This window comes from Bos mutus, chromosome 15 (assembly GCF_027580195.1).
Source record: "Bos mutus isolate GX-2022 chromosome 15, NWIPB_WYAK_1.1, whole genome shotgun sequence".
Lineage (NCBI taxonomy): Eukaryota > Metazoa > Chordata > Mammalia > Artiodactyla > Bovidae > Bos > Bos mutus.
The window spans coordinates 40,732,691-40,876,869 of record NC_091631.1 but is presented as its reverse complement, the minus strand read 5'-3'; the positions used below and the strand labels follow the sequence as shown (position 1 = coordinate 40,876,869).

The following is a 144,179-nucleotide window of genomic DNA, read 5'->3' as shown; positions in this document are numbered from 1 at the left end:
TCTAGAAAATTCCCCCAAATATTTTGAAATTAAATATCATACTTCTAAATAATCCATTGGTCACCGAAGAAACCACAAGAGAAACTAGGTAATGTTTTAAATGAAAGGTGATGAAAACACAACATATTAAAATATGTTGTGTCCAACATTGCTCAGTCATGTCCAACTCTTTGCAACCCCATAGACTGCAGCACACCAGGCCTCCTTGTCCATCACCAACTCCCAGAGTTTACTCAAACTCCTGTCCATTGAGTCAGTGATGCCGTCCAATTATCTCTTCCTCTGTTGTCCCCTTCTCCTCCCACCTTCAATCTTTCCTAGCATCAGGGTCTTTTCCAAAGAGTCAGTTCTTTGCATTAAGTAACCAAAGTATTAGAGTTGTGGAATGCTACAAAAACAGTGCTTAGTGTGAAATTATAAATTTAAAAATTAAAGTAGAAAAGGAAAAGAGGCTTAAAGTAAAAAAATCAGAATTTTCACCTAAGAAGTTAAAGTAAAACCAAAGGAAGAGGAGGGAAATAAAAATAAAGATAGAAGTAGAAATAAATGAAATAGAAAACAGACAAACATTAGGAAAAATTAAAAAGTCAAAGTTGATTCTTTGAAATATTATTAAAATTGATAAATCTCTGGTAGGAAAGAATGGAAAGAGAAAGAAAATTCAAATTACCAATATTAAAAAAATGAAAGTCAGGAGATATTCTATAGACACTCAAAATTTAATAAGGAAATATGAACACATTTACAGCAATAAACTTGACAGCTTAGATGAAATGGACAAATTATTTGCAAACAACATGCTAAAACTGACTCAAGAAGAGATAAAAAATTTGAATAGCCATGTATCTATTAAGGAAATAGATTTTCCTAAAAAATCTTTTAACATAGATGATCCCAAGCCCAACATCTTAACTGGTGAAGCTTGCCAAACGTTTAAGGAAGATATGATAATCAATCTAACAAAAATTCTTCCAGAAAATAGAAGAGAACACTCCTCAACTCACTTTATGAGGATAGCATTGCTCTCCTAACACAATCAACAAAGATATCATAAGAAAATAAAAGAACAATATAATTCATAAATATAGAAACAAAGTCCTCAACTAAATTTTAGCAAACTACACTGAGGAATACATAAGAAGGATAAAACATTATGACTAAGTGAAGTTTATCCCAAGAATTCAAGGTTGAGTCAATATTTGAAAATATGCAGTACCGTGGGTAAAATAGATAGCTAGTGGGAAGCTGCTATATAACACAGGGAGCCCAGCCTGGTGGCGACCTAGAAGGGTGGGATGGGGGTGGGAAGGCTCAAAAGGGAAGCTGATTCATGCTGTCCTATGGCAGAACCCAACACAACATTGTAAAGCAATTATCCTCCAACTAAAAATAAATTAAAAAAAAAGAAAATCAATTAATATTACCCACAACAGTAATAGAATGTATGGGAGAAATTTCAAAAGATGCAGAAAAAATATTGAAAAAAATCCAACATATGTTGGCAGTATGTACATTTGATATGATGTGATGAGAGTAGCATTTACCTCTGTTATTCCTCTCCAAAACCCATAACCCTAGCCTAATCATTAGAGAAACATCAAACACATTCCAACTGAGGTATTGGGTTGGGCAAAAGTTTTGTTCCCATTTTTCCATTAGATGCTATGAAAAAACTCAAATGAATTTTTTACCCAACCCAGTACATTCCACAAAATATCCAACCAGCAACTCCTCAAAACTGTCCAACTCATAAAAAACAGGGCAACTCCAAGAAACTGTCACAGAGTATGGTATTCTGCTGGGATGCTGGCACAGTATAAGGACACTGGGCAAAAATGAAGGGAATCTGAATACAGAGTGGGTTTTAGGTGACAGTGTGTCAATCGGTTCATTAACTGTGACTAATGCATGACCCTAATATGAGAAACTGTTTGTGTGATATTTTAAAACTCTCTGTATTACCTGTGCAGTTTTTCTATATATCTGAAACTATTCTAAAATTTAAAAGTTTATTTAAAATAGAGAAATACATGAACATTGACATAGGCTTTATTCATAATAGTGTAAACTGGAAACAGCCCAAAGGTCCATCAACAAGTGAATGGATAAACAAATTATGACATATTCATTTGAGAGCATGTTATATAAAATGGGGCTTCCCAGGTGGCGCGAGTGGTAAAGAACCCTCCTGCCAGTGTAGGAGACGTGGGTTCGATCCCTCGGTCAGGAAGATCCCCTGGAGGAGGAAATGACAAAGCACACCAGAATTCTTGCCTGGGAGATCCCATGGACAGAGGAGCCTGGTGGGCTATGGTCCACAGGGTCACAAAGAGTCGGACATATTTGAGCGACTTAGCATACACTATACAACAACAAAAATGACCAAACTACTCACACACAAAACACGGTTAGTAGAAAGTGATATCTGAAAAAACATATAAAGGAAGGAAGACACTAAATGGCTTCTCATAGGAGGGAAGATACTGAATGCCAAGCAGGACCATTATCTCAGTTTCTGTCATTTCCTCTCCAGTCCTAGGGAGTCAATCCATGGATTAGGGTGCAAAACAAGGGCCTTCTCTGACACCCCCACCAGCAATGAACTTTGTCTCCTTCCTGAATTGCTTCTGCAGTGCTCCAGCCTAGACACTCTTAGTTCCCCTGTGTGAAGGGGAAGCAAGCTTACTCTAATAAGCATTTCCCCCCAAACTTATTGTTGAAGTCCAAACACAGCTCTAAAGCTCCTAAGCAAAAAAAAAAGAAAGAAGTTTTATTTTGATTCTCTTTGCATTTCTGCTACAACAGTCAGATCTGGGACTGTAAGGTTTAGCTTGAGATAAGTTTGGAAATAAAAGAAGGTGGGACTGCAGCGGAAAAGACATGTCGGTTATTGTTTTAAAATATTAACCCACGCTATACACTTCTTGAAATAGAATGTTTCTTTTAACCAGAGTTTACAAAATAAATGTTCTATGTTAGAGAGGGAAAATTAATCTTCCTTAAGGCTTTCCATTCTATGGGCAGACAATATGAGTGGGAGATCCCTAGTTAGCACCCCCTGAGTCCCTTTATGAAGTTGTCAGCACTTTTCATAAGCTACATTTGCTTCTCTTTCTCCCAAGGAGGACTATGGCTCTGGAAACATTCTCAATGGGCAGCTTTGTGTTAATAGAAGAGACAATAAGGCTGTTGTTAATTGCTTCCTGTAAACATCCCACTGACCCCCAATATGTCAGACTTCTTCAGCATCCTGAGCTGTAAGCCTCTGATGGGGAATAAGGGTGATAATATTTCAAATATTCCTCATTAAAAAGATAGGAATGAATCTGAAACCAAAACAACCCAACACCTGAAACTAATTTTCTTGAAATCATCATGAGCTTTAATGACAGCTTCATTAATTGAATGAAGTCACATGGGGGCAAAATCATGTTTTCCTTAATGACCTGTCAGGTGATGGATTTCTTTGGTTACTTTATTATGAACATTTTCAAAGGAAGGAAAGAGAAAAAAGGATGAGCTCTGAGTGTCGTATCACAACACAGCTTGACCAAGAGTCCTTCTGGGGTCTCAGTGGTAAGCCAACTTAGAGATGGTAAGGTGGGCTTGGCAGGATAAGGATATCATCACAGGAGCCTTGCTACTCAAAGTGAGATTCAGGAGCCAGCATCACTGGGAAGCTTGCTAGAAATGCAGCATGTCAAGCCTCACCCCAGATCCACTGAATAGAAATCTGCTTTTAACAGATCGCCAGGATCCCCAGGCGATTCTGAGGCACATTAGAGTTTATGAAGGACTGATTGGAAACACAAGATTTGGGAGTTCAATGAACTTAGGTAGGAATTCTAGTTCAACTTAACAGCTGGCTGTAAGTAGTGCATATTAATTACACTGTATTAGCCTCAGTTTTTCATCTGCAAAATAGGCACACTAGTATCTACCTCATGAAATTATGAAGCTTAGACTAAGGAAGCAGTTAGCATTTTTCCAGGCATGCAATCTGCGATGAATAAATGGTAGGTAATAGTACTATTGTGGCTTCTCCTGTGCATTCCAGTTTGGAGAGGAAGTATATTTAACTGAATTGAAATACAAGTTTTACAACTTAATAACCATGTGATCTTGGTTATGTTACCTAACCCCTTTCTGAGCCTCAAATTTTTCACCTGTAAAATGCATATAATTTAAATATCATCTATAGCCACCCAAGTCAAGATAGAGACCAATTACACAGCGTAGACAGGTCATAAAACTTCCCAAGATTTCTGCCACCAAACAGTTGACCCTCTCTGACTCTTGGGCTACATTTCCAGATGCTGTTCTTATTCCTCTCCAAGTCTTTTCTGGTGTGAAGTTCAGACATTTTAACAATTTCCACAATAAATCTGTTTATTCCAGGTGTTTCCTGAGTTGGATGTGTGAGTTCAGTTGCTCAGTTGTGTCCATCTCTTTGCAACCCCATGGGCTATAGCCCGCCAGACTCCTCTGTCCCTGGGATTCTTCAGGCAAGAATACTGGAGTGGGTTGCCATTCCCTACTCCAGGTTATCTTCCTGGCCCAGGGATCGAATCCATGTCTCCTGCATCTCCTGCATTTGCAGGTAGATTCTTTACCACTGAGCCACCTGGGAAGCCTTCATGAGTTGGGTAGAATTTTCTGAAGATTTGGAGAGCAGGTCACAAGGAAGAATCATTATTACATATGGCAGAAACTTATGTCAACTCCCTCGCTCTTTCTTTTTCTTACCTTCTCTCATGACAACGCCCCTCAGAAATAAGAAAATTCCTTCCCTTGTCATCCAGAAGGAAGCTTCATTTCACCAGATGCAGTGGAACATGAAGTGAGATGTGTGTTCTGATTCCAGTGCCACTAACATCATTTACGCTCTCTGGGTCTCCATTTCTCATCCATGAAACAGTGCAAAAATTTCTCAATCACAGGGGTGCACAAGAACTAAAGATCTCATATTTCAAGGTACTTATCGAGTATATGGTAGGTTGCTGGTTATTAAGCCATGGTTTCTTGGGTCCAGTTCCCCCTTCTCCTCACTCTACTTTCTGATACTGGGGCTGAACCTCTGCAAATGACATTTCTCTTTTGTCAGCTGGCTCCTGGTTAGGCTCTGCCTATCAGGGATGTCACAAGGAACTTGAGGGTGGGAAGACAGAATGGAGACTTTCTCTTTTGTTTGCTTTCTGTTTGTACAGTGTTGTCCCAGCAACACTCTTCCCTTCCCAGCAGCCACTGGTCTCAGCAGCGCAGGTTGTTCTAGTTTGCTGCCCTTCTTCATTTGTTAGAACCAACCTCATTGCATCTGCTCGGAAAGACAGCACCAGCCACCAGTGCTCCTGCTCCGGAGTCAGAGTCCCAGCTCTGAGGAGCCTCTTCTCTGGGCTCTAAGTTCAGAGGCCCAGTTCCACTGGAGCATAACCATTCCCTGAAGACCTGAGTCCCAGATCTGCATGCCCCTTCTGCAAACTTCTAAGATTTAGTAATCCCCAACACCTTCCCTTTCTTCCCCCATCCTTAGGGGTGGCAGCTGCCTCCTGTGGCTGTGACCTTTATGATACCTCAGTTTCCCTTCTTGCCTGCTTAGTTGTCTTGCATCTGGGAAGCAGTTCTCTTCATATTAAATCCTCCCCTCTGAAATGATGGCATGGTTTCTGGCTTCTGACAGGGTCCTATCCAATATGAGAAATATGTAAATGATATTAGCTTCCTTCCAAAAAAACTAAAATGAAATCTATCATCTAAATACCAGGTTTTACCACCAATAAAAAGACACAAAAGGATATGCCTATGGCTTTTGAAAATATTTCCAAAGAAATTTTTCCAAGCTATTTTAGGCTCTGACAGCCCTCTTGGAATAATCCAGAGCATTTGGAACAAAGAGTCAAAACATGTCTCTAGGGAAAGAAATGTAGAGTTAGACATAGCTCCCATGGCAGAGCCGATGCACAATCTAGAGAGATGCCACCTGTGTAGACACCAGTGTAGACAAGGACAGGGAGGAGGTGGTGGAGACAGGGAAGAGTCCCATGAACCAGGTGCAGGCTGTCACATGTCTAGTAGTGAAACGTCATGAACCAAAGTTGAGATGAAAGGGATTCAAAACAACTTGGAAACGGCAGTTTAGATAATGGTACTTGAAAAAAGTCTGAGTTAAGTTAGAAATGCTGAAAAAGTCCGAGTTGACCATGCCTTAATAAGAAGTACTTTGAAGGTGCTGGCCATGACATACAAAACTTGGACTGAAACTTAAAATAGTATTTTGTGTCTACTTAATTAGTAAAGATAAATGGGAAGTCATAGCCCTCGGTGTGAGTGATCTTGTTGGTGCCACGCATGTAAGACCAGATAATAATAGCTAGAAAGAGTCATAGTGATATTCAACTCCTGTGACCCAGTCATCCATCACCAAAAATTAATCCTAAGGAGGCTAGTCAAGAGAATTTTTTAAAATCTGTTTTTGTGAAGATATTCATTTAAGTGTTATGTATGAATAAAATTTAATATCATGTAATTAATAAATTAAAAAGGAATAATTTTAAATGTATTTATATTCACTTGAGGAAGTATTAAGTTTTAAAAATTGTGAAGATACTGTTAAAAAGGGGGATTTTCATGGTGTGACAGCAATTGAAATAAAATCAGGATATAAAACATAGAGGTGATTATAGAAAAGAGTCCCAGAAAGAAGGTTCAGTTATGTTACTCTTTGTTACCACAGGAATGAGCATATGGAGCACTCTGGGAGTCTTGTACTCAGGCATAAGGATTATTTTGAGCTGAAGGCCATTGAAAATAAGCAGATACAAGAAAAGATCTGGAGCTTCCCTGATGGCTCAGTGGTAAAGAATCTGCCTGCCAATGCAGGAGACATGGGTTCAATCCCTGGTCCAGGAAGACCCCACATGCCTCGGAGCAACTAAGCAGGAGCACTACCACTAGTGAGCTTGTGCCCAGAGAGCCTGGGAACCACCACTACCAAAGTACCCGCACCCTAGAGCTTGTGCTCCACAGTGGAAGAAGTCACCACAACAAGAGGCTGGTGCACTGCAGCGAGAGAGTAGCCCCACTCACTGCAACTAGAGAAAGCCCTCATGCAGCAGTGACACCCAGCACAGTCAAAAATAAATAAATAAATAAAATTCATTTTTAAAGGAATGAAAAGATCTATTTGTGTAAAATGCAGGTCAGGAAGCAACAGTTAGAACTGGACATGGAACAACAGACTGCTTCCAAATAGGAAAAGGAGTACGTCAAGGTTGTATATTGTCACCCTGCTTATTTAACTTCTATGCAGAGTACATCATGAGAAACGCTGGACTGGAAGAAGCACAAGCTGGAATCAAGATTGCCGGGAGGAATATCAATAACCTCAGGTATGCAGATGACACCACCTTTATGGCAGAAAGTGAAGAGGAACTAAAAAGCCTCTTGATGAAAGTGAAAGAGGAGAGTGAAAAAGTTGGCTTAAAGCTCAACATTCAGAAAACTAAGATCATGGCATCTGGCCCCATCACTTCATGGGAAAACAGTGGAAACAGTGTCAGACTTTATTTTTGGGGGCTCCAAAATCACTGCAGATGGCAATTGCAGCTATGAAATTAAAAGATGCTTACTCCTTGGAAGGAAAGTTATGACCAACCTAGATAGCATATTCAAAAGCAGAGACATTACTTTGCCAACAAAGGTCCGTCTAGTCAAGGCTATTGTTTTTCCAGTGGTCACGTATGGATGTGAGAGTTGGACTGTGAAGAAAGCTGAGCGCCGAAGAATTGATGCTTTTGAACTGTGGTGTTGGAGAAGACTCTTGAGAGTCCCTTGGACTGCAAGGAGACCCAACCAGTCCATCCTAAAAGAGATCAGTCCTGGGTGTTCATTGGAAGGACTGATGCTTAAGCTGAAACTCCAGTACTTTGGCCACCTCATGCGAAGAGTTGACTCATTGGAAAAGACCCTGATGCTGGGAGGGATTGGAGGCAGGAGGAGAAGGGGACGATGGAGGATGAGATGGCTGGATGGCATCACCGTCAGCACTCGATGGACATGAGTTTGGGTAAACTCCGGGAGTTGGTGATGGACAGGGAGGCTTGGTGTGCTGCGATTCATGGGGTCGCAAAGAGTCGGACATGACTGAGTGACTGAACTGAACTGAGGATATAAAATTTCTCCATATTCTACCAGGAAGGACAAAGGTAATCACCAGAGACAATTTTAACCCTTTATCAACCTGGAGACAACTTTAACCCCTTAAATAGAGGAATCTACAAACTTCACTAACTAGCCTTTATCTACAATTGTGTGCATGCCAAGTTGCTTCAGTCATGTCTGAGTCTTTGCAATGCTATGGACTGTAGCCTGCCAGGCTCCTCTGATGGGATTCTCCAGGCAAGAATACTGGAGTGGGTTGCCATTATCTCCTCTAGGGGATCTTCCCTACCCAGGATCAAACCCATGTCTCCTATGGCTCCTGAATTGCAGGCAGATTCTTGACCGCTGAGCCACCTGGGAAGCCATGTTTTCCTATATATTTGCCTTCCCACAGTTTGTTGCTCCTAAAGACTCAAGGTTATTTTCCTTTGTCTTGTGATAGCTCTAAAAATGTATTGTTCCTTTGCTAAAATGCTGTTTAAGCCTAAATTCTAACCAATCCTTTGAGTTACTGATCTCTGAGTTCTCCCATATGTAAATGTGACACTCTAGTGAATAAATTTCTGCTTTTCTCTTGTTAATCTGTCTTTTGCCAGCCCAAGTCAATCAGTCCTCAGGCACAGAAGTTAAGAGGGTTATTCGAAAGAGAATTATCCTTCCCCTTACCACCCAGTCTCTGATATGTTGTTATGGCAGCCTGAGGTGACTAATACACACTTTTTGCAGCTAGGTCTCTTGAACAAATTGTTTAAGCTGACTGAGTCTCAGCTCCCTTATCTCTAAAACGAAAATGGTAAACTAATGGTAATTCTTACTTTACAGGACTCATGAGGGTGGAATGAACTATACAATTAGCAAATGGAGTTTATTCAAAAGCTCTTTGTAACCTGTGAATTAAAGTAAAATAATAAATATTCCTTCCATGAATGCCCTGGATTAATAAAAGATCAAGATATTTTCAATCATTGCATCAATTTAATTATTGTACTAACCATAATATCTGTCTCTTGGATATATTTTAAATATGTATGTATAATTAACCAATAATCAAAAACTAATTGATCACAGATGTATAAAGGTTTGCCTTTCAAATTCAAGGATGGTAACCAATGCCAATAAAACCATTTGGGGAATTTCTATGTTTTCATTAAAAAAAAAAAAGCCCACAGAATTCCAAATATATGAAGTACTCCAAATACAGCCCATATAAGAGATTTCTTTGAAATGCTTAACATCTTTAGACATATGCTGAAACAGGAGTCTTCAACATTCATTTTGTTTTTACTAGTATTTCTGTTACATAGAAATCTTCTAATAATAAGCATGGACAAAGATATTCACATAGAAAATATATTTGTATTACAACTTATATAAATATTCCTTTTATCTTAGGATCTTAAGAGAGTTTCTCAACCATTTTTATCACTGCCCTTAAGGAGCCTGGTAGACATCTTTCTCCCTAATATCCCCAGTGAAATTTTAATGCCACCAATATACTGTGTGTATATATATGTACACACACATACATACATAGAGTATATATACTGCTTAGATATATGTCTGTGCTTTATACACAAAGAATATAAACAAGAACCAATTTCCCTTAGCGTGATAATTGCCCCTGTCAAGAATGAATGACCTTAAGAAGATTCATACATTGAAGCATCTAATTGGTCTTCACAATAAATCTGATAGAAAATGCATTCAATGTGAGACGTGAACCTATTTTGCAGAAGGCATACCTGGACATAAAAAAGGCAAACATAGCCGAAGGCCTGGTTTGAAGGCCAAGCTGTAGTTACCCCCAGGAACTACATATGACTAGCCTTGGAGGGAACTGTCTACTGAGAACTCATCTGCATGAGGAGGCCGAGAGTCTTCTGGGAAGGAACACAAGTTTGGTTTAGAGACAGCGAGCCAGTGGGGGAGGTGAGCAGAGGCCTGAGCCCAGTGTGGAGTCTGTCTATAGACTGCTCTTTAACCCAAGGACTTATGGGTTCCCTGGTGGCTCAGTCAGTAAAGAATCCGCCTGCAATGTGGGAGACCTGGGTTTGATCCCTGGGTTGGGAAGATCCCCTGGAGAAGGGAACGGCTAACTCCAGTATTCTTGCCTGGAGAATTCCATGGACAGAGGAGCTTGGCAGGCTACAATCCATAGGATCACAAAGAGGCAGACACGGCTGAGCAACTTTCACTACTACTACCAGACTCATGCTGAATCCTAAGGCAAAGGAGCTGTAATGTAAGAGAAATAAAAACTGCAATACCCTACATGCCCTCCCACGGCATACAGAGCAGCAAGGCACCTGCATCACCAGCACAGGGCCTGTGAGTGTACAAGTAGCGAGAGGGCTCTCGTGGCTAATGCAGGTGACTTGTGATATTGTCCTTGTGCCAGTTTCAGCTCCCCTCCGTAGTGGCCTGGGAGCCCTGGCTCACCCTCATATTGCAGTGGATGTTGATATGCCCACAAATAGCATCTAAACATCTTAGCACATCATCCAAGGTGCTTCATGAAAGAGGCTAAGCCTTTCTTTTGCGCTCTGGTGTTAAAGTCAGTGAGACCCAGGTTTAATTAAGCAACTTCCCAGAGATGAGTGGCAGAGCTAAATTCAAACCCACGACTTCTGACTCCTAGTTCTTGTTCTTCTATTACGGCATGTTTTCTGTCTCTGATACTGAAGCAGACTTGGGGGTTGAGGGATAGAACAGTCAACTTGTTTTAAGAAGACCTTTGAGGGGAGAATGGAGATGTTTTGTGCTCACAGAATTGGTATTGGGGAGTGAAGAGGTGGTGTCAGGGACTATCCTTCTACACACCAAGAGGGACACCATCCTTCCCATGGGTGAAGGGCCTGAAGCCTCCTCTAACCTCTACTCACCTGTATTCTCATCCTTCCCCATCCCAGTTCTACAAACACACACACACACAATTTAGGTAAAATCAAAGAAAGACTGAACAAATATCAGTCACCAACTATAATAAAGCTGAACGCATTTCCCAGCACAAGTCTGAAGGGACCTGCTTCAGTGAAAAGATCAGGCTTGTGATGAACCCAATAAGCTCAGTTCCAAACAATAAACAGCCATCCTATTTTCCTCATTATGGTAATGATGGATAATAACTTTTGAACTTCCCAAAGAATAAGAAAAACTGAATTTAAAGTAATCTATGAAATTCCCTACATGATCCAGTAATTAGGACTCCTCAGTCATACTGCTAAGGGCCCAGGTTTGATAACCTGGTCAGAGAACTAAGACCCCGCATGCTGCCTGCCATGGTCAAAGAAAAAATAATCTCAATCAACTTTTTGGGTAAAATAACTAAGTTCACTTATATTTGTACTTGTGGTGATCCTTTAACTCATCTTAGATTTTCAAATGGTTTACTCTTTCCCATGGGTAGCATCCCCACGACTGGAATTTGCCTCCACTCAGGAACAGCAATTAATTAAAAACTGACTTGAGCTCAGCAGCCAGTGAACTCAGCTTCAATCCCACCAAGACCAAAGAAACACTTAGGATAAGGCGCTTCTGACTGTGAAAAAGAAAGCACATTTCTTAACAAATGTCACAAAATAATGACCCAAGGGATAGAGCACTTGTGCAAAGCAAGTGCTTGGGGACGTCGTAAGAAATGCTGACATCCTGTAATGCCAGTTTAGGAGTCAAAGCCTAGCAGTATTTCCTCCTGGAACAATTATCTACTTTCTTTGTATGTTTAGGAGACAATTAAGCAAGAACAGAGGAAGATGCTTTCCCCAGGACCCTCAAAGGGTGAGCTGTGTAAAAACAGATTTTAAGGTGGGAAAAATGCCCAGGGAATTTATGCCAAATGGGCCCCCACTCCCAGTGGGTCTGGGCTGGTTTAGACATTTCTCTGCAAGAGAGTAGAAGTTCCTGTTTTTCCCCTCTGGGCACCAGGACTGTGATTCTATGTAGAGACTGGGTTGCTCTCCTAAACGACTTTTTATCAGTCATTGATTCAACAAGTACTTATTGGATGTCTACTCTCTGCCAAGTACTGAGACAAAACTGGCCTAGCTAACATGTTTATTAAGTGCAAGGCCCTGTAGCAACTGCCTTAAATGCGTTACCCAGTTAATCCTCAGGATAATGCTGATCAGTTGCCATTTTCCCCATTTTACAGTTGAAGTCCCTGAAGCCTGGTGAGTCTATGTCATTTGCTCAAGGTCATAGTAATAGTGGTAGAGAGAGGATTCGAATCCAGGCACCCAGCTGGAGAGTCCATGTCCTTAACCATTTTGCCAGAATGAGAACCACCACTTGGAACTATTAAGGATTCAAATATACTAAAACATGATTGTTCCCCATTCTCCCTGTGCCCTGTCAAGGAGCTCAAAGTCCCGAAGAGTGAAAGCAATAATATTTCAATATTCTCTGGTAAGAGCTATTGTCATATGCTGTTCAAGATACGCAGGTGACACCAAATACACAAGTAACAAAAGAAAAAAAGCAACCAACTGGACTTGATCAAAATTAAAACTTTTGTGCTAGAAAGTTAAAAAACAATCCACAGAATGAGAAAATATTTTTGCAAATTATATATCTGTAACATATCTAGAATATATAGATGATTTTATATAAAGAATTAAAGTAAGTTAATGTTAAAAGTGATATATCAAAGGATAAAAAGACAAATAACCCAATCAAAAAGTGAGCAAAGGAACTGAATAGACATCTCACTAAAGGGAATGGCTGAATAAGTACATGAAATGATGCTCAGCATCACTACCCATCAAGGAAGTGTAAGTCAAAACTGCAATGAAATACAACTTCATACCTACTAGGATGGCTACAATAACCTCACACTGGTCAGAAGGGCCATTATCAAAAAAATCTACAAACAATAAATGCTGGAGAGGCTGTGGAAAAAAGGGAACACTCTTATACATTGATGGAAATGTAAATTGATATAGCCACTATGGAGAAGACTATAGAAGTTCTTTAAAAAAAGCTAAAAATGGAATATCATATGACCCTGTGACCCCACTTCTGAGCATTTACACAGAGAAAATAATAATTTAAAAAGATACACGCACCCCAATGTTCACTGAATTATTTACAATAGCCAGGACATGGAAGCAACATAAATGTCCATCAACAGAGGAAAAGATGAAGTTGTGGTACATATATTCAATGGAATATTGCTCAGTTATAAAAAAGGAATGACACTGGGTCATTTGTAGAGAGGTAGATGGAGAAGGCAATGGCACCCCACTCCAGTACTCTTGCCTGGAGAATCCCATGGATGGAGGAGCCTGGAAGGCTGCAGTCCATGGGGTCTCGAAGAGTCGGACACGACTGAGCGACTTCACTTTCACTTTCATGCATTGGAGAAGGAAATGGCAACCCACTCCGGTATTCTTGCCTGGAGAATCCCAGGGATGGGGGAGCCTGGTGGGCTGCCATCTATGGGGTCGCACAGAGTCGGACACGACTGAAGCGACTTAGCAGCAGCAGATGGACCTAGGGATTGTCATATAGAATTAAGTAAGTCAGGAAGAGAAAAACAAATATCATATATTAACACAAATATGTGGAATCTAGAAAAATGATACAGATGAACCCATATGCAAAGAGAAATAGACACAGATATAAAGAACAAACATATGAACACCAAGGGGGGAAAAGGGAGTGGGATAAATTGGGAGATTGGGATTGGCATATATATGGTACCATGTATAAAATAAATAACTAATGAGAACCTAAAAAATGACATAATAAGTGATGGTGAGGATGTGGAAAAAACAGAGCCCTTATACACTATTAGGTGAAAAATGGTGCAGCTGCTTTAGAAAAACAGTTTGACAATTTCTCAAAAGGTTAAACAGAGTTACCACCTGATTCAGTTTTTGGATACACAAAAACTTGTACGTGAATATTCATAACATATAAACATTCCTATTCATATGCTAGTATTTATGTAGCCAAAAGGTGAAAACAGTGAAAATGTCCATCAAATATTGGATAAAATAGAATAGAATATTATTTGGCAATAAAAAGAAAGGAAGTACTGATATATGCTACAACAAGGATGAAATGTTATTATACGTATTGTATTATTCCATTACATCCATATCCATAAGAGGCAAATCCATAAAGACAGAAAGGAGAATAGTGATTGCTAAAGTTAGAGACAGTCGGAGGAAATGGAGAGTGACTGAGAATTGTACAGCGTTTCCTCTGGGGGAGATAAAAATGCTCTCAAATTAATTGTAGTGATGATTGCATAGCTCTGTGGATATACTAAAAAACCACTGAATTACATATCTTAAATGGGTGAATCATATGGTATGTGAATTATACTTCAATCAACATTAAAAAAAAAAGACACTCTGGTTAACAAACAGAAGGAAGCAATCAGCTGGGAATGACTGCACTGGGCAAGAAGTGCTAGGGTGCCAGTGCGGCGCTGGGTGAGTGGTAATGCAGAGTGAATCGGGTGCAGCTTCTGTTCTCAGCTTGGCCAGTCTTTCCAGATGCAAGGCGAGTTCAGACAGTCGTGAGAACATCAGCATTTGTGGGGCACAGGGTGCGTGAGGCCTACGAGCTCCTGGGAGGGGCATACCTCCCCCAGAAAATAAGGAGCAAGGGGTGTGAGGTCACCTTCAGGGAATGAAACTGAAATAGAGGGTACCCAGTATGAGAGCAAAGAGATGCAGTCTTGAGGAACAGGGTGAGTCCCTGACCTCAAGGCTCACCTGGAACTCATTGCAGGGTATCGCCATACCTACAGCTGCTGCTGCTGCTGCTAAGTCACTTCAGTCGTGTCCGACTCTGTGCAACCCCACAGATGGCAGCCCACCAGGCTCCCCCGTCCCTGGGATTCTCCAGGCAAGAACACGGCAGTGCTCTAAGGCAGCAGTCCCCAACCACCCAGTATGTGGACCAGTATAGTCTGCAGTCTGTTAGGAACCGGGCTGCACAAGAGGAAGTGAGTGGTGGGCAGCAAAACTTCACCTGCTGCTCCCCATCACTCCCCATAGCTGGCATTACCACTTGAGCCATTCCCTCCCATCCCCACCCCTACCCCTACCCCACTCCCTGTTTGTGGAAAAACTGTCTTTTAGGGAACTGGTCCCTGGTGCCAAAACAGTTGGGGACCACTGCTCCAAGGGAATGAATTTGTTCCCCAACATTTGGCAATTCCTGGAGGCATTTTTTATTGTCACAACTCAGGGTGGGTAGAGTGCTACTAGCATGTAGTGACAAGGCTCAGGACGGCCACCCAGCAACAAAGAGTTATCTGGTCCAAATGTCAATGGTGCCAATAACTTTGGAAATTCTGATCTAAAGCAAGTAAACATTGCTCATAGGGCAATGATCAGCTAGAGATAAGCTTAGAACAGGGAGACCCACAGAAGCCAACTACAGCAGAAACTATAGGTTGAATAATGTTCCCCAATTAACAAGAGTCCGACACGACTGAGTCCGACGCGACTGAGCGACTTCACTTTCACTTTTCACTTTCATGCATTGGAGAAGGAAATGGCAACCCACTCCAGTGTTCTTGCCTGGAGAATCCCAGGGATGGGGAGTCTGGTGGGCTGCCGTCTATGGGGTTGCACAGAGTCCGACAGGACTGAAGCGACTTAGCAGTAGCAGCAGCCAATTAACAAAAAGATACATTGAAATCCTATCCCCAAGACTTCAGAAAACAATCTTGGAAATAGAGTCATTGTAGATGGGAGAAGGCAATGGCACCCCACTCCAGTACTCTTGCCTGAAAAATCCCATGGACAGAGGAGCCTGGTAGGCTGCAGTCCATGGGGTCGCTAAGAGTAGGACACGACTGAGCGACTTCACTTTCACTTTTCACTTTCATGCATTGGAGGAGGAAATGGCAACCCACTCCAGTGTTCTTGCCTGGAGAATCCCAGGGACGGCGGGGCCTGGTGGGCTGCCATCTATGGGGTCGCACAGAGTCGGACACGACTGAAGCGACTTAGCAGCAGCAGCAGCAGATGTAATTAGTTAAGATGAAATCATACTCACAGGGAGCGCAAACCAGGGCTCTCTGACTACCTAGAGGAATAGGATGGGGTGGAAGGGAGGTTCAAAAGGGAGGGGACATATGTATACCTATGGCTGATTCATGTTGATGTATGGCAGAAACCAACACAATATTGTGAAGCAATTATTCTCCAGTTAAAAATAAATATTTTTTTTAAAAGATGAGATCATACTGGGGTAGAGCAGATCCCTTGACCCAGCATTAGTGGCATCCTCATGAAAAGAGCCGGAGAAAGCAATGGCACCCTACTCCAGTACTCTTGCCTGGAAAATCCCATGGATGGAGGAGCCTGGTTGGCTGCAGTCCATGGGGTCGTGAAGAGTCGGACATGACTGAGCGACTTCACTTTCACTTTTCACTTTCATGCATTGGAGGAGGAAATGGCAACCCACTCCAGTGTTCTTGCCTGGAGAATCCCAGGGACAGGGGAGCCTGGTGGGCTGCCGTCTATGGGGTCCCACAGAGTCGGACACGACTTAAGCGACTTAGCAGCAGCAGCATGAAAAGAGCACCATGTGAAAATGAAGACAGTTATTGGAGTGTTGCATCTACAAGCCAGGGAACATTGAAGAAGAGGTCTAAAATGGGATTCTTTCTCACACCCTCCGAAGGAATCAACCCTGTCAACACTGTGGTTTCAGACTTCTAGATTCCAGAACTGTGAAAGAATACATTTTTGTTGTCTAAGTCACCCAGGGTATGACACTTTGTTACGGCAGTTCCAGCAAACTGACACTTTATCCAGGCACAGTTTATGGGAGACAATGCCTTGGCCAGTAACATCCTGGACTGCCAGACACAAGCAGCATTAAGTCCCTATATGTCCCTTAGTTCTATTTCCAGGCTTACCAAGTTATAGATAATTATGATACTCACTGGCCTTCCCCGGTGGCACTAGTGGTAAAGAATCTGCCTGCCAATGCTGGAGACACAGTAGACACGGGTTTGACCCCTGGGTCAGGAAGATACCCTGGGGAAGGAAATGGTTACCCACTCTAGTATTCTTGCCTGGAGAATCCCATGGGCAGAGGAGCCTGCTGGACTATACAGTCCATGGTGTTGCCAAGAGTTGAACACGACTGAGTAACTAAGCACACACACAACCTTGGAAAATCCAAGTTATTTTCTCAGTTTAAGAAAGAGTATTTGCAGCTGCTGAATTTGTTCTTGGAGCTCCGAGTGGTCCTTTGACAAATTACATTCAAGAGCGCCATCGCCTGGCCAAAGTTTAAAATAAAAAGAAAGTGAAAGAATAAGCAGGTGCCTAGATGGTCTTGTGCCTTTAATCAGCAGCTTAACTACTTAACCATGAAAATGAGCTTCCCCAGGCTAATGAGAAGTGCCCAATTTGCAGAAACCGGGCGTTTATTTTTGTAGCACAATTTTCCAGCTGCCTGAATCCGGAGTCTTTTACCGGGTGTAGCATCTGCTTAAGCTGCGTCATTGGTGTATATAGTTTTGCTTAATGGCCCCTCCTGGATGCTGAGAGGCAGAGCATGAGCTAGGTTTCCTAAGTTTGAATATTAGATTCAGGAAATTTTCTGGGTTCAGCCTATAAGGACCCAGGAATAAGATTCAAGTCTATTTATATTTCAATACTAGACTCAAAAAAAAAATGATAAGGAGAGAGGTTGAAATTTGATGACATTGTGTAAAAGCAAGGAAAATCAATGAGAACAGAAGCAATGTGGTCCAGGGTCAGCACATCCACAGCTATCTATCATTTTGCTCTTTTAAAAAATACAAGTGTTTCTGCAATAATAAGATATATGTGTTCTTTGGAGAGAAGAGAAAAAAAAACAGTTTCTGCAAAATTGCAAACTAAAAATAATAAGACTTATGGGGAAAAGAGGATTGAGGCAGACAGTTTAAAACTTACACAATTTTGCAACTAGAGCACTAACAAAAGCAGTAACAATCATTATTTTACAATATCAGCAGTTTCAAAAGAATGCTCAGTGCCTAATAAATAAAATATTTTGCAGGAAACAAAAGACTTTGCCTTAAAAAGAAAAAAAGAGAGAGAGAAAGCAATTTGATAGCAGGCTTTGATAGCAGGCAGTATGAGAGAAGCTGTGGTCTTCTGAGTCTTGGAAGTAAGGAAATGCAGGATTGGGGGGTGGGATGGGTGTGGCACTGAGCGGGAAGTATTCCTAGATGACGATTTAGTGAAGGCGTCCAGGAGACAGGGAAAACCATGCACCACACCCACCTCCCTTCTCAGTTTACTGCCACCAGCCATGGTCCTAAACTTTGCTATCATCTTCTGACAGGCTGCAAATATCACCTATGAACCAACACAATTTCCACATTTCACTGCCATCATTCCATTTATCAACCATATTTGAACTAATTTCTGTTAAAATCACTCACAAACACACAAGTGTTACAACAAAACAGACTGAATGTGGGCTGCCTCCCTGGCACACATCTGACAATAACCCCTGCTGAAAGGATGGACCTGTCAGCCCCGCTTCCTCCTCTGGCTCTCTCCCTACAGACTCAGTGTTGGATTCGCAGGTGTCCTCACCTCCTGCTATGGGGGCGCCATCAAAGTTCTGGGCTCCGAGGCTTCAGTTATGTCTGAGGTGCTAACAGGTAGTTAGCAATACAGTATATAGTCGACAATTTTACTTTGGTTACTAGTGAAGGAATCTAGACTCAAACTATCTTAAGAAAAGGATAACGCTTTGCTAACCTAATCCAAAATCCAGGTGTAGATATGGCCTCAGGCTCAGCTGGAGTCAGGTGCTCAAATCTGGTCCCTGTCTCTCTCTCACCTTCACTCTACCCATCTTCTACTTCCCTTGGTGATAGTGTTGTTCTTTTCTAGGCCCTCTTCCACTGATGGCACCTGGATTTTTCAGATCCATAATCCTCCTAGCTAACACCACCAGAGGAAAGAGAAATATCTTTCCCGATAATTTTTGCAAAACAACAGCAGCAAGCAAACAGAAAGGGTCTCACAGACATGGCTTGACGCAGTGCTCCCCAGCCTTGCCCTAGTCCACCAGGGATGACCAGAGAATGAAGCCTCTGACTGGCCAGGTCAGATGAAGGGCTGACCCTTGGATGCAGGGGTTGAGTCAGCGCCAGCCAAACCACATGTACTTAGAGAGGGAGCAGTTCCCAAAGGAGGGACAAGTTCGGGGGCAGTTGGCAAGAGCTCTCTAGTCAGGAAGGCCTGGCTCAGGTGCTGTTTTTCTTGGCCGTCCTGTCCTCACAGTGTCCCAGACACACCTGGACCTGAGTCAGTGGTCAGGCGCTCCAGTGCTAGGACTGCTGTCTCAGCTGTGCCTACAAAGTGAACTAGCAGGCAATTGACTGAGATATTTATTCTAGTTTACGCCCCACCCCACCAAGCTGAAGGCAAATGAAAAGGTAAATTTCCCTCCTATCTCTGGAAACACAGACAAGCATTTGTGTCCTAAGTGATCTTCGCCTTGTGAGAGAATTAACAGGGTATTATTTTCTAGGACCTAGCCACCTAGAACCTAGAGCTGGATTGTTCCAGAGAGGAAGTATCCCAAGGACTGAAGAGAGGGAAAACCCCCAAACCAAAAGAGAATTACATTCTCTGAGGCTCAGCCTAGAAGGGAGAACCTGGGTTCATAAATGACCATGACCTTCACCTCACTTAATATCCCTAGGAGGAGATAGACTCAATAACTGTTAGGATTCTTTTTATTGCAAATGACAGAACACACAGCCAAACACACCTAAAGAGGAGAAAAATGATGAGGTTGGGTAACTTGTTTATTACTAAAAAGTGCATGGGTAACTAACTTCAGGTATGGGTTGATCCAGGGATCTAAAATATATCATGAGGACTGTTTCTGTTCATCTCTCAACATTGCATTTCCCTCTCTCCATTGACTTCATTGTCAGAATCCATGTAATGTTCCCCCAGCAGCTATCTCAAACAAACACAAACACTCACCCTGGCTTCTCAACATGTGTGTTTTGTATTAGTCGCCCAGTCGTGTCTGACTTTACGACCCTATGGACTAGAGTCCACCAGGCTCCTCTGTCCATGGAACTCTGCAGGCAAGAATACTGGAGTGGGTAACCATTTCCTTCCCCGGGTATCTTCCTGACCAGGGATCAAACCCAAGTCTCCTGCATTGCAGGCAGATTCTTTACCATCTGAACCACCAGGGAAGTCTAAATATATGTCAATTACTGAGCTAATCACTAAAACCATAGGACATAATACTCTAATTGGCCAGTCACATGCCTCTTCCCTGAAACTGTGAGAACTGGGTACTATAACTGGAAGAAGTCAGGTACGGATGCTGACCAACAAGAAACTACTAGAGGCTCTAAACACTGGGCAGAAGGAACCAAGGCTTAGGTAGGAATCTTGGCAAAGACCTCTGTGCCTGAGCTTGTTTTAATGTGCCCAGAATCTGCTGCTTCTGAATGGATTCAATAGAACATGAGCCAGGAGAACCAAGAGCTGTACCCACCTGCAAAGAGCCTTCTTTGAGGGATACTTATACATAAACCCTCAGGGGTCTTGCATAATCACTGGGCAGGAAACATGCGCACCTAGGCATGCACATGTGTGCACACACACAGGCAATGACAGACTTCACTTTTCTCATTCATTCTGGCAGATAAAGGACTAAGCCAAAAGCTATTTGTTCTGGGCTGTGATGTTTCTAACACTTAAATAACTCCAGTGGATTCATTTTCACCATATAAACTTTGTCTCCAATCTACGGTCTCTTTCCTGTGGTCTCTGAGCAATTACAACTGTATTCCACTCTACTCTCCTCTTACTTCTTTCATCATTTGTAAGTCAACTCTTTCCAGGACTCTTTCACCACCCGGTGCCATATTTCACTCTCACACTTGTCTTTGTTCTGTGTGCAGTCCTGGCTAATCTACAAACTAATCCTAAACTACACAGTCGAAGGAGACACTTATATCCCTTCAAAATGCTTCTTCATTTACATTAGAAAGACTTGGCCAGAGGAGACAGTTGACAGAACTATATATTAAATCATCAGCACCCCTAGCAGGGGCAGCACGGTTTGCAGGCATCAACCCACATCAAGGAGTAGAAAAACATGAATGGACTCAGCCCAAGCACAGGTATGCAGAAAAATGGAGGTTGCAGGGAGGGGTGGGTTGTAATTTGGGACCATGGGGAACTCCTGTGTGAGCAGATGGGACTCACAACAATCAAGATGTGAGATTCTACATTAATTCAGTGTATTTTACACTCTCAGGCAGGTAAGCCAGGGGGATTTAAGGTTACATGGGTAATGTTATCAGTGGCCAGTAAACACTAGGTATGGCCTCTGTGGTCCCCCATCCACCCCTTGACAATAAAAGCCCCTCTAGCCCAAATTCTGTTGTTTTTGTGTTTCGGTCAGAACTCTTAGCATTTTACCTTATTGTCATTGTAGTCCAGCTCTTCCATGTCATACTGTGTATAAAGTGAACATATGTTCTCCATTGCCTGGCAACATGAGAAAAGGCTGATATATGAGGCTAAGTGAATAAGCAAAGATGATGATACTCATTCACTCATTCAACAAATATTTAGTCTAATATGTGCCAGGCACTGTACTGGTTCCAAACCAAATTGTATGTGTTGTATATGTTAATCACTCAGTCATGTCCAACTCTTTGTGACCCCATGAACTATAGCCCACCAGTCTCCTCTGTCCATGGAATTCCAGGCAAGAATACTGGAGTAGGTAGCCATTCCTTTCCCCAGGGGATCTTCCCAGCCCAAGGATCAAAACCAGGTCTCCTGCATTGCAGGCAAATTTTTTACCATCTGAGCCAACAGGGAAAACCATTTATTTAAAAACAAACCTAATAGTAGACCTGATACATCCAGATGATGCATTTTTCCTTCTGTGATTTTACTACTGAGAGAACTAGTACTTGTTACTGACATTAATACATGCACACACACACACACACACACACAACACACACCAAAGCCTTAACAAGGTCTGGCTAAACATCATAACACCCAGCACAATCTCCTGTTTTCAAATGTCATTCACTCTTAAAATCATGGTTGGACAAGCTGTCCCTCCATACTGAGAATGACCTGGGTCCAGACATAAGCAGAAAAGAAGCACTGCAAAAATAATTCTGTCTCAAGAGAGCTTATACCCTAGTTGGAAAGATAAGAGATACACCTGAAGTAGCTGCTGCTGCTGCTGCTAACTCACTTCAGTCGTGTCCGACTCTGTGGGACCCGAGACGGCAGCCCACCAGGCTCCCCCATCCCTGGGATTCTCCATGCAAGAACACTGGAGTGGGTTGCCATTTCCTTCTCCAATGCATCAAAGTGAAAAGTGAAAGTGAACTTGCTCAGTCATGTCCGACCCTCAGCGACCCCATGGACTGCAGCCTTCCAGGCTCCTCCATCCATGGGATTTTCCAGGTAAGAGTACTGGAGTGGGGTGCCATTGCCTTCTCCACCTGAAGTAGCTACATGTCTTCAAAAGTGACAGACACTTTAGAGTTGGGACACTCAATAGGATTATTTTGTGCAGGGATGGGATCTTGTGACAAGTTTAGTGTCACTTTTGAGCCAAACACTTAATTGTCCTTGCAAGACTTTCAGAATTCTCTTTTCCTCTGGTACAATAACCAGCCACCATTTGTGTTACAGCAACTCCATTACTGTGGGTTCCTGTCTGTCATGAACAGAACCCCCTGCCCACCTGTGATGAACATGTTACAGGAACGAGAAATAAACCTGTTTTTGCTTGAAGACATCAAATGTTGGAGGCTGTTTGTTACCACAGCATAATTTTGGTTATTCTGACTGAAACAGCAAAGAGACAAAATGGTCTAACCTCTAGAGCAGGGGTCCCCATCCTCTGGGATCTAATGACTCATGATCTCAGGTGGAGCTGATATAATAATAATAGAAGTAAAGTGCAGAATAAGTGTAATGTGGTTGAATCACCTCCAAAAACATCCCTTTCACCTGCCCCAGTCCGTGGGAAAATTGCCTTCCAAGAAACCAGTCTCTGGTGCCAAAAAGTTTGGGGACCACTGCATTTTACAGCATAGAGAAGAATATTAAAGAACTGAGACTCTCAAATGCAGTGTTTTTTTTTTTTTTTAAGAGTTCCCTTCCCAGGTGGCGCTAGTGCTAAAGAACCTGACTGTCCATGCAGGTAGACTTAAGACTCAGGTTTGATCCCTGGGTTGGGAAAATCCCCTGGAGGAGGGCACGGCAACCCACTCCAGTGTTCTTGCCTGGAGAATCCCATGGACAGAGGAGCCTGGCAGGCTGCAGTCCATAGGGTCGCACAGAGTCAAACACTACTGAAGTGATTTAGCATGTATGCACGCCAAACTACAGGCTACAAAACTTGATGTTCACTCTCTACAAGTCTGGAAGGATTAAGTACTGTAAAGAGAAGGGTCTGTGGGGGGATTTCCCTGGTGGCCCAATGGCTAAGACTCCACACTCCCAAGACAGGGGCCTGGATTCAATCCCTGGTTAGAGAACTAGATCCCACATGTTGCAACTAAGACCCAGCACAGTCAAATAAATAAATAAATATTTAAAGAGAGACAGAATGATCTGTGAGCACTTAGAAAAAAAAGCAGAGACCATAAAGGGTCAATGTGGTTTAAAGACAATCACAACCAACTAATTTTAATTTCCTTTGAAGACAGATTTTATGTCAGTCCAGGTTTTGGCAGGTAATTGTGTCCTCATATTAGGATGGCTTTAAAGAGAGTCTTATAAAGAGACTATACACAAAGATGAGCAGATATAGGAAGACCACAAGGAATAGTATAGTACCCTGGGCTAGGACAGTGGGGATGTAACCACCCGAGCCTGAAGGAGTGAGGGTGAGAGGGTAAACCTGGAGCAGAGTGACTGTCTGCAAAGCCACATGACCTGGCCAGCTCAAGTAATCTTGAAATAAGGGACTTGAATACATAACCCAACTCGTCCTTCTCTTTTCCTTCACATTCTTGTCTCCACTGGCCAACCCCAACTGGAAATCCAACCAGAGGACAGGGGGACCATTGATGTAGTCCAGAGAAGTCAGCCTCCTGGGCACAGAGCAGACCAGAGAAGAGTGGAGAGCAGATCTGGAGGGGCAAATAGAAGAAATCCAGCTGAGGGTTACAGGGAAAATTAAATATACATGACGTGCCTAGTCTTGAGTGAGGTACACAGCACACAGTTTATATTCATTGAATAGTGCTATTTAAATGCATGGGGACTTCCCTGGCAGTCCAGTGATTAAGACTCCGCATTCCTAGTGTAGGGGGCATGGTTCAATCCCTGGTCAGGAACTAAGATCCCGCATGCCTCAGGGCACAGTCAATAATTTTTTATTTAAAAATAAACGAATAAAAATGAAATGCACTGGACATACGCCTTTAGGGCCTAGCCCAAACGCCAAGACAGGAAAAGTCCCACTTAAGAGGCTGTTACATGTTTGCAAATCTCTTAGACAGCTGCCTGGCACATACTCAGTATTCAGTTATTAGGGAAGGGAAGAGAATGGAGGTGGAAGAAATGTTATTTTAGTAGTGGTAGTTGATGTTCTTAATATTTATCACCCTTTACTCACCTGTAAAATAATAATAATTTAAGCTCTGCCTACTTCACACGGTTACAATATGGTTTGCGTGAAATAGCGTGTATGAAATAAAAGCTCTTCAGGCTGTAAATATTTGCATAAACAGTGGTTGCCACAGTGATAATAATCCTGATGGCTGCTGTAATATCCTGGCTTATGCCAGGAGCGCCTCCGTAACTAGGCCTCAGGAGCCCAGGCTGCTGCGGGCTGGCTGCGAGCCCAGCCGCTCTTTCCATTGCATCAAACCGACCTCTGGGTCGCCGCCAGGTGGCAGTGGAAGCCCCGCTGCTGTCCCGCGGGGACCCGGGAGCGGGCCCCGCCCTGCGGGGTAAGACGCTGCGCTTCTTCTCCGAGGCACCCAGCATCAAGCACCTTTTGCATCTAGGGCTTGATGCTAGGCACTTTGATTTACCCAAAAAAAGCTTCTAAGATGTGGTCCAGCTTTTAGGAGCTGCTAGTTAACAAAAGAAATAAATCGAGCCCTAAACGACCCGTCCAATAGTGGAGGTCCCAGCAGGGTCAGAGAGGGAGGGGCTGACTGCAGTTGTGGCTTGACCTGCGTGGGAGGGGGCGGGGGGAGGAGCTTCAAGAGGTGTGACTTTTGAGCTGGGTTCTCACGAAGGAGGGCTTCTTTCCGTGGAGAAGCGGAGGGTTGGGAGGGACGTTCTAGGCAAAGGACTAAGCAAGTGCAAGAGAATCTGGTGTATTTGGAAAAGGGGGAGGGCATTTGGAAATTATTGGTAAAGGGGTGGGTGCTATGGGCATTTCGGAGAAGGCAATGGCACCCCACTCCAGTACTCTTGCCTGGAAAATCCCATGGACCGAGGAGCCTGGAAGGCTGCAGTCCATGGGGTCGCTAGGAGTCGGACACGACTGAGCGACTTCACTTTCACTTTCATGCATTGGAGAAGGAAATGGCAACCCACTCCAGTGTTCTTGCCTGGAGAATCCCAGGGATGGGGGGGCCTGGTGGGCTGCGGTCTATGGGGTTGCACAGAGTCGGACACGACTGAAGCGACTTAGCAGCAGCGCAGCAGCAGCAGCTATGGGCATTTAGTGAGCGGTGGCCAGTGAGGTTGAATGTCTCCAAACGTGCAGGATAGTTCTGTATTATGAGGACACGTCCTGCCTGAAATGGCAGCAGCAGCCCCATTGAGAAACTGAGAGTCTGGGTGGGGAAGGAAAACTTCAATGTTAGATATAAGCATGCGGAGAGAGATTAGGGCCAAACAGTAAAGGCTAGGTGCTGGGCTTTGGCCTTCTTGCAGGTTACACAGAGCCATTGAATTCCTTCTCGGCTACAGGGAATGGTTCCCACCATTTCTAAAAGCCAGCAGGCATCCCCGCAGAGCTCTGTGGGGAGGTGATGTGGTAGATGTGCCCACATGGTGCTCAGGTGTGCTCCCCAGGCTCACCCTGTTCCCCATGGCTCTCGCTCATACTCCCAGTCATCCTGCCCCTGGCCCCAGAATGATGCCATTCTCCCTTTGAAACTCTGGACTAAGAGTGGATAGAAATAGGCAATTAAAAAACACCTGCCAAATTGAATTCACTTCCAGATGGGGTACACCAACTTAGTGAAACTAAACCCTCATTCCATGTTGCTCATGTATTTTTAGATTGGGTAAAAGAGGGCACAACTAGACTGTCAGAATATTTGCTCCGAGTCTGTGACAAGGGTTTTCATCCCAGGAGCAGGTCAAAGAACTTGTCTGCCAGCTTACCTATCAGCTTGCCTGTTAATCATGATAGGAGATAGTAATTATTAAGCAAGCTACTCTGAGCCAGGCATTGTCCCAATATATTACATACATGATCACATTTCATCGTCATGGTGTCTCAATTTGCAGGTAAGAAAACTTGAGGCTGCTGCTGCTGCATCGCTTCAGTCATGTCCAACTCTGTTCGACCCCATAGACGGCAGCCCACCAGGCTCCCCCATCCCTGGGATTCTCCAGGCAAGAACACTGGAGTGGGTTGCCATTTCCTTCTCCAATGCATGAAAGTGAAGTCGCTCAGTCGTGTCTGACTCTTATCGACCCCATGGACTGCAGCCCACCAGGCTCCTCCATCCATGGGATTTTCCAGGCAAGAGTACTGGAGTGGGGTGCCATTGCCTTCTCCAGAAAACTGAGGCTAGGAGGGGTAAATGAGTTTCCTAAAGTGCCCAAGTGGAGAACCAGGCCTTGAATCCAGATCTATCTGATTCTAAAGGCCTTTGCCCTTTCCCTTATACCAGCCTGTTTATCTCAGTCACAAAGAAATGGTGGTTTCTTGAAAGGGGGGAAAGGGACCCATGGCCAGATAAGTCCCAGGCAGTGAAGACAGGCATGCTCTCAGCTGCCTGATAGGACAGGTCTGAAGAGGACTGCAATGGGTTGTTCCCTGCACGATGGTGGGAGCGCTTCATGCCCATTACTCTCCAGACCCTCACTCAGTTCAGAACTGGGCCAGAAGAGCTGCAGTATGGAAACAGGAAGGAGAGCAGAGTTTGGGCAGGGTGTTACCCCTCAAAGTTGCCTTGGCCAATTCCTTGCTTTGGTCTGGGGCCTTGGCTGCACGGGAATGTGTTGATTTTGCAGCTGTTCCATAGGGAAAAGAGGAGTCAGAGCCTGTGGAGGCAGCACCTCACAGAAGCACCTCTCCCCCAGGGCACCATAAAGGCCCATAGCTCAGTCACCAGAGCCATTACACAAGCCAGAACCACCACTGGGTGTTTTTCTTTGCCTCCTCCTGGGTGAGGGCCAAGTCTGAGGGCTATTATTCTGCCTGAAGAAACAAAAGAAACTTATAGCTATTGAGATTGGCCTGTGAACAGCTGCTATGGCCTTAAATTCCTTGGATTTGGGGCAAGGAATCAACAGAATAGTCTTTTCATCCATCCATCCATTTATCATCTCCTATTTTCAAGCACTGTGCTTGGCCTCAGTAAATTAGAAAGGAATAGGAATAGTTCAATCCTTAGATTTGGGGGTTGCAATAGAGGGAGACTGAAAATATAAACTCAACGTCCCCAGTTCTTAGCAGCTTATGAATACAAATGGTGGCTCATTCATTCAAGTAACTCACTCAGAGACTTCAATTCCCTGCAGAGTGTCCCTCAAATAATTTCTTGAAGGTTCCAAAGAGTGTTTGACCTACAATCATGAACCACCAACACTCAACCCCAACCCTATAGCCTGCCCTGCTTCTCTCTAGTCCATGTCCTATGTTCTCACAGCTGCACAAGGGACCCTTTACACATCCAGAGATGACAGTGCCCTTTCTGGGGAAGTCATGGCTACTCCAACAAAGGTCTTCCTTACTTTGGGTGAACTTGAGCCCCTCTCCCAACCCTTTGTCCAGGTGTCCATGTGTGAGTCACAACCTGTGCAACCATTCAAGGTAGGGCTGGGTGCCAAGAATGCTCCCCAGACCTCAAGGTCTCAGGGTGACAAAATGATACAGGCCCAGGTCTATGCTGAGGAGAGAACAGCTTCTCCTTACAAATATTTGCACTTTGTTACCTGGGGGCCAGCTAGTGCTGCCAGAGCCTCACAAGGTCTGACTCACCAAGGACTCAAACATTTCAAGGGGCTTGGCAAAGAATAAACACCTCTTCTGTACAGCTCAAATGTCCTCCTGTCTCCCATCTTTCTCAGTTGTCCAATCTCACTCAGTGCTTCCCCCCAAACTACCCTCATGCACATCAGCTCTTGCCAATAGACTCCAAGGGCAGCCCAGTCCACCAATTCCGACTCCCATTCTAGGCTCAGTTAGAATGCTCTTTTGCATAAGTAATTACAATGCAGGGGTAACACAAGCTATCATAGGTGCAAGCACAGAGGAGGAGCATGTAAATCAGACCCGTGTCTTGGAGAAGGAACATCAGAATTGAGTATTAAATAAGGAGTAGGAAAAGTTAAAGGGGAAATAAAGGATAACAAAGGCTTCCCAAGTGGCACTAGTGTGAAGAACCTGCCTGCCAATGCAGGAAATGTGAGAGACACAGGTTCAATCCCTGGGTCAGGAAGATCCCCTGCAGGAGGGCACAACAACCCACTCCAGTATTCTTGCCTGGAGAATCCCATGGACAGAGGAGTCTGGCTGGCTACAGTGCATAGGGTCGCAAAGAGTTGGACACGACTGAAGCGATTTAGCATGCATGTAAAGGGTAACAAATTCCAGACAGAAATAACAGCGTGAACAAAGTTGCAAATGTCTTGGTGTTGCTGGAGTGTAAAATGCAAGGCAGGGAAGAAGAAAGGAAGCTGGAGGGATTAACAGGAGCCAGATCAAAGATGGCTTTATAGATTGTATTGAGGAGATTGTACTTTAAAGGAGCCATTGAAGGTGTCTAGCAGAGGAGTGCAATGGCACCCCACTCCAGTACTCTTGCCTGGAAAATCCCATGGATGGAGGAGCCTGGTGGGCTGCAGTCCATGGGGTCGCTAAGAGTCAGACACGACTGAGCGACTTCACTTTCACTTTTCACTTTGATGAATTGGAGAAGGAAATGGCAACCCACTCCAGTGTTCTTGCCTGGCGAATCCCAGGGACGGGGGAGCCTCATGGGCTGCCGTCTATGGGGTCGCACAGAGTCAGACACGACTGAAGCGACTTAGCAGCAGCAGCAGCAGAGGAGTGAGATGATCAGTTGTGTGCTTTGCAAAGATTGTTCTGGTTACATAGAATGAGTTTGAGGAGTGCCAGAGAGGAGTGACTCTACTAGGGGGCTGCTGGAGAGACTGAGATAAAAGATGATAAGGACCAGAGTAGAGCAGTAGTGAAGAGAGGGAAGAAGAGCTGGAGGAGGAGGAGAAAGGAGACGAGGGAGGGGATTGAAGCAACTTTATAAATAGTGAAGCAAGGCTGCTTCTCAGGTTTCTGGTTTGGGCAACCACAAGTACGGAGTGACTAGGATAGAATAACATAGGAACATGTCTTAAGATATACAGGAGAAGGGAGAATTGAAAGGTGGGAAGATGATCAGTTTCTTTTTGAAAATGTCTTATGTATACCTTTGCTTCCCTGGTGGCTCAGATGGTAAAGAATCCACCTGTAATGCAGGAGACCCAGGTTGGATGCTCCAGAATCACTGCAGATGTAACTGCAGCCACGAAATTAAGACACTTGCTCTATGGAAAAAAAGCTATGGCAAACCTAGACAGGGTATTAAAAAGCAGAGACATTAGTTTATGACACAGGTTCGTATAGTCAAAGCTATGGTTTTTCCAGTAGTTTGGATGTCAGAGTTGGACCATAAAGAAAGCTGAGCGCCAAAGAATTGGTGGTGTTGGAGACTTTTCAGAGTCCCTTGGACTGCAAAGAGATCAAACTAGTCAATCCTAAAGGAAATCAGTCTTGAATATTCATTGGAAGGACTGATGCTAAAACTGAAGCTCCAATAATTTTTGTCCACCTGATGCAAAGAACTGACTCATTGGAAAAGACCCTGATGCTGGGAAAGATTGAAGGCAGGTGGCAAAGGGGACAACAGAGGATGAGATGTTAGATGGCATCACCAACTCAATGGACATGAGTTTGAGCAAGCTCCAGGTGAAGGACAGGGAATCCTGGTTACTTCATGGGGTCACAAAGTCAGACACAACTGAGTGACTGAACAACAATGTACATCTTCAAGGGGTGACAGGTGGACTCTGGAAATGTGGATCTGAAGCTCAGGAGAGGTATCTGAGCTGAGGATACAGACTTGGAGTCACTAGAGGGGAACTCATGCTTGTGCATGGGTCCCTGCCAAGGAGCATCTGAAAGAGAGAAGAGTGCTGAGGAGAACGCTTGTGTGAAGAGAAGGTGGAAAAGGACAGTAGTGTCAACAGAGCAGATTGGGGACATCCAGGGTATCACTGTGTTAGGCAAAGCCCAGGGAGGGGACAGATCAAGGAGAATGGAGCAGTCAACTGTGCCAATTGGTGCAGCAAGATTGAAGGAGATAAGGACTTGCTGACAAGCACCCGTTGGATGTGACTAGCCAGAGTGCAATGTATTGAAGTGTGGGTGGCAGGGAGGGAGCTAAGATAGAAAAAAGCAAGAAAGAACTGCTCTTTGAAGACTGGAGATGACACGAGAGAAACAAGAAAGTATTCATGTGGAATGGAGCCAGTGGAGGGAGTTTCTGCCTCTCCATGGATATGCATGAGAAGGTGGCTGAAGAGGGAAGGAAGCAGGGGGAGTGACAGGTTAGAAGGAATCAGAGAGGTAAGTGTCCTGAAACAGTCAAGGCAGGTAGGGCACCTGAGGCCTGACGGATGGGCCTGGCCTTGACCAGGTGGAGGGATGCAGCTGCTGAGGCCCAGGGAAGTGGGCAGTGCTGAGGTGGGTCTGTAAGCAAAGAGGTTCATTGCCTCGGGGTCAGGAGTCGGGGATGCTGCAGGAACTTGTGGAGTGTGGAGAAGGGCACTAAGTGACAACAACAGGAAGTGGGCAAAGCAGCCCACCAAAGATGCTTAGAAGAATTGTGCTTTTTCTTTTCCCCTGTAGCCTAGGTGCAAGAGAATTTGCCCCAGCAGAAAATTACAGCTTGAGCATTCATGCTAATCCTTTCTTTCTCCTTTGGCTTTTCTCCAAAAGTCACGTTATCTTACAAAACCTTAACCTGCCTTTTTATTGCCACATATGCAGCATGTGCCAGGGCTTTGCGGGAAGGCCTACAATTGCCCAGAAATAATATTACTGCTGAAGTTTCTAAAAGGTCTCCCTTAGACAGGGTCTACTGGAATATTGGCTGCAGGGTGCCAGTCCTTCTGAAGGCCATTTTTCCTCACAACCTGACTCAATCTGCCTGGGTGGTGTAAGCAGGTTTGTTTTGGATATGGAAGCTGTCTCAACTTGGAAAACAGTTCCAGGTTAAAGACTACTGTAGAGGAGTTTTGGGCTTGTCCCAAGCTCCCCAAACAGCAGAGGCCTGAGAAACACTGGCTGCAGCCCCAGGTACACCAAGGGCATCTTCTTCCTTCAGCACAGGGTCACCACCAGTCAGGTGAGGCTGATCTTCCTCTTTCTCATTCGCTGTGACTTTCTCTCTTTGAAGATCCTGATGGGCGAGGCTCCAGTCAACCCCTTAAGCCAGGCTCCTCCTAAGTCAGCCCTGGGTCAGGGAGAAGGCAGCAGGAGCATAAAGGAGAGTAAGGAACTGACAAGTAAGCCCATGTGAGAAACAGGACCCTCAACTCCAGGAGGTATTTGACCTTCTGTCTCCACTGTCTGACTCTGTGGCCCTCCCACCTGTCACAGTCGCTGTTAGTGCCCTTCAGCTCACTCCAATCTGTTTCCTCATCTCTCATTTCTGGATCCACTATACTTTCTTCAGTCACTCAAAGGTCAGCTGTATTCTGTGCCCAGACACCTCAGGGCTCTGGCTCAAATGGACTCCTGCAGACTCTAGGACCTAGCTCTCTCATGCAACCCCAAGCACCACAGGCCCAGGCCTGACTTTTTTTGGCAGCTATTGCCAACCCAGCCTTGCCATGGCCTCATGGCTGGTACTTTCCCCCATGGGCTGACTTCTCAGTGCCTCCCACTTGCTTGACACTGGCTTCTGGGCTCAGAAGTAGGGGAAAGGCTGACTAGCTGAGGCCCTCCTGTTGTGGGTCCAGTCATCCACCCAGGGTCACACTGAGGCCTTCCATGCTCTGTGACATCACACTGACTCTAAGTTCCTTGAGGACAGACAAGGTGTCGTAGCCACAATTACCGTAACTTCATCCCAGTGGGGCTCCATGGCAGTTCTGCTTCCTGGTATTTCAAATGATGAGTCCAGTTGGTTCCAGAATTTTCTATTTAGAAGGAGCTAAGGAGTAGCAATCAGGTTGGGAAGATTGACAAGGGGACTGGTCCTACAGTTCCATTTTCTTAGCAGGCACTTTTCTTGTGTGGTAGACAAGTTTACTACCACATTCTCCTTAGAGGGCGGACTTACCACTCAGCTGCAGGGAGTGTGGTCAGCAGACAGCCTTTGGTGCTAGTTTCTACAGGGGCTGCCTCAGCTGAAGAGCTGCATGTCTGAAATCATGCCCTCACCAGGGTGGGCCCTACCTGGTGATTGAGGGAGGCAGGGTATTAGGCCCTGCCATTTTGGCTTGATAGGAGACATCTGACAGGCAATGCTGACTCCTGGGCTCCCTGCCCATGGGTTGAGGCTCTATGCCATGCTATACTATGCTAAGTCACTTCAGTCGTGTCCGACTCTGTGTGACCTCATAGCAGCCTCCAACACAGTTTGACTTCTACCCCTGCCAATCCTGCCTCCACTCCTTTTCACAGGTATTCAGAGTTCAGTTGCTCAGTCATGTCCGACTCTTTGCGACTCCATGGAATGCAGCATGCCAGGCTTCCCTGTCCATTACAAACTCGGGTTCATTGAGTCGGTGATGCCATCCAACCATCTCATCCTCTGTCATCCCCTTCTCCTTCTGCCTTCAATCTTTCCCAGCATCAGAGTCTTTTTTAATGAGTTAGTTCTTCGCATCAGGTAGCCAAAGTATTGTAGCTTGAGCTTCAGCATCAGTCCTTCCAATGAATGTTCAGGACCAATATCGTTTAGGATTGCCTGGTTTGATCTCCTTGCTGTCCAAAGGATTATTATGAGCCTTCTCCAACACCACAGTTCAAAAGCATCAATTCTTTGGCGCTCAACTTTCTTTGAGGTCCAACTCTCACATTCATACATGACTACTGGAAAAACCATAACTTTGACTATACGGACCTGTGTCATAAAGTAATGTCTCTGTTTTTTAATATCCTGTCTAGGTTTGTCATAGCTTTTCTTCCATGGAGCAAGCATCTTTTAATTTTGTAGCTGCAGTCACCATCTGCAGTTGATTTTGGAGCCCAAGAAAATAAAAGTCTGTCACTGTTTCCATTGTTTCCCCATCTATTTGCCATGAAGTGACAGGACCAGATGCCATGATCATTCATTTAATTTTAGGCCAGCTTTTTCACTCTCCTCTTTCACTTGCATCAAGAGGTTCTTTATTTCCTCTTCACTTTCTGGCATAAGGATGGTATCATCTACATATCTGAGGTTACTGATATTTCTCCCTGCAACCTTGATTCCAGGATGTGCTTCATCCAGCCTGGCATTTTGCATGATGTACTCTGCAAATAAGTTAAATAAGCACGGTCACAATTTACAGTCTTGACATATTCCTTTACCAATTTGGAGCCAGACCATTGTTCCATGTCCAGTTCTAATTGTTGCTTCTTGACCTGCATTAAGATTTTTCAGGAGGCAGGTAAGGTGGTCTGGTATCCCATCTCTTTAAGAGTTTTCCACAAATTGTTGTGATCCACACAAAAGGCTTTAGCATAGTCAATGAAGTGGAATACGATGTTTTTCTGTAACTCTCTTGCTTTTTCTATGATCCAACAGATGTTGGCAATTTTAACTCTGGTTCCTCTCTCTTTTCTAAATTCAGACTGAACATCTGCAAGTTCTCAGTTCATGTACTGTTGAAGCCTTGCTTGGAGAATTTTGTTTGCTAGTGTGTGAGATGAGTGCAATTGTGCAGTAGTTTGAACATTCTTTGGCATTGCCTTTCTTTGGAACTGGAATGAAAACTGAGTTTTTCCAGTTCTGTGGCCATTGCTGAGGCTTCCAAATTTCCTGGCATATTGAGTACAGCACTTTAAAAGCATCATCTTTTAGGATCTGAAAAAGCTCAGCTGGAATTCCATTCCATCACCTCAATTAGCTTTGTTCATAATGATACTTCCTAAGGCCCACTTGACTTCACACTCCAGGATGTCTGGCTCTAGGTGAGTGATCACATCATTGTGGTTATCTGGGTCATGAAGATATTTTTTGTACAGTTCTTCTGTGTATTCTTGCCACCTCTTTTTAATATCTTTTGCTTCTGTTAGGTCCATACCATTTCTTTCCTCTATTGTGCCCATCTTTGCATGTATGTTCCCTTGGTATCTCTGATTTTCTTAAAGAAATCTCTAGTCTTTCCCATTCTATTGTTTTCCTCTATTTCTTTGCATTGATCATGGAGGAAGGCTTTCTTATCTCTCCTTGCTATTCTTTGGAACTCTGCATTCAGACGGGTATATTTTTCCTTTTCTCCTTTGCCTTTTGCTTCTCTTCTTTTCTCAGCTATTTGTAAGGTCTCCTCAGACAACCATTTTGCCTGCTTGCATTTCTTCTTCTTGGGGATGATTTTGATCACTACCTCCTATATAATGTCACGAATCTCCATCCATAGTTCTTCAGGCACTCTATCAGATCTAATCCCTTGAATCTATTTGTCACTTCTACTGTATAATCGTAAGGGATTTGATTTAGGTCATACCTGAATGGTGTAGTGGTTTTCCCTACTTTCTTCAATTTACGTCTGAATTTGGCAATAAGGAGTTCATGATCTGAGCCACAGTCAGCTCCTGGTCTTGTTTTTGCTGACTGTATAGTGTTTCTCCATCTTTGGCTGCAAAGAACATCATCAGTCTGATTGATGATTTTGGTGATGTCCATGTGTAAAGTTGTCTTTTGTGTTGTTGAAAAAGGGTGTTTGCTATGACCAGTGTGTTCTCTTGACAAAACTTTGCCCTGCTTAATTATGTACTCCAAGGCCAAACTTGTCTGTTATGCCAGGTGTTTCTTGACTTCCTACTTTTGCAATCCAGTCCCCTATGATAAAAAGGACATCTTTTTTGGGTGTTAGTTCTAGAAGGTCTTGTAGGTCTTCATAGAACCGTTCATCTTCTTCGGCCTTAGTGGCTGGGGCATAGGCTTGGATTACTGAATGGTTTGCCTTGGAAACAAACAGGTATCATTTGTTGTTTTTGAGATTGCACCCAAGGACTGCATTTCAGACTTTCCCATTGACTATGAGAGCTACTCTATTTGTTCTAAGGAACTCTTGCCCACAGTAGTAGATATAATGATCATCTGAATTAAATTCACCCATTCCAGTCCATTTTAGTTCACTGATTCTTAAAGTGTGATGTTAATTCTTGCCAGCTCTTGTTTGACCACTTCCAATTTACCTTGATTCATGGATCTAACATTCCAGGTTCCAATGCAGTACTGTCCTCTACAGTTCTATTCAGACTTTACTTCCATCAATAGTCACATCCACTACCGGGCCTTGTTTTCACTTTGGCTCAGCCTCTTCATTATTTCTGGAGCTATTTCTCCGCTCTTCTCCAGTAACATATTAGGCACCCATCAACCTGAGGAGTTCATCTTTCAGTGTCATATCTTTTTGCCTTTTCATACTGTTCATAGGGTTCTCAAGGCAAGAATACTGAAGTGGCTTGCCATTCCCTTCTGTCTTCTCCAGTGGACCACATTTTGTTAGAGCTCTCCACCATGACCCATCTGTCTTGGGTGGTCCTACACGGTATGGCTCATAGTTTCATTGAGTAAGGCAAGACTATTAATATCACAGGTATTAATCCCCAACAAACAGCTTGATCCCAAAACCCCAACCCTCAGTCTGTTCTCCAAAACCCAAACTGCCACATTTAAAAAAAATTTAAAGATAGACACAAATATCAGTATTTTCTAAAATTCTTGTAATTCAAGCTTTTCATACATTTGAGAACAGTCATCCCTACTGAGGAATACCAATAGGTGACTTGGGGGAGTTAGATGATGGCTAAAGCCCCTCCAGCCCTCCGTTTCCACCCCACTAATACCTGGTAGAGTTCTTGGATTTGGAAGCCTTGCGGTTACAGAGAAATTTAGCAAGGGGTACATCAGAGAAAGGGAGCTGGGTGGCCCAAATGGATGAAGGGGGAGAAAGGGAGCTGCAGATTTCTCCCTGGATATCAGGCACCTCCCTAATCAGATGGCCAGAAACAGTGCCACCGTCACCTCCTTCTCTCTCAGGAGGGACTATCAGAGCCTTGAGGAGCTCAGGATTGAGGGTGATCTTGCTAGGTGGAGGAAACAGAAAGCACAGTCTGGAGCTGCTGAGGTGCCTGGAAATTTAAGATATCAGAGAGGAGGAAGTTGTGCAGAGAAGGAGCTCCTGAAACCTATATGAGAACCCCCTTGGCTCTTTGGCCATGTACTCGTCTGTAGATACACAGAGCAAGATACCATAGATCTGTCAAAAAAGAATTACCCATGGGGTTTTGTGTAAGCTAAGTGAAGATTCTGAAGGTTGAACAGTTCTGGTGTTCTGACTAGCCAGAATAAAGTGACACCTCAGGCATTCAGTGGAGAGTTCAGAAGGGCCATCTTAGAAGTATAAGTCTGCTCTAGCCTTAGAATAAGGGCTACTCTAGTCCCACCCTAATAAAGCCTAAAAGTGAGTCCCAGTTGGATCACACCAATGAGTCAATACATTAAACTGCCTAAAAGAAGAAAAACAACACTCTTTGAGGAAGAACACAAAATCCAGACTCTCCAATAATGTAATATTCACCCACATGTTCCACAAGCAATAACAATAACCAGACATGGAAAGGACCAGGGGAATATGACCCATAAGCAGGAGTAGCAACAACAAAAACAAAACAGTCCAAAGAAACAGATTTTGAGAGGACACAGACACTGGCATTAATAGCCAAGGACTTTAAAACAGATATTATAAACACATCCAAAAGGGAGTTCCCTGGCGGCCCAGTGGTTAAGACTGTGCCTTCCAGTGAAGGAGGTGTAGGTTTGGTCCCTGGTTGCAGAGATAAAATCCCACATGCTTCATACCCCCAAAATAAAAAAATATAAACCGGAGAAATACTGTGACAAATTCAATAACTGCTTTTAAAAATGGTCCACATTAAGAAAAAAAAATCTTTAAAAAAATATATGCAAGATTTAAAGAAAAAGACAGATATAAGGAATCTCATCAGAGAAATGGAAACTACAATGAAAGAAGAGAACACAATGAAAATTCTAGAACTAAAAACTATAATATTTAAAATAAAATTTTACTGGATGGGCTTAACAGCAAATTGGACAATACAAAAAAAAAAAAAAAAAAATTCAGTGTTTGAGAACAGGTCAATAGAAGCTATCCAAACTGAAAAACAGAAAGAAAAAGGACTGAAAATTTAAACATAGCCTTGGTGATTTATGAGATAATATTAAGCAGCCTAATATATTTATATTTGGGGTCTCAGAGGAAAAGAGAAAAACTGGCACAGAAATGATTCTGAATATGGCCAACATATTCTAAATTTGATAAAACCTATAAACCCACAGAACCCAGAAGTTCAGTAAAACACTAGCAGTATAAACATGGGAAAAAAACCCAACAATACCTAAACATCCATCATATCCAAACTGCTACAACAAAATAAGGCAGCCAGAGGAAAAAAGGCACATTATCTATAGGGACCAATGATAATAATCATTGACTTCTCATGAGAAGCTAGAGATCAAAAGACCATAGAATGACATATTTAAAATGTTAAAAAAAAAAAAAAAAAAGTCAACCTAGAATTTTTTCCAGAGAAAATATCCTATAAAATGAAGATAAAATATAGACTTTTCAGATAAACAAAGTCTAAAGAATTTATTACCAGCAGACCTACACTACAAGATAAGTTAATGCTTTCAATGCGTGTATTAATGTATGCTCGGTTGTGTCTGATTCTTTGCAACCCATGGACTGTAGCCCAGCAGGCTCCTCTGTCCATGGAATTCTCCAGGCAAGAATTCTGGAGTGAGTTGCCATTTCCTTCTCCAGGGGATCTTCCTGATCCAGGGATCAAACCTGAGTCTCCCACACTGCAGGCAGATTCTTTACTATCTGAGCTACTTCAAAGGGAAATGGCACCAGCTGGAAATACGAATCTACATGAAGAAATGAAGAACTCCAGAAATGTTAAATACTTATTCTTAAAAGTATTTTAAGACAATACAAAGTCTTGTTTTTATTAGAAGAAAAACAGTCGACTGTTCAAAGCAAAGACATTAACAATTTATTACAGCTTATAACATTTAGAAAAGCAAAACAAGAAAAAAGCTTAACAACTTTATCATGAAGAATGGGAAGGGGTAAATGGAAATATTCTGTTGTTAGGTTCTTATGTGTTAAGTGGTATAACATGAATTCCAAGTAAATAGTGTTAAGCAGAAATAAATATGAGCAAGCTGAATTCTGTAATGTATACAAAAGACACTATACCAGAACTACATTGGGTTTAATCCTAGAAAAGTGAGGTGGTTTTTTCATTTTAAGTGGAGTAATTCACTCTGTTTGCAAATTAAAGGAGAAAAAAAACAAATAATCTTATTGTTTTTCCTGTTCTAGAATTGTCCTTTTCTATCCTGACAAGCTAACTACGAAACTTCTGTGAAACTTTTAACCAGGCCACTTAGAGATGCTTATGGTTGACAAAAGATGGCAGGTATCACTAAATGATCATTCTTCACATTCTCTTCTGCTAAGCCTCTCTTGGGTCTCAAACTTTTTCTCAATACAGGTATCAGTTATCAAATGAATGGCAATAATACCTGGAGTCTGTTTATGATCCCTGGTTTGGATCAGAACGAGAATGTGGAATGGAATTTCATCAGAACTCTGAGACCACTTAGGAACAATAGGTTAGAAGACTAATACTATTATAGTAACAGTAATGATTATGATGACAAGTAATGAATCAATGCTATCAACTGCCTACCTCCAGATATTTTGTATGAGAAAAATTCCTTATTGCTTAGTAGCAATCTGTTTTTGGATATTTGCCATTGAAAGCACTCTTGATACAGACTTGAAGCCTAAACTTATATCTGAAAGATGGGTGAGAACAGACAAAATTTTGCAGAGAGGCACATCATGATCAAGACGAGACAGATGAGAACTTTGGTGACAAGCAAGTGGTTGGGGAAAGAGGAATAGGAAAAAATGTGATGAGAATGTCGAGAAAGGAGTTTTAGAAATTGTGTTATGTGAACTTGATCCTAGGGGCAGTGTATAAATGGGAAGTCACTTAGGGGTTTTAAGGGTCTGAAGTATGAAAACTAACATATCAGAATTGTGATTTAGAAAGATCATACACTAGCTGAAGAGAGCATGCTTTGGAGAGGAACCAGACCAGAGGCATGGAAATCAGTTTAAAAAATGTCATCATGATACAGGTAAGAAAAATGTGGTCTCTGGACCACACTGGTAGCAATGAAAATAGAAGGTAGTTAATATACCCCCAATGTTAAGGGAATAAAATGGCAAAGATCTGGTGATTGGTATAAAAATTAGTCTAAAGAAAGGGAAGAGCAAAGAATGATTCCCATTTCTAGTTTACCCAGGTAGCTGATGGGGTCCGTCAGATGGAACAGAGGAGGGAAATTTGGGGGACAGGGAGAAATTTCAAAGATCCTGAAATCTATTTTTGGACGGCCTTGAACAGTCTCTTCCAGAGCTGAATTCATCTTAAGGAATGGATGAAGGGCTCTGTATTGAAGTATTACAACTTTAACTCCATTGTCTGACATATAATAGAACAACATGTGTGTGTGTGTACACTTGTGTGTTGGAAATGGGATGTATATATAAGGGAAAACAAGACTAGGTTAAAAGGGTGAAACTATTTTTTTTCCCCCTCAGGCAAAGAATTTACCTTCTGTATGTTGGTGGGCTGACCAAATCTGTGAATAAGCAACTGGTTCCATAGTGATTTATATGGATGAGCAAGGATGAGTTCCATGTGATGATGGTGTGCCCGTATCAGGTACTGACAAAGTGGTAGCCAACTTGAAAAATTAAGAAAGGTTGTAAACATTTTTTTCAGGATCAATCAGTAGGCGTTATTCCACATTAGTGTTCTGAACTGTGTTAGCAGAAGGGATCAGCATTGCATAATGTAGATGACTGTGTTTCCAAGCCAGACAGGAGACGGCACGTTGAGACAAGTAACAGAGGTCAAGGAAGGGCCTCCAAAAGTATGAGCAAGGTTAAAGCAACAATGACAGTGAAATTGCAGGCAAGGGGAGGAGGTGGTAACTAGAATTCTGAGAAATGTGGAGCTGTAGGAGGGAGCAGCAGCATTTGGTAAAGCAGTTCAACAACTGCCAAACCACAGCCCAGAGGGAGTAGCTGAGGAACAAACTGCCCCATGCTTTCTCTCCTGTCATTTACTCTTGCTGGTGCCTCTCATGGGCTCAATCCAACTGGAAGCCAGAAGGCAAAGGAACCCAAATGTGTCATCCACAAAGGTCAGCTTGATGTGGCAAAGAACTGCATGGAGAAAAGTGTGTGTCTACAGGGGCAAAGAAGAACATTCCACATGAGAATTTTCTTTTCGGGGAAAAACATTTTCCCCTTGCATTTATTATTTTTAAATTTTTTCTGCATTAAGATTATGCTAATACATGTGCCCAGTAATAAGGAGGATCTCCGGATACACCAGGACCTTAGTTACTGACAATTCTTGAAGAATCTGTTCTTATGCTCTGTGATGACCTAGAATTTTATTGTCTGTTAAGCAGAGTATGGATATATACAATATGCTTGCAGGTAAGATGCATCTGACAATATGAGAGATAGGAGGGTGCTCCTAACATGGTATAAGTTACAACAACACTGAAATTATACAATGAGGAAACTGAGGGCTGAAGTGAATGTCACAGCAGGGCAGGCATTCCATATACTCTATTGAACGTTACCTCTTGTCAGAGGGGAAAAGTTCAAAAGTTGGCCTAGGCCTACAAGATCATTCTGGTATACTGGGAAAGAAGGCAGACAGATGATATAGCCAGGTCAAAATGTGCATTAGGCCATTCTGCTGTGCTGCCAGATGTTACACGCATAGTCCACCTTCCCAATGGTTTCAGCATCACTGAGCTGAGAAGATTCATAAAGCTTATCAGGAGTTTCTGTTATCTAAAGAACACACCGCTTGAACCAGCACACACCAGGAATCAAGTTGCCCTTCAATCTAGACAACTGTAATAGATTTCTTTGGATAACTGTCTTTATAAAGAAAAACTCTAGAAGTATTACAGGCATCAGAACTAGTACTTTAAGATCTACTAAGATTTCAGAAGATTGTGTTTAGCATGACTTTATATCAGTGGATAACAAGCAGCCAATCAATGTTTATTGGTTAAAAGTAATATTTGTCATTTGTGAAGCTTCTAACTTGGGGCATTTGTATCATCTTCTGTAAGCATCTCTAGGTGAGGGGAGAAAAAAGAGGTTACTGGTGTCAGCTTTCATATTCTTTTTGGCAAGTTCTTCTTGATTGCAAAATTTTGTATATTAAAAGGAAGCTTAACAATTCTGGGGCTGATAGAAGGAAGGACAAACTTCATGTTCTGAGTTAAGTTGAGACATTTATTGAGTAACTTCCATGTGCCAGGTTGCTTAAAAAAACGGGCCCTGCCCTACAGGAGAGCTCACAATAGTACGAAGGAAACACAGTAAATATATTTTCAATCTAATGGGGGTAGGTTCTGTTTTCATACAGCTTAAGGCAAACTCCCGAATCATTTCAGATTTTCTCCAGTAAAACATTCTAAAATTAGCAATACTTTCAACTACCTGCATGCTATGGTAATTATGAGAGGTTCCCATGGCACAGGCTCTAGAACTCACCTTTAACGACAGAAACACCTTCTCCATCTATCAAGAGTTGAGAATCCTCCGTGGGAGTTGCCTCTCCATAAACTCACACTTCACTGATGTGTAATGTGAGCATTATAATGGGAATTACAACAGGTAATTAAGTAGTTAGAGGACTGTGGTTACTTGGCTGCACAGAAAGGACATACACTCATGGTAGGTACCACATAAAGACCAAGTAAGAAACTAGTAAGCATAGAAATGAATATAATTACCAAGTTCATCAAAAACATAACAAAGACTTGGACAATTTCAAGGGTGATCACAACATAGTAAGTTGTTGCTCTCTAATCATGAGACAAAAACGCCGTCTCAAGATCTGGAGTTTCAAAACAGACCTTTTTTAGGTCCAGAATGAATGGACCTTTTTTTTTTTTTTTTTTAAGCTTTATTCCCCCTCAGCGTCCTTGCACCCCTATCTGTAAGATACTTTAAAATAAAACTTTTGCTTTTGTTTATAACAAACTCAGGCTCCTTGCAGAAAACGGGGGGAAAGTCAAAGAATAAGGGACAAAAAGCTAGATAACCCATAGTTATCACATAAAGCTAACTTCTTGAACATTGTGACTTTATTCCTAGGAGGTCACATCTTTTCCTATGTATCACTACATGTTTTGTATCATGTTTTATGTGTCGATCTTTAGCTTTAAGACGTTCTCCCAGGTCCTTAGGACCTTGCTGGTATCTCACGATGACTGACTATCCACACCAGCAGTTCTCCTTAGTGTGCTTCACAATCACTTAGAGGGTGTGTCAGAATAGGCTGCTGGCCCACCCCAGTTTCTGATTAAGTATGGGTGGGACCTGAAAGCCGCATTTCTATTGAGTTCTCAGGTAATGCCAGATGCTCACTCATGCTGCTGGTTTAGGGTCACACTTCGAGAATCACAGAAAACTGAAAAACACAGAGACAAGTTGTTTCACCACTGGCACCATTAACACTTAGTGACACTATTTGAGTAGAATTTTTTTTCTCTTAAATTGATTTCATTTAGAAAATGAGTGTAATAGGTCAGTTCATTGAAACTCCAAAATGTATTCATATTTAACAGTAACTGGGTGTGCTTTGACTAGGAGAACCTTCTAAGTGGTTTTGACCACAGCCACTCCACATTCCATAGTGAATTCTGAGCACACAGAGGCCCTACTGGCGCCCAAATGTCCCCCCAACCTCATCTTCCATTAGTCACCCTTGACTCTAGCACCAAAATACTTACTCATGGCTCCCCACACTTCCCTTTACAGATGCCCTTCTCTGTACCTGGAATGCTTCCCTTTCCCAGCATTCTTCCAATCAGACTTAAAACCACAATTTGTATGAGCTCTTCCCTTAAAATACTAAGCAGTATATCACTCCTTTGTGCTTTTAGTATTTTGTTCTTTATATGTTAATTAAAACTGTGTTTACCTACCTATGTTAATTAAGTCACATGATCCTACATGGTAGGTAGTGTGTCATATTCCAATTCAAACCACTGACAAGTTTACAGTGTGCTGAGTGATACAGATAAACAGATAATTGCAACAGATAAAACATAGTGCCTAACACATGTACACGTTTTCCTATAATAAAAGACAGTATAGCATACTGGACATGTGTAGCAGACTTTGACGCTAAACTACCTGAGTTCAAACCTTGGCTCTGCCACTAGCAGTGTAATGTGGATAAATTACTAACGTCACACACCTTAGTTATCACACCTATAAAACATGGGTAAACAGAGGTGCCCTCCTCAAAGGGCTGCTAGGCAAAAATGGGTTAATGCATGTAAAATGCTTAGGGTTGTGCCTCGCACACTTGCTCAACAAGTGTTCACTAGTGTTATTTCTACACTGCAAAAGGTTCAAGCTGGTTTTCTTCTCAAGAAAAACAACCTAGTTGGGGAAAATGACAGAAAATTGTGAAAGATGTAACATAAAACAGAAAAGTAGGTATTAGATGTCAAAAAATTAAGGACTAATGAAATAAAAACACATTCTCCTGGGATGACTATTTTAAATAAAATTGCATTCACCCATATGTTTACGTTCAGGTGTGTTTGTTAAAAAATAAAGAAAGCCACTCTAATACTAGGTTGAGTCATATGAGATTATCTTTGTAGTTCAAAGACCATCAAGTATTGGCATTAATAATTCGTGTTTCAGCCTCAACTTTCTAGTTATACTTTGCTCTCAAAAACTGAAGATAAGCTCTTCACAGATAAATGTGGAAAAAGTGAGAGAGAAAGAAAGAGAAGAAAGAGAATTAGATATTCTGTATAATATTCTGTATAACAGCAGAAAATAAAGGAATTCTGCTTCCAAAGCACCTCTGGAGGATCCCTAATTCAACCCCATAAAGCTGTAACATACAACTAAGTCAGATGTCTAGGAGAGAATCTTAAGGTAAATATTTTGAAGAGAATATTAGGAATGCTTATTATTTTTTAATGAATTCAGAAAAATCTCCACTGTCTCTTCATCTTGTATAAAAATACAGGTATTGTATGTGATCTGTGATGAAGGAAGAAAGGGAAGGAAGGAGAGAGGGAGTGGGGAGGGAAGAAGGAAAAGGAAGGGAGAAAGAAAGAAAAAGACAATTATAGGCTTATTAGCCAACCATAAAGATACTAAACTCATACTTATCACTTAACATTTATCTATATAAATATAGTTTATAGCCATCAACTTGTAAAAGAGCATGTCAAACTTAATGTTAATAAAATTTGTTTTAATCAAGAAAAATCAAAGGAATTAACAAATATGCTCAAATGACAAAGATGATTTGTTTAGGAATCTTAGTGATAAAGATGTATGCTAAGAGTATCACCATTAAAAAAAAAAAGACATTCATTCTATGAGTAGAAAATACCTCAAGATAAAAATATTAATTCAATAAGAAAATATTTCATATTTCTTTATCACAGAGACTGTAGATTTAATTAACTCATTTCTATATTGTTATGCAGTATACATTCCTTTCTCTAGTTGCTCATGCAAAAGAATAGAGTTTTTCTCAAATAGAACAAGTCAGTGCCAACAGTTTCAAGTCATGACTTAGAGTCAAGCCTAGAAGAGCTTGACCTGGAAGGCCATTTATATTCATCTGTACCCTGGCCTGATATCAGCTCTCTCCTTTTTTATGGTTACACTCTATTACTAATGAATGGTTCTTTATACTTACTCAACAGACAAGTTACAACAAATATATTTATAAATTAATATGATATCATTCAATGGGGAGGAGAGTACCTAGAACCTAAGTGACACCCTGGCACTGTTTTCAGAAAAACCACCTTATTCCAGCTAATAAATAAAAATAATATTTTAACAAAAAGTATTCATCCTGCCTATGTGCTTCCTCTAAAATGCTGTGTAAGAGACTTAGAATTCAATAAAATTAGGATACAAAAAAATAATGAATACACCTTAAGAAAGGTAAGAAGTGAGAACTGTTTCCTATAATTCTAACCACATTACCTCATGAGTAACTTTCAGGACAATTATTGTAAAAAACAATAAATACTATAATGGAAATATAGGGATTCATTTATTACTTTTTGGTTTACAAACAAAGGCACCCAATAATGCTTGTATTTCTTATAAAAGACTATCGATTTACATTTAAAACAAAAAAGCAAAAAACCCTGAACCAGTTCCTACAGACAAGCATAGAAAAGGAAGAGAAATAAGATTTTCCCTTCCTGCTTCCAAACTTTATTACACAGATTCAGAAAATGTTTATTTTATGCCATCCCCAAGTCAAAGAATGTATTGCCATGCTTCTCGGTGATGAGTTATTAAACATATTAATGTTGCCAAGTCAAGTTTACTTACAGTTACAATGACTTCACAAGTGACAAATGCATATGCCAGAATTATAAGAATCAAGAGTGAATAGGGGAAAAAAACAATGTTTAAAATATAGCTTTATCAAATGAGTTAAATGATTTATTAGATTTATTCAACAGGCTATCCTGTTAAAATTTGAGTCTGTGTGTAAAAATATAATCAGAAAGAACTAAAAAAACCAGGCCTAGCAAATGACATCAATACAAAGGATTTCTAAAATCTTTATGTTTGCGTTAAGCTCAAAGTCAAGTTGGCGAGGATTAACAACCTATGTATGTTTTATACTACTTTTAAAACTTTTAAGTTCCAGAATGACATATTAATTTATTCAATAGCTTTCTTTTGACAAAAGAATTCTAAACACACAAAATTAATGCAGTGGCCTTAGCACCCTGCCAATTATCATTTCCTCGAGTTAGACTACAATAATAATGACAGAGTTCAAAGATACACACCTCCCTGTACTTCACATGCCTGCTACAGTTGTGCCTGATTCTTTTGCAAGATACAAAGATAAGTCATCTAAGTATATTTGGCAGATGTATAAAAATCATACAAATGTTAGCTTATTTTCAACACATTATGGAAATGTATTGGAGAGATGGAGCATTCAAAGGATAGAGCATCTACAGTTAATTATGTGGGCCACTTTAAATCAAAGGCATCATCATTTATTCCATTCTTAGACACTGCCATGGTCTCTCACACCTTATAAAAGGTATGGTCCTAGACCAGAGACTTCAGTATCACTGCAAAGAATATATATATATTTATATTTATATACATATTTCTTTTAAAATAATGTTTTAAAAGTTTTACTACAGAAAATCTGGCTTCAACATGGAAGCATTTTCCTTTTCAAGATTATACACCTGCATGGAAGAAGGTGATTTCCTTTACATTTAATTTTTTCACAATAATAAAATAAACTTCTTATACATTGCATCTGAATTGATGAAGAAAATTAAGATTAAAGTTCTATGTAACTTTTTGTATTGTAAACTGACTTCATTAAACATATTCAAGATACACTGTTAATGATTTAAATATAGTACAACTTGATCAGCTAAATTAGAACATGTTATGCTGATCTGTTAAACCAAATGTGTGTTACAACAGTAAGGAGAATTAACTACTATTAAGATTTAAAGGGAATTATAATGTGTCATTAAAATATACATCAATGTTCTTGCTATTACTTGTTTCTATAACTCATTTCTTTCTAAAAGCTAAAACCACATGCACAAAAAATAAAAGTTATCTTAAAACTCATTCAACAGTTTGGTACTTTATGTGGTATGTAAATAAAGTTCTTTATTTAATCTTATACACATTATTTTATGCATTATTTTTCTTGAAGGAATTCAGCTCTCAAGGTCAAAAGTTAGTATGTGTTTACACACATATGAAAACATTTTCTTAATGTTATGACTACCTGCAAATACATTCTTCCATAGTAATGTACTTTTAGTTTTAATTGGACAGTATAAGCCTTTTAAAGTCCTATTAATAAAATTTATTAAGGGAGTAGAGCACAAGTATGATGAATTCCTCCCTGTACCCACACCTGCTTGTCAAAGTCTCAAGTAATCATCCAGCTTCAAAACATGAACAAAATGTCACAGAATTGGTTTTTATTTGGTCATAATGTGGTCAATAAAAATGTACTCCTATTCTTCTTAATACTAATAGGTTTAGTGAATTTTCATTTTCCTTCTAAAAACACATGGCATATGCTGATACGGATTCTCAAACTCATTTAGATCCAGTAGGGTCTCTATAACAATATATAGCCTTCTGATTATGAAAGTAACTGATTGCTTATAGAAAATGATATGTGTCAGACCTCAAATCAGAGAAGGAAGGAAACTGAAAATGTTTTTCACATTTGAGACCATTCAGTAACTTATAGGATGATGTGAAAATAGTTTGGCTGTAATTTTAACAAAACTAAAAATCACTTAAAACTGATGATAAAAATCAAACACTGTAGAATCAAATATCTACCAACTTAGCTAGTATTCCCATTCAAATAAATGCTTTCCACTGCACTAAATATTATAATTAGAAAATCACTCTATGTTAAGGCATATTTTAATTAGTATGTTCCAGAATTGCACAGTTATACTGGTCAGTGTTCCTATCTCCCCCTCCTACCCTTACCCAACCATTTTCCCCCAGGGATCAAAATGTTAAGTCATGGTTTTGGTGGCTATTACAGATTTGAATTGGCATACCACAGTGTATTCACTAGGCTTTTATGAGCATACATTAAAATGTTACATAAAATGTACCATAATTTACTCCACATTCTGAGCTAAGATGGTTTAATGTCTTGACAAAAGGTGAAATGACTTAAGTACATTTTACATTTTATGCATTTAGACCACCATATGCATAGATGTTCTAATGCTAAATTCTTGTCTTCAGTATCTCATAGTGCTGGATGCTCGGAAGTAAGACAGAAACTTGTAACACAGACTAACCACAAAGTACCAGATGTTTCTTGCCATTTGTGATCTTGCAATAAAAATGCGCCAAATCAGGATCACAAGGATAGTATTGAAACCGTAACGTATGTTTCTCAACCTGGAAAGCAGATCAAGAGATATATTGGATACTATCTTCTAAAAAGAATATTGTTGGATAGCAGATAATTCATATTCAAATCTTAATCTAATCAAAGTTCAAATCCATATTAATTTGAAACTTACTTAAAAATTAACTAGAAATTAGAAAGTTAGCAAACATCAAAAACACCTGACTGTGCACATTCTGGACAGCAGTCCATCAAACAATGTATTATTTCTATTAACAATAACACAAAGTTTTTTGTAACATTTGGGATGTAAATTTACTTCTTAACAAGTACAATTAAGCAGCCTTCTGTATGCCCTAAACTGTGCTAGGCAACAAGTATGTTAGGTAAAATAGAAATATCTCTTGTAATTCCAGAGTTATCTCATCTAAAAAGGGAGATTCATTACATACATCATCCTACAGACAAAATAAATATTTTTGGACATCTTTAGCTGCTTACAAGTTGTCAGACAAAAGAACTTACTCCTTCAGTTATAGCTGTCCGTCAAGATCAAAAATCAACTGGACAAGTCCTCATACCATGAATGAAACATGGTACTTGCTCTACCGAGGAAGACACTCCCATTCTCAAAGAGCAAAATGCATATTATCTTGCTTATGTTTCAAAACATTTTTGATGTTTTTTTAATGGTGTTAGAAAGGAATCTAAATTGTTTAGGTATGCCATAACATTACATAAATTCCACTAACTTAAACAGGCAGTGAAAGATATAGGACTACAGTTGATTCTTCAACAATGTGGGGGTTGGGGCATCAATCCCGCACACAATTGAAAATCTAAATATAACTTTAGAGTCAGCCCTTCTTACCTGTATTTCTGCACCAGTGAATTCAACCAACTTCACACTGTGTGGTACTATAGTATATATGTATTGAAAAAACACCACATATAAATGGACCCACACAGTTCAAATCCATGTTATTCAATGCTTAACTGTACAATATATAAACAATGGGTGTAGACAAAAGAACTTTGCTCTGCCACTCAATGTGACCTTTCAAATACAACTTCCCTAAGTCTCTATTTCTTCATCTACACAACTATCTGCCCTATAAAGTCTCAAAGAGTTGAAAGAGCAAGAATAATGTGAAAGTTTTGAAAACTGTTATAAAAATTGTATTAAAAATTACTATGAATAAAAGAGATTACTATTAAAACTAATTGCATCTCTGAATAATGGACTAATAGTAATTTTTTCTCTTGTTTTCTAAGTGTTTTTTAACAATTAGTACATATTAGTTTTATAAGAGACTAAGGGAAAAGGAATAACTATTTTATAAACAAAGAAAAAGCTCTATACTGAATAATGTATTATTAGATCTCTTTTCCTCTTCTAAAGATGTATTTCAATAAGGTAGAAGAAACTTTACATTATCTCCAGTTTAAAATACATTTTTATTATCTCCTGATATCTTCACTTCTTCAGTAGCAATAAGGGAAGATCAAAGTGATATTTAAAACTAAATTCCACTTGACTTTCTTACTAATGAATAGTATAAACTGATGAAAACAGTAAGCTTCAATAGTCATAGGTTAAATCAACACTACCAGAGTTACAGTCCAAAGGCAACCACTTTCCTAAATACAATATTATTAGCAATATCTCAAGTTAACAGCTTAGGAAAAAACTAGTATTTCATAAGGAAGACAAGATGAAATCAAACCCATATAAAACTTACTTGTTCAGATGTTTTCTAGCTGCAGGAAGACCAGACATTTCTTCATTCAGTACATATTTCTTAGTTCCCATACAGTAGTTCTCTATATATTCTGCCCAATGTAACTGCCGTACATCAATATTAAAAGTCTACATATACAAAAAAATTACTGGTTATTTTCTTGAATAATTTTCTCATAATTATTTCATATAAGTCAAAAATTCACTTTTTCCAAAGGCTAATTCCACAGGACATGCTTACAAAATGTTTACCATATTAATTTTAAAATCTTACTGCTACTCACAAAAAAAGTTCTTACTCCTATTTCATTATCTTCCATTAAACACAGAAACAATACACTTATTTCCAGTTTCCTTCTATCTACAGTATCTCTTCTTTTTGAACATCTTGCATACTATACAGATTAATTTTCCTAGAGAATAGTATTGACATTAAGAGAAAGAATGTGGCTTTCTTTTTTTAAGAAGAATGAAAGCCGGCTTAGGAGTTTACATAACAGTAAGTAGGCCATTTGATGAAAATAGTAGATAAATACAGAAAAGAAAGCCTTACAAAAATGCTACTTCATGACAAAATAAGAGGGATATAATCTGCTCAGAGCTCTTCCACACACAATCAGGTAATTTTTTTGGTGTGATAAACAGATTATTCATAATTTAATTTACCATCACACTTCTCTGAAAATAGCAAGCTCTAGACTAAAAATAAAAAAGCTACCATAAACAAATCATTAAAGTACCATAGCACTGAAATGGAGACTTAAGATATGAGATAATATGAGAAGGTCATACATTTGTATAATTGGATTCCCATAGGAAAAATGAAAAATAATAGAAAAAAAGCAGTATCTGAAAAGACAATGGCTGGAAATTTTCCCAAAATTGTGAGACATCAAGCCACAGATTTAAAACACACACATACTATATATACACACATGTATCTATACATATTAGAGTAAAACTGCTGAAAGTCAAAGAAAGAAAATTTTTTTAAACCAGAAAAGGCACTGTAGATTACCTCCAAAGAAACAACCATTAGTCTGACCACTGACATCTCAAAGGAAGCAATGGAAGCTGTAAGATTATGAGACAATGTCTTCCAAATGCTCAAAGAAAGCTTGCTAACAGAATTCTATAGCAGTATGAATATCATTGAAGAATAAAAATATTCCAAGAATAAAAACTGAGATAATCTAACATCAATAGAAGACAAACACTGGAGAAAGTACACTAATGGGTACTCTTTAGGCAGAATGAAAATGATTCCAGACTGAAGTCTGAAATCATTAGAGGAGGATGGAGGAAGAAGTCAGAGCAGTAAAAAGATAACTATACTGGTAAATCTATATGAATACTAATTGACTAGAGTACACGTTTTAGCCTTTGCATTATCCAAGAAAAGGTGGAAGTACCAATATTTTATTAGGCCTTGCTAAATTAAGAAATGATACTGTAAAGCAGGAGCAAATTAGCCCCCAGGCTTCCCTGATGGCTCAGTGGTAAAGAATCCACCTGCCAGTGCAGAAGATGCAGGTTCAGTCCCTGGGTCAGGAAGATCCCCTGGAGAAGGAAATGGCAACCACTCCAATATTTTGCCTGGGAAATCCCATGGACAGAGGAGCCTGGTGAGCTACAGTCCGTGCAGTAGAAAAGAGTTGGACACTACTTAGCAACAACAACAACAAAGCAGAACAAAATAATCATTTCTAATTATGAGATTTAAGTAGAACACTAAAGTAACATACAACCACATAAGTTAGTGGGGGTAGTAATCAGAGCTAAAACATTTTATGGTCCTAAGTATCATTAAGGAAGAGGCTATCTATACAAATCACTCAATTTTTTGTTAAGTATGCATGTTCAAATATCTAAGGTAACCTTAAAAAGAAAATTCATAAGAGTTTAAGTTTCAAACTAACAGAAAGCAAAATGTAGAATGGCAAAAAGTAGAAGAGACTATTTGAAAAACAATTTCTGAGACGTTTTCCTTAAAACTTAAAACAGTATTTGGGGGGGAAATGCATAAAAATTCTCTTTGAACCTGACATTAAAAGAGAAAAAGAGAATCAACATTTCAATCATGCTTTGAAAATATTTCTGCTACTCTCATACTTAATTAAAAAATTCTAAAATAAAGCAACTTTATTTTATTACCAATTATGATTGAAAATGGGACACTATAAATAGATCAACTTTCTTATTGCATAATGGTTGTAGAAAATATCCAACTATTTCTCAGGTTGCTAATTAGCATACTCTAATTAGTATGCTTCTTATTTTCTAATATAAAAAAATACTTGCCTTTTTATCTTCAGGGTTTAGTTGATTCATTAACATATTGACATTGTCAGTACTCCAAACCCAAGAATTACTTGTGAAATATTCAAGAAACACCATAGCTCTGTGAAGACGAGTTATTGTTTTCATCATCCTGTATTTTAAGAAAAATTGAGATTCATAATTTGCATAGATAAGGAAAAATCTCACCACCACCCAGGGAACCAGTTTCTATTTTGAGACACTGACAGTAAAATTTCAATAAGTGTACCAAATCACCAGGAAATAAGAATATTTCTGCATCTTGGAACATTATATAAATGCAAAACAAAGAAAAAAAATTAAGCAGCAGTAAATGAATTTAATATTGCCTAAGGAGAGTTCTGCTGATATATGAAACGGAATATTTCAAGGCCAAATTTTCTACATATAATACTAAGCAAACAAATGAATTCAATTAGCATTCTTTTCCTTTTTTGTTCCTTAAATCACATTTTAGTTCAGCTTCGTTTTAGTAAGATTTTCTGTGAATTCATAACATACTGTTACATTTTAATCTCAACTCTTCAGCATCATGGAAGCAAAGTATACAGAAATATTCATTTGCCATTTAGTTAACTCTCTCTATATATTTTAAACAACTTGCTCTTGAACACCAACAGGCGCCTGGATGTGCCATGAAATCAATGACTCATGGTGACAACTTTCTCAAATAGATATTCAATATATTCCCTAAACTTCCCAAATCCCCAATATCCATCTTTATAAAAATAAGAAAATTTGATACTTTGTTTCTTTTTAAAAGGGTGAGGGGCTTTAATCTTTAAATTTGGCATTTTATATATCATGGTTCACTGTAAGTCATTAATATCATAACACTAACCAGAACAGTAACATCTACACAATAATAATTATCAATGATAGGGAGAGAAATAGAAGGCAGAACTTTTTGAAACACACACACCAAAAATTCCTAATCTCTGATAAAAAGAAAAATTATATGTGAAGAAATACTTTAAAAGAATTCTATTTATAGTCCCACAATTAGGATTAGCATTATGCAGTTTAGAGATCTCCAAATCAGGGCTTAAGAAATGCGAGAAATAGAAGAAAATGAGAACATTAGAAATGAGGAGGAAACCAAAAGAGTAACATTAGCTAAGCAATTCTGACATTTTCAACACATTTAGAAAGAAATCCGGAATACAGAATACTGAAACACAATGAGACAACGTGGACAATGTATGTAAAGAGGAACTGTACTTCATTAAAGAAAGTAATTACAAAATAAAACCTCCATTAAACACAGAAAGAATTAGTGAGCATCAAAGGCTAAATCTAGACAGGAATAGTTCAAACAGAAAGAATTTGAAGGGAGGAGAAGATGTACAAGATTGGTAATTAATACTCACTATCACAGCCAGTATAGTATACATGAATCACACATATACACATATTTGGTTAATGTGGCTTTCTGACATACACCTTATTTAAAAAGTTTTTCTTCCTAACTCCATTTTCACTGACAATTCTCACTTAGTCTTATTTTCAGATTCATTCAAGAGACAGAATTACCCTAAGAGTCAATCAGTGATTCCACCATAATTACAATAAAAAACTGGAGAGGGAGAAGGAAATTGAAAGGTCATATATATATATATATATATATATATTAAGTTCACAGAACATTTATCAAGTAATAAAAGTCTGGACTGAATACTATGGGAAATATAAATAGAAACTTAAAACTCTGCCCCACTAGTCTTTGGTTAAACATGCTGTAAGAGCAGATGCCTGGGACCACATTGCCATGTATGTTCTGAATATTCATTCTTTATTACAGCAACCTGAAACAAATTCTTAAAAACTTTAGAGAAGGGCAAGAGCCTAACGATCATCTAGTCCAGGGTTTCTCAATCTCAGCATTATAGACATTTTAGGCCAGATAATTCTTTGTGGGAGGGGGCTGCCGTGTGCACTGTAAGACACTTGGCAGTATCTCTGGTCTCTACCCACTAGATGCCAGGAGCATCTACCCAGCTGCGATAACTAAAAACATCTCCGAAAACTGTCCAATGTCCCTTGAGGGAGGCAAAACTGCCCTCCACGGAGAATCACAAAAATAAAAAATTTAAGATTCAGAGAAGTTAAACTAGAGAAAGTGAAGCTAAATAATAAAACAATAACAAAAAAAAGGAGGCCACAGAACCATTTTTCTAAAATACCATTTTTAAGAGAAAATAACTACTACATTTCAGGAGCTAAAGCAGATAACTTATACTACTTCTATATGTGATAATATCATGCATTCTAGTCCCAAGAGACTAGTCACCAGAATCCATATGATGCATATCTGAGTTGTATTTTTTAAATTATACCCAGATATACAGTAAGTCATATTTTTATCAAGCCGAATGACACTCGGAACAATGCAAATGAGTAAAATGGACACCATGAATGACATGACTGACATTAGTTTAATGCAGAAGCAGGCATTATATTAAGGTCCTAATGTAAGGTGTCGGAGAAGGCAATGGCACCCCACTCCAGTACTCTTGCCTGGAAAATCTCATGGACGGAGGAGCCTGGAAGGCTGCAGTCCATGGGGTTGCTAAGAGTCGGGCATGACAGAGCGACTTCACTTTCACTTTTCACTTTCATGCATTGGAGAAAGAAATGGCAACCCACTCAGTGTTCTTGCCTGGAGAATCCCAGGGATGGGGGAGCCTGGTGGGCTGCCGTCTTTGGGGTCGCACAGAGTCGGACGCGACTGAAGCGACTTAGCAGCAGCAATGTAAGGTGTAGAGGCCACTACTTTGCTCAGCAAATAATCTGAACAAATTTAATAATATAAATTGTAAGACTTTATATTTAACACTTGAGGCTTCCCTGGTGGCTCAAATGGTAAAGAAGCTGCCCTCAATGCAAGACACCTGGGTGGGGAAGATCCCCTGGAAAAGGGAATAGAAACCCACTCCAGTTTTCTCTGCCTGGAAAATTCCATGGACAGAGAAGTCTGGGAGGCTACAGTCCATGGGGTCTCAAAGAGTCAGACATGACTGAGCAACTACCACCATGTATTTAACATTTATAAAATTGCCTAAATAAAAAACCATTATGTCTCTTGTTGCTTTTAGAGTGAAAGCTCCCAAAGCATTCCTGGTTTGATATTTAGAAAGCCTTGTACAGGACAAACCTCAGTTAAGAAGACTCTTTATTTGATGCTTCCTATTTGTAGCAAATTTTAATTCCCAAAGGTGGCTGCAAATATTATCTCCCATCTTATACGTTCACCTACAGTATCACCTTAACTATTAAGAGGTTCCATTAAGAGGTGAAGGTAACATACCAACAGAATGAGGTGGAAGTGATACTGTGACTTCTGTGGGGAGTTAAGAAAAAGTAAGGTAGCTTTCTGCCTTGCTCAGTGGAATACTCACCCTTGAAGCCTTCAGAGGTCATGTATGCTGTTCAACTCCCCCTGAGGCTGCCACACTGTGAGGAAGCCCAAATTAGTCCATGTGCAGAGACCACACTGAAAGGTTCTGAGACTATATGAACAGAGATAGATGTCTGGCCACCCAGCTGCTCGGCACCCTTCCTTTCCTTTACCATTCCCTACAGTGTACCTGGCTCTAGTCCCTATGACTGCAATCACTTCTAAGAGAGAACCATCCCATCAAAGCCTTCTAGAACTTCTGACCCACAGAATGAAATGATTACTGTTTTAAGATACTAAGTCTGATATCAATTTTATCTAAATTAAAAAAAAAAGATTCTAAAATTTGAAAGATTTGTCATGCAGCACAAATAATGGGAACAAATATATCAGTACTGGGAGTGAGGGACTGCTGTAATAAAAATCTAAAACATGCAGTACTGGCTTTAGGATTAGGTGGTAGACAGAAACTGTGAGGCCCTTGAGACCACTGATAAAACATGGAAGGACCAAGGATGTTAGTGGAAAAAATAAAAGGGCTATACGGAAGCTGTTGGTCAGAGTTTAAAGGTAAGTGAGGAAAATAATGTTGGAAGTTAGAAGAACAAAACTATTGCCTATGGTCACATGGAAAATAGAAAATGTATCAAATAAACTTGATGATCTAAGCCAAGATTTCCTCAAAGAGGACAAAGATGATCTTAAAAAATGAACTATCTGGTTTTAGTAGAATTTGGAAGGAATGTAAAATTCTAGCCAGGAATTCATTTAGAAACAACTTCTGATCAAAGATCAAATCGAGAATGCAGATGTAAGATTCTGTTAGGACCTCAAAAAGATTAAAGTAGTATACTTCATAGAAACTTTCAGACAAAAGTTTCATTCCAGATGTTAAAGATATGTCTTACAGAGGCTCTAAGAGGCAGGATTTAAGAGTCTAAGGATATAAGAGGCAAAGATTTAAGACTCAAGGGTGCTGTTCCACAGCAACTTCATAAGGAACCCAAGACAGAGAAAGGTATGTCTCAAAAAGATCTGTGGGTATGGCTTTGGTCTAATGGACTGGATTATTTTAAAACAAATACATGGGAAACACACAAAATTTTAAAGGAATTATGAGTTTATACTTAAAAGGACAGAGACAGTACTAAATGCAAAGAGGCCTCTGCATTAAGGTTCAGCAAACCAGAGCTTAGGGCCAAATACATCTATTTTTAAAATAAAGTCTGACTGGAACACAGTCATGCTTGTTCATTTACATATTGTCTGAGGCTGCAGAACTGAGTGGTTATAAGGTGGAAGCTACATTTAACAGCAGAGGTAAAAAGCTGCAACAGAATCCATACGGCTCACAAAGACTGAAATATTTACTATATGGTGCTTTACAGAAAGCTTTTGGATCTCTGCTCTAAAGACTCCCAACTTTTTGTGGGCAGGAAGTAGAATAAGAAGGCAAACACAGGCCTTTTTTTTTTTTTTTTTTTAACGGGAAAAGAAGGATGACTCAGGAGAGAACCAAAACCTCAAAGAACAACCAGAGAGGGGGAATGAAACCCTAACTAAGAAACCATCAAACATACCCTGCTGGAATGCAGAATTATTATGGACCAGTGATTGCTGTGTGCCTCTTACTTTTTCTCTTTTGAACTAGACTGTCTAAATTATTTCCTATGCTTGTCTCACTATTATACGTCGCACGGGCAGGAGGTAACCTGACACTTTAGTTCACAGGTTTTCAGATCAATATTTGAGGAACTGTATCTGAAAAAGCGTCATCCACAATTAAAACAGATTTCACTAACCACACTGGCTTCAAGCTTTTGTCAGAGAGGTTTTGTGGGGAAAAAGCAAGAGTGTTTTCCATGTAGGAGGAATATAAACTGTTGGGACTAGAAGACTGACTATAGCAAACTGCACTTTCCAAAAACAGTTGCAACAATACCTTTTAGATATCTCACCAGCTCATTTACAAGATGATCTTGACTATTCTCTATATCCCTGCTCCTGGAATCTTGGAGCAAAAAAAAAGATCTGTGACTCGCCTGGGACTAAATGAATAAGATGGAAGTAGTGCTGCATGATTTTCTAAGGTAGGTCAGAAAATGCACATTGCTTCCACCTTGCCTGCTGAAGCACTTTTCCTTGAAGCCTCCAGTTGTCATGTAAGCAGTCCAACTCCCCTAAGGCGACCACTGGTCCTTGCAAAGACACTCTATGAAAAGATCCGGATACCACATGAAGAGACAATGATACCAGCTGTTCCACTACACGTCCCCCTTTCAGTTCCATCTGACCTCAGTCACATGAAAGACCTCTAAGCCAAAGCTGCCCAGTGGATTCCTTCCTAAATTCCAGATGCTGAGAGAAGCAATAAACCAAAAGAAATAATAAAATGACCGCTGCTGTTTTAAGCCACTAAGTTTGAGATAATTTGTTATAATAGATATTGATATATCTATTATAAATTATTTAATCAACTCTGGTCTTCATTTAAGTTTACTAAGCCCCCTTTTCTGTGTAAAGCATTGTGATATATTTAACTTATTTTACTTTTTGAACCTAGTTTTGACTTTTCTGTCCTAATCTACATAAAATCTATTAATATCAAGATAGCATGCACTGTTCAACACCACTCATATATTTCAATATTTAACATACACGATGAGAAACATAACAAGACAACTGAATCCACAGAAAATTCCCTACATGTAACTCAAATCCTGATACACTATAACTAGCAGATATCTCGCTTTTATTTTTTGAGCAGCTGACGAAAGTTCTGGAATCAGCCTCTTCTTTACACTTAAATACTCAAATCCTGAACTCTCCAATCAAAGGCTCCACTACAAATGCCAATGTAGTTAAAAAAATAAATATTTTTATAGTATATTTCACTATAATTGTGGTAAAGACAGTAGGATTACTTAAGTTTGTGAGCTTTCAATAAAAAAAGGCCTTTTTATAACAACTATAAGAAATCAAGTTTTCAATTTGTTAACTTTTGTTTTAAACTATGACATTATCAACCTGAAAAATTAGTCAAAAACTGTAATTACAATATTATAAGCTGAATGGGAAGCTGAGACAGCTCAAGCAATTAATTTCCTAGAAGCATCCTAGGTTTTTTTCATATAAAACTGTACAATCCACTTAAAACAAAACATTTAACCCTTAATCCCCTATAAAACTCACCTCCAAGTTATTAATGGGGAGAGAAGGGCTCAATTTCAGCTTATAATAACAATGACAACCTTGACGCTGGACATTTCCTGTAATATGGGATTTTGGAGGATCAATGGCCCAATAAGATGAGATCCACAGTCTCCCCAATATCCTCAATTTCTAAGAAATGTTCTAGCATCCGGATTGTGATTGTAATTAATTAGGTTAGTAACTAAAGGTAAAGCTCATGCTAGCGACTTTTTGTCTCTCCAGCAAGCCTCCACCACCTTACCAATACAGTGTATTTACTGCTATTCTTCTTACCACGGTTTCTGACCTGTCAACCTGAGTGCAAGATCAAGCAATAATGCAGGTACTGTATGTCTGACACCCTTCCAATAATGAAGCAATAAGTTGTTGGAACAAAACTTAATACTGGGGCGCCTGAATACTTGGTTTAAAGGATTCATCTTGAAGAAATGATTTAGATAATATCCTGCAGGAAAAATAAGCATCAAAGCATTTTGAATGTTATTTTGTTATTCAGAAAAAAATACTTAAAGTTAGACCTAGAATTCAGCATATGACAATAATTTATCATCCAAAATTTAGAACAGAATGAATTATAACAATACCTTTGCTTTTCTGACAAATTCTTAAACTCAAGAGTCTTCTCAGTCACAAAAGGCCATTAAGCCTTATCATAAGCATAAACAAATACAGAGTTAATACTCAGTTTAGTGTAAGCATGGGTTGTTTAACAGTCAGAGGAACAGATAAGACAGAGCTAGTCACCATTACCTTGGGCTTCTTCCAGTCATCCTGAGGTAGATATCATACAGGAATGCTGGGGCCTTATGGCTTACAGCAATCCAGTAATAATATAAAAGGTGATTGGAGGTTAGATTTACATTGGGCCGTCTGAAGGCCTGTTCGAGAGGATTCCTCTTGAAAGTGGAAATTACATGGTATTCTGAGGAAGAAAAGTTGTGTAACAGCTTTGATAATAACCATGTAGTGAAGTTTTGTAAAAAAAAATCATGTTTTTACAAAGCAAAATATTTTACCAAAGATGTCAGAGTGTGCTCATTTAAAAAACAAACATTTCTACTTTCTATAGTAACTAAGGGAATATGGGTATTAAACTGCTGAACTCAAGTAGTTTTAGAACTCCCACTATTTATGAATTTTAATTAGATGAATGAATTTTTGCTAAAATTCACTCTTAAAAATCTTTTTAATGTTTTACCTATATCAGTTTACAATGTCACTTTCTATATTTCACCTCTCACGATAGCTTCTTTCTTTCTGTTCCTCTTTCCAGATTCTTATTACTGTACTTACTTAAAAAAGAAAAGGGAAATCATCATCCTTTGCTTATGAATAATTAAGTTGCTCAAATTAACATTATCAACAAGCTTAAAACAACCCCAAATTAACTTCTGCTGTAATTTATCTAGGTTATACAATATCAAAACAATCAACTCTATTATCATCTCCGTTAATACTTCAATGGAAATGTTTACTGAGATATTCACTAGAAAATAAAGCTCAATTTGATTTTTGCTAAACTTTGTAACACAATGAAAGACTACAAAAAAACCTAACTCATTTGAAGTGTTTTAAAATTCTTAAAAGAACACCACTAATTATCATAAGATTAAAAGCACCCTAGATTTTTTTCCCTTATATTCTCTAACAGTCAATCATTAAATAGAAATAAAAATGTCATAGAATAACCTCTAGGATAAAAGACAAAGATTTACTTTAAAATCAAAATTATTCCACAAGGGTAACAAAAACTGTTTAATTAGAGATAAAATAAGACCTAGTACACTAAATCAACACTGTAAATATATTTTACTTTATATTTGACTTAAAAATGATTAAGTTTCAGTACGTTCTAAGTTATACTATTCCTGTTTTGAAACAAGTAACAGCATACACACTATTGCTGTGAATTTGTGAATTTAACAGATTAATAAACCCAACAGAAAATATTCTGGCAAAATGTATCCTACTTGCTTACTCCTTCCTCTTAGGACAACTAGCTATTTCCTATGATATATCAACTCTTGTAGCTACGAGTGATACTGCCTGTGAATAAGGAACATCAGGATTAAGAATGCCCATGAGGGAGGAAAAAAGGTTTATTTCCATACCATGGGTATCTATGGGCATTGCTGCAGATGGCAGCAGAGAAACAATAAGGGTCAGGCAAGGGTGGGATGAGGAGGGAATACACAGCTGGGTATTTTTAAATTTATGAAACATTATTAAGGACCAAAAGGCAGTATTAGTCGATGTTCTAACATGGCAACTAAAATAAGAATAAACTTGTAACTGGGTGGCTTTAATGCCTCATGGATTATTCTAATGTAATTGGTGAACATTTTAAGTTTATAAAAATTTATTCTAACATTCAAAACTACAGGTAAAATCATACCAACTTCACCCCAGTGGAAGGGATTAGTGCTTCCTGTTGTACAGTTATACACCATGATGTTTCTTGGTCTGCAAAGACAAAGATCAAAGCAATGAAAAATTTTAAAAAGCTAAACTTAACCAATCTAAATCTTGTATGATACTTAAGTAGGAAGAAATGAGGACTTTTCTACCATAAATATTTAAAATACTATCTTTAAAGGATTAATTTTTATGTCTGAACAACTATTTACACTACCCTTTTTTCCAATCCTACCCAAAAAATATTTATAAAAAAATAACACAGACTTCATATTTTTCTTCTTGTATTAGCACAAGTCTTTTTTTCATACAGGAAAAAGAACCACCTCAGCTCTTCCTATCTCCCTCCCATTTTCAGAGGCTCTAGTTAAAAAGAAATTGTGAACAGAATTCGCTTTTACCAGAAACAATATATTCATATAATCATATCCCTCCTTTTTGTAAAATATAAAACAGTGACTTGAAAAATAAGGGAAGATTATTATTTAGAAAAATGTCACTGAGTAGGTGTTTAGGTTTAAGTGTTAGACCTATAAATATTATATAGTATAGTGAAGTCGCTCAGTTGTGTCCAACTCTTTTCGACCCCATGGACTGTAGCCTACCAGGCTCCTCCCTCCATGAGATTCTCCAGGCAAGAGTACTGGAGTGGGTTGCCATTTCCTTCTCCAGGGGATCTTCCCAACCCAGGGATCGAACCCAGGTCTCCCACATTGCAGGCAGACACTTTAACCTCTGAGCCACCATGGAAGCCCCATGAGTTGATTAAAGTGTACTAGTGTGCATGTTTAATACATGTAAGTTGTTCTCTGTGAATTTCACCTCTTATATATAACAAGTTTATACCAAGTTTTAGTCTGTATTAAAAAAAAATACATTAAAAAAAATTTTCTAATGACCTTGTCTATCCTGTGCCAGTACACAAGAATTTATGTTAATTCTTATTACTGCTGATGGAACCACTTCATTGGCTGTGGTAAGTCAACTCTTGCAGTTGAAAGTAATAATATCTATATAATATTGGTATGGGTTAATAAACTGATAAATATCCATTATAGAGGATATTTTAACATTAGTTCTCTTCTCGGTTACTATACATCTAATAAACGACATTGCCATCTCATATACCTATTTACTCCGGAATACCAGGCTGCCGCAAGACTCATGTTGACAACTACATCTACAGGAACAAGATCTGCAAGGGCATTGTTGGAGGCACGCATTGTTCGAAGAATTCCTTTCCCTGCCTTTGTTGAAATTAAAAACAAAACCTTAAGATACAGAACCCATAGTGCATATACACAATACAAAGATACACAGGAAAAAAAACAACAGAATATTCAATACAATAAAAGGCTTATTACTTACCGCAATAAAAAGACCACTTGGTCCATTAAAGTTATCAATCCATCCCTAATACCAAAAATTAAAAAAAAGGAAGGGAGCTTAGAAATACTATAAAATTAAAGATTTACAATTTGAACTCTATAACTCCACAAACATACTTGGTAGTCTTCTTCTAAGAACTAAAAATCTGACTATATTCAGGCCAGAATATTTCTCCCCACCTTAAATAGTCTTTTCTGAGATTGCAAATGACTAAATAAAATAATTTTCAAAGGGTTACCTACTCTTTCATTAACTCTGCAAAGAGAATTTTGCAAAAAGGAGTTTATATCTGTCAAATATTTAAGCTAAATTAAGATTGCTCAAGTTTGATTTTGTGCTAGTTACTAAGGCAGTATCCTTAGGTTGAAGGAAATGGTAAATTCTCAAGATTACTGAATAAAACAGAGTAATGTCAAAGTATCAAACAAGATAGTATCATTTACTACTACTACAGAGACTTAAGTCTTTCCTAAATCAATTTATCTCATTTTATATCTGTTTTCTCTTATTTCAGAGATTCACAAATACTGTAATGCCTTGCTTTTCTACAGTAAATCACAGAAATTTATCTTCCTTTTCTACAGCAAATCACAGAAAATTTTTATCTTCCTTAGCATGTGAACTATACTATACAACAATTGATGGCCTTGTATAGTTAATGTTAAGAAAACTAATGAACTTCTTAGAAGACCTGCCTCTTTTAGGTACTAAAAAGCAAATGAAATAAAATAAGATCTTGAGTATTCTCACTTCTATTCCCTTCACCTCCACAAGGGAAACTAATCCACAAATAATTTTAAAAGCCAACAAATGGTGATGTGTCAGTGTCTAATCTCTTATCAATGACAAAGACCCTTGAAAGGCATGGTCTCCTCTGACTCCAGACAATACCATAACCTTTAATTTTCAGTTAACATTTTAAAAGTTTATCTGCATTTCTATACATGCAACATTATAATACATGCACCTTACATAAAAGTACCAATTAGAGTGTCTCTCTCTACAATTGGAAACAACTTTGCCACAGTAAGCCATGTTCAGTAAACAAAACCTGCTCTTAAAAAATTGCCAACTCTTTTTGTACAAAATTATGACTTAAAATTCTCAATTCCAATTATTTACAAAGATCTCTAGCAACTTACTGGAAAAGGTTCTTTCCAACTGGCACCAACAATTGATGGCCTTACAATCACCACATTTAGCTTTGCTCCTTCTTGCTGTACAACATATTCTGCCAATGCTTTTGTGTATATGTATGTATTAGGTCTGTCTCCTATCAATTTGGGTGTGATATCATTTACTAAGCCATCATCCATCCACCTGGTAAACAAAGAAATTACATGCAAAAATATTTTCAGATATTTTTTCACTTCAATAAAATATTTTCAGATATATTTTCATTTAAAAAATGAAAAACCACTTTGCAAATTTCAAATATATCTATGGCTCCAACTCAAGTGTTTGACAACTTCTACTAAAAAAAAAAAAATGGAAATCAGCTTTACTTTCATTAAACGTCAACCACAAATCCAGATGTATATCCAGTTTCTATAGCTAAAAACCAAGAGTTTTTTCATATACCATATGGTAGGTAGCAAAAGTGAATTAGAACTGATTTATGGTCTTTTTTTAAAAAAACATCTTCTAGTTGTTAAGTATTCATATACTTCCTATGTGTTTGACAAGGAGCACTACCCCAAATCTAAATAGCTGAAGTTGTTTCATATTACACAATAGATTATATTTTTTTCTAAAGTCTAAATAAATTCCAAAATACATCTGGCCCCAAGGAATTAAAGATTTGTATATAATCACCATAACAGCATAACATATTAATTATATACATTTTAAATGAACATACATTTACAATATAAAAGGTCTAGTAATCTACTGTCAAGTCATAAAATTCCTTCAGTTCTCTCAGTATCTTTGAAGAAAATGTCTACTATAATAACCTATAAGAGGAGGGTGATATACTAGGTGATCTCTATAGTCTTTTTCAGTCTAAATTTCTAATTTCAATGTTATGTACTTGTTTTCAATTAGTTTTCCTTTTTGTCTATAATACTACGCATATTTGTTACTGTTGTATACAGTGATACCCATACTAACTAATGAGGATATATAAAATGGGACTATCAAGATAAACTTTCTTCTGTATGTTAAAGTTACTTTTTTGTGTGGAAGGAAAGGAATATTTATAAAATTGAAGGTAGGTTACTATTCAACATAGGAAAAATTCCATAATGGAGATGAACTTCAAAAAATGGATCAAAGAGTCATTACATTAAAAAATAAAATAAAACAGGCTTAACTAGGAGAGACTGTAGAGCCAGTAAGACTTATCACTGGAGGGAGATTACATAGTCAATCTATGAGTTATCCTAAAATTATCTGCTGGCCAGATTTTTTTGTAAACAAAGGAAGGAAATAATAGAGTAGGCTTATAGGTTCTTTCTCAGCAACTCAGACGTTTGGATAGAGAAAAAATAAACAGATAAATTAACTTACATGTTCAACTTTTCCCAGAGATATTAAACACTTTTGCCTAATGATCTGAGGAAAATGAGGCAGATATTTGGAACCATCGGAAAAGGCAATGGCAACCCACTCCAGTACTCTTGCCTGGAAAATCCCATGCATGGAGGAGCCTGGTAGGCTGCAGTCCATGGAGTCGCTAGGAGTCGGACACGACTGAGCAACTTAACTTTCACTTTTCACTTTCATGCATTGGAGAAGGAAATGGCAACCCACTCCAGTGTTCTTGCTTGGAGAATCCCAGGGACGGGGGAGCCTGTTGGGCTGCCGTCTCTGGGGTCGCACAGAGTCGGACACGACTGAAGCGACTTAGCAGCAGCAGCAGCAGCAAGAAATGGAGTTAGAAAACAGAAACCAGGGAATTACCATAAGAATGTCCCAGAAAGCTCCCAATAATAACTTTCTTACAAATCTATTTTCTCATATTTCTAGGAAAACTTTAAAGAAATGGACTTCTATGCTTATTTCAGAAGAAAACTTGGAGAAGGAGCTATGAACATTCTGTAGCACCCCTGGGAAGTAAAGAATTCAACTGAGAAACAGGGGGTGGTAACTAAGGAGCTGAACGTGAACAGGATCTCTTGGAAGAAGAGAGACCTAAGGGCAAATAGAGAATAAAGGAAGAAAAAGCTTGCAGGAATATTATATGAGAATAAAAAAACACGTGAAGATATATGGATACTGAAATTTTCTATAATTATAGTCTATAAAAGAAGAAAAGATGCTGCTATTTATTCTTGCTTTGATCCTGTTCGTTTCACTCAATGAGAATGTACAGGCTAAAGCAAATGAAATCTTGGCCATGCCTAGTTGTATCCACCAAATCACAAACACTTCTCAAGCAATAATTGATAGTAGGATTCTAGTCCTTCAGTTCAGTTCAGTTCAGTCGTTCAGTCGTGTCCGACTCTTCGCAACCCCATGAATCGCAGCACGCCAGGCCTCCCTGTCCGTCACCAACTCCTGGAGTTCACCCAGACTCACGTCCATCGAGTCAGTGATGCCATCCAGCCTAGTCCTTAGAAAGATAATAAACAATAACACTAGGAATATCAATTAAAGGATCATGACTCCTCTGATTTCCTAAAAATTCAAGGCTCCTCTGAGGATATACAGTTGACACTTGGAAAAACACAGGGCTGGGGCACTGACTCTACGTGCAGTAAAAAATCCCCATGTAACTTTACAGTCAGCGCTCTGTATCATGGTTGTATATCAACACATTCAATCAACCACAGACTGTGTAGTACTAGAGTACTTATTTACTGAAAAAATCTGCATATAAGTAGACTCACACAGTTCAAACCCATGTTATTCAAGAGTCAACCATATTCCACTGGGCAAAATAAAAGCATAATCTTTTAATAAATTAGACCTTGCTATTGAATAGGCAGTCATTTCTCTCCATGGATATCAGGAACTTCTTGATGGCTAAGATTGATTCCTTGAAAAAACTGAGACTCTAATACCATGAATAAGCTGTTTTAAAGGCTTTCCTCCAACCATCACACCTGTTCAAAAATGAAAGCTTCACAATGACTTCACCTAGAGTCATTAGGTACAAATCAATACAATAAACAGAACACAGTAGATATATAATAATTTGCTGAGTAAGGAAGAGAGCAATGCATACATATGTGTGGATGGAGAGAGAGAGAAACTAAACAGACAAAGAGATACATGTAAATAGATAAATCTGGATCCAAAGTTTGGGGTCAAAGCAAATTTGAATAAATTTCAAATAAACATACTCTAAAGAATCAATCAGCTTCTTGGGATCCACAGGGGGTGGATAGACTACTTCATCAATATGCTTTCGATTGCAGTAGGCATATGCCGTTGATACATGCATGAACACTTCCAGATTCTTCATCTGTTGTGCAAGCAGAATAAGCTGTCGTGTAGCAATCACATTTAACTGAACAGCATCTCTGTAAAACAAAAAGTCACAATAAAAAATTGGGAAGCTATGTCTTTCTTTCACCCACTAAAAAAAAACTTATTTCCATTTTAGAGTATCAAAGATAGAAAGGGACAAAGAGGTATTTGTTTCTTTACAACTAATCCCTTAGCTCAGATTTTGTTTGTTATTTTAACATGAAGTACAGCCATTCTATCAGTTGTATTTAAAATTTTTCTGATTATTTGAAATTTCCCAGAAATAGACACAGATAATTTCAGTCTTTGGCTTTTATGCATACATTTCGAAGTCATTTTACACTTTTTTTGCATCTTGATTTTTGAAAGCATACTGTTTTATGAACTGACTATACCACATACAAAGAAAAGAATAAGTAATTTTAAAATGCTATGGTAGAGTAATCAATCAGGACAAAACAGTCAAAGAAAACGCAAAAACCTTAAATTTTATTAACATAAAATCAAATAAAAATGTTTATCTCTCTTTTAGTAGCAATTAACCTAACCACCTTTTTAAGGCTACACAATGCAAAGGGGTGTTAAGAACAAAACTGGTACATTTGTTACAAGAGTGACATGCAAGATCCCAAGGTCTATATATTCCCTTCTCGAAATTTATTTGAGGCAAAAATTTCACAAATGCAAAAGTATATACGCAGAATAATAACTGATAAGGCACTACCTAGAAATAGCAAAAGGCTAGAGCTCAAATATTCACTATGATATGATTTAATAAAGTAGGTATTTTTAACACAATGAAAGAATACAGCCATTAAAAAAATTATGAGAACTATAAAAGCATGGAAAAATATGTGTGAATAATATTTTTTAAATTCATACATCCTGAAGTGAAGTGGGATTAAAAACAAGACTCTGGAATAAGACCTGGGTTCAAATCTGGCTTAGCATACCTATCAGCATCACGAGATGGTCAACACCAAAATCTGATTGATTATATTCTTTGCAGCCAAAGATGGAGAAGCTCTATACAGTCAGCAAAAACAAGACCGGGAGCTGAGTGTGGCTCAGATCATGAACTCCCTATTGCCAAATTCAGACTTAAATTGAAGAAAGTGGGGAAAAACACTAGAACATTCAGGTATAACCTAAATCAAATCCCTTACGATTATACAGTGGAAGTGAGAAACAGATTTAAGGGACTAGATCTGATAGAGTGCCTGATGAACTATGGACGGAGGTTCGTGACATTGTACAGGAGACAGGGATCAAGACCATCCCCATGGAAAAGAAATGCAAAAAAGCAAAATGGCTGTCTGGGGAGGCCTTACAAATAGCTGTGAAAAGAAGAGAAGCCAAAAGCAAAGGAGAAAAGGAAAGATATAAGCATCTGAATGCAGAGTTCCAAAGACTAGCAAGGGGAGATAAGAAAGCCTTCCTCAGTGATCAATGCAAAGAAATAGAGGAAAACAACAGAATGGGAAACACCAGAGATCTCTTCAAGAAAATCAGAGATACCAAGGGAACATTTCATGCAAAGATGGGCTCAATAAAGGACAGAAATGGTATGGACCTAACAGAAGAAGAAGATATTAAGAAAAGGTGGCAAGAATACACATAAGAACTGTACAAAAAAGATCTTCACGACCCAGATAATCACGATGGTATGATCACTCACCTACAGCCAGACATCCTGAAATGTGAAGTCAAGTGGGCCTTAGAAAGCATCACTACAAACAAAGCTACTGGAGGTGATGGAATTCCAGTTGAGCTATTTCAAATCCTAAAAGATGATGCTGTGAAAGTGCTGCACTCAATACGCCAGGAAATTTGTGGCCACAGGACTGGAAAAGGTCAGTTTTCATTCCAGTCCCAAAGAAAGGCAAAACCAAAGAATGCTCAAACTACCACACAATTGCACTCATCTCACACGCTAGTCAAGTAATGCTCAAAATTCTGCAAGCCAGGCTTCAGCAGTACGTGAACCGTGAACTTCCAGATGTTCAACCCGGTTTTAGAAAAGGCAGAGGAACCAGAGATCAAATTGCCAACATCCGCTGGATCATCGAAAAAGCAAGAGAGTTCCAGAAAAACATATATTTCTGCTTTATTGACTATGCCAAAGCCTCTGACTGTGTGGATCACAAGAAACTGTGGAAAATTCTTCAAGAGATGGGAATACCAGACCACCTAACCTGCCTCTTGATAAACCTATATGCAGGTCTGGAAGCAACAGTTAGAACTGGACATGGAACAACAGATTGGTTCCAAATAGGAAAAGGAGTACGTCAAAGTTGTATATTGTCACCCTGCTTATTTAACTTATATGCAGAGTACATCATGAGAAACGCTGGGCTAGAAGAAGCACAAGCTGGAATCAAGATTGCCGGGAGAAATATGAATAACCTCAGATATGCAGATGACACCAGCCTTATGGCAGAAAGTGAAGGGGAACTAAAAAGCTCTTGATGAAAGTGAAAGAGGAGAGTGAAAAAGTTGGCTTAAAGCTCAACATTCAGAAAACAAAGATCATGGCATCTGGTCCCATCACTTCATGGCAAATACATGGGGAAACAGTGGCAGGCTTTATTTTTGGGGGCTCCAAAATCACTGCAGATGGTGATTGCAGCCATGCAATTAAAAGATGCTTACTCCTTGGAAGGAAAGTTATGATCAACCTAGATAGCATATTGAAAAGCAGAGATATTACTTTGCCAACAAAGGTCCATCTAGTCAAGGTTATGGTTTTTCCAGTGGTCATGTATGGATGTGAGAGTTGGACTGTCAAGAAAGCTGAGCATCAAAGAATTGATACTTTTGAACTGTGGTATTGGAGAAGACTCTTGAGAGTCCCTTGGACTTCATAGAGATCCAACCAGTCCATTCTAAAGGAGATGAGTCCTGGGTGTTCATTGGAGGGACTGATGCTAAAGCTGAAACTCCAATACTTTGGCCACCTCATGTGAAGAGTTGACTCATTGGAAAAGACTCTGATGCTGGGAGGGATTGGGGGCAGGAGGAGAAGGGGGCGACAGAGGATGAGATGGCTGGATGGCATTACCGACTAGATGGACATGAGTTTGAGTGAACTCCGGGAGTTGATGAGGGACAGGGAGGCCTGGCGTGCCGTGATTCATGGGGTTGCAAAGAGTTGGACACAACTGAGCGACTGAACTGAACTGAAAAGTCACTCAGGCACTCCGACCTGTGTACTCATCAGTAAAGGAGAACAGGTAAGAGACTACCTACTAAGATTTTATCTAAAATTAAATGAAAAAAAAAAAAAAAAGCTTGCAAGTACTTAGCATTATTCCTAACGTAGTTCCAAAATAGGCATTTAAAAAATATTACTTAAAGGGTGAGTAGTTTTCGCAATCTATTATTTGCATGCTAAGTCACTTCAGTTGTGTCTCTTTGCAACCCTATGGACTGTAACCTGACAAGGTCTTCTGTCCATCGGATTCTCCAGGCAAGAATACTGGAGTGGGTTGCCATTTCCTCCTTCCGGGGGGTCTTCCAGACCCAGGGATCAAACCCATGTCTTTTATGTGTCCTGCATTGGCTAGTGGATTCTTTACCACTAGCATCATCTGGGAAGCCCACTTTATATTATACTTCCGTTTATAACTTATTTGAGGGGGAAAAATGTTGAAATACTCAAAACCAGTATACTGTGAAAAAAACTGGCAAAGTTAATACAGTGTTGGTGACACTATAAGCTGATACAACTGATCTGAAAGAGATTACGATAAAGCACCAGGAATTACAGAAATAACAGTTACTAATATAGTTAAACTACTGAAATTTTAACTGAGAGGAAAAACTTATTCTAACCCTAATTTTTCAAAAAGAAATTAAAATTTCCTAAATTTGTTGTTTCAGGGGATTTTTGGTTGCATTTTTGCTTTTGTTTTTTAATTCAAGTATACTTGATTTACAATGTTGTGTTAGTTTCTGGTGTACAGCTAAGTGATTCAGTTATATATATATTAATATAAATATACTTCATATTCTTTTCCATTACGGTTTATTACAGGATATTGAATACAGCTGCCTGTGCTATATATTAGGCTGTTGTTGTTTATCCATTCTGCATATGAGAGTTTGCATCTGCTAGTCCCAAACTTTCATTTCAAACCCCCCCCACCCTTTGGCAACCACCAGTCTGTTCTCTATGTCTGTGAGTTTGTTTCATAGGTAAGTTCATTTCTGTCATACTTTAGATTCCACATATAAGTGATATCATACGGTATTCGTCTTTCTCTTTCTGACTTACTCCACTTAATATGATAATCTCTAGGTCCATCCATGTAGCTGCAAAAGGCATTATTTCATTCTTTTTTTATGGTTGAATAACATTCCATTGTATGTATATATACCCACCTTCTTTATTCATCCGTCAATGAACATTTAGGTTGTTTCCATGTCTTGGCTATTATAAATAGTGCTGCTATGGACACAGGGTTGCATATATCTCTTTGGATTATAGTTTTGTGCAGATATATGCACCCAGGAGTGGAACTGCTACACCATATGGCAAATCTATTTTTAGTTTTTTGAGGAACCTGCATACTGTTCTACAAAGAAATTAGCTGCACCAATTTACATTCCCACCAACAGAGTAGAAGGGTTCCCTTTATTCCCACACCCTCAGAAAAATTCCCTAAATTTGCTATACTAAGTAATAACATGAAATATCACATCATGAAAATTATATATGAAAAAGTCAGAAATATAGAAATTGTTTCAATAGGAAAATTATAAATTTTATGCTTACATTTCATGGAACACTATATTTTCAAAGAGAAACCACAAGAAAGTTTTTTTTAAAAAATAAAAATAGTTTTGAGTTACATTTTCAATATTTAAGAAGAAAAAAACATCAACCATTCTTTTAAAAGGCCAGAATATGTCACAGATAGAATCTGGTCCACTTAACTGTAAAGTAGTGCTTTGATGCATATCACATTTGCAAAATAGTCGGAATGGGGAGGGTGCTGTTTTGGAAAAGGTATACAGAGAATATCCTATTACAGGTTTCTGAGGACAGGACAACAAGTTCTGGGTCACTAGGAACAAGAAATAATTTATGAGAAAAAACTCTTGGGTCTTATTTTTTCTCTTAATTTAATAGTATCTGAGAACCTATGGAAACAGAAGAAAAAATTTTTTTCAATGAAATAATCGGGTTGGGGTCTTACAATCATGAGTTTATCTTTTTCTTTCCTTATCTCAACTGAAGGAGGAAAATCTGTTTGAACAGATATCCAGCAAAAAAGACATTTCACAGAGAGGATACTGTCCACTAGACTGTAAGGCAATGTGCTATCTACTTTCCCATTTGCAAAACAATCGTGGTAGGGAGAGTAATGTTTTGGAAGCAAGACACAAAGGATATTTTGTTACAGGCTCCTGAGGATGGTGACAGAATTTCTGGGTCACTGAAAATAAGGAATAACTTTACAAAGGAAAAGTTCTGTGCTCTGTCTGCTCACCTCTTACCATTCATCTGCAACTGAGAGCCCAAACCTGAAGGCATTTTGTGCCCACATAAATAACTCTTAATATCCCTGCCAGGCTAGTATCCTCACTCTTGTTTTACCATTGAGATCCTGACATGTTAGATCTGAAAGCATTCAGTAGTGCTAAACAAAAATAAAAGTTCTCACTAGGTTTTGGTTATATGAATTCTTAAATGCATTTTATGTAACACTGGCTTTTGGTGGGGCGAGCAAAATGAACAAATCTTTGTAATAATGGTCCATCATAAATGCAGACACAGAAATCATTTCAATAAAGGAGAAACCTCAACTTGAACAGCTAATAAATTTTCTTATTCACCTGTCTTCTATATTGGGTTGTTCAAAATCTGTGTTGATAACACCTCTAAGACATAGACCAGGGACTCATCCTTGGAATGACTGACACTGGTTGAGTTATTAAAAATGCAGACTGTTCGACCTCATCCTTAGACACTCTCCAACGTCTAAACTGAGTCCTGGGAAACTACATTTTCATTAAATTACCCAGGCCATTGTGATCTCTCCCTCACCACTCTCCTATGTCTGATAAAATACTACCTACATCACTGATTACAAAAATACTACCTACATTACTGATTTCATCACCAATGCTGCTGATTTTTCTTTTTAACTTAGTGAAGATATAGAAACAGATGTCGAGGGGCCAATTAATCGACCAAGGCAGGGGACCCAGACATCTGTCATTTAAATCACATCCTGCTGCTGCTAATTCGCTTCAGTCATGTCCGACTCTATGCGACTCCATAGACGGCAGCCCACCAGGCTCCGCCGTCCCCGGGATTCTCCAGGCAAGAACACTGGGATGGGTTGCCATTTCCTTCTCCAATGCACGAAAGTGAAAAGTGAAAGTGAAGTCGCTCAGTTCTGTCCGACTCTGAGTGAACCCATGGACTGCAGCCTACCAGGCTCCTCCGTCCATGGGGTTTTCCAGGCAGAAGTACTGGAGTGGGGTGCCACTGCCTTCTCCAAATCACATCCTATTTTCTGCCCTAATTTTAAAGATTTCTTTCCTTCTACTAACCCTGGGGTTTTTCATTTCTTCCTTTTCTAGTTGCTTTAGGTGTAGAGTTAGTTTATTTATTTGACGTTTTTCTTATTTCTTGAGGTATGCCTGTATTGCTATGAACCTTCCCCTTAGCACTGCTTTTACAGTTTCCCACAGGTTTTGGGTTGTTCTGTTTTCATATTCATTTGTTTCTATGCATATTTTGATTTCCTTTTTGATTTCTTTTGTGATTTGTTGGTAACAAAAGAGACCACAGCAAAAATTAATAAGCCAAAAGCTGGTTCTTTGAGAAGATAAATAAAATTGACAAACCATTAACCAGGCTCATCAAGAAACAAAGGGAGAAAAATCAAATCAATATAATTAGAAATGAAAATGGAGATAACAACAGACATTATAGAAATACAAAGGATCACAAGAGACTACTATCAGCAAATATATGCCAATAAAGTGGACAACTTGGAAGAAATGGACAAATTCTTAGAAAGGTACAACTTTCCAAAACTGAAACAGGAAGAAATAGAAAATCTTAACAGAACCATCACAAGCATGGAAATGGAAACTCTAATCAGAAATCTTCCAACAAACAAAAGCCAAGGACCAGACGGCTTCACAGCTGAATTCTACCAAAAATTTAGAGAAGAGCTAACACCTATCCTACTCAAACTCTTCCAGAAAACTGCAGAGGAAGGTAAACTTCCAAACTCATTTTATGAGGCCACCATCACCCTAATACCAAAACCTGACAAAGATGACACAAAAAGAAAACTACAGGCCAATATCACTGATGAACATAGATGCAAAAATCCTTAACAAAATTCTAGCAAACAATATCCAACAACATATTAAAAAGATCATGCATCATGACCAAGTGGGCTTTATCCCAGGGATGCAAGGATTCTTCAATATCTGCAAATCAATCAATGTAATACACCACATTAACAAATTGAAAAATAAAAACCATATGATTATCTCAATAGATGCAGAGAAAGCCTGTGACAAAATTCAGCATCCATTTATGATAAAAACCCTCCAGAAAGCAGGAATAGAAGGAACATACCTCAACATAATAAAAGCCATACATGATAAACCCACAGCAAACATTATCCTCAATGGTGAAAAATTGAAAGCATTTCCCCTAAAGTCAGGAACAAGACAAGGGTGCCCACTCTCACCACTATTTTCAACATAGTTTTGGAAGTTTTGGCCACAGCAATCAGAGCAGAAAAAGAAATAAAAGGAACCCAAATTGGAAAAGAAGAAGTAAAACTCCCACTGTTTGCAGATGACATGATTCTCTACCCAGAAAACCCTAAAGACTCCACCAGAAAAGTACTAGAGCTAATTAATGAATATAGTAAAGTTGCAGAATATAAAATCAACACACAGAAATCCCTTGCATTCCTATACACTAATAATGAGAAAATAGAAAGAGAAATTAAGGAAACAATTCCATTCACCATTGCAACGAAAAAGAATAAAATACTTAGGAATATATCTACCTAAAGAAACTAAAGACCTATATATAGAAAACTATAAAACACTGGTGAAAGAAATCAAAGAGGACACTAATAGATGGCGAAATATACCATGTTCATGGATTGGAAGAATCAATATAGTGAAAATGAGTATACTACCCAAAGCAATTTATAGATTCAATGCAATCCCTATCAAGCTACCAACAGTATTTTTCACAGAGCTAGAACAAATAATTTCACAATTTGTATGGAAAGACAAAAAACCTTGATAGCCAAAGCTATCTTGAGAAAGAATGAAACTGGAAGAATCAACCTGCCTGACTTCAGGCTCTACTACAAAGCCACAGTCATCAAGACAGTATGGTACTGGCACAAAGACAGAAATATAGACCAATGGAACAAAATACAAAGCCCAGAGATAAATCCATGCACCTATGGACACCTCATCTTTGACAAAGGAGGCAAGAATATACAATGGAGAAAAGACAATCTCTTTAACAAGTGGTGCTGGAAAAACTGGTCAACCACTTGTAAAAGAATGAAACTAGAACACTTTCTAACACCATACACAAAAATAAACTCAAATGGATTAAAGATCTAAACCTAAGACCAGAAACTATAAAACTCCTAGAGGAGAACATAGGCAAAACACTCTCTGACATAAATCACAGCAGGATCCTCTATGACCCACCATCAAGAATATTGGAAATAAAAGCAAAAATAAACAAATGGGACCTAATTAAAATTTAAAGCTTCTGCACAACAAAGGTGGAGAAGGCGATGGCACCCCACTCTGGTACTCTTGCCTGGAAAATCCCATGGATGGAGGAGCCTGGTGGGCTGCAGTCCATGGGGTCACGAAGAGTCGGACACGACTGAGCGACTTCACTTTCACTTTTCACTTTCATGCATTGGAGAAGGAAATGGCAACCCACTCCAGTGCTCTTGCCTGGAGAATCCCAGGGACGGGGGAGCCTGGTGGGCTGCCATCTATGGGGTCGCACAGAGTCAGACACGACTGAAGTGACTTAGCAGTAACAGCAGCAGCACAACAAAGGAAACTATGAGCAAGGTGAAAAGGCAGCCTTCAGAATGGGAGAAAATAATAGCAAATGAAGCAACTGACAAATAATTAATCTCAAAAATATACAGGCAGCTCCTGCAGCTCAATTCCAGAAAAGTAAACGACCCAATCAAAAAATGGGCCAAAGAACTAAACAGACAATTCTCCAAAGAAGACATACAAATGGCTAACAAACACATGAAAAGATGCTCAACATCACTCATTATCAGAGAAATGCACATCAAAACCACTATGAGGTACCATTTCACACCAGTCAGAATGGCTGCTATCCAAAAGTTTACAAGCAACAAATGCTGGGGAGGGTGTGGAGAAAAGGGAACCCTCTTACACTGTTGGTGGGAATGCAAACTAGTACAGCTACTATGGAGAACAATGTGGAGATTCCTTAAAAAACTGGAAACAGAACTGCCATAGGACCTAGCAATCCCACTGCTGTGCATACACACCGAGGAAACCAAAATTGAAAGAGACAGATGTACCCCAATGTTCATCGCAGCACTGTTTATAATAGCCAGGACATGGAAGCAACCTAGATGTCCATCAGCAGATGAATGAATAAGAAAGCTATGGTACATACACACAATGGAGTATTACTCAGCCATTAAAAAGAAAACATTTGAATCAGTTCTAATGAGGTGGATGAAACTGGAGCCTATTATACAGAGTGAAGTAAGCCAGAAAGAAAAACACCAATACAGTATAATAACGCATATATATGGAATTTAGAAAGATGGTAATGATAACCCTGAATTCGAGACAGCAAAAGAGACATATGTATAGAACAGTCGTTTGGATTCTGTGGGAGAGGGCGAGGGTGGGATGATTTGGGAGAATGGCACTGAAACATAATATTATTATATGTGAAACGAATCACCAGTCCAGGTTCGATATATGAGACAGGGTACTCGGGGCTAGTGCACTGGGATGAATGACCCAGAGGGATGGGATGGGGAGGGAAGTGGGACAGAGGTTCAGGATGGGGAACACATGTACACCTGTGGCATATTCAAGTCAATGTATGGCAAAACCAATTCAATACTGTAAAGTAATTAGCCTCCAATTAAAGTAAATAAATTTATATTAAAAAAATAAAATAAGTCACATCCTAGGTTCTTCCTAAAAATGAGGATTCCCGGTTATTATCTCAAAACTACAGGATTTGAATTTGGCAAACACAGTCCAAGATTCTGCATTTTTAACACATTCTCCAGTAATTCTTAAGCTGCATAACACACTCTAAAGTTTGAGTATCAATGCCCTTAAACTCAACAGTTTCTTAATGTTTTCTAATTATGGATCTTTACTTCCACTCCTTTCGGAACACCTACTCTCATATTCCTACCCTGGGCCTTCTTACCCCAAACTGTTCCATCTCTAAAACCTCATACTGTCAATTTTCCCCACACCACATTATCTGTCCTTCCATTTCTGCACTTAATCCTGTTTTACATTCTCATCATGGTCTCTAGTCTCTTGATACTTCTTTACTCCCAACTCCATTGGCCCTGCCTACCCTCACTTTCCTTAATACTTAAGGGATGCCAGACTATGATCAACTATTTAAGTAACTCCCTTTTTTATCCTCAATATCACTCTCTCCTTTTGTCAGTATTTCTTTATAATTCCTAATCTTGATTCCATTTCTCCCCACTTCAAGATTTATAGACCACCATATGTGAAAAATAAATGAGCTCTGCTACCTCTCAATTAGCATAGCACTTTAACATATGCTCTTCAGTAACTCCACATTTTCTATTTTATGCTTATTTAAGCATATTCTATTAGCCTGTATGGACTTTGCAAATAGGATTTGTGCGCAATTTATTCTGATTTATCCAAAAATATAGTTTGGGGAGTAAAATCTAGATTTTTTTGCCCTGGAAGTAAAGGCTTTGAACCATTTTTTTTTTTGTGAGCTAACATAAAAAGTGGCTATAAAGAATAGTTGCTCTGAAGCAACAAAGGTTTACTGTATAGCACAGGGAACCACATACAGTCAATATCTTGTAACAATCTATAATGGAAAATAATCTTAAAAATAATATATGTGTATATGAATAACTGAATCACCTTGCTGTGCACTTGAAACATGGTAAGGCAACTAGATTTCAATAAAATATATATTAAGAAAAAAAAATACATAAAAATGCTAACCATTAAAAAAAAGAATAACTGCTCTGTAAAAAGTAGTTATGTCAACCTACAGTATTTTAGAATGTTGTAATATCACCACTTAGACGTCAATATCCATTAAAACTGCTTCATAGAAAACAGTAATTTCAATGTAACAACTGGGATTAGGTGAATAAACATACATGCCTTGGCAAGGAAGGAAAGAACAATAAATGTTCATCAATCTCTAGTGAAAGAACAAATAATAATAATAAATTTTCCCTTTTGTTAATGGTAATGTTGCTTATCCTAAGGGGAAGACAAAGAGGAAAGAAAATGTTTGCCCCAAAAGTATTACACTTGGGTCCTTTTCATAAGGCTATTTAGATGAGTTTCACCTGAATGAATTTTGCCTGTTTGCAAAACAATATCCCTTTTGAAAACATCTAGTTTTCCCTTTGAGGATTATACCACAATTATCAAGTATGAATATACCTTTTTCCTCAAAACACTTTCCTAATGTTATGTGAACTCTTTTTTGGTTATGAAAAACATGAAAGCTAGAATAAGGGAAAATACCCAATAGATTAGCTATTTCATAATAAAAACCCACCTATAATCACACTATCCAAATATAATACCTGGCCAATATTAAAAGATATGTATGTAAAACATGTATGTATACACACATATTTTATGAAAATGAGATTATACTAAGTTCTAATAAGATTCTTTTGTCACTTCTGAATCTTGAACACATAACTGCTGCATAAAAAGAACTAAAAAGTAAATAAGTAATTATCACCAGATCATAAAGGATAAAGCCAAGATTAGAACCAAGGTATGTAATTCCAAAGTTCATGCCTTTTCCACTACATAGTGCTATCTCAGCTTCCTCAAGTATAAAATGGATTTGCCCATTATATAAAGGTGGGTAATGTAAGCACGGAATGAAATAATGAGTGAGAAAACACCTTGAAACTATAAAACATTGTTACAGAAACATAAGGGACTATTAATCATTTCCCTCACCTGAAATATAAGCAGAACTCACTGTAATGTTTTGGTGCTGAACTGTCATGTCACACAGTGTCAATTAAGGTTTGCACTTCTACAGACAATATGGGGGATAATCTCAAAGTCCTTTATAATCAGAACTGAACTTAAAAACTTTTTAAGAAGCCCTTCAAGAAATCATGAAACCTAAAAAATATACACCATTCTAACCGATCTAAGACCATATAATTAGATTTATATTATAAAACTGTATATAACATCAAAAGTGCCCTGAATTAAGCATCATTATTTGAATTGCATATACGTGAGACTTTTTAAAACATAGTGACCATTTGGAAAGCTATATTTTTTCTTGAAACAGGTATCTTGAAGGAAGTCCAAACTGTTTTTAAAGTAAACCTATATCCAATGTACCCTATTTACAGTGATACCAACATTTTAAAACAAAAACAAGGTATGACTTCAATGTATAAGCCATTTTTTCTTTCTCTGCAAAACCTGAGCCCAACTACTTAATACTTAATATCAGATCAATATGTGTGAAGTAGAAAAATAAGGCTGCTGGAGAATACACTTCTGAAAGAATGGAGGGAAAAGGAAATAAACACTATTAGTTGTTAAGACTAATACTCCTACCCAAGGTAAAGTTCTTTCTTCTAATCCACACTTCCCATTTGCTTTCTCCCTGCCCCATATTTAAATTCACAGCAACTACTTCTAAGAAACATACACTAGCAATCCCATGTTTTTAACTGTTAAGAGAAGGAAAATTCTTTTAACATGCTGTAGGATACTGAAAGCTACAATAGAGAGCAAACATTTTCAAAACATTTTCAAAATGACTAACAAGTAGAATTCAAATTAGATCTTTTAACTATGCTGCAGTTCAAATATCATACAAATACCTTTACTTACCTCAAATTTTCATTAAATCTTACTGTAGCTGCACAGTGGAATATAATATTAGTAGAATCTATGATGATCTCTTTATCTTCTTCACTAAGAGCCAGTTTAGGTTGGGTGAGTTCACTGTTGATTGCTATAATTTTCTCCCTAAAATCTGGATTTTCATCTCTCAATCTGTCAAAAAGCTATCAAAGGAGAAAAACATTTTAGGGCAGTATTTTTCAACTTTCTAAAATCCATCATCACCATCTTCTCCCCCAAGGATCAGTATATTTTAGATTTCAACTATGCAAATCCTAAGGTTGCTTAAATTGCTATCATTCTGTATGGAAACTACTATCCCCATTTTACAGATGAGGAATCTGAGAAACAGAGAGGTCAAGTAACTCACCAAGGACACAGAGGTAGCAGTTTGCAAAGTTAAATTTTAACTGTTTATGCCTTTTTTCATCAGGCTGTATGATCCCTCAGCACAGACATAAGCAGTACATTTATCAGATCAATGTTTAAAATGATCAGATTTCTAAAATCCAAACCTTATCACTTTTTTTTTTTGGCTGTAGTCCTCTTTAGCAGATTAGAGTAAAATGCCATTAACTACACTCTACCTCAAATCTTAGAAAAATTTTAAAGTGGAAAAAAAAGAAGTATATTAAAGGAAAAAAAGTTTTTAAGGAAATATTAAGATCAGAAGCTGGAAAAACCTGTGAAATATCATATATATAGGATTCTAATTTGAAAATAGAAAATTCAATATTCCTTAGATATATTCAAAGGAATAAATTTAACTAGAGAATCAGTCAGATCCCAAGATGGTTACAGTACAAACATACATTCAACTGTGAGTCAAATTTAATTTTTTACCCCAGATTTTATAGATGAGACCTCCAGATCATTGTTCTATTACACCCTGACTCTCCAATCCATTTAAAATCCATACTTGTAGTTTAAGCAGAGAGTCTTAAATCTGGGGCAAAAAAAAAGTCTATAAAACACACAAGGCACTCACTTTTACCTTCCTATATGATTTTTAGTAAGTAATAGTCTTCTCCACCTTTAGCTAATGACTTCAATATTACTGTTCTTATAGTAATTAATAAAATACTTACTAAGCGTTTCAGATAAAATGAGTACTTTCCATACACTGAGAAAACAAGAAAATGACCTTTGTCTCAAGTTATTTAGAATCTTATAGGAAAAATTAAACAAGGAAACAGTTAAAATATAGTGTTATAAGTAATAAAACAGGGCTAACACAACGGTGTTATGAGTCTGTACGGGAGCAACAACTTGTCCTGATGGGGAAGGACTTGAGATTATAAAGTAGAAGAACAGTGTTTCGGGCAGAGAAAGTGTTACATATAACCACATAAGAGTAATAGAGCGTTTATGTTTGGGAAATTAAAAATGACTCAGTAAGACTTGGCCAATGACAGGAGAAGGAATAAAGAATACAAACTCCATGTAGACAGGGACCACATCTATTGTGCTCAGCACACAGGCCCCAGATAACAGAGTGCTGATAAACATTTGTTATGTGAATAAACTCATTAGGTGGAAAACACTGGAAGAATACCTATGGAGAGGAGTTCAGTTTTGTTCATGTTGACTGTAAAGTGTCAATGAGACTCCACAGAAGATCAATGCCATAGAGGTAACTGGCTCTGTGGGTCCTGAGTTCAGGGAAGAGAGAATCAGATTACTGATTCTATAAACCACACATGTAGCCCTAGGAGAATATCCCTCAGTAGCAACAGTGATGAGCACCCAAGGTCCAGACTACATGAAGCTTTTTCCAAATCTATTTTAAAATACAATCGTTCATCTCACATACAACAGAAGGTGCTGAGTAATCACCTAACTGGACCTAGTAAGAAGAGATCTAGGCCTGGGACAAATTCTGAAGAATATTTAAGGGGCTAGCAGAGAAAAAGGAGCCTGAGATATAACCAGAAAAGTACTTTTAACACATTGAATTCACTTTTTCATTCTCCCAGACTGCCAATGACCTTTAATTCCTCTTCATATTAGATATCTCCACTACCACCAAGAATTGATCATGCTGCTTCACAAGTTACATCTCAAACTTGATGCTCCTCCCTTCTCTAGCCACCATGTTGTTATTCAAAGCCATTTTTTCCAATATTTTTAACCCACTGGTACCCCAATTAGTTCCTACTTTACTAAGTCCACGAATGCTCTCTTTAATGTACTTTCTTCTCTTTCCAGAATTTATTTCATGGTCAGCTATTTTAATTCAATCCTTGCCAGCAATGAGATTTATTTTCCACGGGACATTGCTGCATATCACTTCTCAAGCCAGGGCAATTTTAGCCCCCGGGGAACATTTGGTGATGTCTAAAAGACAATTTTGCCTTGTCACAACTGGGATGGTGAGGAAAGGGAGCTGCTGGCATTTAGTGGGCACAGGCCAAGAATGCTGACCACCCTACAATGCATAGGACAGCTCCCCACAATAAAGAATTAACTCTCCTAAAATGTGAAGAGTGCTGAAGTTGAGAAATTCTGCTAGAAGACAATGTCATACTACAGTAAATGCCCTACGCTTATGCTCTTTTATTCCTGTTTCAAAATCATAGTAGACTCTATTTAAATGTTTAACAACTTTAAGTGTACATATTAATTGCTGCTTGATATAAAAAGAACTCATTTTATTGATTTAGCAGCTATGCTATATATACGTGAGAATGAATGACCCTAGGAATAATCAGTAGGATGTGCCAGGGGGAATTAAAAAACATGATATAATATTTTAAGGCATAAAATAAAATGACATAATTTTATACAGTATTGTAGTCAAATATTTAAACAAATACTTGAGGACTGTATGATCCCTCAGCACAGACGTAAGCAGTATATATATGTTTAAAATGATCAGATTTCTAAAATCCAAACCTTATCACTTTTTTTTTTTTTTTTGATTGTATTGTAGTCCTCTTTAGCAGATTAGAGTAAAATAATGGCCATATGTTTAAACTAAAAAAGTTAAATGAAATTTCAGGCTTTGAGTAGAAAATAATCATTTCCTTTACAAATAAGGCTTACTGATGAGGAAAAATTTTAGAAGCATTACCCTGGAGACTCCAGAGAAGATGCCCAACTCTTTCACATTTTACTTAGGCCCTCAATTCCAACTAAGACATCAGCTTCAATAATTGCTCCTATCCAATCTCTCCTAACACCTCTACACTCTCTCTTCCTCAACCCACTTCTTAAAAACACTGTAGACTGTAGGTTCCATTAAAGGAACGACTCTTACTTATTCCTGAATTCAACCCTTTATATCAAGTCAAATGCCCAGCACTCAGCAGGCACAAAAAATGTTTTCTGAAAAATAAAAAGTGAGTAAGAATAAATAACCTCTCAATAGAGGAAAAAAGTGTGTTGGGAAACAATTATTAGTGGTTATACCAATTATAGGGGTTCCCTGGTGGCTCAATCAGTAAAGAGTCTACCTGCAGCACAGGAGACCTGGGTTCAATCCCCAGGTTGGGAGGATCCCCTGGAGACGGAAACAGCAACCCACTCCAGTATTCCTGCCTGGAGAATCCCATGGACAGAGGAGCCTGGCAGGCTACAGTCCATGGGGTCACAAGAGTCAGACATGACTTAGCGACTAAACCATCATACCAATTATAATTATTAACAATTATAAGTGGTTCATAATAAAACATGAGTAAACAAATGGCAGAGACGGCAACAAAACACACAAGCAGGCATTATTACATAAAATAGGCCTTGTGGTCTTAAAGCCCCCTTGATGCCTCCCTGTTCGAAAGTTTTAAGGGAATTTTTACTGCCAATCTTGGGTTCAAATTAATTTTGGATACCTGCAAAAGTCAGCTCTCTCCTTAAAGCATAAAGATTTTTGCCCCTATTGGTATATCCCTAAGAATGTGCCAGAAGGCTGTCCCTAAATGGTCTAAGCAACACTGCACCCTCTTAATCTGCAGCAGTTCTCAAAGTGTGTTAAGTTCCTAGGCGTCTCTCAGACTATTTTAGGTATTTCACAAAGTCAAAACTATTTTCATAACAAAACTAAAACATTATTTATTTTTCACTTTCGTTCTCTCACAAGTATAGAGAAGAATTTTCCAAAGCTACATTTGTGATGATATCATCACTCTTGATGGCTAATGGAATGTGTGCTTGTACATATATTTTCTTCCTTTAAAAATGTCTCTGGTTTAGAATCTACTATGATAAATGTCAGTAAGATATTTGAAACAAAACCTCACAAGAACAAAACCTTTTTGAAGTTCTCAATAATTTTTAAGAGTATAAAGGGGTATAGAGACCAAAAGTTTAAGAATCATTGCTTTAAATCATTGAAGAATCTTTCAACCTATTTGGAGGATATGAAAAAATACAGCGATGAGGTAATAATACTATCTGCTACACACTGCAGTCAATGTACATTATCAAATAATTTGCTCAAGAGTTAACAATTAAAAGTCACTTGGAAAAAAAGCTATAAATTATATCACGTTTTTTAAAAACATCCTTATACTAGGCTACCAAATAGTTTTAATTTTAAAATGACATTGAATACGGCTGAGTCAATCTCAGCTCTCACAAAAAAACTGAAAATGAACTTTGCACCTACCACACTTTAAGAAGGCAGATTCTTCAATCATAGCTATTATATAGCTAGGTTTTGTGGTGGTAAATACTTAAGTATTAACTCACATCTTTTTTATTGTCTGTACAGAATCTAGCCATGAAATTAAGACGCTTGCTCCCTGGAAGAAAAGCTATGACAAACCTAGACAGTGTGTTAAAAAATAGAGACATCATTTCACCCAAAAAATGTCCATATAGTCAAAGCTATGGTTTTTTCAATAGTTATGTATGGATGTGAGAGTTGGACCATAAAGAAGGCTGAGTGCCAAAGAACCAATGCTTTCAAATTGTGGTAATGGAGAAGACTCTTGAGAGTCCCTTGGACTGTAAGGAGATCAAACCAGTCAATCCTAAAGGAAATCAATCCTGAATATTCATTGGAAGGACACTGATGCTGAAGCTGAAGTTCCAATATCTGTCCGCTTGATGTGAAAAGCTGACCTTTGGAAAACACTATGCTGAGAAAGACTAAAGGCAAAAGGGGAAGGGGGCAGCAAAGGATGAGATGGTTAGATATCATCACCAACTCTATGGACGTGGATTTGAGCAAACTCCAAGAGATAGTGGAGAACAGAGCAGCCTGGTGTGCTCCAGTCCATGGGGTCACAAAGAGTTGGACACAACTCAGAGACTGAACACCACCTCTAATATAGAGTAGGACTCATATATCTTAATGAAAGGAAGGGCAAAGGGGAAGAACACAAGTGCCTGGGAGTCTGTGGCAACGGGGAGAATATTAGTAGAGTATAACTACCCTTGTGAGCTATATAGTCACTGAGTAGCCCTCAAAGAGCTAGATTTGTTTTTTAAAACTAATTCAGGGAAAAGAAGTTTTTCTAGTTGAAGTAAGGACTATTTAACGTTTTCATGTGGAGACAAACTTAATAAACACTGGGATAAAATTAAGTATTATTTTTATTCTTTAATGTCTTACTAATAGTTTCAAATAATTTATTTTTAAAAGGAAAAACTAGTATTAATTTACATCTTACTATTAAAACCCTGTGGATCTAGAACTACCTCTTAATGAATAAGAGGAAAATACAAACAAGAAAAACATGAATGCTTCACAAAAAAAAAAAAGTTTATCCTTCTGAATCAAAATTATATTTGAATGGAAATCATTTCCAAACAATATAACACCTTGGTAAAGAAAAAATTCTAAATATATCAATAATTTAACCTTTTCTTAATTTATCCTAAATCATTGTACTGAACATTGGTGATTATATTTTATTATAATGCTATAATTTTAAGAAAATTAAAAGTTGTATTTAAACACTTCCACACTTCTGTACAGGTCTTACTCTGTATGGTGTTATCTTTTCTTTTAATTGATCTTCTGTTATCATACTTTGGGCTTCCCTGATAGCTCAATTGGTAAAGAATCCGCATGCAATGCAACAACCCCACTTCAATTCCTGGATCAGAAAGATCCCCTGGAGAAGGGCTAGGCTACCCACTCTAGTATTCTTGGACTTCCTTGAGGCTCAGCTGGTAAAGAATCTGCCTGCAATGTGGGAAACCTGGGTTCGATCCCTGGGTTGGAAAGATCCCCTGAAGACGGAAAAGGCCACTCACTCCAGTATTCTGGCCTGGAGAATTCCATGGGCTGTATAGTTCATGGGATTGCCAAGAGTCGGACATGACTGAGCGGACATGACTGAGAGACTTTCCCTTTATCATACTTTATCTCTCCTAGGAGATAAGCTTCCCATTACTGCCCTAATCCATAAACTGACTCATTCCTGCTGTTGTTAACTCTGTTTTTCTCTGGTCTTCATCGACTTCTTTCTTGCTTTTGCCATCTTCTCTTTTAATTTTTGTGAAAAAGGTACCAAGCTTTTTGCCATCACCTTTGGGAAATTAAGCTATTTTCACTCAGCATGTACCAGCTACATTTACCAGTAAACTATCCAACTCTCAAGATTACTTTTCCCACTGAATCACAAAGCCTTCCATCATCTTTGCCTTACTTTCTTATCTACTGAGGAAATAATACTATAAAGTAGAAAGGAATTTATTGTCAAGTCATCTATGTTATATGCAGTATCTATTAGCTACACAACTTCTGAGACTCACTGTCCATATCTGCAAAATGGGATATATCAACATTTGTCCCTACCAGAGCATGAGCTCTAAGGTCCAATCATTAAAAGTTCACAAACACTGGCTCTAACACTAACTATATGACCTTGTAGAATGGGAGTAACACCAACACTTACCTTAAAGAGTTGCTGTAATAATTAAATACATATACAAAGTGTTTTGCACATAGTGCCTGGCACAAGGTAAGCACTCAATAAAGGTCAGCCACTATTAACTATGGATTTCTACTGAAAGATCAAACCAGAATGGAATATAAATTATTTCTAATAAATTATTTATGTATCAACTCTAAGAGAGCTGTTAATCTAGAATTAATCATCATATCTTTTGATACTTCTTAGCAATTCTGCTTCAGAGTAACTCAGATGTTTCTGGTTTTGGTCTTTTTTTTTTTTTTTTTAATATAAGTCACAGCTGCCCTAGAAGGTTAAAAGGTACCAAATACCTACCTAGTAACTAAAAAATTACATAGCTACTATACCAAAGTTATTAACAACAAATGTCAGATAAATCCATTCATTTTGAGAAAATTCAAAAGCTTATGACCATGAAATAATTTTACTCCAGCTCATCTCCATTTTTTCCTCAGCAATGTTTTTCTAAAGGTTTAAATGTATGACATAGTCTGTATTCTATATGACCCTTCTGTCATGTTATTAGTCAAATAGGAGTATGTGATTTTGCCACTTCCTAATGCTTTCGTGGGGAGCAATTAGTGCTTACAAAATTTTAACTCTTGTCAAAGTATTGTGTCTCACAGCACAGTAAGAATTAGAAAGTAACTTTTAAGTATTATTATTCTGAAAACTATTTAAAGCATCTAGTAATTACAGATAACTTGCCTCAAGTATTCTAAAAACACATTAAACATATAACGTAAAGGTACTTTAGAAGGTACTTGTTATACAGTTTTATCATGGAGGAAAGCTTTTGTCTCCCTCCTACTGATCAGGACTCATATTCAGTTTACTGCCATTCTTATAGGACTTTCTGCTAATTTTTTTCAGGATACTAGGCTGTTGATGATTACAATAATATACACACAAACACACTCTTTTCTCTCTTCTTAGTGATTATTTTCCATACTTACCTTGCCACTAATGACTTCTTCTACTCGCTCCTGGGGTGTCTGTCCAGCTTTCTGCCTCACCAAAACATACACTGAATTCACTTTAGGACAAGACCTCAGCAACTTTTCCAGAAGTACCTTCCCTAGGAAACCAGTAGCTCCAGTGAGGAGGACATTCTTGCCTTCATAGTATTCTGGGATGGAAACCATTCTGATCCTAAAAAAAAACATGACAAATAAGTATCAGTTCAAAGATTTATGCTAATTGTTATCTACTAAAAATCTCTTGGTATTCAAGTATTTTAAAGGACAGGCAAAAATCCAAGATGAATGTTAACAAAACAGAACACTATTAACTTTTGGTTCATTGTAGTAAGGTAGAAAGTACAACAAACTGCAACACTAGCTTCTAAACCTTCTTCCCCTGGATCACCTCAGTCAAGTCACTCACCTTCTCTGGGCCTGGGTTTCTTTAACACAGCTTGAACCAAGTGACCTATAAGAATTCCTTCAGCAATAGGAACCAAAATCTTCACTTAAACCTCAGTTAAACTCCAAACACAAATGAATGGTATTTCTCTGTCTCCAAAAGTATTTATAACACCAAATAGAGGTCAGCAGCAAGACTCAATTCCTTAGCTTGTATAACATGGTGAGGTGTCATATTCACCTATCATCACCAGTTGAAACAAGAGGTAACACCAAGTCCTTTCTTTTATATGTCTGTAGTGATAACATATCCAAAAGGTACTTAAGTCTCCTTTTAAAAAAAGTCCTAGTAAGAAATATATAGGCTGAGTTATCTTCCTTACCCAAATTCCACTGAAACAGGAGAAAACAGAGTGAGTATGCTAAGAGAACAAACAAATAAAAGAACCAGAGTTAAGTGGAAAAACCAAGATGCAGAAAGATTCATGCAATATGTCACTATTTAAGGTTCAAACATATTTAAAAGAATGCCATTTATTGTTTAGAAATGCACACACATGATAATCTTTATGGGTGCATTAGAGACAGTGTAACACAATCAGACAAGAGAATGAGGAGCTTCAACTGTATTTGTGTTTTATTTAAGCTAAGAAATAGATACATGTATTTTACCCCTAAATTTCTCACAATTATAAAAAAATTAATTACATTCTGAAAACTGATTAACAAGCAGTAAGAAAAGAAGGAAGATAGGAAAAAATAAATGAGACTAAAATGATAGAAAAGTCACAGCAGAAGAAATAAAACCTAAGCAAAACAAACATAGGAAAGGACCAAAATGAGGTAAGAACTATCTCAATCCTCTAAAGAGAAAAACCCAAGTTCAGGATCAAGAAGCTAAATTAAAGCATAGAGTAATCAAGGTAACTAAAGGTTGCTCAGAGAAAAGCAGAGCCACTCCCAACAGTCTTACTTCCTCTATAAACTTTGGCTCCTGACTTAGTACCCAGAACTGCTGAGAACACCCAGCACGGGCACCAGGGATGAAAGAGAAGGAAGGCTGAGCTTGAAGCCGCTCTTAACATCCACAAATGCAGGCAGGGAAGACGGGGCATTGAGAGAAACAAAAACAACCAAAACAAAAGAAGTCTTCAGAGCACTGGATCCCCAGAAATAAATTTTAGGTCCCCAGGCTATCTGAATGCTGCTGGCCCTTAAAACAAATTCATACAGAGCTCTCAGTAATTCCACTTGGAGAGAAAGCTCTCTTGGAAAAACAGACTTCAGAAAACTGAGAGGAAGCCAGTATCAGCTACCAAAATCAACCATTCTAGTCCTTCATAAATATGGATAACTAAGGATCATCAAATATTTAAGAAAATTAAGAAGGACCAACATGAAAAGCAACAGAATCAATCACAAAGAACACTAAAGAAGTAAAAAATTAAAAGAAAATTTAAATTCTAATAAATACCCTCTAAGTCATTCAACAAGAATACTGCCCATCCATCAAATAATAAACTACTATGAAAAAGGAATACAGAATAAGAAAGCACTGGAAATCATAAATGCAAATGTGTGTAGAAAATTCAATCAATACGTAAGTAACTATCAGAATTACCAAGTGAATTTAAAAGGTCACCAGTTATAAAGTTTATATATATATATATAAAAAGTGCATCTCTATACACCAGCAAAACACAGGAAACAAAGTTAAAAAAAAACTATACCACTTATAATACCATACAAAAGCCCTGAAAATTATGGACAATAACAACTAGCAATTGATAAGGATATAGAGAAACTAGAACTCCTGTACACTGATGAAGAGAATGAAAAATGATTCAGCTGATGATAGGAAAGTTTGGCAGTTTCTCAAAAAGTTAAACACATACTTATCATGACTCTGCAATTCCACTCCTAGGAGGTGGTTGTTTAGTCCCTCAGTCATGTTCAACTCTTTTGACCTAATGGACTGCAGCACACCAGGCATCCCTGTCCATCACCAACTCCTGGAGCCTACTCAAACTCATGTCCATCGCATCGGTGATGCCACCCAACCATCTCATCCTCCGTCGTCCCCTTCTCCTCCTGCCTTCAATCTTTCCCAGCATCAGGGTCTTTTCCAATGAAATGTTCTTCACATCAGGTGGCCAAAGTATTGGAGTTTCAGCTTCAACATCAGTCCTTCCAATGAATATTTAGGACTGATTTCCTTTAGGATTGACAGGTTAGATCTACTCGCTGTCCAAGGGACTCTCAAAGAGTCTTCTCCAGCACCACAGTTTGAAGGCATCAATTCTGCTCTCAGCCATTTTTATTGTCCAGCTCTCACATCTGTACATGACTAGTGGAAAAACCAGAGCTTTCACTACATGGACCATTGTAGGCAAAATAATATCTCTGCTTTTTAATATGCTGTCTAGGTTTGTTGTTGTTTTTCTTCCAAGGAGCAAGTGTCTTTTAATTTCATAGCTGCAGTCACCGTTCAGTGGTTTTGGAGCCCAAGAAAATAGTCTGTCACTGTTTCCATTGTTCCTCATCTATTTGCCATGAAGTGATGGCACTCCTAGATATATACCCCAAAAGAACTGCAAATAGGTACTCAAAAAAGTACATGTATACATCTGTTTACAGTAGCAGTGTTCACAACAGCCCAAAAAGCAACAAATGAATAGATCAACAGATCATGCTTTATACATAGAGTCTACTCATTCACAAAAAGGAATGAAGTATACTGACATGTACTACACAATGAGGATGAATCTCAAAAACATGCTAACTTTAAAAGGCCAGATATAGAAGATCACATACTACAGGATTTCATTTACATGAAATAACCAGAATAGATAATCCATAGAGACAGAATGCACACTAGCAGTTGGCAGGGGCTGAAGGGTGAGAAACCTATATGCAAGTCAGGAAGCAACAGTTAGAACTGGACATGGAACAACAGACTGGTTCCAAATAGGAAAAGGAGTACGTCAAGGCTGTATATTGTCACCCTGCTTATTTAACTTATATGCAGAGTACATCATGAGAAACGCTGGGCTAGAAGAAGCACAAACTGGAATCAAGACTGCCGGGAGAAATATCAATAACCTCAGATATGCAGATGACACCACCCTTATGGCAGAAAGTGAAGAGGAACTAAAAAGGCTCTTGATGAAAGTAAAAGAGGAGAGTGAAAAAGTTGACTTAAAGCTCAACACTCAGAAAACTTAAGATCATGGCATCTGGTCCCATCACTTTACGGCAGATAGATGGGGAAACAGTGGAAACAGTGGCAGGCTTTATTTTTGGGGGCTCCAAAATCACTGCAGATGGTGACTGCAGCCATGAAATGAAAAGATGCTTACTCCTTGGAAAGAAAGTTATGATCAACCTAGATAGCATATTGAAAAGCAGAGATGTTACTTTGCCAACAAAGGTCCGTCTACTCAAGTTTTTCCAGTGGTCATGTATGGATGTGAGAGTTGGACTGTGAAGAAAGCTGAGTGCCGAAGAATTGATGCTTTTGAACCATGGTGTTGGAGAAGACTCTTGAGAGTCCCTTGGACTGCAAGGAGATCCAACCAGTCCATCCTAGAGATCAGTCCTGGGTGTTCATTGGAAGCACTGATGCTGAAGCTGAAACTCCAATACTTTGGCCACCTCATGCGAAGAGTTGACTCACTGGAAAAGACCCTGATGCTGGGAGGGATTGGGGGCAGGAGGAGAAGGGGGCGACAGAGGATGAGATGGCTGGATGGCATCACCGACTCGATGGACATGAGTTTGGGTAAACTCCAGGAGTTGGTGATGGACAGGGAGGCCTGGCGTGCTGCGATTCATGGGGTTGCAAAGAGTTGGACACGACTAAGCGACTGAACTGAACTAAAGGGTGAAGAGAGTGGGCAATGGAGGAAAACTACTTAAGGAGCTTTACTCTGGAGAGACAGAAATGTTTAGGAACTAGACAAAGGCAGTAGCTGCACAACATTGAATGGAATAAATGTTAGTGAATTTTTCATTTTAAAATGATCAATTTTATATTATTTGAATTATACTTTAATGAATTATTTTTGAAAATACCAAAAATTAGAAGTAAATGTAAAAGATACTAACTGAAAACTAAAAAATATTGAGAGAAGTTAAACAATACTTAAATAACTAGAAAGATGTGTATACTATATTCCTCAGATTCAACACATCAACCAAAGTTTAAGCTGTTCTTGTTTAGGTATAGAAACTAAGCCTCTAAAATGATACAGAAATGCAAAGGGCCAAGAGTAGCCAAGACAAGCAATGAGAACAACAAAGCTAAAGAACTTACATTATCATGTATTAAGATGTATTATTAAGCTACAGAAACATGGTATTGGGACAAGAAGAAAAGACTACAATATATCATCAGATCAGATCAGATCAGTCACTCAGTCGTGTCCGACTCTTTGAGACCCCATGAATCGCAGCATGCCAGGCCTCCCTGTCCATCACCAACCCCTGGAGTTCACTGACACTCACATCCATCGAGTCAGTGATGCCATCCAGCCATCTCATCCTCTGTCATCCCCTTCTCCTCTTGCCCCCAATCCCTCCCAGCATCAGAGTCTTTTCCAATGAGTCAACTCTTCGCATGAGGTGGCCAAAGTACTGGAGTTTCAGCTTTAGCATCATTCCTTCCAAAGAAATCCCAGGGCTGATCTCCTTCAGAATGGACTGGTTGGATCTCCTTACAGTCCAAGGGACTCTCAAGAGTCTTCTCCAACAGCACAGTTCAAAAGCATCAATTCTTCCACGCTCAGCCTTCTTCACAGTCCAACTCTCACATCCATACATGACCACAGGAAAAACCATAGCCTTGACTAGATGAACCTTTGTTGGCAAAGTAATGTCTCTGCTTTTGAATATGCTATCTAGGTTGGTGGACACAAGTAGTACTAATCAAAAAGGAAAAATGTTGACAAACTGGAAACCACTAAAACTGAGTTCATCTCACACCACTATTAATAGAGAGAAAAGGCAAACCAGGTAAAAGATATTTGTAGTAGCATGCATAATGCAATTACTACCCAGAATATATGAAGAGCTACAAATTCAGTAAAAAGAAAAGAAAAATGGGAAAGGCCTGAAGAGATAATGAAGCATAAAGGAGATCTTCACTTGCTTCAGACGTTAGTCAACAAGTCCAGGAAGCACAGAGAGCCCCAGGCAGGATAAACCCAAGGAGGAACACACTGAGACACACAGTAACAAAACTGACAAACATTAAAGACAAAGATAAACTATTAAAATCAACAAGAGAAAACAACAAATAACATACAAGGAAAGGCCTACAAGGTTATCAGCTGATTTCTCAATAGGAACTCTACAAGCCAGAAAGGAATGGCACAATATATTTTAAGTGTTGAAAGGGAACAACCTACAAATAAGAACACTCAGCCAGACTCTAGTTCAGATTTGGTGGAGAAATCAAAAGCTTTACAGACAAGCCAAAGTACCACCAAACCACCTATAAAACAAATACTAAAGGAACTTCTTAAGGCAGGAAACACAAGAGAAGGAAAAGACCTACAAAAAATAAACCCCAAACAAATGAAAACGGTAATAGGATCATAAACAGCGATAATTACCTTAAATGTAAATGGATTAAATGCATCAACCAAAAGACACAGATTGGGTGGATGAAAAACTTGCATGCATTCACTTCCACTTACCACATCACTCTATTTAACTCCCCAAACTGTATGTAGTTATTTTACATTGTTAGGTTAATCATGTTTCCATTATGGCTTGCAATTGTAATGATCTTTTTTGTCTGGCTATTGATTGTGAAAACTGATAAACATCTTTTACTTCTGAGATTATGTCACTATTATTCATTTTACTAACACTGTATCCCTGACTGGTTAACAGAAAATAATAGGATTCTATATCACTAAAACTACCATTTAATAGAAAAACCTGTAATTACTTTTTAAAACCCAGATGCACATTAGAATCACCTTGGAATTTTTTTTTTTTTTTTTAATACAAATGCCACAGGTATTTTTTTTTCTCCAAAGCTCCAGATGTGATTCTAATGAGCTGCCATGTTTAAAAACAACTGGACTATATGATGATCTTTTACTTTTATCTAGTTGGTCTCACTTTTCCTATTTCGTATTAAGTACTCCCATTTCATTTAGTTTATGTTTTCCAATTTCCCTATCTCTTTTTTGTTGCTCTTTCTCAAGTTTTTATCAAGTGTAGAAAAGCTTCTGATACATATAAAAAGAGAGTGTATGTACAAATGTACATATTATAGAAAACTTTAAACTTTTGCTTACCTAAAAAATTAATGACATTTTGGTTCCACCTGTCTAAGCAGGAATAGAATGCCAGATTTCTAATTTATATTCACTCAAAACTTTTGATATGGTGGATTCATTCTGGCATCCAGCATTACTGCTAGAAGTCTCTAGTCCAGTTATTATTTTAGAGATTTTTTTTTTAATTTGAATGAGGCTTGAAATCTCTAATCCAATTCTGAAAACATAAAGAAATATTGTGTTGTAAAAAACAAAATAGGAAACATGATACAGTATTAACTAAGGTACAGATTTTGTTCAAATTTCACAAAATTTTATGCTAGTGTCCACTATTTGTCTTCATACTTTCAAGATTCTACATTATATTTAGTTGCAACGAACAGCTTCAGCTGCATGCAACAAATACTGATAAATTCTCTTTTCATTTTTACTCTATTACAAATATTTTCTACTTTTCCTTGTAATGGTTTCTTAGATACATCCATCATTTAAAAGAAGACATTAAATTTCCAAATACAATGGGGTTTTTTAATGTCCTTGTTATTAATTTCTCATTTAAATGCTTTCTTCTTCTCTGCAATCATCCTCTGTTTTTTCCAGTCTTTTAATTTTATCAAAGTTTTCAATGGTTAAATCAAAGATTCCTCTGGGTAAATGTCAAACTGCACTTGAAAACATGTAGGTTATTTCCAACTATCTTTTGATATTGATTTCTAACATAATTCCACAGTGATAAGAGAACAAACTCTGTATGATTTCAGGACCTGTAGACTGTGAAATTTCTGCACCTTGTTTTAGATCCCTTGTTTTAGTTTCAGTGTTTCCTGGTTTATAGTCTGTGGGAACTTGAACAGAATGTGTATCCTGTTGTGTGAAAATTGTATAAATCTTAATCATGTTGAATTAGTTCACAGTGCTTTTCAAGTCTACTATATCCTTCTACTTTTCTGTCTATTTGTTCTATTAATTTTTGAGAGTCTGATATTGAAACTCCAACTAAAACTCTTAATATCTACTTTAAAAATAACTGTAATATATAGTGAAGCTATATGTAACTGTTTTCTGTATTTTCCAAGTCTCCTGCAAATGTGTTATCACACTTTCATAATTTAAAAAATAAAGAAAGATCAAAATTAAATAAATAAAAAGACTATTTCAAGACTTTGCCAACCCCAAATCTAATTAAAACTACAGAGCATTAAAGTTGTCATAGGGGAGAAAGGAAGAATAATTCTGCATCAATACACCTAACAAATCTGGTAAATACTAATAACAACTACATACTAAATATATGTTAAACACAGTGTCCTGAGCACATGACCTAGAGCAAGTTATCTAATTCTCTGAGCTTCATTTCCTTCCTTTGTAAAAATTTGTTCAACAAATATTTATTAAGCACCTACCAGATACCAGGCACCAGAAAGTTTTCCAGAGGTGTACACTTGCGTTTAAGACAGAAAAAGATACTAAGCAAATTTTCCCTTTAATCACTGAGGACTTATAGCCTGAATACATGCTTGGCTCAACCCTAAAAAAATCACATCTAAGTACTTTCTTCCTTATCTATCAGGGAGAACACCCTCCCTATAAAGCCTAAACAGCCAGTTTGTTAACATCAAATAACAAAAATTTTTACCAATCTTAATACTCTCTCCTTAAGAGTATAAAGACTAAAAGAGCTATAAAATGAAACTGCTTATTAGTTTCAGGTATTTAGCTTAAAACTATCTGCACGTGATTTTATCTTTAGGGTTTTCTTCATGGAAGAACGAACAGACTTCCACAATTCCCCAACTTTATCACAATGCAACCACAAACTTTACAAGCACCAAGTATTTTTACACTCTGTTTCCAGGTATTCTTGATCCTCCACCCACCAATACACTTTACCCTATTTAAACTTACTGGCAAAGCCAGTACAAATGAGAATTTTTTTAAGCAAAGTCTTAGACTGATCACATTTTCCAGAGTCCTGTCAGTATGGCCAAAAACTACCGGAAAAGCAAAAGCCAGGAGAGAAATGCTGCCAATCCTTCCAGAACATGCAGTTTAGATTCTTACTATGTGATTTTACTGAAATGAAAAGATATCTAATGCTCCTATGATCCGTTGAAAAGTATCTGAAGCACTGCAAGAATGAGAAAAGCAGCAGTATTATTTCCATGTGCCAGGGCAGAGAAGCAGTGAAACATGACTCATATTTATTTTCACTGTTCTTGAACTGTCTTAGGAAAACCACCGAGCAGTGGCAGCTGGGTATCTTCTTCAAAAAGTACCTTATCCTATGGTTCAAAAGTTAAAGAGGCAGAAATCTTTTGGAAGACCAGCAAAATGATGGGTACCAAATATCACAATTACTTTCAAGGCTTTCTTGCTAAAGTGGGTTTTGCTAGTGGGTTTTATATTATGCATGTAAACTTACATTAAGAGAACATATTACAAAGCTACTGAAACTAAGATACATTCACTTGCTAGAAGTTCAAGTCCAGGCTCTGCCACTTTGAAGCCATGAGATCCTAAGATAAAACTACTACTCCGAACCTGTTCCCTTATTCATAAAAGGAGAACACGCAGGCCTCATGGGCAAAAAGAGACTGAAAGGGAAACAAACAGAGAAACCACAGATAATTCTAAGACAGCACCCACCAATCAACATAAACTGCACCTTTGAAAAATAACTATTCTCTTAATAAAAGTCCCAATATTAATGAAAAGCCAATCATGTTGTCTCATTACTTTTAGAAACCTAGTTAAGATAAAATAATTAGGTAAGTTTTCTCTCATTTTCAACTTGTAAAAAGTTATTTAAACAAACAAAGCAATCAAAGTGAGAGATTGGGGTATTACAAAACCAAGAAAACCGTAAAAATCTACCCCCAAAAAGTAGCTCTTTAGTGCCAAGAAATGGGAGTTCCTTTGCCTATATTGGGCTTCCCTGGTGGCTTAGAGGGTAAAGCGTCCGCCTGCAATGCGGGAGACCCGGGTTCAATCCCTGAGTCGGGAAGATCCCCTGGAGAAGAAAATGGCAACCCACTTCACTACTCTTGCCTGGAAAATCCCATGGATGGAGGAGCCTGGGAGGCTGCAGTCCATGGGGTTGCAAAGAGTTGGATGCTACTAAGCGACTTCATTTTCTTGCCTATATTAAAGCTAAGAACAACTCAAATTAAAATTTTAACACATTTCAAGTAGTTGTTTCAGACACTTGCTAAGCAGAAAGACAAATGTGAACAGTACTTGGAGATTAGGATATGGTGCAAGGAAGGAACAAGGCGGATCCATGGGCTTGAAGTAAAGCTTTATAGAAGACTCACCAGTGATAAGAAAAATAAATAATTAAGGCAAGCAGGAAAAGGAGAAGTTTAAGCACTAAAAACTGTATCTCTCATGCTTTCAGATACAATTTCCTACAAGTCTTCTTAATAATTTTTCTTCCTTAATGCAGGTAGACTCTTTAACAGTTAAAACTCAAAGGCTGTAGACTTTACCAGTATTTCCCTGAAGGCCATTTCCAGAGGTACCCAACAAAGAGAATGAGAAAGGAAAAGGTCTACTGTCAAACTCAGAATTTGACTCACAAGGCCACCAAGGTAGGCTTAATTATTACCATTATCAGTTTAAATAAAAAGACAACATTCTTGGGTTAAGAAGTAAACACTTATCAAAGGTTAGTGGATTTATTTCCAAGTCTACTCTACCCGATCCACTGAAAGACTTTTCCTAAATATAATTATTTATCGGAATAAATTAAAAAAAAAAACCTCAGGGTAGTACAGGTAATAAGATAAGGCAGACAAGAAGCTCTGAGAGCATAAGGTCTTGCTTAAGATTGATAACAAAATTCAAACATGTTTCTACAAACACCTGTAACAATATATACAAATATCTATACCTATATATAAATATATATAAATACTACATACTACACTTAACTACCTTTGAAAAACAGTGAGTTTTGTGTAATGGGGCATGGGCTCAGAAATTTGTACTCCCAAATTGTCACTAATGGCACATGGATTACTTTGAGCTGAAGGAAGTGAGATCTAACATACGCAGAAAGAATTCTTCTCAGACCTTCCCTCATTTGAAGCTCATTAAAAGCTTCTGCACATCAAAGGAAACTATTAGCAAGGTGAAAAGACAGCCTTCAGAATGGGAGAAAATAATAGCAAATGAAGCAACCGACAAACAACTAATCTCAAAAATATACAAGCAACTCCTCCAGCTAAACTCCAGAAAAATAAATGACCCAATCAAAAAATGGGCCAAAGATCTAAATAGACATTTCTCCAAAGAAGACATACAGATGGCTAACAAACACATGAAAAGATGCTCAACATCACTCATTATCAGAGAAATGCAAATCAAAACCACTATGAGATACCATTTCACACCAGTCAGAATGGCTGCGATCCAAAAGTCTACAAATAATAAATGCGGAGAGAGGGTGTGGAGAAAAGGAACCCTCTTACACTGTTGGTGGGAATGCAAACTAGTACAGCCACTATGGAGAACAGTGTGGAGATTCCTTAAAAACTGGAAATAGAACTGCCTTATGATCCAGCAATCCCACTGCTGGGCATACACACTGAGGAAACCAGAAGGGAAAGAGACACGTGTACCCCAATGTTCATCGCAGCACTGTTTATAATAGCCAGGACATGGAAGCAACCTAGATGTCCATCAGCAGATGAATGGATAAGAAAGCTGTGGTACATATACACAATGGAGTATTACTCAGCCATTAAAAAGAATACATTTGAATCAGTTCTAATGAGGTGGATGAAACTGGAGCCTATTATACAGAGTGAAGTAAGCCAGAAGGACAAACACCAATACAGCATACTAACGCATATATATGGAATTTAGAAAGATGGTAACGATAACCCTGTATACGAGACAGCAAAAGAGACACTGATGTATAGAACAGGCTTATGGACTCTGTGGGAGAGGGAGAGGGTGGCAAGATTTGGGAGAATGGCATTGAAACATGTGAAATGTCATGCATGAAACGAGATGCCAGTCCAGGTTCAATGCACGATGCTGGATGCTTGGGGCTGGTGCACTGGGACGACCCAGTGGGATGGAATGGGGAGGGAGGAGGGAGGAGGGTTCAGGATGGGGAACACATGTATAATTTTTTTTTAATAAAAAAAAAAATAAAGGAAATAAAAATTAAAAAAAAAAAAAAAAGAACATTTTTACATGAAAAAAAAAAAAGCAGAAACTTCCAAGAAATGAGGGCTGCCATAATGAGGACTCTCTGAGTGAGTTCTATGGTGATAAATAAGATGGAAAGTTAGCACCAAGATGCAAAAACTTTACTAAAATAACCCATATCTTCTATTGGTTTTCCCACATATTTACCTTCCCACGATATATTGCCCCTAAAGTCCAAACTCCTTTGTGTCTAGTCACGTCTCCATAATTTATAACCCTTTTTAATATGGTATATAAGCTCCCAAGTCTCAAAGTGTAAACTACCCTTTCGGGTCTTCACTTTTCTGTGATGCCCTTGCTGCTAAGTTGCTTCAGTTGTGTTTGACTCTGTGCGACCCCATAGACAGCAGCCCACCAGGCTCCCTGGTCCCTGGGATTCTCCAGGCAAGAACACCGGAGTGGGCTGCCATTTCCTTCTCAATGCATGAAAGTGAAAAGTGCAAATGAAGTCGCTCAGTCGTGCCCGACTCTTAGCGACCCCATGGACTGCAGCCTACCAGGCTCCTCTGTCCATGGGATTTTCCAGGCAAGAGTACTGGAGTGGGGTGCCATCGCCTTTCTTATGCAAATTAAAAAACATATGTATGCCTTTTCTATTAATCTATCTTTTGTCATTTTGATTTGCAAGCCTCAGTCATAGAGCATAAAGGGATAGAAGAAAAGTTTTTCCTCCCCTACATAAGCTATTAAAAAACCAAGTCTCTAGTGAGGCCATTTTCAGTATTCTATTGAATCTGGTCCTGTTATAAACTGTTTCCTGATAAGTAAATTAGGCTCACTTTGTGGAACAATCCTTTCAGACAACCCAGTGCCATAATGCAGCAGGGACCTGAGTCTGGCAGGGTTGGGCTAGAATCCAGGTGCACTCATTTATCTTGGGGGTGAGCTTACTTATCTGTTTGTTTCTGCAGTTTCCTCATCTCTAAAAACATATAGACAGCATATATACCTCCCACCCTTCACTTCATAGCATTTGTGTAAGATTAAGGCTGGGCACATAATTACACTTCTGTATTCATCTTTCCTCTACTTCTTTGTCAATGATTTCTCAGTATAGTCCCTCAACAATCAGTCTGATCTATTATATAATATTTCAGTCCAAAAATCATTAATTTATCTTTTTTTCCTGCAAATAATCATTTACTTATGGGCATAATTTTTAGACTAGGAAAAAAATTGTATTACCAAAGTAAAAGTCCAAGTGAAGTTGCTCAGTCATGTCCGACTCTTTGCGACCTGGTGGACTGTAGCCTACCATGCTCCTCCATCCGTGGGATTCTCCAAGCAAGAATACTGGAGTGGGTTGCCATTTCCTTCTCCAGGGGATCTTCCCAGCCCAGGGATCGAACCCAGGTCTCGTGCATTGCAGGCAGATGCTTTACCCTCTGAGCTATCGGGGCAGCCCAATTCATAGCTAATTTATCTCTGGATTATATACTATTACAGTCACATGCACATAAACTCATTTTGTAATTCTGAGAAGGAAATTAATGATTTTAGAAGGTTTAAACTAAACCTCTGAGGACTAAAAGAGGGAAGAGGTGGTTCAGCTTATATTGACATGAAACACAGATTCATGACTTATATTAAAGGCCAAGATGTAATATACTGTATGATATACCACCTTTTATGGGAAAAGAATGAAAAACTGAATGTATATGCTTACAAATAAATAAGATTTTTCTAGCAAAAAAAGCCAAAAACTTGGTAATAAAGGTTGCCTCATCCAGGGAGAACTGGATAACTCAAGAAGAGAAATTATAGACATTTGTTTTTCATTATATATCCAGTGCATGTGTTATATATTTTTAAAAACCACTATTTTTGTAAAACAGAAAAATGAGAAGGTACCAAAAAAATTTGAAAGAGTGTATTTTCCCATCAATTAGCCAGTCTCCATTACCTTTTGTCCTCTAACAATTTACAAACTCCCTTTCATCTGAGAGGGAAAAAAAAGTTTGAAAAATCTTTTTAAAGTGAAAATAGAAGAGTATCATTGTGTAAAGATACACAGTATTTACCTTTCTTCTGGTAATCTTTATTACCTGAGCTTTTCCTTTTTCTTTTCATTTATTTTTGGCTATGCACATTTTCATTTATTTTGGTCTTTGCCGCTACGTGAGTCTTTCTCTAGTTGCAGTAAGCAGGGGCGGCTCTTTAGTTGTGGTGTGTAGGCTTCTCACTGCAATGGCTTCTCTTGTTGCGAAGCACAGGCTCTAGGGCTCCTGGACTATTCAGCACAGGCTCAACAGTTGTGGTGCACAGGGCTTAGCTGCCCCGCATGTGGGATCTTCCCAGACCAAGGATTGAACCTATGTCTCCTGCAATGGTGGGCAGACTCTACCACTGAACTAACAGGGAAGCCCTCCATTTCTTTATTAGATGGAAAACCTACTAGATTAAAAACAAGAAGGTGCTTTAACTGCGAAACTGCTGTTTAACAAGATTTTAACAGGCTGGATTTCCTAAATGGAATGTGAGAAATTCTTCCCCCATCAGGATAACGTTGATCTTTGGATCAGATACCCCTTTCTCCCATCTCTTGAGAGGACCTCTACATTCATCATGCTCACCAAGGAATCAAGTACACAAAAGTACCAAATACTGCAGTGAAGGTCTGCAGTGAGATTGGCTCTACCTGTATGTTTTTTTTCTGTACCAGTATTTACTGAACACAAACAGTAAAAGCTGCCAAAAGATAGTTGTAGTTCTAAGTTTTAGCTGCTACAAATTTGTTTAGAAAAACGAAGCACTGAATATGAAAGTCTCTAGACAATGTCCAAACATTCATTCCAGCTTCCTATAAATTTCCACCTCAGTTAAAGAAGGATCTGTTTAGCTGTCTTCCTCTTAAAAACTGACTCCTCTGTGCCTCTAACATGTCTACCAATGGAGACAGTGGGGAAAACATTAACCTACCAATGGAGACAGTGGGGAAAACAAAGAATAATCTACTTCATCTATCCTTCCATGGGGAGTCACTGATTGACTCCCAGTTAGGGACAATTCTGTGCTTAGCACAGTTACATCCAATGCTGTTTTGTCACATCATCCTACACCTCTAAGCTGGAGGACAACTTGGCAGGAGTACTCAAGGAAACTCAAGCAGCAGTAGATAGAATGCTGAACTAAATGGCCTTATAATATCCCTTAGATTCTATGACTGAAAAACAAAACCACAACAAAAAAAACTTCAAATATTCTTAAAAGGGAGGAATGAATTCCAAAATATTTTGAACCAAGAGTCAGCAAAGGTTTTCAGTAAAGGGTCAAGTAATAAATATTTTCAGCGTGTGGGCCATACAATCTTAGCAGCAACTACTCAATTCTGCCATTTGGGGCACAAAATCAGCCATGACCAGTAAGCAAATAGACATGGTTGTGTTCCAATAAAACTTTATTCACAAAAACAGGAAGACAGTTCGTAGGTTATAGTCTGCCCACTCCTGTTATTTCTAAATAAAGATTCTGAATATTTCACATTCAGAAAAATGAACTAAGAAAGGTTATCAATGGGAAACCAGCACAGTCTAAATATTCATTGCCTATGATTCCACTATTACTAGAGTTAATGTGCATATCATTAAAATGGACAGTAAATACTCGACTGTTACATCTTTTAAAAAAATCAATAAATGAATGCCAGGCTTCATTTATACAGATATGCCACAAACTAAATGCAAAACAAAGACATGACCGATAGCCTTTTTTAAGATAGACTAAAAATATCTTTATTTTTAAAAGGGAAGTCCATTAAGTTGTTCAGGGCTGAAGCCTGGGCAAGACTGTTTTGGAGAAAAGGCTACAAATGAAGAAGAGCACCCAGTATACAATCCAGTCATAGACTCAGAAACCCTAGACCACTACCATGTTGATACAAAAATCAAAATCTTGATACAATAATCAAAAAATAACACAGAAGGTAAAGAGGTCAAGAGCTAACCCCAACACTGCGGAAGATACAAAGTCTGTTTATATTCTGTGTAGAGCACAGGCTCAACAGTTGTGGCACACGGGCTTTAAGTAATAGGTCTAAAAGTACCTATTCTTTTCTACATACAAGTATTACATGGCTAAAGGAATGGGATTGGAAGCAGAAAAGAGACTAAGCACAAAGTAAATATTACCTAAGTATGAAAATTCCCCCAAAAGCTACACTGAGTTACAATGATGACCATGAGGATATCCCATATACATAACTTCTGCTTCTTCCTTATTGTTTTTCCATTTCATTTGCTTTCCACTAAAAGGGAAATTGAGATTAGGTATCTGTAACTGCTAGGAATTAATATCTTTCTAATCCAGAAGTTCATGAACAGGATTGCATGGAGGTGGGTATCCAAGAACACTTAGTTTCATGAAAAATACTTTTCTGAGTTTGTTTATATGTGTGTGTGTTAAAGTGTGCAATCCTATGCTTATATCTCTACATTATTCTAGAGGAAAAAATCCACTGCTTTTATCAGATTCTCAAAAGGGTCAATAAGTCTAACAGTAAAAAAATACTATCAAATTTTAGGTATACTATGTGTGTATGCCAGAGGGAGGAGGACCTAAAATGCAGAGAACAGAGCTTCCTCAAGGTCACTGATTAAAAACCCCATTCACATATAATCTGGAGTGAAAAGTGAAAGTGTTAGTCACTCAGTCATGGCCAACTCTTTGTGACTCCATGGTCTGTCCATGGAATTCTCCCAGCAAGGATACTGGAGTGGGTTGCCATTCCCTTCGCCAGGGATCTTCCTGACCCAGGGATCAAACCTGTGTCTCCTGTATTGCAGGCAGATTCTTTATCATCTGAGCTACCAGGGAGGCTGGAGTAAAAATGTGTAAACGGTTTAAAACATAATTATACCGATCTCTCTCGAAGCCTGTTATGGAGCGAATTGTGATCCTCCTAAAAAGACATGTTGAAATCCTAATCCCTAGGATTTCGGAATGTGACTTATTTGGAAACAGGGTCGTTCAAGTATAATTAGTTAAGGTAATTGATATAACACTGGAGCAAAATGGGTCTCTAATTCAACATCACTGGTGTCCTTATAAGAGGAGAGGCATTTGAAGACAGAGATACACAGGGAGAACTCCACCTGATAACAAAAGCAAAATTGGAGTTACACATTAGAGCTACAAGCGAAGGAATACCAAAACTGCTAAGAAAAAATTAGTAAGAGGCAAGGAAGGACTCCTTACAGGTTTCAGACAGACCATGGATTTTGGACTTATAACCTCCAGAACTGTTAGACAATAAATTTCTGTCACTTTAAGCCACCCAATTTGTAGTACTTTGTTACAGCAACCCTGGGAAACTAACAGAAGGTCAAATATCATAGTAACTAAAATTAAAGTACAGAACAAAAGGCTTTCTAAAGATGATCATGTGTCCTTATGACCTAATAAACACATCACGGGCACTTTCCAACAAACATGACAGTGTCAATTACCAAAACACACTCTATTAAATAGTTAATTAAGAGATGGAATGGCTTTTCTAAATGGGTACAGGCAAGAACAGAAGAAAAAAGTTTTATGTATCAGAGGTAAAAGACCAAAATAAAGTTAAAGATCAGATCCCAGAACAAATCAATGGGATATATCACTGACTGTTCATCTAAATACTGCATACAGATAAATAGTGTATATTGATAAATTTCAGTATACAGTAGCAGATTCAAGGAAAGCAGTGTTCTGATTACCTACTGCTATATAACAAAATCACACTAAAACTTAATGTCTTAAAACAACAATAATCATTTTTATTTTCTCTCACTGTATCTCAAAGTTAGGAATTTGGGAAGAGCTCTAATAAGCAGTTTTAGCTGAACAGTTCCAGCTCCTGCTGTTAGAGTCATGTAGTCTGTCCACATGAGGCAGTCTAGGATAGCATGGCAATCCCAGGCTATACAGCTTAAAGGCTGCTGAAGACTTCAAAACCAGTATTTTGTTGAGTTGGATAGGGAGCTCACCTTTTCTGACCACACCTTATTGCTCACAAGTGAATCACATGATCACCCAAATTCAAGGGAAGGGGGCATAAAATGCCACCTTAGGATGAAAGAATAATCAAGGGCACACTAAAAGAACATATGAGAAGGAAGATATTGTTACAACTACCTTCAGAAAATACAATCTGCCACAGAAAATATGGTAAAGTGACTCTTGAAATGGTCAACCATTTGAAACTGTCCCTCAGGTTAACAAACTGATGACTAAAAGAAATTCTTGAGCTTGTCTTACAGAACAGCAACTAAGGGAACACCTTATTAAAAACCCTTCTGCTTGGAATCTGCTTCCATCGATCAAACTCATCTTAATTATTTCTTCTGACTCTTTAAACACCCCCTACAGATATACCTCTGTTGAATGGGTCCCTACTGTACCAGGGGCTTATGCTGCTTTTCAGAAACTTGGAGTCAGCTCTTATCCAGTTTAAGCTGGCTAAGATTTTTGGTTGGAACTACTGACACTAAAACTGGGCCTATGCAAGTGTCCAACAAATAATGTCAGAGGGCTCAAAAATCCACCCTTAGATCATACTAAGTGCCCCCAGTTTTGAACATGCACCTCAAGAAGCAGCATGTAACTTAGATACACCTGCAAAGAATACTGATTACCTCAGCTTTTCCCTATCAGCATTCACCTTTCCCCATGCCTAATACCACCCTGCTTCTTTATTCCATAAAGACTGCAAACCCCTTGCCTTCAGGGAAGCGAATCTGAGACCTGTTCTCCTACCTCCTCACTTGGCTGCTTCCTGAATAAACTCCTTCTCTACTGCAAACCTTTGGGTCTGTTGCAAGCATTTTGGCCTACTGCACATAGGGCAAATGAACCTGGTTTAACAGTACGTTTAATCCATGTCTGACCTATTTCATAGGAAATACTTAAGCCACCTAAAATGCCTTTTAAAAACATGGCCCATGGGTCTCATATTTTAAAGTACAGATGATTCTTGAACAACACAGGTCAAACTACATGGGTGCAATTATGCACAGATTTTTTTCAATAAATGCATACTACAGTACTGTGTAACACAGTCAGTTGAACCCGAGGATGCAGAACCATAGAGTGCTGTTTCTTAGTCACTCAATCGTGTCTGACTCTTGGCAACCCCACAAAGACTGTAGCCCACCAGGCTCCTCTGTCCATAGGGATTCTCTAGGCAAGAATACTGGAGTGGATTGCCATGACCTCTTCCAGGCAATCTTTTCAACCCAGGGATCGAACCCAAGTCTCCCACACTGCAGGCAGATTCTTTACCATCTGAGACACCAGGAAAGCAAGCCCATAGATACAGAGGGCCAACTGTAAAATTAACACATAGATTTTTTTTTTACATCCATGAGGACTGGCACCCCCACTGTTGCTCCAGGGTCAACTGATTTTGCCTAACAAATAATCTCACTCACTTAATAAAATTTTCATTTTTCCATATTCACTTAACTGCGAATTTCTAACCAGTAGATTTCTACTTGGAGTTGACATACTTGTAGCCAAAAACAACCCAATTCATTCTAGTTAAGACTATTAAGAGGCCTCATATTATAAGTGAGCATATATTTTCTTTTAAAATTTTTGATAGACTCTCATCTAGAGGCAGCAGCAACCCACTCCAGTACTCTTGCCTGGAAAATCCCATGGACGGAGGAGCCTGGTAGGCTGCAGTCCATGGGGTCTTGAAGAGTTGGACACGACTGAGTGACTTCACTTCCACTTTTCACTTTCATGCATTGGAGAAGGAAATGGCAACCCACTGCAGTATTCTTGCCTGGAGAATCCCAGGGACGGGGGAGCCTGGTGGGCTGCCGTCTATGGGGTCGCACAGAGTCGGACACAACTGAAGCGACTTAGCAGCAGCAGCAACATCTTTTTACTATATTTTAATAACTCTAGAATCTTTATTTATATAAAGATTAACTCAAAAAAACTTTAAAAAAATAACTTGAGAGTCTTAAGTCTTTTGCTTAAGACTCAACATAAATGAAAACCTCCTCTGCAAGTGAGCTGTAAACAACAAAAAAAGGGCTAAAATCCAAACTCAAAATGTACAAGTTGATAAGAATAGTGGGTTCCTTTTTCCTTTCAAAAATTAAGGCTTACAAAGCATTTTTCCCACAAACAAAAGAATAGCTCTAGCATCTTGGTTTTCAATAAAAGATGCTAGTGTCTAACCCTGTTGTAAGCACCACTGAAGTAAATATAATGGCCACTCTGTTTGCCTACACAGATACTGATGCCAATATTTAACTCTCTATATCCAATTTTCCCCAATGTCTAGGATACTTCTCAGTAAGGAATCTCAGTAGGTTCATCAGTCCTTAGGGCACTACACAACTATTTTGAATACTGACATTGCTGTGTAAGCAGGGCACTTTAGCAAGTTAAAATGGCTCATTATCCTGGAAAATTACACATTAAGAAAAATCAGACTCATAATTCCTTTAAGTGACATAAAAATCAAACACAAAAACATCTTTAAATATCAAGTTTTACTTCATCAGAGAGGAAATGTTAATTCTACAGCATTAAAATTATCAGCTGACAAGAAAACTTAAATTTTTCAGCAACGCCCATTTTCCTTTCTGTCCTTTCTGTCCCTTCCTTTCTGTATCATAGGGTAACGTTTCTACCATAAAGCCTACAGAAGAAGGACTGTGCTCTTGTTAACACGTTTGGTCAAAAGCAATTCCACTCCTTGCAAAAACATGCATTTAATTCCATTCTGGGAGAAAACAATTCTTAAAAAATAATCTCCAAAGTCACACATGATTTTTCTTTAGATAAATAATTGTGCTACAGGCTCTCCTTACCTAATAAAAATATTTTCATATAAAGACATGTAATTTCTATCCTAATACTTTCAAACTCAGAAAAGTGAAATACCGTATACAAAGGTATCCTAATATTTCAAGTGTATTACCAAAGATAAGATTTCTTAAACATCTACAAAACAACAGAGAAATCAAAATATCCTATTTTGCTTAAAAATTCATGAAAGTTTCCATCTGACTTCACAATATACCTAAAATTAATATAAAAATATTTCACTCGTTTCCTCTCTGGCTGCTTTAAGATCAGCAACCATCATGAATGAAACAGTAATTCTCCAGACCAGGAAGTTCATGACCAACCAAAAACAAATTGTCATCAATATCCTTCACCCTGGGAAGGCAAAAGTAGCTAAGATAGAAATTTAGGTAAAACTAGCCAAAATGTACAAGACCACACCAGATGTCATCTTAGAATTTGGATTCAGAATCCATTTTGGTCGTGGCAAGACAACTAGCTTTGGCAGGTTTTACTATTCCTTAGATTACAGAAAGAAAAACGAACCCGAACATTGACATGCAAGATATGGTCTGTATAAGAAAAAACCTCAAGAAAACAACAAAAGGAACAAAGAACAGAATGCAGGAAGTCAAGAGGACTGCAAAGGCCAACCTTGGTGCTGGCAAAAAGTGAGCTGGAGACCGGACAACAGAAGGAGTAAAGATTCTGCAGTGACTATGCAAATTTTTCATAAGATGATTAATAAACTAAGAATGTTTATGTGAAATAAAAAAATATATATATACTTTAAATTATTCAGTAAAATTAACTTTAACAGGAAAATGTTCCAGGTATACCCTGATCATTACATGTAGACTACACACAAGTTTATCCAAAGAACTGACTCAGGCAGATTACTAATCATGTGCCCTATGTGGTCTAATTTAAAGCTATCGAAGCCTATTCATGAAGCTTAGTAATTTTAAGAACAAGTTGACAGAATCAGATATTTCACTGTTTTTATAGAAGTAGTAAGATTTTGTTTAAAAGAGTTTTATTTAGTCTGATTACAACAGCAAATGTCTTTAACGATATAAAAGTGCTTTGAAGCTCCTGCTATATGCTGTATTTCCTGTTTCTCTTTTGTCACTTTCTTATGAATCCTTCTCAATCTGTTCCCAAGGCTGAACTTAAAAACAGGCTCTACCCAGCCAAGGCAGCATTTTCCAAATCGTGGCAAATGGGACTGGCAAACTGTACACTTTAGCCCTAATCTTACAAAATACATTAGCACATCAAAGACCTACAAAATGTCCTGAGATAAAGAAACTCAGTAGACCTCTTTGAAAGCCTACCGCTAAGTCGTTTCAGTCATGTCCAACTCTGTGCGACCCCACAGACAGCAGCCCACCAGGCTCCCCCGTCCCTGGGATTTTCCCGGCAAGAACACTGGAGTGGGTTGCCATTTCCTTCTCCCTTAAATACAAGAATACAGTCTCTCAGAAAACCTCCTATAGAGACACAGAACTTCAGATCCAAGTAGGAAAATATCTCAGGTCTTCAAAGATTTTCAAAGGGAGGAAAGGAAGCCAGGTTGAAAGAAGAAGGGGGAGGAGGTGGGAGAGGGGGGCAAAAGGGTGGTCTTACAGACGTCTCCTGCCACCTGCAGATACCCAGGCATTATGGGACTTTACCCTGGGCCTCCAGAGAAGGGAGGACTGGAACTCAGCCCTACCAGAAATCAGAACCAGAATTCGAGTTCTCTGCCAAGAAGAGGTGATCAGTCTCCAATCCTCAGCTCAGGCTGAGGCCCTTCGACCAGATTCTTGCGTCCAGGACCGAGGGACTAGAAAAACAGGGAAGGATAGGAAGGATTAAGGAGAGGAAAGAGAGAGGGAAGGAGAGAGAGGTCAATATACCAGTCGGGGCACTCTGGCCAGTTGTCCATGTCAGGAGACCAGGGACAAAAGGGTCTCAGTTGCGGCCATTGGGTCTGGTCCATTGGCAGGCAAGCTGGCCCCTGAGTACCCTGAGTAGTCAGGATGTCAGTCTCAGTTAAGAAGAGTCTCCACCAGAGTCGCCATTTGTTGCAGGAAAGGGAACCCCTTCTAGGGCCCGAAACTGGGCTCTTGTCTAACACTCGGAAATGAATTGTCTGAGGAGATAGGTGCTGACAAAGCAAGAGATTTTATTGGGAAAAGGCACCTGGGTGGAGAGCAGTAGGGTAAGAGAAAGCCTGGCCTTTCACAAATTTCCAAACACGGCTAAGTAAGCAAAGTGCCTGAGAAGCTCATTGATTACCACATCAGCCTTCTGAGGTAATGACTGTACAAACATGAGCCAAACCTCCCACGAACTACAAATGATTTAGAAAGCATGACCTTCCATTGATCCTCAAGACTACTTCTGAATAAACTATAAAGCCAGTTATTAAGAGTTGCAAAAATGAGTATGTATTAGAATGTACCAAAGACTTCAGTTTGTACACAATTACTAACTCTGGATGCTGCAACTCAAGATGCAGCACAACTTCTACCAAATACACACACTCAAAACATGGAATTCTGTAATTTTCAAGAGGAACAATCAATCATCATTAGTGAAACTGTGTTGTCTTTAGCTGGTTATGGTTTTTAATTATAATTATTCTTATTCCTAATTAAAAATTACCGTTAGTTGAACTTCATGCTTCCCTGGTGGCTCAGAGGATAAAGCATCTGCCTGCAATGCAGGAGACTCAGGTTAGATCCCTGGGTTGGGTAGATCCCCTGGAGAAGGAAATGGCAACCCACTCTAGTATTCTTGCCTGGAGAATCCCATGGACAGAGGAGCCTGGCAGGCTACAGTCCACAGGGTCGCAAAGAGTCAGACACGACTGAGTGACTTCACTCACTCAATAAACCTGTGGAATGTGTTATACAATTCCATCACCAGTATTTGAGACCTACCATTTTCTAACTAGTCTAAACTTTAAGATAAGTATACTTTTTTGTCATTCAATTAGGAACCATCCATATTCCTAACTGCTGAAGAAAGTTCCTCTCCCCCAAAATGCTTCTACCTTGACAATTTAGTTGCTATTACTCCACTAAAAAGAAGGAATTACTGAGCTACAGAATGACCCAGCTGAAGGGCTTGGATTAAAAGAACTGGACCAGTCACTGTTCTAAAAGTCCTCACCTTACCTATGGAGCCACTAATGTACGGACAGGTCTTCTCCCTGGTCACCATGTCCACACCAACCAAATACGGCACAAGGACTTCGAATTAGGGCCCTTCGTGGAAGTAATAATAACTTCTCTCATCTTGAATGTCAATGATCCCTCCAGGCTCAAGTTTTGGGTAGGAAGCTTCCAGGAAGGTCTTAAAACAACTTAATCCCATAATGAAGTCTCTTCTCAAAAATATTTTCTGGTCTATCTTTAAAACTTTTCAGGTTCTGCTCTCTGATGACTGGGGGGGTGGGGGTGAGGAAAGATGGGGGCAGGGGAGGGGTTGGGGTTCAAGAGGGAGGGGATATATGTATCATTATGGCTGATTAACGTTGCTGCATGGCAGAAACCAAAACAACATTGGAAAGCAACTATCCTCCAATTTTGGGGAAAAAAAAAAAAACTTTGCCAGGTTCATATGTACAGCTTGCAACAAAACGCTGTCAAGCACAGAAAGATACAGAAAAAAGGAGGGAAGTGTTGATGATTTGGGGGATTCTTATCTTTTTCTAGCTCTGAAAGTGACTTAATGCTTCTAAGAAGCCTACCTATTAAGCCTTGTAACCATAGATTATTGTGCTAAAGATGGGATTAGAACACATACAACAAAGTAAAAATATCAGAGTTTAAAAATTCAGAGAATTCTTGGTCAATTTATCAATTGAGAATCAAAGTCACAATGCTAAAAACTCTAGTGTTAAGATAGTTCCTTCTCTAGAAACTGAGATCCAGAATGAAGAGAGTCAAGATAATAAGAGCAACACTGCACCTGACCTTGGGCAAGTCAATTAACTGCTCTGATAATCCACAGAATTTACTGAAGAGGAGGCTAAACCACTGATGGATAAATCCTCCTCTTGTTCTCAAAGTCTAGATATTACCATGTATTGGAAGATGCTATTTCCCAGTAATACATTAGATACTCAGAAAATTATTAACTCAAATGGGTCACAAGGGTTATCACTTTAAAGCCATACACCCAATATTCATTGATCTTCAAACAATCTATGCTCTGCTCTGCAGAGTCAAATGTCCCATTTAGCAGCTAACTGATCTGTTCCTATCTCCTAAGGATTCTGCTCATGCTAATACCCACAATTATGATTGTGTTTGGAGAAGGCAATGGCACCCCACTCCAGTACTCTTGCCTGGAAAATCCCATGGACAGAAGAGCCTGGTAGGCTGCAGTCCATGAGGTTGCTAAGAGTCAGACACGACTGAGTGACTTCACTTTCACTTTTCACTTTCACGCATTGGACAAGAAAATGGCAACCCACTGCAGTATTCTTGCCTGGAGAATCCCAGGAACGGGGGAACCTGGTGGGCTGCCATCTATGGGGTCGCACAGAGTCGGACACGACTGAAGCGACTTAGCAGCATGATTATATTGGGTTAGCCAAAAAGTTCACTCAGATTTCCCATAAGGTAGTACAGAAAAACTGGAATGAACTTTTTGGCCAACCCAATATTGTGAGCTACAATTCACAAGTTTTTAAAACCCTGTACTTCTCAGAAATGTATTTAGGACCATCCTTCAAACTAGATGCATGATAAACACTTATGATCTCAGGGCTCTACTGAAAATTAATCCTTTGTCAGATCAATACATCTTTCTAAGCCCCTGTGTATCACATCTAGGAGTTTTTTTTAACACAAATGTGAACCTCAAAATACTTTAACAGATCATTTCCTCCACAGACCTGAACTATTTAAGAGCAACAAAAGTTAAAGAAGTTTTTCCTTTACCTCTGAAAAAGCAGTATTTATGTATTTATTCATTCTTAAGTCATATTCTACCTCATGTTAATTCAGGATGGACAGCAGCCATTATATAAAGTTCCATACATTTATTCCAAAATCTTTGGTAAAATCATTTCTACATACTCATTAAATTGGCTACAGGTTGTTCTTCCCCAAGAATCCAATTAAGAATGGGTCTTTTAAAAAATTAGGCATTTGCATAATGAAATTTATAATTTCACTCAATAATGAAAAACACTTGTTTGTAAGAGGTCAGGAGCACATAGAAATAAATTTAAATTGAATTTTACCAGTATGCTTTCTGCCTAAACATTAAAGAATGAATTATTAAACCAGAATCTCTATTATACAAACACTCAAAGATATCTGAATGTGTTTTAAAAGGCTTATCAGCCCCTTGAAATTATATGAAAAACTGTGCATATGTGTATTTTTTCTGAGGAAAAGAGATAGCACAAAGCTATGAGGAGATGCTCAAAGGGGTTTATGACCTTTGACTAAAACTCTACATTATGGGAGATATTTTAAAATGTTAATTTTCAGTTAATAGTTCAAAGTTTTTAAGTCAATACTCCAAAATAATAAGATACAGTGGTATGAATTCCTTACATTCAAGAAGGAGTTTTCAAGTGACTGCCATGACAACATTTTTTGGCAAATATTCCATAATGACAAGAATGACCTAGAGGAGATATTTCAAAGTAATCTTAAAACTGTCAAATGGTTAAATTTTACATACATACATATCACACACCTCACCAATGTCATTTCCCATTTAGAATCTCTAATCCAGGCACATGATCTGATGTTCCTATATTCTGTTTTACATACGAATAGTCAAGTCTCTTCAACTACTTATCCCTGTCATATAGTAAATTATATCTAATTTCTCTTGCTCAAAACACTGTAACATACAAGTCTCAAATATATTTACATGAAAAAATTTCCACTTCGGTTAGATTAGCATGTCCACTGTTACACTTATCAAGCTGTAGGGTAACAACTGGTAAAAATGTCTAGGACTTGCTTCAAAATTTAAAAGGCAGGGGGGTGGGGAGGAGTGAGTGAGGATACAGATAAAAAAGATTGTCCACAAGCTGAAAATTGTTAAAGCTGGTGATATGTATGTATAAAAATATATACAAAGAAGAAAGCTCTTGAATCTGTCTTTAAGAAGCTCTCTGTTCTACTAGAACAAATAATTTCACAATTTGAATGGAAACACAAAAAACCTTGAATAGCCAAAGCAATCTTGAGAAAGAAGAATGGAACTGGAGGAATCAACCTGCCTGACTTCAGACTATACTACAAAGCTACAGTCATCAAGACAGTATGGTACTGGCACAAAGACAGAAGTACAGATCAATGGAAAAAAAGCAGAAAGCCCAGAGATAAATCCACATACCTATGGACACCTTATCTTTGACAAAGGAGGCAACAAAATACAATGGAGAAAAGAAAATCTCTTTAACAAGTGGTGCTGGGAAAACTGGTCAACCACCTGTAAAAGAAAAAACTAGAACACTTTCTAACACCATGGTGGTAGTGGTGGTTTAGTCACTAAGTCTTGTCCAACTCTTGCAATCCCATGGACTGTGCCCGCCAGGCTCCTCTGTCCATGGGATTCTCCAGACAAGAATACTGGAGTAGGTTGCCATTTCCTTCTCCAGGGGATCTTCCCGACACAGGAATCGAACCCAGGTCTCCTGCATTGCAGGCATATGATTTACCAACTCAAACTGGATTAAAGATCTAAATGTAAGACCAGAAACTATAAAACTCTTAGAGGAAAACATAGGCAGAACACTCTCTGACACAAATCACAGCAAGATCCTCTATGACCCACCTCCCAGAGTAATGGAAATAAAAACAAAAATAAACAAACAGGACCTAATTAAACTTCAAAGCTTTTGCACAAGGAAGGAAACTATAAGCAAGGTGAAAAGGCAGCCTTCAGAATGGGAAAAAATAATAGTAAACAAAACAACTGACAAAGAATTAATCTCAAAAACATACAAGCAACTCCTGCAGCTCAATACCAGAAAAATAAACGACCCAATCAAAACATGGGCCAAAGAAATAAACAGACATTTCTCCAAAGAAGACATACAAATGGCTAACAAACACATGAAAAGATGCTCAACATCACTCATTATCAGAGAAATGCAAATCAAAACTGCAATAAGGTACCATCTCACGCTGGTCAGAATGGCTGCGATCCAAAAGTCTACAAACAATAAATGCTGGAGAGGGTGTGGAGAAAAGGGAATCCTCTTACACTGTTGGTGGGAATGAAAACTAGTACAGCCACTATGGAGAACAGTGTGGAGATTCCTTAAGAAACTGGAAACAGAACTGCCATGTGACTCAGCAATCCCATTGCGGGGCATACACATGGAAGAAACCAGAATTGAAAGACACATGTACCCCAATGTTCACTGCAGCACTGATTACAATAGCTAGGACATGGAAGCAACCTAGGTGTCCATCAGCAGACGAATGAATAAGGAAGCTGTGGTATGTATATACAATGGAATATTCCTCAGCTATAAAAAAAAAAAAGAAAGCGTTTGAGTCAGTTCTAATGAAACTGGAGCCTATTACACAAGTGAAGTAAGTCAAAAAGAGAAACACCAATGCAGTGTATTAACACACATATATGGAATTTAGAAAGACAGTAATGATGACATTATATGTAAGACAGCAAAAGAGACACAGATGTAAAGAACAGACTTTGTGACTATGTGGGAGAAGGCAAGGATGGGACAAAATGAGAGAACAGCACTAAAACATGTATATTATCATATGTAAAACAGATGACCAGTGCAAGTTTGATGCATGAAACAGGACACTCAAAGCTGGCGCTCTGAGATAACCCAGAGGGATGGGGTGGGGAGAGGTAGGAGGAGGTTCAGGATGGGGGGAAACCTGTACACCTGTGGCTGATTCATGTCAATGCATGGCAAAAACCACCACAATATTGTAATTAGCCTCCAATTAAATAATTTTTAAAAAAAAAGAAGCTCTCTGTTCTATCACACAAGGCAGACTTCTTTAAACTTTGTGTTTTTATGTTTACAATTTTCCATAATATAAAGTTTAAAGAAGTCTGCCTTGCCTATTAGAACAGACAGCTTTTTAAAAACAGATTTAGGAACTTTCTTCTTTGTACATCTGCCCAGTAAAGAGCAAATACTTACTTTTATAAACATATTTCATTATGTGAAAGAGAGCAGTATTACTTCTCAATGAAACCTCAACAACTCGTTGATGATATTTTATTTAAACAATTCTTTTATTAACCCAGATAAAACATATTCATTCATTCATTAACTACTTACTGTTTACCTACTTTCTCAGATAGTCTGTCTTGAAGAAGATATAAAAAGTAATTCATATTCTCTAATGAACAAGAATCTGAAAATCCCCTCAAGGATCCAGGGGAAAATGGGCAGGGAAGGAATACAGTGGATGAAGAGGAAAAAAAAGTAAAAAGCAACAAATACAGTTGTTTAAGAAAGGGCTTTAAGGCTTTCATATTTTTTAATAAGAAAAAAGGTATACAGTTTCTTCAAGCTAGACAGGTCTTTTAAGTTCCCCTCCTCATTCTGTTCTACAGATGAGGAAGCTAAAGCTCAGAGAGAGGAAGTGACTTGCCTCAAGTTACACATCAAGTTGCTAACAAAACCAACATTAAAATTCAGATCTGCTGATTCACAGCGCAATGTAAATTTTCTGTATCAAAATTTTTTCTTCTACACTATAATATTCACTACCTGAAGAGAATGACTATTTTATTATTAATATACACTTCAATTTCGTATTATACCATACTAAAAAAAAAGTAATAGACTAAGTAAAGGTGGAAGACTGGGAAGAAAATGCAAAGAAACTGCTAAAACAGTTATACACAAAGACTACATGCACATACCACACTTCCTTAATTCCAAGACATATTTGGCTTTAAGACATAGTATCCATTTCACAAACATTTTTTAAGAAATATAGACACTGTAAAATATTCATTTCAAAAAATACTAAAATGTGAAACCATATACCTCTAAAGCAATAAAATATAACGTACCCTCTAAGACACACAAATCACTGTTATTTAAAACCCTGTGTCACAAGGCACAAACACACAGAGCAAGAGTCCCATCTTCAAAGGTAAGGAAAAGTTACTAAATACCTAAAACTATGTGGCTTTCTTTTCAGTCATATGTACTAATAAACAAGTCCTTCTAGCCATACATCTCATATGCATGAGCTATGGGACCAGGAAAAGCAAAATTTGAATCTCAGCCCTGCCACTTAGCTCTCTGGAATTTGGAATATTACTAAATTCTCCGAATCTCATTCTCTTCATAAAATGAGATATCCACCTTAGAGAACAGCATGAGAATTAAATGTGATATTAATAATTTATTTAAGGAGCATAGTACAGTGGCTAGATGAAATAGTTTCCTCCCACAATTCCTATGCGCCAAATGAAATGAAACTAAAAAGTACATCCCATTCTTGACTTACAAGGTTGGAATAAATCTATACTAGGACAAACATTTCTAATTTGCTTTGGAATGATTATTTGATAAGCAAAGATAATCTTGAAATGTATCTCATTTCTTCTTCAAATTGGGAACAGAAAACATGACAAATTTTAAATGTTTAGGTTAAATTTGTAAAATATGTAAACTCAGCACTTTCATGTAGCTATACTGAACTGACCCATTACAAACCCACTGAAGAGAGGAACTATAAATCCACAAGTGGGAGCAAGGAAGGGCTACATGTAGGTTTAGGGAAGGCCAAAAAGATAGATAAAATGACTCAGTGTGTGATCTGTAAGGTCTGGTTTTTTTAACTTTAAGTTCATTCATTAGACAATGTTCAGAAAAGCCAAGATCATATATCTATGATTCGGAGTGCTTTAGTAACCAGATCCTTCAGATTAGGCAAATGTACAGTTTCAGGTTGTTTCCAATAATAATTCATTTTCAAGATGGAACTGTGCCCACCAAAGTGGCTCATATGCAGTAGACACTGAGACAAGACTATCTTCCTTCCTATCCCAAACGTAGATTGCTAAGTCGCTTCAGTCGTGTCCGACTCTGTGCGACCCCATAGATGGCAGCCCACCAGGCTCCCCCATCCCTGGGATTCTCCAGGCAAGAATACTGGAGTGGGTTGCCATTTCCTTCTCCAATGCATGAAAGAGAAAAGTGAAAGTGAAGTTGCTCAGTGGTGTCTGACTCTTAGCGACCCCATGGACTGCAGCCTACCAGGCTCCTCTGTCCATGGATTTTCCAGGCAAGAGTACTGGAGTGGGGTGCCATTGTCTTCTCCAAACATAGACTAGGCCACCCACATATTCCCTCGCTATTAGTTCATTTTAGTTGAACAGTTCCCCCCACTAATTATAAAAATAACAATGCTTGTTTTTATAAACTTGGAAAAATACAAAGAGCACCAGCATTTTTAAATTACCCATCACCTTACCAGCCAATAATTAAATTATTACAAAGGGACATACCAACATCTTTCCTATGAATTTGACCATAATTGTGATCATACCAAACTTTAAATTTGTACAGAGCACTTGCCACTAAACACAATTAACTACCAGCCTGTATCTAAATGTCTTTATTTTGGCTTTCTTGAGATTAAATTCACACTAGTTTTTTCCTTACTCAACTCAATGGTTTCTTCTCAATCTTTGTTCTTCTGAGTCTCTCAGCTACATATTTTGCTACTGATAACTTCCTCTTTAGCGTAACTCTATCTTAAGTTTCCCTAAACAGTATATTCCTCAGTGTCTACAAAAGTCTCTCCAACTAATCTTTTTCTATTTCTTCACTGGCTGTCTTCTGTTAACTGCTGACAATCTCTAAAAATGGTCCAGGCCTGACCTTGAATTTGCTTGCCAACTTTGAATCTCCAGCACTTACCACAATGCCCGGCACAAAGTAGGTGTTCAATTCACATTCACTTATTGCCTTTGCCAACCCTGACCTGCCACTTACTAGCTGTATGACTCTGGTTAAATTAAATATCCCTGAACCTCAGTTCTCTCATCTATAAAGTAGGGATAATCAAAGAAAGATGAGGCTTGGAAAATTCAAAATAGCTTCTGGCACATAGTAGTACCCAATAAATTTTGCTATTAATATCAACATAATCTAGCACAGGAATCAAAAATATTTATTATTATATAAGCTTGAACACTAAATCTGTGAACAATCCAACTTACTTTCACTATATTCTTCTTACCATAACTATCAAAAAATATTCTTGTACTCATTTCTTTATTACCATCTCCAAGCCATCATTAAGTATTCTAAGTTCTCTCTCTGTAGCCACCATACAAAACCATCATTTATCAATTAGGCTATAACAAGACTTAGTTGATTTCCACACCCTTAAATCTTCAATCAAATCTAATTCCTCAAAACAATTTTTAATTTGTCACTCTTGCCCACAGGTGCTTATAACATGTCCATACTACTGGCATATCATCCTGTCTTGCAATAACCCACACCCCAACTCCTAGTTCAAAAGATGGCTCAACACTCACCTCTTTCAGGAAACTTTCCCTGATTAATTCCACACCACTCAGATTACTCCTCTGCTCCCAGTCGCCTCAGCACCTCAGCACTTAGGTATTCTGTTATACTAAGAGTAAAATGTGATCACCAAATAGCATTACCAAGAAAGTACTTCCACAAAAGTATTTCTACATCCTAAAGAACGGTCCATTACCTACAATGCTTTGTTGATGTGGTTAATAAAGAAACATACAACAAATGCCCTCTTTGGTTTTCGTCCTTAACACTGTATTATTTTATGTTGGTAAGTGAGTGAGTGAAAGTTGCTGAGTTGTGTCTGACTCTTTGCAACCCCATGAATTATACATATACAGTCCATGGAATTCTCCAGGCCAGAATACTGGAGTGGGTAGCCTTTCCCTTCTCCAGGGGATCTTCCCAACCCAGGGATCAAACCCAGGTCTCCCATATTGCAGGTGGATTCTTTACCAGCTGAGGACAAGGGAAACCCTATGTTGGTAAAGAAGTACTTAATTCTTCATAATCCTTTTGCCCTACGCTCAAGCAGAAATTACACCTTAGTGGTAATCACTTTCTCCTGCTTAAATCCAATAGAAATGCATTAATGGACCATTTCATTTTCTACTGCCTTTTCTCTTCTCACACCCCCAAATAAAAATGACACCAAGTTAATCTTCCCTCTAAGTGAAAGGAACTTTGAACCTATCTAACCACAAAACTCTTCCCAAGGCTAAACAATTTCCCAACAAGCATGATACACAATCAAATTCTACATCAAAATGCTTGACTCTTATACAGCAACAGGATGACCTGTGTTCATTCTTATTGGGTTACTGTAAGAGATCTTATATTACTTTTATATTACACAGACAGTTGAGATACTCCCTTACATGGCACAATTTCTTAAGTATCCTCTCATGTTCTCTTTAAACCAACACATTGGATTAAATGAGTCCTCACTGTCATCCAATCAAAAGCAACCAATAATTGTGTGCTTCTGGGAGGATGAGTTCCTGCTGAGGCAAAACAATGAGAGTTCATCAACAACAATTAGTGTCACAGGGGTTGGAGGAGGGTTGGGGAGGAGGACAATCACCCTCAGAGGTGAGAGTTAACAAGACTGAGCGTTTGGCCATCGATGGCAAACAGATGGGGAAACAATGGAAAGAGTGAGAGACTTTATTTTCTTGGGCTCCAAAATCACTGCAGATGGTGACTGCAGCCATGAAATTAAAAGACACTTGCTCCTTGGAAGAAAAGCTATGACCAACCTAGACAGCATATTCAAAAGCAGAGATATTACTTTGCCAACAAAGGTCCGTCTAGTCAAAACTATGGTTTTTCCAGTAGTCATGTATGGACGTGAGAGTTGGACTATAAAGAAGGCTGAGCGCCAAAGAGTTGATGCTTTTGAACTGCGGTGTTGGAGAAGACTCCTGAGAGTCCCTTGGACTGCAAGGAGATCCAACCAGCCCATTCTAAAGGAGATCAGTGCTGGGTGTTCATTGGAAGGACTGATGCTAAAGCTGAAACTCCAATACTCTGGCCACCTCATGTGAAGAGTTGACTCACTGGAAAAGACTCTGATGCTGGGAGGGATTGGGGACAAGAGAAGGGGACGACAGAGGATGAGATGGCTGGATGGCATCACTGACTCGATGGACATGAGTTTGAATAAGCTCCAGGAGTTGGTGATGGACAGGAAAGTCTGGCATGCTGCAGTCCATGGGGTCGCAAAGAGTCGGACACGTCAATAACTGAATGACGAAAGATTGAACTGAACTGAGTAGTGAATGAACCTATTGCCCTGGCTTTTTGACTCCTACCTGACGAAATGGACAGTTACTCTTGCTGACTTACTCATAAAAGATCCACACCCTTCAGCTACCACACATAAACCTACACCCTTCAGCTACCACACATAAACCTATCTCCTTTGCTGCCTGTATACTTTCTCCTAACTGGCCTCCTGATGCCTTCTAGTCAAACAGCGTGCACCCACACCTCACCTAAAACCTTCGCCTCTCAGTCATCTTCCGGTTTTAGGAAGTGCCTCGTACTCCAGACCCACGTGTCCCAAGCCTCTCCTCCCTTCACTCCCAGTTGATTTCCTCCCAGTTTCTGTCAATGCCGACTTCCGAGAGGCCAAACACGCGCCCTGGCTCCGCACCTTCTCCGAGGACTCCTTTTTCTGAGCATCACCCTATTCCCATTACTTTCTTCGTCCCCAGATCCAGAATCCTTCCATCACAGGCCTCCTTTCACTGCCACACTCGAGCACACAAACCTGCTCCTCCGTTAACTATTTTGCCCCACCTTCGCCACCTCTACGCAGCTTCCCCGCCCCAGGCGGCGCCCCCAGGCTCCGCGTCTGCAAACCAGGCCCCTCCCTACGGCTCCGCTCTGGGTCCTGGCCCTCCAGAGGGCGGTGGCCCCGCCAAGCCGCGCGGAGACCATCCGGCAGAAGCTTGCACCCCCGGCTCGGGGCAGCAGGAGGTGGGGGTTGGGGGTGGGGCGGGGGCTGGGCGGCGGGTACTGCCCCCGCCTCAACCGGGCCTGCCTCCACAGCTCCCAGAGCCGCGGCCCGGGCCAGGCGAGGAGGGCCCGCAGCCCGCTTCTCCTGCCTGGGGTTCCCGCCTCTCACCTAGTCGCAGAGGCTCTGGCCTCGCTTTCCTCCCGGCCGTCCAGCGAGGGCTCAGCCGCCGTCGCCGTCGCGCTCTCCTCACTCGCTCTTCCACCGCCCCCGACAGGCTGCTGAAGAGCGGACGGGTAGTGGCAAGCCCATTGGCTGTGGCCCGTATTCGCGTCAGCCGGCCCCGACCCGGACCTCGGAATGTGACTGGCTGGCGCGGCGCCTTTTCTCCAAGTCTTGTCCTGATTGGCTCTCCCGCGCCCCGTACCAGAGGACCGCTCACCCTCCTCCGGGTTCTGGCCTCCCACCCGCTCAACCCAGTTTCCATCCGGGCGGGAGGGGGACGCGAAGGGCCAATGGGAGGGCGGAGAGAGGGTCGGGAGGTGGGCTCTGCAGCCGACCAGCCCGCGGGACAAGTTCAGCCAATGGGCGCGCCCCCCACATCCCGGGCTCAGGAGCGCCCCCGCTGGCCGCTAGCGTTCCGGCGGGTCTCGCCCGCGGCCACGCCCGGGCTGCCCGTCGCCTGGAAGCGGCACCGGGTGGAAAGGCTGGGAAGATGCGGCGAAGCGGGTCCGAGGGATCGCGGGTAGCCATTGTGGCGTGCTCCAGCACTGTCTACGTGAGGCCCAGCGCTCGCCTTGGCGAGGCTGGTTCGGGTCGGTGAAAGCCGAGCTGCGGATCTGTGGTCCCCTGGAGCCTCCGCGAGGTGCTCTAGAGAGAGGGAGCCGAGCATACGTCTTGTCCAGCCCCGCGGGACTGTGGGCCAAATATTTCCACTTAGCACTTCTTCCAGAATAATTTCATATAAAACTTATCCATGGTGAGAAAAATTAGAGTAAAGTTTACCTCAAGGAGGGAAGAGGAGGAAATGGAAGGGGCCCAGGGCACCCTCAGGGTAACTGGGAGCGTTTGCCTCTTGATCCGGGTGGTAGTTACTGAGGTGGTTGTATGCCTCGGTAAAAATTCTCCGAGTCGTACAATTAAGATGTTAGGCACCCAACGCACTTTATGTATAAATATCTCAATTTTTTAATGATAAAAGAATTGTGAGAAAAACTCTTGTCATAATATTATTATAACCTTAGGCTCCATGGGACACCCACGGTATAAACAATCCACTGGGATTTAACTATAATTCAAAAAGTAGAAACTATAGGAAGGAAAAAAAAAAGGACTGAGAATTTAAAACGAGTGAAGTTCCTGGCACGCTGAATAAAACTCACAGATTGGTGCTTTCAGTTCAGTTCAGTCGCTCAGGCGTGTCCGACTCTCTGCGACCACATGAATCGCAGCACGCCAGGCCTCCCTGTCCATCACCAACTCCCGGAGTTCACATAAACTCATGTACATCGAGTCGATGATGCCATCCAGCCATCTCATTCTCTGTCGCCCCCTTCTCCTGCCCCCAGTCCCTCAGGGGCTTTTCCAGTGAGTCAACTCTTCGCATGAGATGGCCATTGGTGCTTTAAGGGTGGGCTAAGATGGTTCAGAAGATTTACAGCCTGTTTCAGTGCCTGACATTCAGAACAAAAGCACCCAGGGTGCTGCACCTAATTGAAAACTACATAAGTGTACTGAGCTGCCTACTTTGTGGCCTCCCTAAGTTATAAACCCAGGAAACTTTATAGTTCTGTAAATAAAAGTAAATTGCACCAAGTCAAAAATTTATTATCATAGTTTACAGCCTAAGGTTATTATATATTGCTGAGAATATACATAGGAATAGACACCAAAAACACATATGCTACTGATGAAGTTGTTATAGCTGTTTATAAATTCCCTCAGACTTTGATAACTTCTTTAAAAACAGGAGACAAGATCAAGCTTTAATTTTTTTATTCAAATAGTACCTCTTCCTGCTGTGAGGAAATACTTTTCTTATGATATGTATTAATAACATTTTCTAACTCATATAGTGTTCTGTCAGGGTTTCATTAAACAGTTCTTTTGAGGTTCTTCACTCCATCTTTACAACAACTCTATGCAACTATTCATTTATTAATCTGAATTTTGTAGAAGAGAAAATTGGGGCTCGATGAGACAAGTAATTTGCCCCAAATCATATATTTGTTAGGTGGCAGAAGTGGGGTTGAAATCTAGGTCTATTTGATGCAAAATTCCATAATCTTTCTACAGTACCACATTTGCCTCCTCCAAAACAAAATCAGGTCATTTTGCTTTGTCCTTATTCATCTTTGTACTCCCCACAATGAGTAGCACAGAATCTTGCCTATGTCTCTGATGGAACTCATGGGGTTAATAAGTGATTATCACCATGCTTTATTTTTATAGATTTCATAACAAAGTGTGAACTACTTAAAAGTAACTTTTTTTGATCAAAGGAAAGGGAACACAATTTTGTAGCTGCAGTAAACAACCCATTACAACTATCTAGAATGCATCATAAATGCGCTTTCGTAGTATAGACTGAGCACAGCATAGAAAGAGTTTTAGGCAGCTTTTGTGAAGAGAGTCAAATTTCTAGTGAGCACAGTTATTCTCTGCAATTCTTTTGTGTTCTCTACCTTGGCTGCAAAGAAAGGCAAAGCCAAAGAATGCTCAAACTACCGCACAATTGCACTCATCTCACACACTAGTAAAGTAATGCTCAAAATTCTCCAAGCCAGGCTTCAGCAATACGTGAACCGTGAACTTCCAGATGGTCAAGCTGGTTTTAGAAAGGGCAGAGGAACCAGAGATCAAATTACCAACATCCGCTGGATCATCGAAAAGGCAAGAGAGTTCCAGAAAAACATCTATTTCTGCTTTATTGACTATGCCAAAGCCTTTGACAGTGTGGATCACAATAAACTGTGGAAAATTCTGAAAGAGATGGGAATACCAGACCACTTGACCTGCCTCTTGAGAAACCTATATGCAGGTCAGGAAGCAACAGTTAGAACTGGACATGGAACAACAGACTGGTTCCAAATAGGAAAAGGAGTACGTCAAGGCTGTATATTGTCAGCCTGCTTATTTAACTTATATGCAGAGTACATCATGAGAAACGCTGGGCTGGAAGAAGCACAAGCTGGAATCAAGATTGCCAGGAGAAATATCAACCTCAGATATGCAGATGACACCACCCTTATGGCAGAAAGTGAAGAAGAACTAAAGGGCATCTTGATGAAAGTGAAAGAGGAGGGTGAAAAAGTTGGCCTAAAGCTCAACATTCAGAAAACTAAGATCATGGCATCTGATCCCATCACTTCATGGGAAATAGATGCAGAAACAGGGGAAATAGATGGGGAAACAGTGGAAACAGTGTCAGACTTTATTTTCTTGGGCTCCAAAATCACTGCAGGTGGAGAATGCAGCCAAGAAATTAAAAGACGCTTACTCCTTGGAAGGAAAGTTATGACCAACCTAGACAGCATATTCAAAAGCAGAGATATTACTTTGCCAACAAAGGTCCATCTAGTCAAGGCTATAGTTTTTCCAGTGGTCGTGTATGGATGTGAGAGTTGGACTGTGAAGAAAGCTGAGTGTCGAAGAATTGATGCTTTTGAACTGTGGTGTTGGAGAAGACTCTTGAGAGTCCCTTGGACTGCAAGGAGATCCAACCAGTCCATTCTAAAGGAGATCAGTGCTGGGTGTTCATTGGAAGGACTGATGCTAAAGCTGAAACTCCAATATTTTAGCCACCTCAAGCAAAAAGTTGACTCATTGGAAAAGACTCTGATGCTGGGAGGGATTGGGGGCAGGAGGAGAAGGGGACGACAGAGGATGAGATGGCTGGATGGCATCACCGACTCAATGGACGTGAGTTTGAGTGAACTCCAGGAGATGGTGATGGACAGGGAGGCCTGGCGTGCTGCGATTCATGGGGTCACAAAGAGTTGGACATGACTGAGCGACTGAACTGAACCTTGGCTGCATACAATTATGACATTCAGAATTGTTCCGCTTTAAACATAAAGTTTGTTATTAAAAAAAACAGACAAATCATGTGATGGCAGCATTTAGAGGAACCTATCCCAGAAGCTATCCTGAAGAGACAGCTCAGAGAACCAGGCAGCCCAGAAACCCAGGCACGGAGATTAATCCTGTTGGAGAAAGGGGTTCATTATGGTGGATGAACTGAAACGCTTCCTGTATAATTACCAAGTGTTGAAAGGCTCCATGCTACTGTTGTGTCAGAGGTGGAGAGCTTATCATTAAAGTGACCAGTGATAACACTCCAAAGCATGCTTTGAGACCTGGTTTCTTGTCTACTTTTGCCCTTACAGGGGCTTCCCTGGTGGCTCAGACGGTAAAGCGTCTGCCTGCAATGCGGGAGACCCAGGTTTGATCCCTGGATCGGGAAGATCCCTTGGAGAAGGAAACGGCAATCCACTCCAGTATCCTTGCCTGGAGAATCCCATGGACAGAGGAGCCTGGTAGGCTACAGTCCACAGGGTTGCAAAGAGTCGGACACGACTGAGCTACTTCACTTTTCACTTTCTTTGCCCTTAAAAAGACCAAGGGGGAAAACTCAGACCTTCAAAAAAGATAGGTGTATCATCTGTTACTATAATACTTACCAGGTGGTTGAATTCAGTCCTTTACCTTAGGTGGTGAGTTTCATAGCCAGCAGCAATGCTAATACAGTACTAATTGTCAGCTTAGAAAAGGAAATTGCTCCATTATTTGAAGAATTGAGACAAATTGTGGATTTCTTAATCTGGCAGTTTCTTACCTTCATCGTATCAAACACACTACGAATCCGTCAGTCTTTAGGCCACAAGGAAGGGCCCCTTTTCCACCTTACACTGGTGAAAGAGCCTATAGATAGAATTTATGAACAGATTGATTGTTATCTTTTCTTGTGTAGGGCTTTTTCTTATTTAGTGAGATCACAGAAGGTTCAATCTATCACAGCTCCTATGCAGTTAGTCCAGTCACCAAATATGTATGAGATCCTATTTAGTGGCTCAGAATCAAAATGATACTTTGATCCACTTGAGCAATGAACTGTTCAGTATGTACAATATTGTACAATATGCCATGCCCGCAGAATGAAGCAGACTCTTTATTATGAATAATGAGGGCATATTTTTCTTCATATTACTTTCTTTGCATTGAGTATTAGGAAGAAAAAATGGCTTGTGGGCATTTTTCAGTCGCTAAGTTGTGTCCAACTCTTTCTGACCCAATGGACTCTAGCATGCCAGGCTTTCCTTTAACCCTCTATTTCCCAGGGTTTGCTCAAGTTCATGAGTATTGAGTCAGTGATGCTACCTAACCATCTCATCCTCTGTCATCCCCTTCTCCTCCTGCCTTCAATCTTTCCCAGCATTAAGGTCTTTTCCAGTGTGTTGGCTTTTCGTAACAGATGGCCAAAGTACTGGAGCTTCAGCTTTAGCATCAGTCCTTCCAATGAATATTCAGAGTTGATTTTCTTTAGGATTTATTAGTTTTATCTCCTTGCAGTCCAAAGGACTCTCAAGAGTCTTCTCCAGCACCACAATTTGAAATAATCAATTCTTTGGTGCTCAACCTATTTTTGTGGTCTTTTTTTAATGGCTTAACAAAAGTAATAAAACCAATATATCACTGGCTTTCCTTTGTACATACTTTTTTTGGGGTGTAAGGAGTCTTACTAACTGATTTGATTCTTGCCAGAGAGTGCTGCTCTTTAATGGAAATGAAAATGATACCAAATGTTTTTTTATTCCACTCTGCTTTCTATAACCAATCAGTATTTTTTAATGTTTGTGTGTTTTTTATAACATTTAGATGTGATTCATTATTGAATTCTGTTTCCACTGTTAGTATGTATGTAAACATAGTAGTATAGCCCTTTTTTTCATATGAGTATAAATGAAATAGTATTTTTTAAAAGTACAGTTTGAGCACTGCATAAGTTTTCTCTCCCCATACTGTTTTCAAACACTTAAAAATTATAATTCATTTAACTCACTCTTTCAACCACATGAATAAATGATTGTTTTTTATCTGGTCTGGAGACAACTTTACCTAACATCAGTTAGTCATTCAGTTCAGTTATTCAGTCATGTCCAACTCTTTGCAACCCCATGAACTGCAGCACGCCAGGCTCCCCTGTCCATCACCAACTCCCGGAGCCTGCTCAAACTCATGTCCATTGAGTCGGTGATGCCATCCAAACATCTCATCCTCTGTCGTTCCCTTCTCCTGCCTTCAATCTTTCCCAGCATCAGAGTCTTTTCCAGTGAGTCAGTTCTTCGAGTCAGGTGGACAAAGTATTGGAGCTTCAGCTTCAGCATCAGTCCTTCTAATGAATATTCAGGACTGATTTCCTTTAGGATTGACTGGTTGGATCTCCTTGTTGTCCAAGGGACTCTCAAGAGTCTTCTCCAACACCACAGTTCAAAAGCATCAATTCTTTGGTGCTCAGCTTTCTTTATAGTCCAACTCTCACATCCATACATGACTACTGGAAAAAACCATAGCTTTGACTAGACGGACCTTGTCGGCAAAGTAATGTCTCTGCTTTTTAATGTGCTCTCTAGGCTGGTCATAGCTTTTCTTCCAAGGAGCAATCATCTTTTAATTTCATGGCTGCAGTCACCATCTGCAGTGATTTTGGAGCCCCCAAAATAAAGTCTGTCACTGTTTCCATTGTTTCCCTATCTATTTGCCATGAAGTGATGGGACCAGATGCCATGATCTTAGTTTTTTGAATGTTGAGTTTTAAGCCAGCTACTTCACTCTCATTTTTCACTTTCATTAAGAGGCTCTTGAGTTCCTGTTTGCTTTCTGCTGAAAGGGTGGTGTCATCTGCATACCTGAGGTTATTGATATTTCTCTTGGCAATCTTAATTCCAGCTTGTGTTTCATCCAGCCTGGCATTTCACATGATGTACTCTGCATATAAGTTAAATTAGCAGGGTAACAATATACAGCCAAGAAACAAGATGACAGAGTAGAAGGATGTGTACTCATCTTCTCCTGTGAGAACTCCAAAAGTGCAACTCACTGCTGAACAACCATTGACAGCAGAATGTTGGATCCAATCAAAAAAAGATACCCCACGTCCAGGGGCAAAGGAGAAGCCCCAACAAGATGGTAGGAGGGGTGAAATCGCATTTAGAATCAAACGTCATACCCACTAGTGATGCTCAGATGGCTCAAACAAAACCTTGTATGCACCAGGACCTAGAGGCCCCACAGAGACTGAGCCAGACTTGGCTTTGAGTGTTGTCTCCTGTGGAGGCGTGGGTCAGCAGTGACCTGCCCCTGGGACAGAGGCTCTGGCTGCAGCAGACCTGGGACACCCAGAGTGTGGCATAAGCTCTCTTGAAGGAGGTCACCCTTACCCTCACCATACAGCTGCCAAGCAGATGACCCACAAACTGCAGAAAAATTTATACCAAAGAAACTCTCACACTGTTAAGGAAGTTCTAGGAGTCACAACTGATTTCCCAACCTAGGGATCTGGCAAAGGGACTGAGAACCCCCAGGGAGTTTGACTTTGGAGGCCAGTGAGAGACTTGAGTCAGACTTGCCTGTGAGTGTTCAGAAGTGCGTCAACAGTGTGGCCTCAGGCCAAACAACAGGGAGGGAACACAGCCCTGCCCTTCCAACAGTTGAATTCTCAGACCTAGCCAAAAAGCCTTAGGAGGCAAAATTTTGCCTCCCCTACAATTTCTTGGTGATAAGGTTGGGAGCTTAACAGTTGGGACACTCAGATATCCTAGGACCTCTGACAAAAAACTAGCAGAAGGTAACAATTCTTACATAGTGGTCCTTTAAATCTCTGCCTGCATGCCCCAACCAAAACAAGAAAAATAAAAGTCTCTCCTTATCTTTTCCCTTTCTAAATGTAGATTGTCAGGAGAAAAATACATGTGAAAATTAGTTCTTTGAATTGTGACTCTTGTAAATTTGGTTCCCAGTACCTATTGGCAATAATCCACAGGCTCCTTGTCTTTGTTTTTTTTTTTTTCTGTTTCTTTAGTAGTATTTGTCATAGGGAGAAAAATCATAAAATGAGATGCCCCATTCGTCTTGTTTCTTGTCATCAGAGCTTGGCTTTGTGACCAGTGAAAATATTCTATCTGGTCTCCACCAGCTGGACTGGACGGTACAAGTGTTGGGTTGAGTCAGGTAACCAGCCAAACATGCTAGAAATCAAGACACAAAACGACAAGCAGCACTCTTATTGTCCAACCTTGCCAGCTTTGTCTTAATTAGAGATTCCAACTCCTAGGGAGCCTTTGTTTTACCTTCATTGTCTTCCTAGAGCTGCTGCTGCTAAGTCGCTTCAGTCGTGTCCGACTCTGTGTAACCCCATAGACGGCAGCCCACCAGGCTCCCCCGTCCCTGGGATTCTCCAGGCAAGAACACTGGAGTGGGTTGCCATTTCCTTCTCCAATGCATGAAAGTGAAAAGTGAAAGTGAAGTCGCTCAGTGGTGTCCAACTCTTCGAGTCCCCGTGGACTGCAGCCAACCAGGCCCCTCTGTCCATGGGGTTTTCCAGGCAAGAGTACTGGAGTGAGGTGCCATCGCCTTCTCCATTCCTAGAGCTAAGAAGCCCTTATCTTAGTATTGCCCGCTGGATGCCACATATTATCTAGTTAATGCTGGAAGCATTTCGAATCCCTGTAGGAAGCAAGAGACAACAATTCACAAACCCTGTTCTTACTGCTTGTAACAGTGAAGCTCTTGCATTCTTAGGCTAAATCTGTGAGTGAACTTTGTGGGTCTTCGGAGGGCTGCATTTTTTCTACTCTCTGGGGATACCTGTCATGTCTGTGGTTAAGACATAAAAGGTTTATTGAATTTTAAGCCATAAAAAGGCTTGTTGGTTTTGAGTCATAATTAAAATAGTATGTCGTGTCTGACTCTTTTGCGACTCCATGGACTGTAGCTCACCAGACTCCTCTGTCCATACAGGAGCAGATGCCATTTCCTCCTCCAGGGGCTCTTCCTGACCCAGGGATCAAACCCACATCTCTTGCATTGGCAGGCAGATTTTTTAACTCTGAGCCACCTGGGAAACCCTTAGGTATATTCTTGAATATTTAGACTTTTATATCTCAATTTTTTTAGACAGCTGCTACTGCTAAGTTGCTTCAGTCGTGTCCGACTCTGTGCGACCCCATAGGTGGCAGCCCATCAGGCTCCCCCGTCCCTGGGATTCTCCAGGCAAGAACACTGGAGTGGGTTGCCATTTCCTTCTCCAATGCATGAAAGTGAAAAGTGAAAGTGAAGTTGCTCAGTTGTGTCTGACTCTTAGCGGCCCCATGAACTGCAGCCCACAAGGCTCCTCCGTCCATGGGATTTTCCAGGCAAGATTACCGGAGTGGGGTGCCATTTGCTACCTATGAAAGTGAAAGTGAAGTCGCTCAGTCGTGTCTGACTCTTTGCGAACCCATGGACTATAGCCTACCAGGCTCCTCTGTCCATGGGATTTTCCAGGCAATAGTACTGGAGTGGATTGCCATTTCCTTCTCCAGGGGATCTTCCCAACCCAGGGATTGAACCCAGGTCTCACGCATTGTAGACAGACGCTTTACCATCTGAGCCACCAGGGAAGTCCCTTGGTACCTATGGGAAGGTCAAATTGAAAGGAAAAAATAAGACAAAGGTAACTCTTGTTTAAGTTTGTAAATTTTGCTTTTCTGTATTTATACCTAACACATGGCTAAGATTTAAAATGAAAACTGTAACATCTCTTTTCATATCTGTCTCTATATGTCTATGTGTATATGTAATATTTTTCTATCTCTGTATGATATTGCCAAAATTACTTTGTAAAAGAGTTCTATTTAATTGGCTTAAAACATAAATGCTTACATAAATTAGGTATTCATAAAACTCTCAGAAATATAGAAACTAACCCAAATGTTTCTCAGGTACACAGCATCTGGGATGAAAGCTAGCTTAAGTTTGTTGGTTTTAGTAAAAGCAGTTATGTCTCCAGAATTGTCAGCATTAAATGTAATGAAACACAGAATGTATTCTATTAATATTTGGGTTTACTAGTCAAAAGAATTTATGTTATCTCAACTAGATGTTTGAGATTGTAAAATTTTAAAATCAGAAGGTATAATGAAAATAAATTTCTTGATGTATGTCAAACAAAACAATATGTTTAAAAAGTTGGAAAAAGTCATGTTTTAACTTTTAGGTTCTTTGCTTCTATGGTTTTTAAAAAATATTTGCCTGATTTATCTACAGGAAAAATAATTTATACTTGTTTTTTATTAACAATCAGTAGCATAATGAAATATTATATCTACTTAAAATTAGTTTCCAAAATCTGTTCTGAAGCTCGAGGCTGTAAAGTTATATTAAGTTAATTTATGGATATTCAAATCTGTATGCTTGTCCAGAAGCAACAGTTACAACTGGACATGGAACAACAGACTGGTTCCAAGTTTGGAAAGGAGTACGTCAAGGCTGTGTATTGTCACCCTGCCTATTTAACTTATATGCAGAGTACCTCATGCAAAATGCCAGGCTGGATGAAGCACAAGCTGGAATCAAAATTGCCATATCAATAACCTCAGATATGCAGATGACACCACCGTTATGGCAGAAAGCGAAGAGGACTGAAGAGCCTCTTGATGAAAGTGAAAGAGGAGGGTGAAGAAGCTGGCTTAAAACTCAACGTTCAAAAAACTAAGATCATGGCATCCAGTCCCATCACCACATGGCAAATAGATGGGGAAGCAATGGGACATGACTGAGAGACTGAACTGAACTGAACTGATGGATATTCATTGAATATCTAGATCATTTCTAAATAAGATAATACACTAGAACATTAATTGCTAAACCTAAGTTTATTTACTTTTGGCTTCTTAATTGTTAGGTAAAGGATTTGAAGGTAAAGAATCTGCCTACAATGCAGGAAACCTGGGTTGATCCCTGAGTCAGGAAGATCTCCAGGAGAAGGGAATGGCAACCTACTCCAGTATTCTTGCCTGGAGAATCCCATGGACAGAGGAGCCTGGCAGCCTACAGTCCATGCGGTCTCAAAGAGTTGGACATGACTGAGCAACTAACACTTCTTAATTTTTGCAAAGAGAAAAAAGATATTTGAGGGTCTGTTACCATACATATTTTTTGCCACATTAAGAAAATGTGTATATGAAAAAGCATATATCTCTAAAACTTATAAATTTTTGTAATTATGTGCCAGGTATACCTCATTTTATTACACTTCACAGTATTGTGCAGGAGACTGCCTGCAATGCAGGAGACCTGTCAATCCCTGGGTCAGGAAGATACTCTGGAGTGTGAAGAGGCAATCCACTCCAATATCCTTGTTTGGAAAATTCCATGGACAGGGGAGCCTGGTAGGCTCTAGTCCATGGGGTCACAAGGGGTCGGACACAACGGAGTACATACACCCCCATAAGATGTTTTTAAATGATTGAAATAATATGTGGATAGAAATGAGTAAAATTTTTTCTCTGTTAACATGACAAAGTTTATTAGATTATTGGTCTGCTTTTGTAAAATTTAAAAAAATTTTAATACAGTTTTTAAAGGCTATGTTACATTCGGTCTGCTTTTAATACAAGATCATAAAAGGATGTTTTCTTTATTTTTTTTTTTAATCTGTCAAGGAAATAAATATTTTGTGTTTGATCAAAATAATTTCCTATTTCTCACACTGTATTTATTAAGTCTTTGCTTACTTACAAAAACTGAGTCTTCAGTATTAAAATAGCTGATGGGTTTTTTTTTTTTAAACACCTATGTAATTTTTTGCATTTCCCTTTAAAATCTTTCAGTAGTCACCTTAATTAGATATCTGTTTTTCAGTTACCTGTGATACTACTTCAGTGTTTTAAACCTTTTGACAATTTTGATAAATTTCCCCCAATCAAATTCAGATGAAGACTTTTTGACCTTGAACTAACTTGGATTTTCCGTATGGCCTCCAGAAGATCTCAAAAGACTTGTTCCCTCTCCTTAAAAAGAGAGAGAGAGAGATTAATTGGCTTATTTAATGTGTTAAATTACATAGAAAGCATTGTTTAAAATGCTAAACAACTTTGATTTGTTTATATTTGTACTCCTTTCCGTATTTGGAACCAGTATGTTGTTCCATGTCCATGTTGCTTCCTGACCTGCATGCAGAGTTCTCAAGAGGCAGGTCAAGTGATCTGGTATTCCCATCTCTTTAAGAATTTTTCACAGTTTGTGGTGATCCACACAGTCAAAGGCGTTGGCATAGTCAATAAAGCAGAAATAGATGTTTTTCTGGAATTCTCTTGCTTTTTCGATGATCCAACAGATGTTGACAATTTGATCTCTGGTTCCTCTGCCTTTTCTAAATCCAACTTGAAAGTATATTGGGTACCTCAAGAAGAGCAGAATTCACCCAAATCCATGGGTACTATGGCACATGGGTACATAGGCAAAGTCTGATGGTGAATTCTTGATTGGCTTCTTATCCTTGAAAGACTTTTAAAGTTTCAGCCTAAGATTCCTTAATAAAAGTTCTATCAAAGCAGACTTTAAAAAAACCTATATCGTAAGTCATTCTTGCTGCACTTATGTAAATAATCAGGCTAAGTTTAACAAGACTAAACTTACTTTACAAAAAGAAAATAGTCTTACTGTAATTATGTTTAATAAAAATGGGGTTGACTCTAGACAGAAAACATATTTCAGTGAAAAACTATAACACATTCTTATAACTATTAGATTCTAATTGTGTTCACTGTCTTTGAGGTTTTGTTACCTACTCATAAACTGCTCTGGATTTTGAATTCTAGTTTCCTCCAGTATACGGCTACCACTCTCCAAATGATCACTTCTAATTTTTCTCCCACTTTTCTGACTTGAAATCACTAAGAACTAAAAATGCCCTTTTCCCCAAGTCCTAAAATCTAAAACTAGATGACAATATAAACTTCAGAAAAATCGCCACAACAAATCATACATTAAAAGAAAACCTTCATGCCTGCTGTCTTGTGTGGGCCACTCAGAAAATTCACCAGAACACCCAGCACCATAACCAGAGACTTTCAAACTTCAAACCAGGACATTCATCAAAGTACAAAACACTGCCCTCCTCATTCTACCATCTAAAGATGCTTCGAAGCTTAAATCTAGAAATCTTCTCACCTGGCTGTCCTCTGTACTCAGAAACTAGGTTTTCAACTGTTAATATTTATTTTTCTTTTGTTTCCATTAAAATATAGTCATTGAATGCCTGATTGTTCACATCAAATAGAGATCTAATTTAGGTGAATTACTACTCTCACCTGTACCACTGCCTCCTGAACTGAGACACTATTGTTCAAATGAACTGACCTATTCTCAAGACTAAGAGACTTATTCAATGAGAAACAGAATAATCTGCCAACTCAGATTCTGGATTATGAATCTTTAGGGGGAAGTTTCAAAGTAGAGGAATAAAAAGTGGCAGACTATGCCACTTCAAAATATGCTGTTTTGACATAAGGACTAATTTTGAACTAATTTTGAACTAATTTTGAACTAAAGGCACTTGAATGAATGCTGCTACTGTTACTGGGTCACTTCAGTCATGTCTGACTTTTTGCTACCCCATGGACTGTAACCTGCCAGGTTCCTCTGGCCATGGGATTCTGCAGGCAAGCATACTGGAGTGGGTTGCCAAGCTCTCCTCCAGAGGATCTTTGCAACCCAGGGATCAAATCCACATCTCTTATGTCTCCAGCATTGGGAGGCAGGTTCTTTACTACTAGTGCACCTGCTATTTGAAACAATAACAGATGCCAAAAAGGCTTCTAATCTCCCCATTTCTTCCTAAAAACAGGAGGTGAAATCTGTGTAAAGGATACCCTCCCTATGCCAGGAGAAAGAAACATTCTTCAATAGGGAATTAAAGCTGAGAGAATCCTGTATAAGCAGACCTGTTAAAATAATTCTTGTCTTTCTTTAAACTTCCCACATAATTTAGTTACTTTCCCACAATTTCTTCTTTGTTTCACATAATGTAAAAGCCTGCAGGTTTTGCCATTTTTTTGTGTGTGTGTGGTGCGGGGGGGAGGTCTTAGTTTTCTTATCAAACTCCTGTGTCATGTAAAACATATAAATGTGTATATATTTGTCTTATGTCAGTTTAATTCTCAGACCCTGTTGAAAGCCTCTAAGAAGATAGAGGTAAATTTTGCCTATGTTTTTGAGCATCTCCTCTAGACCCTGTTTATTGATAACAGTGTTCTGTTGTTAGTTGGCTCACAGGTATTGGAAAAAGAACAGTAAATGTAATATTTCTTTAAATACCACCTGTTGTCTTTTTCCCAAGTGTCACTGTGAACAGAAGTAACTGTCTTGCTGGCCAGTTTTTTCCCACAACTAATTTGGTAGTCATTTGCCCATCTTTTGTATATAGCATTGGCATTTATTTGGAACTTACTTTGGGGGTGGTAGTAAATCAATAGAACCCTGAGACCTGGAGGTTATTTTCTTTTTCCTGCCTTTTTTTCTTTTTCTTTTTTAGTGATTTACTCCCTTTGTGCACCAGTCAGAAAAGAGTTGCTGCCAATGCCCAGAAGTGAGAATCACTAGTTCATTATCTGTATTCTAGCACCACAACATGTCCAAGGTGTAAGTCACAAACTCCGACTCCCCTCTGTCCTGCTCTTTGGGTGGTTCTTTTAGAGAACTGTGCCTAAAAAGTCTCTGAAATCAGTATCAGTTCACCCTTGAGCTTCTAGGGAGAGGCCTCTTAACAGAAACAGTTGAAACAAAGGACCTGAACTGGGAGAGCCTTAGGTGGCAAACCGCCGTAAAAAAATTGCCAGTGATTACACATGTAAGACTCTTAAGGAAATAAAATTTACATTTGACTCAGTCCCCAATCATTTATTTTCCAGAGTGGAGAACAGTGCACAGATTAGTTTTTCCATGAAAAAAAGCCATTTTACCACTATGTTATGATATTTATTAGTGCAGCCAATTGTATGGTTTTTTCCAATGAATTAATCAGTGGTTAGCTTGAGAAGAATATAACAGTGATGAAGAGTCCTGACTCTAGGGACTTCCCTGGTTGTCCAGTGGTTAAGAATCCATCTTCCACAGCAAGGGACACATTTGATCCCTGGTCTGGGAACTATGAGGGCTTCCTGGTAGCTTAGCTGGTAAAGAATCTGCCTGCAATGCAGGAGACTCGGGTTCGATTCTTGGGACGATCCCCAGAAGAAGGAAATGGTAACCCACTCCAGTATCCTTGCCTGGAGAATCCCATGGACAGAGGAACCTGGCAGGCTATAGTCCATGGGATCACAAGAGTCGGCCATGACTTAGTGAGCAAATCACCACTGGGAACTAAGATCCCACACGCCTTGTAGCAGATAAGGCCTCAAGCTGCAACTCCTGAGCCTATGTGCCACAACTAGAGAGAAGCCTGGTGTGCTGCAACAAAAGATTCTGCATGCTCCAACAAAGACCCGATGCAGCCATAAATAAATTAATAAAATTAGTTTTTTTAAAAAAAAAGACTTCCCTGTTGATCCAGTGGTTAAGAATCTTCTTGCCAATGCAGAGGACACAGGTTCCATTCCTAGTCCAGAAAGGTTCCACATGCCACAGGACAACCAAGCCCATGCACTACAAGTACTGAGTCTGTGTGCACAGCTACTGTAGCCTGCGCACCTGGGAGTCTGTGCTCTGCAACAAGAGAAGCCGCCACAATGAGAAGCCCAAACACCACAGCTAGAGAGTAGCTTCTGCTCACTGCAACTAGAGAAAACCCACAAATGCTGCAACAAAATAAAGAGAGGAGAGACATATGTCCTGACTCTGGCACTGAACACCTGGCATTACACCACCTAGTAAGTGGTACAATCCAAGCACTACCACTTACTATCTGTGTGACCGTGGGCAAGTTATTTACCCTCTTTGTCTCAGTTTCCTGGGGGTAAAATGGAAATAGCAGTAACAGCACTTACGTCAAAGAAATGCTATCAAGCTGAATGGGTTAATATTATACTTTAAAGCATTTTAGTATATAATAAGCCCCATGTAAAGGCTTATTTTTATGATTGTTATATCCTAAGGGGGCAAGTAGAGTGAAAGATTTCTCATAACCAATAATGTCTCTGTCTTTTGAAGATACACAAACATGCCAAACATTTTAGAAATACTACTTCCAAACTCCACAGCAAGGTAGGTATTATTGTCTCCATTTTACAAAGAAGTGGAAGGTTAGTAAATTTAATTTCATTGCCTAAGCACACATAACTATCTGAATAATGAGGTTGGGGAATTCTAACAAGGTGTGCCTAATTCCAAAACGTGTGCCCTTCCACTGCACAATAGTCTTATAAAAGTTACCTGACCATTCATTATTTTCATGACTCAACTCAAAATATGCTGCATTTGTTTATATCCACAATATTTTAGGACTGGTCTAAGAGTCGTTTTGCCCATCTCCTTTCACAAGTGGGAAAATTGTGTTCTTAAGAAAGTAAGTGACTTTCCCAACACTAATTATTACTTAATCACTGTTAAGTAGCCATTGAATATCAACTGGACATTACTGGTAGGGAAAGGAATGAATTCATGTGTATCGCTTATCACATTGCCTTTTACTTAGTAAGCAATCAACACCAGCTATTTTTGTCATTGTTCACTTATTCATTTAATAAACATTTGTTAGGTATTTCTGACAAACATCTGGGAGTACAAAAATTAATAGGATATGATTCCTTTTGAATGTCCACTAGTTGTTCAGTATGGGAGCCATTAACCACATATAGCTATTGAGCACATGAAATGTGGCCAGTCTAGATTGGAATATGCTATAAGTATAAAAAATGCAGAATTTTGAAGATTTAGTACCAAGATAAGATAAAATACCTCATTTATAAATATGTTGCATATTGAAATGATAATATTGTGATGTATTAGTCTAGATTAAAATATTTAAATTCTTTTAATCTATTTCTCTTTACATTTTTAATATGACTACTAAAAAAATTACATGTGGCTAGTATTATATTTCTATTGGACAACATTGATCAAGACGGCAAAAAAATAATGACAATTAAAGGTAGTCTAACAAGAAGTCACTCAGTAATGTCCAACTCTTCGCAACCTTGTGGACTGTAGCCCACCAGGCTTCTCTGTCCCTGGAATTCTCTAGGCAAGAATTACTAGAGTGGGTAGCTATTCCCTTCTCCAAGGGATCTTCCCGACCTAGGAATCGAACTCAAAGCTACCATATAACTGCACACGCTAGCAAAATAATTCTCAAAATCCTTCAAGCTAGGCTTCAGTGGCACATGAACTGGGAACTTCCAGATGTATAAGCTGGATTTAGAAAAGGCAGAGGAACCAGAGATCAAATTGCCAACATCCATTGGATTATAGAGAAAGCAAGGGAATTCCAGAAAAACATCTACTTTTACTTCATCAATTATGCTAAAGCCTTTGACTGTGTGGATCATAACAAACTGTGGAAAATTCTTAATGAGATGGGAATACCAGACCACTTTACCTACCTCCTGAGAAATCCATATGCAATGGTCAAGAAACAATGGTTAGAACCAGACATGGAACAACAGACTGGTTCAAAATTGGGAAAGGAGTACAACAAGGCCGTATGTTTTCATCCTGCATATTTAACTTATATGCAGAGTACATCATGGTGGGCTGGATGAATCATAAGGTGGAATAAGATTGCTGAGAGAAATATCAATAACCTCAAATATGCAGATAATAACGCCCTAATGGCAGAAAGTGAAGAGGAACTAAAGAGCATCTTGATGAAGGTGAAAGAAGAGAGTGAAAAAGCTGGCTTGAAACTCAACCTTCAAAAAAACTAAGATCATAGCATCTGGTCCCATCACGTCATGGCAAACAGTTGGGGGAAAAGTGGAAACAGTAGCACATTTTATTTTCTTGGGCTCCAAAATCACTGCAGATGGTGATTGCAGCCATGAAATTAAAAGACACTTGCTCCTTGGAAGAAAAGCTATGACCAACCTAGACAGCACATTGAAAAGCAGAGACATCACTTTGCGGACAAAGATCCATATAGTTAAAGCTATGATTTTTCAAGTAGTCATGTACCGGTGTGAGAGTTGGACCATAAAGAAGGCTGCATGCCAAAGAATTGATGCTTTTGAACTATGGTACTGGAGAAGACTCTTGAGAGTCCCTCCGACAGCAAGGAGATCTTTACCAATCAATCCCTAAGGAACTCAACCCTGAATACTCATTGGAAGGACTGATGCTGAAGCTGAAGCTCCAATACTTTGGCCACATAATACAAAAAGCCAACTCATTGGAAAAGACTGACACTGGGAAAGATTGAGGGAAGGAGGAGAAGGGGGCGACAGAGGATGAGATGGTTGGATGGCATCACCAACTCAACGGGACATGATTTTGAGCAAACTCTGGGAGATAGTGAAGGACAGGGATGCCTGGTATGCTGCAGTGCTTGGAGTTGCAAAGATCGGACACAACTTAGCGAATGAACAAGCAGAATAAACCAATTAGAAGAGTCATTAAAACATCAGTGGGAGCACAGAGGACAAACTGCCCAGAAGTCAAGAAAATCTTCACAGAGGAGGTAAAATTTGACTTGAATCCTAAAGGATAAGTAAGAATATCATCAGATGAATATTTTCCAGGCAGAAGATAAACATGTATAATGTCATATAAACATGAAAGAATAACTGACACATTTTTAGTTTGGGGATGAGAAAATGGGAAAGGAGGAGAGATTCAGATGGCTATAACTTGGGCCACATTAGTGGGAATCCTTAAGAAGAAAGGGCCACAAAAGATATCTCAGAAGTAGAACTAATGGGACTTGGTAACTCTTGTCAGGGAAGCAACAAAAAAAGAGGGATGAAGAGAGATATCTAGTTGTTTTTGTACGTGGCTATGTATTGACATTGCCTTCTGTTCATCCACCAAATAATTTATGAAGACTTATTTAGGTGCCAGGTAGCAGGCAGTAGTGCATAATGGGCTCCTGGTGACAATGTCTTAACATTATATGCTTATGTTTTAAAGATTCATGAAGGATCAGAAAAGAATATATTATTAAATTCACATTTAATTACTGTCCTGGGCTTCCCTGGTGGCTCAGTGGTAAAGAATGCTCCTGTCAATACAGGAGACATGGGTTTGATCCCTGGTCTGCGAAGATCCCCTGCAGAAGGAAATGGCAACCCACTCCAGTATTCTTGCCTGGAAAGCCCCAAGGACTAAGGAGCCTGGCAGACTACAGCCCATGGGATTGCAAAGAGTTGGACACAACCTAGCGACTCAACAACAACAACTGGCCCACTATTGAAACTTTTATTTTACTTCTGTAGAATAATCTTATTTTCAGGGACATTAAATGATCAAAGATCTTGTGTTAAGGTGAGAGTAGGGGGTTCCTTATCTAATGAGACAGTCAGAGCAGGAATCTGATTCCTGAGGGGAGAGATCAATCCACAGACTGGCAGGTGTAAAGTCTTACCATATGAAGTTTAGAAAGAATGTGAGGAAATAAGAGCTCCTTCATAAACTGCTTGCAGATTAGCACATTGCATTTTGAAAAGCAATTTCAAGGTTTGCACTAAAATTGAAAATATACATTTCATAGAAGTCAGCCATTGGATTTCCGTATCCCTGAGCACTGTTATGGAAAGCAAGGCTCTAGCAACCCAGGCATGTGTGGGAAGAAAATGTGAGAGCTTCTATAGATGTGTTTTTAAACTATGTATATATTCAGAAAGTGTGGAACTGTTAGTCACTCAGTCATGTCCAGCTCTGTGATCCATGGACTGTAGCCTGCCATTTCTTGAAATTGTCCATTTCTTGATGTTAAGTTTAGTTACGGTAGTGATCACACACACAAAATTATATGTAAGAAAGTTTGACTAATGAAGAAGAAACAAATGTTTAGCAACTTTATTTTTCATTTTAGCTTACATAAGAAGATGTTCTCCTTACCTCTGCCTGACTCATTAACATATTTCCATTTTTAGTATAGAGTTTGGTGAACTTTGAGTGGTAAAGAAAAGTTCTTGGTTACAATAGTTACTAAAAATTTACAACCAGATTAGAGTCATGTTGGCCAGAACTTGAGGTACATGGCAAAGCTTTAGGATGGGTAAAAAATTGAGAAGGGGAAAGGACCTCATACTTGAAATACAAATGACATGTGTACTTCTCTCTTCATCTCTGAGAAGTGGCAAGTCATGTTACACAGACCTTCAAACATAGAATGATAAGGAAAAGCACAGGTAATGTATAGAGCGATGAAAGAAAAATTATGCAGGAGAGAGAAAATCAAGTTCTTTTCTTTCAACACAGTAAGAACCTGATAGAGGCTGGAATCTAGGGTCATTGTTTATTGGTGTTATACCCTAACTTTTCCAGTATATAGCCACAACATTTACTTAATAAAAACATCAAGGGGGCTGAGGGAATCTCACTTTTTAAAGTGGTATTCACCTTATTCAAGAAAGTAAAAGGGATGCCAAGATATCAGGAATATCTTGTATGTAGCAAGTATGGTTGTTACTGGATTTATTGCTGGGAGAGCTGGCTATTGGGAAGCCTAATGGGCTGGACTGTGCTTTTGAACTGTGGTGTTGGAGAAGACTCTTGAGAGTCCCTTGGACTGCAAGGAGATCCAACCAGTCTATTCTGAAGGGGATCAGCCTTGGGATTTCTTTGGAAGGAATGATGCTAAAGCTGAAACTCCAGTACTTTGGCCACCTCATGAGAAGAGTTGACTCATTGGAAAAGACTCTGATGCTGGGAGTGATTGGGGGCAGGAGGAGAAGGGGACGACAGAGGATGAGATGGCTCGATGGCATCACTGACTCAGTGGACCTGAGTCTGA

The 144,179-nt window shown here is 39.1% G+C and overlaps 1 protein-coding gene and 2 pseudogenes across 4 annotated transcripts; 2 read left to right on the top strand and 1 right to left on the bottom strand.

Annotated features, from left to right (window-relative positions):
* Positions 1-45,812: 45,812 nt before the first annotated feature.
* Positions 45,813-123,577, bottom strand: FAR1 (fatty acyl-CoA reductase 1). Of its 4 annotated transcripts, XM_070383980.1 has the most exons (13): positions 123,422-123,542; positions 120,786-120,883; positions 88,552-88,747; positions 80,718-80,893; positions 67,436-67,615; positions 64,289-64,466; positions 63,126-63,170; positions 62,886-63,004; positions 61,738-61,805; positions 60,093-60,264; positions 52,715-52,844; positions 50,415-50,542; positions 45,813-48,722 (listed from the first exon to the last, which is right to left on the bottom strand). In XM_070383980.1, exons 3-13 carry the CDS (start codon positions 88,738-88,740, stop codon positions 48,560-48,562), a joined length of 1,548 nt encoding a protein of 515 aa, XP_070240081.1. In that variant the 5' UTR covers positions 88,741-88,747; positions 120,786-120,883; positions 123,422-123,542; the 3' UTR covers positions 45,813-48,559. The 4 variants fall into 4 exon arrangements, with proteins under 4 accessions (XP_070240081.1, XP_005905420.1, XP_070240083.1 ...); XM_005905358.3 differs by lacking the exon at positions 120,786-120,883 and having other exon boundaries at positions 123,422-123,577; XM_070383982.1 differs by lacking the exons at positions 60,093-60,264; positions 120,786-120,883 and adding an exon at positions 59,616-59,787 and having other exon boundaries at positions 123,422-123,577.
* On the top strand, positions 109,559-109,934 carry LOC102276114 (small ribosomal subunit protein eS24 pseudogene; annotated as a pseudogene).
* Positions 123,578-127,477: 3,900 nt separating the features above from the next.
* LOC102276677 (ragulator complex protein LAMTOR3 pseudogene) lies at positions 127,478-128,306 on the top strand (annotated as a pseudogene).
* The last annotated feature ends 15,873 nt before the right edge of the window (positions 128,307-144,179 follow it).

Excerpts from the sequence above, each read along its gene's own strand:
- FAR1 (XM_005905358.3), bottom strand. The coding sequence starts at position 88,740 with ATGGTTTCCATCCCAGAATACTATGAAGGCAAGAATGTCCTCCTCACT. Across the intron at positions 63,005-63,125 it reads CAAGTGGTCTTTTTATTGCG|GCAGGGAAAGGAATTCTTCG; the intron begins GTAAGTAATAAG and ends ATTTCAACAAAG. Across the intron at positions 50,543-52,714 it reads TAAACCCTGAAGATAAAAAG|ACTTTTAATATTGATGTACG; the intron begins GCAAGTATTTTT and ends TTGTATATGTAG.